Below are 141,322 nucleotides of genomic sequence, written 5' to 3'. Positions count from 1 at the left end.
TAAAGTAAACAAGCCAAGTCAGACCCCTGAGCTAATGCATGAAAACCTCTGTAGCCAGGGCTAATAAAACAAAAACACGGAGGCTCCGTAATCTCAACCAGCGTGAACCAAGACAGCACACACTTTTATTAACTTCCATAGTGACAACAGCGGCGCATTACGCTAGCTTCACTTCTTCCGTTTCTACCCACCACAATAAAAGCCCAACTTAAATTCACTCAGAGCATTTTGCTAAGAGGAAACTCAATAAAATAGCTTAAACAACAACAAAATTCTTTGCCGACATTAGATAACAAACCAGTGTATTTCACCTGTGTTTCTGACCACTCAGGACCCAAGAAAGAGCAGTTTGAGTGTGAAGTTGATTAAATGAGCGGTTCTCGAGAAAGCTACAAGCTGCAATGCCACAGGCCAAGCAATCGGCCCGTTCCGAACAGGCATGTTTTTAACGGGCACTGCACTATTACAAGACAATCACTCTGTTGGCAGTCAGTGTGCTGTCACTTCAACTGACAATTACATGACAACTAGCTCAGTTCAGTCAACAACTATCTATAGCAAGGATAAGAATTTGGCAAACATATAGTGATGGTTACCATAGAAACAGCTTGGGCTGGAAACAGGACATAACTCTCTGTCTATCTATACGTGTATTTTTCACAGATTGGCGATTACAAACATTAATGGTAGCAGATAATTGAAATATTCAACACAGGAAAATGCAGAAATAATGTCCACACTCTGAAAAAAAAAAAAAACAATCTGAAAGTAGCCGTCATAACTGCACACAAATCTGAAAGTGAGCTTGAGTCTATTTCTCTTGTTGCTATGTCAACGATCAAAGAAGATGGTGCGAAGTAGGTGTGTACTGTTAGCTAAGATGCATTTGTGTGGGTGAATGTGATCAGTGTGTGCCTGTCTATTTGTTAGCCCTGTAATGGATGACGGTGACCTATCCATGACGTTTCCCTGTTTATTGCCCAATGCATGCTGGGATAAGCTCCAGTCCTCCTATAACAGTAATAAGTGGGTATGGGAAATGACTGACTGAACAAATTAATACAATTATAAACTATGACATCCTCAACTGATAGTAATAATGACTTAATTTTCATACTCACTTTTCTTTTCTCATCCACTTGAGAGAAGAGCTCATCCATGTCCATAAGATACTTGTCCTAAGTAGGTCACAAGTCCATGTTACCCAACATATTCATGAATATTCAGTTAGAATATATAAAAGTACTATATTTGTTCATTAAAAGCATGACAACCGATAAGTCCAAAACGTATATAAAACGTACATGTTTTGATGCAATCTTGGCAGCATCGCCTCCATTTTGATTGTCGTCCTGTTTCTCTTTGTATTCTTCAAGTTCTCTGCATAAACAAAGTTATTATAAATTACCTCCATCATCCAGGACAAAATAATGATACCCACATGACCCATCATTAGAGTTATTCAAGAGATCATTACCACACAAAGACAGCACTCTGGATATTTGACTGCTGCCGCACACTCACCTTTCCTTCTCAGCAAGTATGAGTTTAGTCAGATAGGCATGCAACTCGTTCTCCTGGTTGATGCGCTTGTCCTCAATGCTATTCCAACGTTTCTTCTTTGCAATGCGCAAGGCGCTGGGGATGTCATCTCCAAAGTTCAGCCTCTGTTCTTTTGCCAGATTATAAGCTGTAGAAAACACCATGACAGAAACACTGCTTCATTATTAAAGTGTTTCCTACAGTTTTCTTTCCTTCGGGCATCTCGTTTAGATGTATAAAACTTTCCATTCCTTTCACTGTAGAATATTATGTTTCAAATGATAGAAACCCTGACAAAGCATGCAGTAAGACATCCCTGCAAACATATGCCATACCCATAAAGTGCCTCAGAGCAGAAGAGCTGATATAAGAGCCACTATACCACGAGAAATTGAAAAAGAAAGATGCATGTGGACTTAAAAAGTAAAAAAAGTACATGAGTAACACAATTTACTGCAATTTATGAGCAAGCTACTTTTACACAGTACCACAACACTTTGCACAGGCTTCACCATCTTATAGTAGTTTGCTCTGACCTTTCTGCAGGTTGCCGATGGCCTCATCATAGTTCTCCAGCTCCAGGTGACACTGGCCCAGGAAGAAGTGGGCCTTGACTGACTGGCTGTCAAGCTCCAGCGCATGCTTACAATCTGCCAGAGCCTTGTCATGCTGCTGCAGCTTCACATTGCAGAGAGCCCTGTTGGTGTAGTACACTGCCACCGATGGATTACGGTTCTGGGAGACAGGAAATACCAGACAATACACATGCACTGTAACATCATGGCACTATAGAGTAGGCTTCACAAGTAAAATCCATCCATTTGATTTCTCTAACAAGGACAATACTATGTTTTAATGTGTTTTAGTTAAGAAGATGCCACTCCACCATTGGTATTATTTCTTTTACAATGACGGTTACTTACAATAGCTTTACTGTAACATGTAGCAGCCTCCTGGTACTTGCGGCAGAGGAACAGCCGGTTCCCCTGCTCCTTCAGCTCCTGCGCGGTGGAACTCTTCTCCGGGCTGCCGGCCATCTTCTCCACCGGCTCTGCGGGGCCCGCCTCGCCCTGCTTCCCTATCCTGTTCCCCGTCTCTTCGGCTGGCTGACAGGTCCAAGAATGCCCTGTCCTTCCTGAATTTCACAAACTAGATCAGAAGACAATGTGCATATAACGTTATGTCAACATGTAACGCTTGCATTCACTGCAATACACCTGCAATGCGCGTCTTGGGCGAATTAGGTGGAGTCCTTGATGCCATCCAAAAGGAATTCGTTTAATTCGCTGACTGTGCACACAGCTCAAAAATACAGCGAGGTGGCTAGACTGCCGGCGAATTAACTATTCATGTGGCGGACATCAGTGGTGACTAAATGAGCAGCACAGCTAGCAAGCATTATACTGTACACTAACGGTCCCTACCGTTAGTGCAAGGCTATTAAACGTACACCACTGGTAGCCTATACAAGGCAGTTAGCTAGAGGTTGTAAACAAATAATTGTACAATTATTATTGGCTCACTAACATTTGAGATAAAGTTGTTGTTGCAGCAGCAGGCATAGAGACAGAGTGACAATGTCGTTAACTTTAGTTAACAGCAAACAAGAGATCGGTGCTTAGCTTGATGTTAGCTAGTTAACGTTAGCTAAACTAGCATAGTAAGCTATGTTGTCGATTTACGCCGGTCGGGCGTTTGACTAGTAAGAGGACAGTTTTACCAGCTCGGCTTTATTACATACAGTGGCTAAATTAATCAGCAGCTGATTGAACAATATGTATTACCCTGAAAAATCTCACATTTAGCTACCTCAACACCGCTAAGCAACCTCAGAAAACAGAAATTAGCTAATGCTAGGTTAGCTTGTCTGCTACACAGCCTACTGCTACTTCCATGCAAGTTAGGGTTTGTCTATGAGATCCGCGGTTTCCCCTCTTTACCTTATAGAAGTAATATTACATCCAGGTGAAACAGATTTTATATGATTTGATATCTTAAACGATATTTTTTTCCCCATACGAGCTGTCATGACAGGTTGTTGTTATGCTGACGTCAAACGCTTACGCGACGTCAACGGAAGCCGAAAATACTTTTTTTTTTCTCGTTACAGCAATCTGCCAGAATAAAATAAAGACAAGTTGCCGCCTACTACCTAGAATAATCTTTTCTTTCTTAGGAATATAACTAAAGTGAACATATAATGAATTTCAGTGTCCTTGATTGACCACAAAATGTGTAAAAAGTTATTTCATTTAAACCATTTGATAGCCTAATGATAATGCTCCCATGTGAATAAACTAGAAAAGCACCACAACACAGTTATCGCCAGCAGATAGCGCTCTACAATCAAAGTTTCATCTTAACCTCAAAACTGACACTAGTGCAGATAGATAGATAGATAGATAGATAGATAGATAGATACTATTAGATAGATAGCCCTAGGGCAACTCACTATTGTGTGCCAAAATATTACAAACATTTTATACATCACAGATAACTTTTTTGGCACTACATGACAATGGTCTATTCATCTGTAAGAGGCATTTTCAAGAAAAAAAAATCTGATTATGATCAAGAATTTAGTATATATGATCAGGTCTATCCCACCCACAGAGCGATTCAACCACACACAGACATATCCATATATGACCTTTATAGGCCTTTATAAAGAGAAGAACATTCAAGTTTAGCCATGGAGGAATTAGTGATGCTGTGACTGTGGACGGGGTCACTTTCATCCCAGCCTGTTGGGCCTCTGGGAAGGCTCCGCACAGAGATCAGCGTGTGAAGATTAAGGCACATCCCCTGAACAAACACACTGATAAATGTGTAAAGGGGGCCGTTGAGCCGCAGACCCACCAGCACTGTGTCCCCAGCTGTGTTTACCTATCTCCGCCAGTCTGGTCCCCTGATCCCCCAGAACACCCACCTACCTAGCCAGCCCCTAGTCCCATCTCTGTAAAAATGGGCTTTTAGACCATAGACACAGACTGGTGAACTTTTTTGCCTTTATAAAGTTAAAAATGATGGATACCAGGCCTACTCATTTATAGGTCACAAAAACACAAACGTCTACCCTCTTGACATACATGGGGTAGACGCAATATATGCGATACACAATAGTTTCAACTAAAACTGAAAATTATAACCTTCATTAAGTTAGCCTACACTTTATTGTAGTCCTGTTATATTAGACTGCATTGGTTTAAGCTAGGTGTAACAAATAAACTAGTAACTGAGTGTAGTTTATGACAATATATTTGTGACTTAATTCTGAGTGAAAGTTTACTAAACATTTCATATTTGGTAGATATATATTATCATGCAAAGACTAATTTAAGCAATACATATATTTACATGTTTGCTGTTATCCACATAAGTGCATGATAATACCAATGAATAACTCAATTTTACCCAAATTCCTGCTCCGTGTGCTCCCAAATCCATGGACACTTGTTTACATTCTCTCTCTTGTTACAAAAATTTGCTTGCAAAAAACAATTCCCATAATGCAATCAGAATTATAACCCAATTATCATTCAATAGTACTAGTTTGTTTTAGCGCAAGAAAAACACATCATCAAATAGGGGTCATATTGGTTTGACTGACCAAAATCCACGATGGACATCTCAATAGAGGCGTTTTTAATATTATCTACATCATTTTTCATTATTGATATGAGTAAAGTTTAAGTTTGTTCAGTATATGCCAGAGTCATCTTTACATTACCCTGCTTATCTTGTTCAGAGTTTATGTGATTATTTCTTAAGTATTTACTCTTCTCTTAAGATCAAGAGTAAACAGACACAAACATCTGACTCCATATAATAATAATAAAAAAAGGTATAGATTAAACAGAATTTTAACAAAATATTGTGTGAACAAACTGCCACAGCAGAAGCTGAGAGTAACTGGAGAGATTAGGTGACTGTTTGCAAAGGATTATAAACAAAATAGAAGCTCCACACTGTGATGGTTCACATGAATGCAGTTTGAAGTACTCAGTGCTTACATTTAAACTGCCTCACCCTCACTCACCACCTCTCTGCCCACTGTCCAATATCCCAACTGTCATTCTCCGTCATCCCCCCCATTAAACCCAACTGCTGCCTGCTGCACCAGCTGGCTGAGCTTCCAGTCACCTTGGCAACGAGACTAGGAAGTTGCCCGGCTCCTCTGGCACAACTGAAAAGCAGCCACTTCCTGATTGATTCAGATCTTTCTTTCTGTCTATGTAGTCTTTTTCCCATTTGGCAGTGGTCTCCGCTATTCAGTGCCAAAGCGTCTGAAAAGAGAAAAAGGGTGAACACACTCTCCTTAGCGTTAAGGAAAACCTCAGGTTCAAATGGGTAAAACAAAAGCAGTATTTATTCACAATGGTGGCCCTTTGTTTAGTGGGTTTGCTCATTTTGGGAAGGGGAAAGGCTCATAGACTTAATGCAGTTTGTTCAAGTGGGTCTGAATGCAACATGTACACAAAGATAAAAGAATAGCTCCACTGTCTTAACTGAAAAAAGATGGAAATGCAGTAAAATAATTGTTTCAATTTTACATCTCAGCTGATTAAACATCTTTTAATGTAATGAAAGGAAGGCTGCTGGTGCATTTTGATTATTGGACAGTTAGACGTGTGCATGTTGTCATACTGTCAGTATAAATCATTCATGTCACTGTTTATTTGTGCATTTTTTCCATTGACAAGCTCTTCTATACTCACACACAACTAATCCTGCCTACACACTCTTTAATTAACCATCAGACTGTGCCACAGAAGAAAACTGCTCAAATGCGCACACATGCCATGCTGTCAATTACAACTTCACTCTTTACATTGACTTACACAGCCCTATAATCTATTCTTGTGGCAAAACACAGAAACAAACTAAAACTGTTCATCAAGTAATCAAAAGTGCTCTATGTACTCATACAGTGTGTATGCAGGAGGATCTGTATGCACAATGGATTTCAAGTAACAAGTAATAGACCTTTTTCACGGCAGACATGTTGACATGTCATAGTAGGAAAAGCACAGGTGTATTCAAAACCATTAATGGTGGCTGCATTCCACTTAGGAGAGGCCCTGGTATTGTGCATGTTGACTCACTGAAATAGCTTACTGGGGCCCTGTTTACACGTACATGGTTATTTTGAAAAATTGAGACATTTCCCTTCGTTTGTGCCCTTCGTTTACACGCAAACGGAGAATTCGCCTCTGAAAATGATTCTTTCTAAAACCTCCGGCCAGAGTGGAGATTTTGGAAAACTTTGTTTGCACGTTTGCATGTAAACTGAGACAAACGGAGGTTTAGGCAGCCGAGGAAATGAACAAGAGAAGAGAGAGGAAGTGATTCTTTGCTGTTGTTGCTATTTTCGGGATTCTGATTGGCTAACGTGGGCTTGAGCTTCTCGTTACACTGCCACCTACATGTTTGGCATGCTCTTGACTGCATTGACGGCATATATACACGGGTACATGTAAACAAACACTTTTTTGAAAACTGACAGCTGTGCACGATGTTATTTTTGAAAACGGAGAGGTTGAAATGTCCGTTTATGAAAATAGCCGGCCACGTGTAAACGTAGCATCAGACACTTGATGGAATTGAGCCATCGTTAAGGTTATCAATTTCAGCTGTGCTTTTCCTACTATGTCTGCTGTGATAAAGGTCCATTGATTTGATATGTCATTTTCTAACTGATTATCCATTGTGAATTGCTCTAAAGATATCCATTTCCAATGCTCATTAAGAACAAGTTTACTCCCCAATAGATGTTATTTTGACTCCAGTTAAGTGCTATTCTTCAGTAAATGTTTTTCTTAAACAAAATAAAATTACTGACTCTAAAATATATTCCAAAAAGTGCACAGCAAGGCTACTTACAGTAATTTGGATGAGTTGTGATCGCTTTAGTTCGTTAGTTGTTAGAAGTGTTTGGTAATCCTTTAGTGAACAATTGACTGTGTAAATGTGCCTTTATGTGTGCATGCTTTAACTCTGAACCACTGGTTGCTAAAACTGACTCCTTAGGTTAAGAGTTAAATGAGGGATATCCAAAGGCAAGTAAGAGAAAGGCCAGAGATAACCAAGGGTCAAAGGTCACCCACACACCTCTGCAGCCTTGATTAAGCTTCCTGACAAAAGGGAGGGGGTGGAATAACTCATCCTATTCAGACCTTGCACACACATAGACACAAACTGGGAGCCAATAAAATGTGTATTGTTAATGAGAGCGGAATCTCCTGTGCAAAGTAAAAACTGTAAGATGAAAAAACTGAAATTCTGTGCAAAGGAAAACAGGATTTGAGGAGATTTTGTGATCGGCAACACCTAAAATTGCACATGTGCATTAAGCAACTTTATGCAGTCGATATTTTTTTTTTTCAGACTGGATGCAAATGACACAATATCGTCAGTGTATTTCTCAACATCTGTTGGTTTGAGACATAAAAAAAGCTTAAGTAAACTGAAATCAAAGAGTTTGTTTTTGAAACTTGCAGTGTTAGTCCAAAAATCTTTTACACCCTGGGGGTTACTACTACACACTGGCTGAGACACCCCCACTTCCCAAAACACACACACACACACAAACTATGGATTGATGTGTGACGGCTGGGGGTGGAGGCGGCTGCTGTGTAGCTTGTATAAGTGACGGGGGAGAAGTTTTACAAAAGAGTTTTTGGAGGGAAATCAAAACTCTTGAGCCTGAGCAATTCAGGGATGCAGAGGGAAATTCATCCTCCCACTGCAGCATTTATATAAAAGTTAACCATTAATATATCTGACAACTACCTCCAGATGGAAACAATATTTGTTTACTGATTGTTATTAATTGCCGGATGCAAAAGACAAGATTGGGTTTTTTGAAATTATAATGAGCTTTGTTTTAGTCGTATCTCATCACATTATCAATTCAAAAGCAATTGTTCCAGTAAAGCTCATGCAATTCACTAGTGATGACTAATCAGTGTGTTTTTCACTAAGAAAAACAATGGGGATCTTCACAGGAGTGAACACAACCAGCAGGGGCACCAAGAAGAAATAAGTTACTTTCCCTCCCTGCGTGTTCACATCCCATCCCCCTGTCCTCACTCCCCTAGTAACTCCCTGGATGTCCCCTTAGGTCGTGCTCTCCAGGGTCACCAACCCCACCCTGCCCAAACCCCAAACCCCCACACAATCCAAAAGAGCTAAAGCAGACATAATGAGCTGTAGGCTAATTGTGTGTGTGTGTGTGTGTGTGTGTGTGTGTGTGTGTGTGTGTGTGTGTGTGTGTGTGTGTGTGTGTGTGTGTGTGTGTGTGTGTGTGTGTGTGTGTGTGTGTGTGTGTGTGTGTGTGTGTGATCGTGCACAGTCAAAGGGGATTGGGAAAAGGCGAGTGTTATATTTGACTGACAGGCCTTTGCAGACTTTCAGAGCAATCAGTACGTGAATAGTGACACACACACACACACACACACACACACACACACACACACACATACACAAATATAAAAACCACTGCTCTCCATACAATTATTTACATAAGGCATGATTCACATGTCTAAACATGCATGTTTTTATTATTAACTTTACTTTAAAGTGCTCATATTATGCTCATTTCAGGTTCATAATTGTATTTAGAAGTTATATCAGAATAGGTTTATATGGTTTAATAAAAAAAAATATATATTTTGTTTGACTGCACATTGCTGCAGCTCCTCTTTTCACCCTCTGTTTTAACTACAGAGTGAGGCATCACACACTATTCCATCTTTGTTGGGAGTCGCACATGCGCAGTAGTATTTCCCATTTGTAATAAAACTCTTTATTAAATGAAATGTACTCTTTTTCCAATGATTGTGAATGGGGAAAATGCTTTTTTGTGACCACCCTAGCAAAACATTGCAGTGTTTTTTTGTTTGGTTTTTTAACACAAACATCTACTAAACTACATTTTTCATTCCATTGTGGACATTTTTGATGGCACCAAATTGTAAATACATTTACACTTAGAACACGCAAATAAAATGGCATTTTGTGATTAGGGCTGTGTTTTTGAAAACTGTGCTGGTTTGAACTAATACAAATACTGGCATACTTGAATGATCAACACAGAGGCTTCATCGGTGTCTGGATGCTGTTAATCATTAGATTTGGATGAGATTAATGTAAGACATGTTTAGTTTGGATGATTCATCTGAGTATTCTCCTCCTCTGTTGAACATCATCTTCTTTGTTTTGTTGGACTATGATTCAGTATAACATTTTACTATAGGGTGTTTTTTTAAACAGTTTAGTACAAATCCTATTTCTATCAGTTCCTCATTAGAAGACAACTGTATAGACATTATTAGATACCAAGGTTGGCGTCTATCTAAAGTTTTGTCCATCTCTGTTGCCTGAATAGAACAAAATACGTCCCTTTATTCTACCTGCAACAATCCAGCTATTTGTTGTCATGTAAAGTTGCTGAAAGCAGCTTTTCTTGATCCTAGAAGTGTGTAGTCGGCAGATCCCGAATTGGACGGTAATCAGATCAGTGTGAGGAGTTGACAAATGACCAATGACAAACACTGGACCCTGGAGGATGGGAGGGGTTGCCAGGGGCCAAGGCTGGGGGTCAGAGGTTGGCTTTTCAAAACCGCTCAATCGAAGGGCCATTAAATCCCATCTTTGTGTGATTTCTCAGTGAGGCGCGGTGGTTTCATCAGATGCCCCCGATCTATGCACTACATGCCCAGTAAAAGCTATGTGTACAGGGCTCCAGTGGTGAAGGGATGACCAGGCCGATGCCATACCTTCCCTACTGGATCATATGCAATCAGTGAAATAGTTTGCTTCTCCTTGGTTAATGCATATAGCTGAAAATAAAGTAATGAATAGTTTGAAGCAACTTGGAGGAAAGGAAACAATGTTTTAAACAATTTTAGAAAAAGTCTCATAAGAAAGTCATCCATCCTGCTGTGCAACCCACGTCAACATAAAGATAAGTTTAGTTCTTAAACTTGTGTCTTTGTCTGCAAGGATTCCACTTAAAGCTATTTCTAATCTTTGGACTTGGTAAAATGCTTTTCCTTCGTTCCCCCTCAGAATTAACCTACAAAATCTTTTCTAAATCCAACTATTCTATCATAATTTCGTGAAAGTGCCTGCAATGAAGCTCTTTATCAGTAATATAAATGAGAAAGGCTTTGTGATCCTATTTTTTTTGTAACTCCTCAATGTGTGTTATCTCATGTGTAAAGTATGTTGTCTCTGGGGCGTCCTGTCTCTAGCTTTGTTTTCCTACGCCTGCCGTCCAAATTTCCATCACAAACATCTCACCCTGAGTGACCCTTTGCTTTCTGTCTGTGGAGAGGCCCTGGTTAGCCTGCATACATGTGCAGATAGGGCAGAATTCCTTAAGTTGGGTCTATGTATGAATGCGTGTTTCCATGTGTGTGTACGTGCAAGTATATAGAGAGGAAAAGTATGTGTGAGTGCAAGCAGTCATGCATATGTGTGCATGCATGAATGTGTCAGGCAACAAAAAGGACTACCCTCCATGCCCTAGTAAATCAGCAAGTTCCCTTTTCCTCTTTTCGATCTCCCCTTTGCTTTCTCACTCGTCCTGCACTCTGCAGGACGACGCAGTTCACTGCGGAAACACACCACCTCTATTGAAGAGCTACTCAGTCAGAGGACAGACTCCATTTTGTCTCTCCTCTTTTTCCCCCCTTCTATCAGCTTCCTCTGTTCATCAGTCACGGGTCAGATGAAGAAAATAAAGCCAAATAACCACATGGAGCTGTGAGATAAATATTTATTGCCTCTGGTATGCTTTGCAGAATTCCCAATATCCTCAAAACAGGAAAAACAGGAGCTAATGGCCACTTCAACTAAAGGTGTTTAAAACATAAACATTGCTAAATGTTCATTAAATGCAATGTGTGAGACATTATATAAACATTATAGTAAAACCTGTAGAAAACATTGGTAAAGTCAAGAAAACTGCCACAGACTTCTCTTCAGGCATTCATCCCACCTGTTGTATACCTTTAAATACACCTGTTATCATGGGAACATCCAGCCTTGCAAACCAGTATACCCCCAAGGGATAGGTGATATGATACCCCTGAAATAAGAGGTGTGTGTGTGCATGTGTGTGTATGTGTCAGAGAAGTTGGGGGTTGGGGTTTACTCCATGATGGAGCTGGGAACACACCAAATTTTGGCGGTCCCCTCAAGGGTTTCCCAACCCCAACAATGGCTACCTCATTTGCAGCAGATGTATACATTTTTAAAAGACATCCATTGATGAGCCGGAGGACACTGAAGTGCAGGTGCTGAGAGAGCAAAGAGGAGGGCAGCTTGTGTGCAATGGCATTTAAAAAACATTTTGATCAAAAGGGGCTCAGGGATGAGCTGCAGGTCACCAAGGAGTCTGAATGGAGTCGGCAAAAGATGGTGGGAGGTAAAAGATGCTCTGGATTTAGAGTCGGTGCGCAATTATGGCCCCTATTCAGAGATTTTAATTGTAATCTGTAGGCTGAAATGTGAAGGTTGTTAGATTACTGCTAAGGATGGAAGAATGATCACTAATCACTTCTTATCCTTGTACATGCACGGCCATTTAAAGCATTAATCCTGTTATTTTTACTTTACTTACTCTACTTTTTATCCTTAAGTGTTTGCATGTTATTCCTCATACTGTATCATTGTATTACTGTTAAACACTTTGTAATATTGGCAAACTAAAAATACTGAAAGTGAATGGTACTTGGAAAAGTAGAAAGCGCTGGCCTCAGATCATTTTTCAATGGTTTGCGAAGTTAAAGCTCAACTCCATATTTGGTTACAAACTTCACAGCATTCAGCTTTAAAACCGTAACACATTAACTTCATCACTTGAAACTGGAAAAAAAAGGCAACGTCAGGTGTTATTCTGACCACCGGCCAGATTTCAAGCCTCCACAGAAACAGCTGAGATTCAGCACCTGTTAAGCTCAGTATTATTTCTATGATGTGAAATGTGATAGGTAAAAATGTAAGCTCATCCGTCTCATTATTCTGCTGAGTGAGCAGAGGGGGTGTTAGGTTGAACAGGGAGTTTTTTGTGCACGGGGAGATAGCCAAGGGGGTCATATTATTGGCATGTGTCTATTGTTTGAGAAGGCCATTGTATAGGGGGGTTTAAAGTTTAAAGTCTGTATGTGTGTCTGTGTATGTGTGTGCAGGCAGGCTAATTATATTCTGCACAGCCAAGGATGACCTAGTCTGGCTAAACTTAATTCACAGAGCAGGATGCAGAGGAGGAGGAGGAGGAGGATGATGAGGAGGAGGAGGAGGAGGAGGAGGAGGACAAGTGCAGTCAGGCAGCAAAGGAAGAAAAAAAACTGACCATCCATTTTTATTTATTTATTGTACCATTTTACAAGTGTGAGTTTCAGATGAGTGTCTTCTAAAATGTGAAGTGTGTAAGTGTGTGTGTGTGTGTGTGTGTGTGTGTGTGTGTGTGTGTGTGTGTGTGTGTGTGTGTGTGTGTGTGTGTGTGAAGTTATGATAACATATAGAGTTATATTCTACAATATTATACAAATTCTACATTGCCCACATGAGATGTTTTGTCAAAACTGAGTTTGTCACATTCTGTGAGTGCATATAAGAGGAACAGTTTAACATTTGGGTACATATATTTATTTGTACTCAGAGTTATTTGTACTCACTGTGCTCAGAGTTAAATAAGAAGATCAGTACCACGCTCATATATGTCGTCATATGTTTGATATGAAGCTGGCGCCAACAGCTGGTTATCTTAGCTTAGCATAAACACAGGAACTGGCTGCTAGCTGAATCTTTATATTTACCATCCAAATATGAGACTGATATTGACCTTCTTATCTAGCTCTCTACAAAAAGCAAATATTCGTAGGTCAAATCGTAATTCCCAAAATGTCAAACTATTCCTAAACTGGTTTTCATATTTTCTTAAAGCAACACCCATTCTTTTGTACCTTAAAATAATGTTTCCAAAATTGTTTCAGTGGTTCATCAACTCGTAACGGGGTGAACGGCACTTCTACATTCACTTTGCGGCCCTCTATTGGCTATAACCGCACTATGCAAGTTTGCCAGATCGGATAGCGGATCTGTAGTTCGAATGAGACATAAGGGTTACGGTAATGGACAATTCCGCTTCCAACCTGTAGGGGGACTGAAGAGGAAAAGTGCTTTGGTGTTAAAGTGCTCATATTATGCTCATTGTCAGGTTCATAATTGTATTTAGAGGTTATATCAGAAAAGGTTAAAAAAAACACAATTTTTTTGTCATATTGCACATTGCTGCAGCTCCTCTTTTCACCCTGTGTGTTGAGCTCTCTGTTTTAGCTACAGAGTGAGGCATCTCACTTCTGTTCCATCTTTGTTGGGAGTCACACATGCGTAGTAGCTAGGTCAGCACAGCTAGCTAGTCAGTTGCAGAGTATGAGGGCGTACCATGCTAGCAGCTAGGTGAGCATTATAACGTGTGTTACAAAGTGACGCACGTTCGTCATGGAAGTAAAGGCTGGACTACAATAGAGCTGTTTGGAGCAGTTTGTGAACAGTGTTTTCTGTTGGAGATGGTAAGTGCCTTTGGGGTGGACTTTGGGCTTTTTCACTTTGTAAACCTATAACGTGCACAAAAAAGATATATAACACAATAAAGGAAATGGGAAAAGCCAAAAAGCATAACATGAGCACTTTAAATAGTAATAAACATTTTCACACAGAAACGATCGACATCTCAGAACTGAAAGCAGGGAGAACCTTACTTCTTAATGACTAAGTGTCATACAGTGTCCGACAATTTTCTCAACTATAAAACACATATTCACCTCAGTTGCAAGGAATGTTTCAGTGTAAACCCATTTTCAGAATCAGAATGACTTTAAGTCACCATGTTTAAAAAGAAAACCACCCAGTTTCCTGTGTAACTGCTGTTAACTGACACAGATGTGGACATTGAGTATGCTTTAAAATCATATAAAAAAGTTTAAAGGTAATTTGAACTAAAAGCTCCACAGCATCAAAGGTATGAAGTCTATCGTAATGCGTCTTGGCCGACAAAATTATGCATCTGCCTTGACCGCCAAAATATATCCCCTTTGTATTCTCTCCCATTGTATCCAAATAAGGGTATTCAAATGTGGATGTGGTCGAGAGAAACATCTGTCTTCCCTGTGGACATATGTAAAACACTATACCTATTGTCAATTTTGGAGGGATCCTGCTTCTTGTTAAGTTTCCCTCCAAATTGATTCAGCCAATTAGAAGTAGTGTGGGGGGTGGGAGCGCAACAAACAAAACAGACAGCGGTGAACCTCTGTCTGACCCCCAGCTGGGCTCAAACAACACTGCCTATCAAACTCACCAGGCCTGAGGCATTACTACAGCACCACTGGGCTGCAAATAACAGTACTCTCATCTGGATTTCAAATAGTGGGGATTGGGCGATGCTCTGTTAATTGCAGCTAATGAGAGTCATAAATGTGAAGTAAAAGGGGCTGGAGATGCCGTCCTCCAAAGGCCGACGACTAAAGTGGGTTTCCCTCCAAAAACAAGACAGACCAAACCAAATAAACGTCAGGCAATAATGGCAAGCTCACCCACACACTTCCATGCTCTAATGAGGGAATCAGGATCTTTAAAAGAGGCACGACACATGCTTGCTTCAATCTGGCTACAATCAAAAGCTGCAGCGCTGAGTGCAGTTGCTTTGTAGTCTAAATTTACCCTCAAACCTCACGTAACTTCCTGTGCATTCTGCGGCAACTGCAATGTGTTTTCATTTGCCTTTATTCATCCCTGACTGCTGTTTGAATTAAAAGACTGACTGTCAAAAGTAAGATTCTCTTGGGTTAGCGCTAGAAGCATTGTGTGAAGAACCACTTAAAAAGAGTCTGGCCTGTTTACCCTCCAGCCAAACTATTCCCTTGTGTGCTTTTGAACACTGAGGAATGTGAAAATCAACGCCAAGGACATCAAGGTTGGCTGCAGTATTGACGCTGTCCCTGTGTGAAGTCAGTTCCATTATTATCTGCTTACACTGAAGATAAGGGACTGGATGTAACCTCTTTGTCAAGATAGGAATAGAATAATGATTAGGCTTTAAGGATAATTATTATTTTTACGACAACAGCACTTTAAGAGAAAAACTATTTAGAAGAGCTGTAAGTTCATTAACAGTGAAACGATCCATTTCTTGACCCTACCATTACATTATTTTAATATAAATGTTGTTAGAAATAAACAATATGCTTGGAGTTTGACACAAGTGAACAAAGGAGAGCGACAAAAGCTTGAAGGGAAATTGTGTGCTGATGTAGGCCGATATGTAGAAGCTAGCTGAGAGAGATATTGCAGTGAGGCATACTGGCATCTAGAGCTCTCTGTTGTCTTAATTAACACTTCAAGCTGCATTGCTGCTACAATTTCAGGGTTGAATCAGACCAGTGTTTGGCTCCATTTAGTAGCATGCAAACAGTGGTGGAGAGAGCACCTACTTCTTTTACTAATAAAAGCACTAAATTACAAAGTACTGCATTCAAAATCTTACTAAAGTAAAAGTACAGAAGTATTAACAGCGTAATATAGTTAAAATAGTACTCATTATGCAGAAAACAGGCCTTTCTGAGTCTTTTGTATTATGTTTTATATTATTAGACCATTAATACTAATGCATTACTGCAACTGCAGTTACTGCAAAGTAACTAATAGCTGTCAAATGTAGTAAAAAGTGAAATACTTCCTCTGGAAAGTAGTGGAGTAGAGGTGTTATATAGCATAAAGTAGTAATAGTAAAGTACAAGTACTTCAAAATTATACTGAAGTTCAGTACTTGAGAAAATGTGCTTTAATTAATTTAATTTAGTATTTTTGCATTATGCATTGTGTTAAAACATTTTGACATTTAACAAAACAGAATTACCAATCCTGACTGAGAAATATCAAAACCTTTTGTCTGCAGAGGTGGAGTTTAACACAATGTATAATGCCAAAATTCTAAATTTGAAGTGACAAAAAAGTATATCTATTATAAGAAAAACCGATGCAATAATAGACAACCCCAAAACCTAAAAGTCGAGTGATAGCGAACTTCCGGAATTTGGGCACAATAAAATAGAGGTATCTCTTCCCTCCATTTTGCTAATGAAAAGGTCCACAGGGCACCCAGCTGTGACCTCTGACCCCAGACACTATAATTAGGTTATATTTGGAGCTGCTGAATGCAAAAAGTGGATAGCAAATGTGTGGAGCTATAGCTCCACACATTTGCTATCCACAATATATAAACAATATATAAACGAACATCTTCAAAAGCACTTTTAAAAGATGAATTTGCCTCAAAGAGACGCAAACACAGATGATAATGATGAATGAGATTTAAGTACAATAAAACAAAAAAAAGACCGTGTGTAAGACTGTGAGTCGTAAGAGAGAGCGAAAGAGAGAGTTGTGTGAGAGATTGCTGCAGAAAGTGTGCAAATTGAGACTTGATCCCAGCTGCTACAAACAAATCTCTTCCGGTTTGTCATTTCTGACCAAATCACCATATAATTCATTTGAAAATAGCAACTCGTGGGGCCGTATCATCGTGCAAAAGTTATGTGAGATCCCAATGGAGAAGATTAAAGCCCACAAGGGCCGTATAGGAGTATTGAGACAGTAGAGCTAAGTGATCTATTACATGTTTAGAAAAGCATTAAAGAGCATTCTCAGGGTGTCTCTGCGCGTTTCCAGCTGCGTTTGCTATCAACCCTCTCTGACACTGTTTATCTGGTATAGGGCCCTCTTGTATTCAGTTTCCCACTGGGCTTTACACTAACACACACACACACACACACACACAAGCCAACATGAGAGGCACAAAGAGAAATTTACTGTAATACAAACAAACACATACACAATCAGGATCCTGAGAAAGTGCAATGAGAGAGCAGGTGTCGGTTTTCACATGCGGCTCTCATGGGGGCTCGGAGGGTAAATATCAGCACAAGTTTTTCCGAACTCCTCCTAGCATTGGTTCTTCTCACAGCCTCTGGCCGCCAATCGACTCTGACCGCTGACCAGGAGTCTCTCACCTGCATGGAGAGGTGGGAAAACGCCAACTTCAACACTCTCACTAACTCATCACAACACAAATCTCCAGTGGAGTATGGGAACTTTTATATAACTACATACAAATTGTGTCACTTTAAACTCACTTACAGCTCAAACTTTGACTTAGTGTACAAAATATGCATCGTTTCTATATTTACAAAGCATGACCAGCTACCCTGTAATTACATAATGTGAAAAAGGAATATTAGCCGTCACAGTGACAAAATCCACATTTTTACTATATGATGTGTACATGTGTACAGAAAGAATCAGTTTTCAGTTTGATACCTAAATCAAACTACCAAACACCTCATCCAGCAAGTGTTTGTTAAAATATGTGACCCTCTTCTGCATTCTGGCTTTCAGGATATTAAAGTTTTTGTCATTTATAATAATTTAGAAATATTAGGGATATTTCTAAATTATTATAAATGACAAAAACTTTAACTTTAACAGCCACTTAAATATTATTTCCCATGACTAACCTCAAACTAACCAGGCATAGAGCAAGACACAGCACAATCCTGTGGCGGGAAGGGCATATTTTCTGCCACCCTGAACATAGGCTGATTGTTGAGTATCCTGACAAGGTCTTAGATCTCATTACAAGCAGATAGATGACTCTGTGCACGAAAACAAACAGCGGCGATGTCAGATCAACCGGATTAGCACCGAGGTGCCATGGGAAGCTGCTGAAAGGTCTGGGAACAGGGACATCTCAACTTCTCAACTCAGATCAGGTCTTGGTGTTTCAGCTGGGACATTATAGATAGCATACTGCTGCTGCTGCACCAAACTTTTCTGAATAATATACAACCTGTCAACATTCTCTGGGGCACATAATGGTCACTCCCTTTTATGACAATAGACTAATTCTGTGTAAGGCTTTGATCCTGCTACAGGCTTGGGTTTCTAGATGTCAGCCATGTTGAACGTGTGTTGTGTTACAGAAGACAAATTCACATTCAATTCTATTGACCAAAATCATTGACGCATTTCTACTAGTATGCAAAAAGTACATGTATAATATATGTCTTTGCAGATTCCCTAAAATTTCTTATGGAACCCATACATGGCTACCAACATTAAACTGAACATATCATGAATCTGTGTTACCCTCTTTCACGCTAAAATTAGCACAGTAAATATTTCTGGATTGCTCTTACATGCACATTACATAACATTTTAGAAATTAAGGAATGTTTAGTCTCTGTGTCTGAGACAGCGAGAACAGACAGCAAGAGAAAAATTACACACAATGTCAAGGGCCCGTGAATGCCGGTGACACCACACTGTCACTGCATCCTCCCTGTGTTCGCCGGCACACACAGAGGAATACAGTATACCAAGTAAATAGACATAGCACTAACACGTGCCTGCAAACTCTCGTATGCGTACAGCAGCGCTGTTTGAAGACGCTCTCATTGGCGGTCTGGTGAGAATACAGTGGACACAGAGAGCGAAAACTCTGCGGGAATCTGGTTCAGTGGTTAAAGTATGAGGACAAGCAGGCAGTGTTTCATTAGAGTGAAAGATGGCATTGTTCCAGATGCAGAATGGAAACAACCATGTCTGATGATTAACACACTCAGACTGGCCTTTTTAGTAACATGTAATTCTTCATCCCATAAACCATGTCTTTATTTGGTAATGAAAACTCTCAGTAACAAAGAGTGGGAATAGCATTTCATGTGGTAATAAAACAGTTGATCACCACATCAAATGAGTTCAGTCTCAGCCTGTTTGAACTGTAAGATCCTTACAGTATGTGCATTATGCACACACGCCACATGAAAGTCTTAAATAAGACTGTAGTTCAGGTCATACCAGGGTCACAAAGCGTGTGTGCTATTGTTTTAAAGGACACGTGTATGAATGCATGCACACTGATGCATTTGACAAAGTGCGCAAATCTAACTGTTCCTGTCTGAATACGCTGTGCACATGTGGATGCTATGACATATTTGTGAAGTCCATAACTAAGTTTAGGCACTAATGTATTCATTTTTCTTTGACTGGGTCTGTTGCTTTGAAATGGTCTGCAGAAAACAAAGCTCCATCCTGCTGCAGACAATAAAGCAGCTGGATTTCTGCACATGTGCCTTTGTGTTGGTCTGAGGCCTTGTCATAACTCCATCAGAGGGGCCTAGACTTTCATCACGCACATGCACACACACACACGCAATAAAACACACGTACACGGAAAGTCACTGGCTCGGGGAGATGGATGGCAGTGATGGCACAAAAGAATATTTGATTTGGTTATAAATACCATGGCATGAAAGAGACGCCCAGCAGGGTTAAGGGCAGAGGGCATGACAACCAGAGAAGGCAAAATCTTCATCATCATCATCATCATCATCACCATCATATGTGATGCGTCTGAAAATCAGGTTAGCATTATTCAACTGTGACCAGTGCTTTATGTCTCCTCTATTTCATTTGATTTAGACCCATGAGGATAATATATTTTCTAACATTTCAGAATTCTTTTGAAATGGCCGGTGTTGTAAAAAAAAAATAAGATGTTGCAGAATAAAGCACATAAAGTATGCTACTGATTTATATGTACAGAAAGCTTTATTATATAATTTCAGTGGATTTGGGATATTAAAAAAGGCATTCAATCATAATTACAACAAGGATTTTCTTCGGGTTTATCTACGTCTAACAACCATGACTTCAACAGAAAGTGGTTTTGAAAGAAAAGTTATAAAATATTCTGAAAACCAAGATTTCTCTGCTAAAAACCCCCGCATCATAAAGCACTTTTATGGTGCATTTAAAGTCCCAATCCACTCAAAAATGTGTTTTGCTTATTGTTACTTTACAGGAATTAGAGTCTGACACTTGAACACTGCTTTGACATTAATCTGCTGAAGAACAGAAAGTTTCTCTGCGCTCAACATTGAATCTCAGTTTAACACGTGTGACTAGTTTGGAAGCCAATATGCAACCTACATATACCGGTATGTGATGTGGAAACTTAAAGCATCCAGTGCACATACACTGACGATGTACTTTACAGGGAAGTAGATGACTTCTTGAGTCCAGTAGTTAAACTTTGGAAATGAAACATATTTGTACATATGTAAAATCTGGACTTTTTTTTGGTTAAGGATTAGATGTAATTTTAAGAATTATTCATTAGTTAACTAAACATTTTAGTTATTTTTTGTAGAAAACCATATCAGGCGCAAATTATTATTCAATGCAGAGTAGTTTTGTCTTAAAACATATCTGGAAGGGGTCTTAATAGGTCCTAAATAATGATTAATTTATAATGTATTCATAGAGTACTTGTCAAATTAAAATCAACATTTTTTTTAAAGCATTAGATTTAATAATAAGACAAGTTCCAGTAACGTAAAATAAATAAAAACAGAAATCATAAAATAAACTGAAAGTTTCTGTAAACTCACTCAGCATGTCAGTTAATTAGTATTTTCTATGCAGACATGTCGAACACAATAGTGAATTGAAACCCTCGCATACTGTTACTCATTCTGGAGGTCAGACGTCCCTCCCCCTCCGCTGGGTGTGAGTGGTTTAAAGTTTCCCTTCTCGGACTCTGATTGGTCCGTGAAGTTTTTCCGAGGGGGAATAACTTGAGAGCTCTGCGTCCCCCTGACGCACAGCAGTCCGGAGAGTTCAGAGGAGAGAGTAGAAAGTTTAGCAGCGTTCTCTTATCATAGACATCAGGGTAAGAGGATACAAAACTATGGAGGTTACCAGAGATAGCGTCAGATTTGTTTTATAGAGGAATTTTACTCGCAGAGGTTTCAGCTTTGGAATTATCTTTTTTTGTAACGTTTTCTCTTTTTTTTTTACTTTGCATCATCCGTTATCGAAAATGCCTGCTTTTGGGGTTTGGATTAACGCAATTTGGATTTTATTTTTTGCCGGTTTTGACGCGGCTTCTTCAAGCTATTCTGAAGACCAGTGCAGCTGGAGAGGCAGGCAAGTATTTTCATATTTTTTATGTGTGCTCTTTCTGCATTTGGCTGAATGAAAAGATGATTCAAATATGCCGCTCAGAGATGCTACAGATGTCTCGCTGGCAAAGGACAATGTTTGTTTAAATGCAACATGTTGAGACTTGTCATTAGGGCGCAGTGAAAATGTTTCTAGTGCTCTGCTGCGATTGCGCCTCCGGGCTGTCTGCAGGAGCCATTGGGGGTCCAGACAGACAGGAGACTGAAGGATTAATTCGGATACTTGGAGAGAACAAAACATGTGGTGTATGCAGTTGTTGAAGAGTAGTTTTATTATTATAGATATATTGTTAAAATTCCTGCAGAGGACTTTTAGTTCTTATAAGTTTAAGCTTAAGATGCTCTGACTGGCCCCTGCTACTACTGGCTGCCGGTAGGCGGCGCTTTCACTGAGTACAATCTATTACAGTTCTACTAAATCTTTTATTCTTTTTTTTTGTGCCATTTTCTGGTTCTACTAATTTCTTATGAAAAGTTTGGTTTAAGTTGCCTGTTAACACATTTAAACCAGCTTAGTCCATCCTGCAGTTGTTTTAGGAAAGTATCCACTGATGATGCTGATGTTAGGGACTCATGTTCTCATGTTTTAAGCCTGGAAACCTTTATATAACCCTGTCTCTCTTCCTTTTCTCCTTGTCACAGTGGTTTGTCCCAGCAGCAGGGCAGTGTGGAGCAGATCTCCCTCCACTGCTCGGAGGGCACACTGGACTGGCTGTATCCCAAAGGGGCCCTGCGCCTCACCCTCTCACCCCGCCTGCCCTCTGTGGCGGTGGGGCCCGGCGGCAGCAGCTCGGGCCTCATCACGGCCTGCGTCAAGCCCTCTGAGCAGTTCCATGGAGCCCAGCTGTACCTGGAGAGAGATGGGGTCCTGGAGCTCCTGGTAGGGGACCGCCTGGAGTCCTCTCCCCCACCGAGGGTTCGCTGTTTCAGCCGCCTGCCTGGGGAGAGGGTGGCTCTCTTCCTGCAAGCTACACCTCATCAGGACATCAGCAGGAGGATCGCCTCCTTTCGCTATGAGCTGAGAGGGGACTGGACCGCTCGCCTGTCGCTGGACTCCAACCCCATCAGCAGTGAAGGTGAGTCAGTGGGGCATGAGTCGGCCATGTTGGTTTGAGTGTGGCTACTTGAGGTCAAATAAGTTGACACTATAAATTAGTGAACAGAGGAAGTACAGAATAACTTTTGGTCAGTGTTATCTCTCTGCAACATAAACTTAATTCTCATATCATCATATTTCTAATTTCTGTCTCTCTTCATTGAATGAAAGAATTCAAAAAAGAAACAAAACTCTTGAAAACCCACCAAACTGTGGTCAAAGTTCTCTTTCTTCCTTTCTGAAAAGTTTTGGGGATGCAAGGGTTTAACCCACCGGTGATGATATCATACACCATGAAATCCTCCCTGTAGATGATTCATAATTCATAACAGGCCTCTGTGGCCTGTTGGACTTTCCACAGCCCATGCAGAGTGCAGAGAGGAGGAAGTGGCCAAACTTTCCCCAGAGGCGTGCTGGAGCAGGAGAGCCGTGGAGTGGGGAGGAGGGGGGACAAAAGCACAGTATGTGGGGCTTTCTCCAGAGTCCAGAGCCCTTTGAATGGGTGCCGCATGAGTATTCTGGGATTACTGCCGTCGCCTAGGCAACAGGGAGGCCTCTGCCCAGCTGAGATGCTCCACTCTTTTGTTGAGCTGCCTCTCTGTGGAGAGACTTGTCTGTAGGAGTATACTCCCCCCTCTACAGCCCTCTCCCACACACACGCTCACACACCACATACCACACACACACACACACACACACACACACACAAGGCTTGGAAGGGGGTTTGCTGTGGACTAGAGAGGAAGGAATCTCATTTATCAAGCGGTTTTCACTAAGCAGGAGAATGTGTGGGGTGGGCAAGGGGCCTCCAAAGAACCACAAGAAGAACTTTAAAAAATGCCAGGACGTTTTTTTTTCTACCCAGTTTATTCAATGCAGACGGACAGAGCTTTGCTGGTTTGGTTTGAATTTTTTTTATGGCCATCATCAAATCCTGTTACGACTTTAGTATGGTGCACCGTATTATTATTTGTTTTTTTCAGTTTTTAAGAAAAGTCAAGCCTTGGCAGAAAGAAAGGAGAGTATTTGGTGGGAAGTGTGATTGTGCTTTAAAAAAAAAATCTTTGAAGTCCACCCCCACTCCTTATCCTTGGCCCCTGTCAGCAGGCTTTGATGAGGTGTGACTGTAGACACCCTGAAAGGCTTTAAGGGGGGAAGTTTCATCTGGCCTTTAAATTGTCTGGGGTGGAAAACCCTTGCACCTTAAAGCTCCACTGGTCCTCCTCTGCCAACTGTAAAAGTAGCAGCTGTCTGTTAGAACGCAGTGGTTGGTCTCTCCTTTGGTCTCTCCTCATCTTTGCACAAAGGTTTAGGTCCAGAGTCACATCTCACATTCCTGTGCATGTGATCTGGAAATGCGGTCTTTGATTTCCGAAGGCATATAGGTGTTATCTAGCAGTTTATAGAGTGTTATGTGAGGTCACTAACTGACTCTCCCTCTCTTTTTCCTTCCCTTGTTGTCTTTCCAGAGGCCTGCAGACCCTGCAACAACACTGAGATCCTGATGGCCGTTTGCACCAGTGACTTTGGTAAGTTACCTGAAATAAGAAGTTGCCAATAGAACATATAAAAACCCAGTAAATCAGGAATAAAATGTCATTGTCACTCAGAAACACACCCCTCCAATTCAACCAAGATTAACAAATTAAACCAGACCACCAAAAAGTCAGGCAGAAAAGCCGTAGGACATAATGATTTCATGTCAGGATCTACAAATGTGCAAATCGGTTTAAAGGCAGAGCACCCCAGTGCCTCCAAATCCTCTTCTCTCAAAAGTGCAAAGGTTAAAGGTGAAACACCAGCTCTCTGCAACCCCAACACACACACACTCTCTCACACACACACACACACACACACACACACACACACAGTAACCCCCCTACTGGAGGCACTGTAGTGGACTAATCCTGACATTGTCCCCCAAGAGAAGGAGCAGTGGACTAATCTGCAGGCCTTTGATAGAGATGTAATGGCACTGAGAAGAAGTTCAGCTGGCAACAAAAGTTAGAAGGATTAGTGAGCAGCCTTGGGCCTTCATACGACCTTTACCATCAGTTGGTGGTCAACAAAAAATCACAGCACTAGCTAAAATAGGACAATATAATGTGCAACATGACAAAAATACAGCCAAACATTTTAAAGTTTTAAAGTTAACAAAAACATAAATTGAAATTCTGCATTGTAAAATACCTATAGAAATTAACCTGAATGTCCTGTTAATCCACAGTCGTGCGAGGTAACATCCGATCAGTGGTGGAAGATGATAACCTACGGGCAGCGGTGATTAAAGTCAGCGCCACCCGGGTGTTTCGTCAGAAGTACACCCTGTTCACCGGCAACAGTCGCCTGACCAGCCGGGGTGAGGTTAGGACTCTGCTGCAGTGTGGCGTCAAACCAGGGCCCGGCAGCTTTCTCTTCACCGGTCGGGTCCACTTTGGAGAGGCCTGGTTGGGCTGCGCTCCCCGTTACAAGGACTTCCAGCGGGCTTACACTATAGCCAAAGCAGCCCAGCAGATACCCTGTGAACTGCCTGTAGACTGAAACAGAAACTCTGCAGCAGCTTGTCTACCGCTCAGAGTCAAGGCCGTACTGAAAGCCAGGCCAAACTCAGCCCTGTTCCATGTTTCGGAAGAAGCCATGGTGTGCAACTGTTGGCCGATGCCACCATGGCGCCACCAACGTCTTCCCAAAGGTCTGAGGAGTGAAATGGGCTTTTCCCAACACCATTTCAGTGCAATATGCAGTCACAGGGTCAGAAAGAACCTGGTGGAGTTGTGGCACGAGGGACGTGGTTGAAATGAAGATTAAAGCATTTGGCATTGGACAGTTTTTACACATAGTGATGCTATTATGCAGGTTCAGAGAAAATCTATTGTAAAGCTTTCCATTCGGGATAAATTAAGTCAAGCCATCAATTCAGTCCTATTGAGAGTCATTGCTTTGAAACTCAGGATAATCTATTATTAAAAGTTCTATAGAAAGCGTACTGCCTATTAGTTGGTATCCCAGTGAGGATACACTTAGGCACCTTTTTGTTCAGTTAATGTCAGGCCATGGGAAAGTGATGTTCTGTTGGCTACCCCTGTACTGGGGTCATCCTCAGTGTTACTATTATTAAGGAGATTATAAAAAAAGTCCTCACAAAATGTTAAAAAATATATATTTGCACTGATAAAGGAAAGGGAATGATCTGGAAAGTGTGATGCTGCAAGCACTGAAAACCAAATAAAAAGCAACTATATGTAGCATAGCAGAGCATTTGAGAATTTAATATATGTACAGAAAATGTGAGCACATACAGTAGTGACACAAAGCTAAGGCTACCTGAGCAAGTTTCACAGCTCAAACTAGTGCTGAGAGCACTTTGATATTCTAGCCAACTCTGAGATTTTGCTTCTGTAAGGAGATGCAGGATTTTAGGAGCACTGTATTACCATACATTTCAGTAGTCATGCAATATTTCTTCAAAATTGAACTAATTGGACTGTATTTTACTTTAAAGAGAATTATTTAAAAGATATAATGGAGTGGAATTGCAGCAGTGTTGCCAAAGCAGTTATACGTTTTGTTGTTGTCTAGTCATTCACTGCTCTGCTGATGTTGTCACAAGATATTTACCTGTATATAATCAGCAATGTTCATAAAACTGACGACAACAGCCATTCATAATTGTGTAATTATATGATATAAACGTGATGGTAGGGCTGGAAAAATCCTCTAACCTGGACAAGGCTAGCTGAAGAGAAACACAAAAATATGCATTTAATGTACAAAATTGTGTTCTGTAAAATGATTCCATATCTAATGTGCACTATATCAACAAGGGGAAGGGTTCATACCAAATTACCATGATGTGCTGAAGCGGTATGTCTTAAATGCGTACACTGCCATTTTTGCTGTTTCTTTTTTATGTAAATGTATGTGAATAGCAATGTGAATGTAAATATGTTGATAAGAAATTCTAGAAACAACGGCATGAAAAAAAAGTCTGTGGAAAAAAACATTGTCTCAGTATTGTGGATTATTTTTGTGTTTGTCTGTGTTATTAAAATATACTGTGAGAAAACACTCATGTATTTATTTTCTTCTTAAAGCCTTCCTTATATACTCACTTTGACACTCATTCTTTGGACATTTCATGCTCCACAAACATTATGCAGCTGGATCAATAATTTATCAGCATTCTAACCCTCTCACCTACAGTTTAACCTACACTATAGTATGTGGGTCCAAAGGTTTCTAGCATGGTAAACTTTTCTCAGACATAAGTCACTTCAAGTACCCATGAATCAGATTCCTGAAAGCTCAGAACAAATGGCGTGCCTGAGAGAGCGAGAGGCCTAAAAGGCGGAGAGATTTAAGGAGTGTTCAGGACCCCGAGGGCATACAGACAGGGAAGGAGGTAGAAAACAGTTTGGAATTCTGTTGTCCTCAGACTCCCATTTTCAGGATTCAGGAAGCAATAAATTGCCATTAAGGGAGCGGTGTGGCAGACTCGGCTGAGCTGAGGTGCCACACAGTCGCTCGCTTTATCCTGACTGTGTGTGCGCAAGGACATAATAAAAACTAAATCTCTTTTCCACCCCACGTAAGATATGCGCCTTCAGCCTAGAACTAAATATTGTTTCCTACCTCAACTTGGATTTTATCTACAGCATCACAAACCATATCTGTTACCCAAGTTCTGCTCTAACAGGAGGAGCTGCATGGTAGATAATACAATAATAATAAAACACCCATATTACTGAACCTCTATGATAAATTCACCACCTGTTTCTCCTCCTTGCAAAATTCTGCATTAACATGTACATGCACACACCTCAGTAAAATCTCAGATTTACTGCACGCAGTAAATCCGCTTGAAAAAGAGCAGCTGGGGAATTTACATGGTCTTTAGGTTAAATGGGGAAAAAAAAATCACAAAAGGTCAACATGCCTTCCATGTCTGGCGAGCTATCTCCCATAGAAACCCTGACACTGGTTTGCCACCGCATCAGCAGTTCATGTGAGTGAACCTCCAACCTCCCCAGCTATTTACTGCCTCAGTGCTCCTTGAAAACATCCCGTAGCTGGGGGGCCCACACACACACACACACACACACACACACACACACACACACACACACACACACACACACACACCTCTGCCCCCTCCCCTCCAGTACATCTGAGCTTACTGCTGCAGGGCTGATAAGCCAAAAACAAAGAGCACTGAAATTATACTCCAACAACTAATACATCATGTGCCATTTTGACAAAGCTCAACTTCCTGCATTGTTGTCACTTCTTTGTGACCCCAGCTTCAACCCCAAAACCACAGTATTGATGTCAGTGTAGAAAGCTAATGCATTGTGTTTGCGTCTAACTTATTTATGATTATATTGTACACTGATGATTGCACACACTCCTTTGATGCTAAATGATATTCATTTCTTTTTGCAGTGCTGCAAACACAATAAACCCTCCTCCCCCCCGTCCACCCCACTCCTCTCTTTATTCTGTCCTGTTGTGTTGTTGAGGTCAGGTACGGACACGGCAAGGCGGGAAGCACTCAGGAAAGGGGAATCCAAAGCGATGGGAGAGAGAGTGGTTGGGTGTGGACTTCCGTCAGCCCTTCGGGGAGTTAGAGGGAAGTGGCCGGAGACAAAGCTCCAGAGATGAGAGCACAGGCAGGGGCAAAGTGCTCCTGGACACTCCCTCGTAGTCCAGCACAAAAACACCCCACCCAGCGCACAGGTCCTGTCTTTGCAGCAGAAACTCTCCCTGTTATCCAGCTATGTAAAGGTCCACACATCAGACCTGAAAATTCCTGATACTGACAGATATTGAACCTGCTAAATCTCTCTGATATTGGACTTCTCTACATGCATTCATTGTAATTTTCTTACTGCTAAGTTCAAGAATCTCCAGAACAGAAAGAAGTTATAGCGAAATTGTTGTGTCAACCAGTATTTTCCCTTCTCTGTTAGTCTGGCTTATAAAAATACACTTGACTTTGTTTGATTTCTGTCTGCAGAACTGCAATAACTTCCATTTTCACGTCAGGAACATCAGTGAATTGGCTTCAGTTTTGTATATATATAAACAATTAATATCCTCTGACAGTGTTTTATCCCTGTCCTGATCTCTCTCAGTACATAACAGAGCTTCTCACGCTTGTCCTTCACCTGGATCTCTTTCTACTGGAACTGTCTTTTCATGGCTTCATCATCTAATTTTTCCCACGGCTTGGACCGCAGCTGCTGTTGTGAATCCAAAACAGTGGTTGCCACACACTTGACGCACAGCGTTTGTATGAACTAGATTAGTAAGATGTGATGAACAAACAGCTGTGGATTTCATCAGGCTTTATTTTCCACATAAACAAATAATTTTGCCATACTGGTAATCCAACCCACTGCAACCAAACATTAGGCAGAGTGGTCTGTATACCTCTTCCTGTGACTCAGTGGCTGTGCATCCTGCTGAATCTCCATCAGCTTAGCACCAGCTGACAGTGAGCCTACAGTCCATGACCACACTTTGGCATCCCAGATTCCCAGCTGACAATTTCTTGTTCCCATAACAGCCTCGCACAGCTGGGAGTGATGATTCCTGAATGGAAACTGTGAATGCTCAACGTCTGAAGACATGCTACCTTGCTATGTGCTAAGTCTTATCAGGCCAGGGAAATCCAAGCTGCAACCAAACAATAACTGTGATGGCAGAACTCTTTCAGTGCAACAGTTTTTATTAGGCATTGACTCATATTGGTCTTTTTGTAATGAGCAATTTGCAGAAACTGATGAGTAGCTTCTATTCACAGAGAAGGGGGAGGCATGAGAGAATAACATGGCCAGCTTTAAAGTTGAGTGGGCAGTTTGGGCGGGTTGAGAGGTCAAGGCAAAATAGAGAACTGTGCAAGAGCATGTTTATCTGGCCATGTTATCCCTCTGAAGTACTAGAGGGAGGAGAGCGAGGAGCCCCCTTTGTTCCTCAAGAGCCTGCAGATGGCTGTAATCCCTTCCAAAATGCGCACTGAAAATCAATCAAGACTGGGTGGACATGGGGTATGAGTGTTGAGGCGGGCGACACGTTTCTCAGGGAGGGGGTCCCGCAAAGAAACACAAGTTGGGTCAAACAAGCGTCTTTGATGCTTTCCCGCCAAAAAAAGGTATTGTAAGGAAAGACAGAGGGAATGAATTGCGACCCCCTCCAATGAAGGCCTGCTTGCTACCCCTCCGTTTGAGCTGAACACAGCTGCCATCTCCTCACCGTATCCTGGGGGCTGACATCGCCTACAGGGGGTACAACCACAAAAACCTCCAAACACTGACATCATACTCTAATAAGGCTACTTAGAGACATTCACTGTGGCAGGATGAGGAGAAACAGGCTCACATAGTAGGAAAGAGATGGATGGATGGATGGATGTTTTACAGGTATGTTAACCATTGTAGCATTGTTAGCATTCAGACATTTGTCAATTAGCACTTAACACAAAGTACTGCAGAGGCTGATGGGAGTGTCATTAGGTTTGTAGGTATTTGGTGATAATTGAAAGTATAGGACAAATATAAATGTTGACTTGATAATGGTTTTAAATACAAAGTTAAGGGATCACCAAAGTTACTACAATTTATCCTGAGGGTAGTCTATATCAACGTTTCATTTCCGGGATTGTTCAGGTGCCGGCGGAAATTCCGCCAGATGTCCCTCATTTCGGCCAGATGTCCGTCACCTTCACCTGCTTTCTTTGTGTTGACATTCTAAACTCTGGTCGATTTATGAGGACTATGGTTAACTGCTCCTCAGATCTCTGCAGGGTAAATCCATGCAATCTGATGCATGACTAAAACAACCTTTGAACTTACACATGTTCCACCAAAACAAGTTCCTTCCCGAGGCTATTTTGCAGAAGCACTGTTGCTCCGTCCGGCGCTTAGCGCCACCCAAGACAATTGTGATTAGTGTAAAGAAATGCCAATAAACCGGATCATGTTTTTCTCCTATCCCGGAATGCTGTGTGGACTAGCCAGACCCTCCTTCGCCGCACTGCGGAGGAAGGTCTGGCAATGCGAGACTATCATGAGGTGGACATGAATGTCTGAAGCCAATTTTATGGCAATTCATCCAATAGTTGTAGAAACTAGTTCATTAAAAACCAAAAATGTGAACTTCATGGAAAGGTCAAGGGATCAAAGACGATAGGATTCATCCTCTGTGGACCTTAACGATCAAAAGTTGTTGGACATTTCAATCTTGACCAAAGTGGATGACCGCGGTGCTAGCACGGCTAAAATAAAATATGATAATTTTCTAAGGGTATCTTACATTTGTCTACAGTTCGTCCTGTGCTAAAAACCTCATCTATCAACAAAACTCTTTGTAATACTAGAAGGGCACTCAGAGAGTGCAGACCTCCACCAAGGCCAAATGCCCTATGTTACAATGTTAATTAAAGTGAAAAAATAATTTGTGTATCCGCTCTGTGATTCTGATTTAGTGGGTTTTTCCTTGGCCCATGCTACACCCCACCAAGTTTCATGAAAATCGGGTCAGTAGTTTTCCCACAATCCTGCAGACAAACAAACAAACCAAACCAATGGAGGTTACAATGCCTCTTGAATCCGCTTACTTCCTCATACAGCTGCTGACGTCAGCCTTTTGGATACTAAACCCCAGACGGAGAGTCTACTAAGGAGAGAGACCTGTCTTTGGAAGGGCTCTCCAACCCTACCAATTAACCACAAGGATTATGGATTTCTGATAAACCTGTTTGGTTGTCTACACAAAGGAGAGAAACCTCCCTGGCAGATCAGTTCATTTCTTTTCTCAATACCTACCACCCACCTGTGTTTCTCCCATCTAAAACTACCTCCCCCTTTGCACCCATATTTTGCCTGTTATCTTTCTCCTCGACGAGAAGTTGTCTTGGGTTACCTCCTTAGAGACATATTGCACTGTGCCTATTGTTTAAATTGTTTATTAAGGAAAGAGTAGGCAGGAACGAAACTGCCACTCACAATGGTTTTGTTATGTTACTAGTATCTCCTTGCAATTTTCTTCTGCAAAACGCAGCTTTGGGGCAAGATTTGTCAACAGATACGCCTGGTGCGCAATGCTGTGAAATATGTGAAAACGTGATATTTAATAGCACTCTTAGTATGAAACTTGTGCAGGTGTTCATTTATTAGTATTAAAGGAAAAGTACATAATTTGATAGGGAATTTGTGTTTAATGATCAATTAGTAACATGTATAAGGTTTGTAGTGCTGTCCTGTTTCTCTCAAGCTTTTCTAACTTGCACTTAAATTAATTTCCTACATTTCCCAGAATACATTTGAATGATTTCCAGAGAAAAGCAGTGATGTTATTGCTTCTTTAAAGGTAGAAAAATGGGCATGCAGTATGTGATACCCAGCAAGCAAAGTAACTCATGAACAATGCTGTATATCTTTGATCCAAATCCTCAACTCTATGCTCAACATGTGTTGTAGCTGCATTGCATTCTGGTCAATTGAGGCAGCTGTTGATGCCTCAGTGACCTTCAATAAAACCTGTTATGTATTTTGGTTTTAGCTCATCAAAACTATTTCAAACCACTTCAAAACTGCATGGGGAAATGTGCATGTTAATATGATGTCATGTTTTCTATGTTTGGTTGTGAATACGAAAATTGAAAGCAACTCAAAGAGCAGTTATTACTTTTTTTCCCCCTTTCTTAAAGGGTCAGTTTGCCAAACTTGAACTTTTAACCCTGTAACAGCAAAAGAGTGTTTTAGGTTAGCTTTTCCTTTTAACATTCATGAAATGAAACGTTTAAGTTACATACTTCTCACACTGTGCAATGTGACTAATCAATGCTAAGTGGCTGCTAGGACCACTTTTCATGTTGAATCGAGTGAAAAGTAAAAGAAACATGTGAGGCCATTTACGCACCAGACGTGCTGACAGTCAGATGGCATGTTTATATTTCAACAAAGTGCACTCACACATTGTGCATCAGCCCAGCCGCTGTGGCCTGTCTGATGTGTCAGAAGCTCCCGAGCCTTCCTCTCCCTTCGCTCTACGCTCATTCCAGGGGAACATGTGCGCTGGAATTCTCCCCCAATTAAGACAGGGATTAGCCAGGTCTGCTGTGGGAACTGGCCGAGTGTGGGAAAACAGAGGGCCTGTCCCTCTCTCCTTCCCTCACCGACACTCAGCCTCATTCTCACTCGCTCTTGTTCATCAAGCTGCCTCCCTCCCTCCCCTGTCTTTTTCACCCTTACTGTAACTCTTTCTCCACCATTTCTCACCCTATATTCTGTCTTTTCTCATCATTCTCATTTTATACCTTCCAATCTTACTCTGTTTAAGCCTCACTTGCAAAAATGCATTTTCTATTGTTTCCCCTCTCATTTTTATAATTATGCACACTGACCCACTTTATTTTTTCTTCTTTTTAATATTTTTTTTCCCCTCTTTCTTCGCCACCCAGAATCTACATAGCTTTCAGTCCTGATTCTTCAAGGTTTTCTGAAGTGCATGGTTCTTCTGTGCTCCCTGCTCCTGCCCCTTCCCTCCTCCCTCTTAATGCCTCTCTAGCCTTCATAGTGAAAGCTTGTCTGGGGGGGGGGAGCTTAGGACTCTTGCATGAATAGTCTGAGACTTTCAGACTGAAAGAGGGGGTCGAAAAGACAGCTCATCAGAAAAGAAAAGACAGGTGTTTACAGACATTTACATCGTTTTTTGTAGGCATTCTTGCATTAGTTCATTAATATCCAACATAAAAAATGTATTGAAGGAATCCTATTATTCGTACATTGCACATAAAATCGGCAGCAACCTAAAAATCAGTATTGTGGGAAAATTCAGTAAACAACCCACAAAATTTGAATGAGCATTAACTAAACTTCTATGGGAACATCCTGGTTAAACTTCATGCTCACTTTTCCATTGTCACTAATTTCATTCTCATGATCTTGCAATACTCTCACTGTTACAGCGGATTCCTCTCCCACTGCCTCCACATTCCTCATACTCATTGTCACCTTTTTCATCCTCGTTCCCACTCTGCCTCTACTTTCCTTGTGTTCCCATAAATCCTTTCCCTGTGCACTCCTCCACACAAGGCTTGTCCGTTCCAATTATGGCAGGGCCGTCCAGCCCCCCGGCTCACACACTCTGCACACACAGCTCGCTCTCATTAAGCCTGTATCAATTAGGCATTAACCTCCTAAAACAAAGGGCCTCTTGACGAGCAGCCCATTGCAGGCCATGTGAGGTACTTCCTCTGCATCGCTCCACCCTGCTTCCCATCCTCAGAACGACACATTTATCCAACCTCTTTCCCACTGTGCTGCTCACAAAACAAAATCTGGGCCCAAAAGCATCATTAACAAAACGGAAGGCAGTAGAGAAAGTGAATAAGCATCAAACATTTACTTTAATTTGTAATGTTGATAAGGTCCAGTGGCGGCTGCTGGTCTTTCAAAGAGGGGAAGCTCATTTTCGGCCTACATCATAAAAATTGTCCATTTATTTATACGTAAATTCTGCCCTACGTTCCTTTTCAAGTTCATTGCTCTTTTCATGCCTTTTATATGCCCTGTCAAAGTTAGACAGATCTCCAAACCCCACCTTTGACCAAAAACACATCCGTGAGATGGTTTCATCAAGGAGGCATGGGCAGCAGTACATTTTCTTTGTCACAGCACTTCCACTCAGCCAGCTTTGTCATACCAGGAGAGCTGAAAAGACCTGTTACTTTGCCCTATCTTTTGCACTAAATCAATCTTAGGTGTTGATCTGCCCTGCTGTTTAATTCTAAGTTTCTCCTCGTAAGGAAGACGTTCAAATGGCTTCACCAAAATCAGGTCGACAATATTAGCATTGTCTGCCATCGTGTGCAGTTTGCTAGCTGGCTAGTTCACGCCTACAACACTAGCCTAGCCTACTGAATGAATGAATGATCTAATACAACAATATTAAACTTGAAGGAGGAAATGTGGGAATTAGGTTAAACTGAAACAAGGAATGTGGTGTATAATTGTATGAAATGTATGATGAAAATTGGCTAGCAATTTCGCCAAGCAAATACCAAGAAATAGGTTGCAGCAGTTTGTCTTTCGACTACACTTGCAAAGTATGCGATGGGCCTGAGCTCGAATAGCTTCGGCGACTTTTTATAGTACAAAATTGCTGTCAATCAAAAGGAGATGCAGTCTTTCGACAGACCCTCCAATCATCACGCAGACCCCCGGAGTCCAGGCCAGCCCACTCCTCCATTCACCCCCAGAGACGCTGAGCGTCCGTGGGCGGGACATAATCACAGCATTTATCCAATAACCGTCGAAGCACTGAAAAAGCAGCCCCACTGAAGTCCGTTGATGCCAGACTTCGGCAGGGAAATGCACGGTGACGCTAGGGGAATGTACGAAAAGGAAATTGAGTCAGTCGACCTGCTATATGTAGCTGATTCTGAACGAACTCGTCTTCGAGATGAACGTGTTCTAATGCAATTTTAGTCAATAAAATGTTAACACAATAATACATATTTGACCATTCATTTTTTGACATTTTAGGGGAAGCTGAGCTTCCCCTTGCAGTCTTAAAGAAATCACCTCTGATTAGGTCATATGGTTCCTGTACTTTATGCAGTGCACAGCATAAATGAGTACACCCATGCTAAATTTGACTAAAAAGAGGAATAAAAAAATCATCTTTTGGAAATTGAATTTAATGCCTTAACACTTGTGTTGACTATGGGTCAAATTGAGCCGTTTTCAATTTTTGTTTTATATCAGAAAATATGGGACATAGAAATAAACATTGAAAATGTGTAGAAGAAAAATTAACAATTTAAAACGTTGGAAAATGCAAAAACAAACTGTGAAAAAAAGGCATCAAAAACGTCAGAAAAAAAGTGTTTTTTTCAAGGTTGACAGGAAGACAACACAAGGGTTAATTAAAAAAAGTAGGAAAAATTCAACCTTTAAGGACACCAATTTTCTTTGTGAATGAATAATGTATCGTACAATAAATAAATGTTCTTCCTTAAAATACAGGGAGCATAAGTGAGTACACCCCTATGTTAAATTCCAGGAGCCAGGCAGATTTTTATTTTTAAAGGCCAGTTATTTCATGAATCCAGGATACTATGCATCCTGATAAAGTTCCCTTGGCCTCTGGAATTAAAATAGCCCCACATCATCACATACCCTTCACCATACCTAGAGATTGGCATGGGGTACTTTCCATAAAATCATCTCTTTATCATCTCTTTATCAGGATGCATAGTATCCAGAATACTATGCATCCTGATAAAGTTCCCTTGGCCTTTGGAATTAAAATAGACCCACATCATCACATACCCTTCACCATACATAGAGATTGGCATGTTTTTATGTCGGTTAACCTAATAGCTGGTTTGATTTGCATTGAGAGATAATTTTATGGAAAGTACCCCATGCCAATCTCTAGGTATGGTGAAGGGTATGTGATGATGTGGGGCTATTTTAATTCCAAAGGCCAAGGGAACTTTATCAGGATGCATATTATCCTGGATCCATGAAATAACTGGCCTTTAAAAATAAAAATCTGCCTGCCTCTATGGGAATTTAACATAGGGGTGAACTCACGAATGCCCACTGTATTTTAAGGAAGAACATTTATTTATTCACGATACATTATTCATTCACAATGAAAATTGGTGTCCTTAAAGGATTTTTCCTCATTTTTTTAATTAAGGCATTAAGATCAATTTCCAAAAGATGATTTTTTTATTCCTCTTTTTAGTCAAATTTAGCATGGGTGTACTCATTTATACTGAGCACTGTATATATCATGCAGGATTTTCCTTCACAGCTCAGCAACCTTTAGTGGATTGTGTTAGCAGACAAACACAACACTGTACTGTGTAGGTAATAGTTTTCCATTCCCAAATGAATAATGTACAACTTTACTTTGAATTTCAAAAAGTCACATCTGGCTATTTTATTTCACATGACAAAAAGGATCATACATTTTTGTGGCAGACCTAAAGGACAGAAAAATAACTACAGGTTTTGCCAATACTTTTTTTTCTTGTTGTCAATATAAGAGAATATGAAACCGTTTAGGAACATTTCAGCGGTTGAGATAGTAACCATTTTTGGATCGAGTGCTGGGCATGAGCTCTTTACTACAAAGGCAACACATGTACAATATTGCAGAATGCAATGCTACAGTCCTGACATTAATGCTGTCTATGTGAAGCTTAAAATGCTCAGTTTTGATGAGAGAGTCAGAAAGGAGTCAATTTGACTCAAAGGTCATTTCTGTGGAGGTTTAAAATGTGTTATACTGAAGGACTAAATGCAACAAGCCATAAAAAGCATCTAATGGTAATTAAATGGCAACTTCATAGTAACATTTTATGATAATGTGCTTTACTCCAGATAAAGCAAAATAATACTAAGTTCAGCTAAATTGGTTGGATTGATCAGACATATATATAAAGCACAAACAGTTTCCTACACTGATTACAGGATGCTGCTTCTGGCCTTCATATCTGTGAGAGAAAATGTACTAACATGATGAGTTCTAAGTGTTTCTGCTGCTCCTCCTGAGCCGCATTCACCACATGAACAAATCATTTCTTATCACTCAATTACTGCTTCACATAAACTGATTTATAGTTGGTAGGTTTGGGTGATAAATGTCATTGGAATTGTCTGGTTGAGAAAATGGGGAACTCAATGCCATAATTAAGATTTCTTTTAATTAATTAGATTTCAAACCAAACATGTCGAAAGCTGCAATCTTTTAATTGTTTCACTGAACTCTTAACAGATGTTTCATTTTAGATTAACAGCAGATGATACCACTAACCACTCTATGGGACTTTTTTTATACTATTTAAACAGTACCTTTGATTGTCATTTTTCCCAACATTTCAACATGAAAGCAAAATAATAATTTTAAAGTTGTTTTTTGTTGCCATATTTATTAGACAAATTGAATCTAATAATTTTTATGATCAGTACTTACATCATAACAGTGACCACATACAGTGGTTAATAAAAAAAAAAGTTGATCATAAAATGAAAAATCCAAAAATGCTCCAAGAAAACTTGGCACTAGCCTTGGGGACCAGCTGTGGTGCACCAGACTTCAACCTCTACTCTAGGCATTTGCAATGTTACAAATTCTGCTACTTCTCTTGCTTGTTGTTTACTCAGTGTATTTGTACAAGTTTGCAGCGGCCTCTTCAGGCACATCATTTGTTGGCAGTGCAGCAAAGAGCAACCTGGTTTTGATTTTCCCACAGATCTGCCGGTGAGAGGAGTGGTCCCCAGCACCCAGCGCTTTGGCACAGTGACTATGTTGGCACAGACCCAAGCCGAACCCCCCCACCCCTTTTCCCAGGGCCCTGGGAGTGTAATGCATTACTAACAAAATCCCACTTCCCATTCCTCTCAAACTTTCACACCCCTGCTCCCTCCCTCCCTCCCTCCCACGGCTGGCATGCCCCCTGAAAAGGGGATTGGGGTGACATGCGTATGCCCTTTTCCATCTCCTCTACTTTTCCCATCGTTCCCCAGAGTATTTTGGCTACAAGTTTTTATCTTTTTCAACATTAAACTCAACATAACTCTTACTGACATTTTTTAATGAAACATTTCAACTTTTGAAGTACTTTTTTTCCATAAAGGATTTACCAATGTTAAAGTTATGCCAGCTATCGCAGTATGACATGAAACCAAGCTACCAAAACTGAAGAAAAAATGCGGAACTTTTCACTGTTAAAGGGATTTAAAGGGAATAGATGCCTATTCACACACTGAGGTTATAAATATGAACACTCACTCTGGAAAAAAAAAGAAAAAAAAGCCTGTCTTGTTTGCGCCACAGTTCTCAGCACGGCACTGAGGGAAAGTATTCACAGGCGTGTATGTGTCTGGGTAACATGTAATGACATTATTCTCACCAGAATGACCCCTCATTGTAACCACGCTTTCTTCTCCCGAGCTCGTGAAATTGACATAAGCTTTACAAACATTCCAGGCATTTTTTTCTCAAGGCCGGATTTCTTTGGGGGCCTTTCATAGAAAAACCACCAGTATGAGCAGCACCACCTAGTGATGGTGTAAACACACACCATACATTCTCCGGTCAAAAAAAGGTATTCAGATATATATATATATATATATATCCACTTAGAAAAGAATCAGTTTTAATTTGAACAAAACTAGCTTACTGTTTGTGTATGATTTCAATTAAATAAATGTTTAAATCTGAGATTTAATGTGCATGAGATTTAACTTAAAAACCGTGTAATGTTAAATTACATTGCAATATATGACTGGGATTCAGATTTTGTGGCCAGTTTTCTTAATGGAGTGATGAATTAGCACTTTGGGAACGCCCGGCCTCCTGTATCCCATGCAGTCTGCAGAGATGTGAGATCTCCTCTTTATACCTGCAGGTAGTGGTAAAGCTCAATGCAACGCTCTACTGAAAATGAACACCATATGATTTAACACATCAAGTGACTTTCTGACCTGCCCAGGTGGTTGTCAATATAGTCCTGCAACTCCGACACCTGCGCCTCTGCAACTGTTGCCCTGGTGATGAGAAGGGCGCGCTCCTTCTCAAAGTTCACCTGTTAAAAAAAAAGAAAGTCTTCAAATCACCTTCATCTCAGAAAATAGTTTATTTCTTCAAACTAAAGGTTTTAAGTAATGTTGTAAAACTGTAAGTTTTTTTGTGTGAGAAAACGAAATTTGACAATCCAAACTGTAAGGAGTGAGATAGTTTTGTTTACCAGTGTAGAGTCTGTGATCTCCCTCAGCTGTTTCCTTATGTCCGTCCAGGATTCCTCGCATGCCGAGCTGATAAAGTTACATTTTTCATAACTTTTTATGACACAATCCACAGCTGACCACATTTGTCAATTGGTAAAATGTAAAAATGACACTCACTCCTGTTGGCTTAAATTCTGAACAGGCATTTTTAAGACAGCCACCTGCAACAGAAAAGTCAAGGTGAAGGTCTTGAATCCCCATAAACGCATATACAGTATGCAGTGGTGGAGGAAGTACTGAATCTCAGTACTTAAGTAAAAGTACAAATAACCAGAGACATATTTACTTTAGTAAAAATGGAAGTACCACAATGACAACCCTACTTAACTAAAAGTAAAAAGTACCTGATTATAAATGCACTTTAAGTATTAAAAGTAAAAGTACTTGCATAACGATTTATTCTCTTAATCTTATTTGCATATTACCATTTTAAAGCAGCCATATTATGCTCATTTTCAGATTCATAATTGTATTTTAAGGTTGTTCCAGAATAGGTTTACATGGTTTAATTTTCAAAAAACACCATATTTTTGTTGTACTGCACCGCTCTCTCTCACTGCAGCAGATCCTCTTTTCAGCTGGTCTCTGTTGTAGCTACAGAGTGAGACCTCTTTTCTTCTTCTTCTTCTGTACTATCTTTGATTGCACCCGCACATGCCCAGTAGCTCAGATGTAGATCATGTCAGCTAGCTGGCTCCATAGACAGTAAAAGAAAGGCTGTTTCTACAACTTCGGTCAGTTACAAGGCAGGATTAGCTGGGAGACTTCTAAATGCACATGTAAGTAGTTCTTTTGTAGATTATGGTGAACTTGTGTGTGTTGTAGCAGTGCTTTGCTATTGAGAACGAGGTAGCATGCTAGCGTTAGCATGCTAGCGTTAGCATGCTAGCGTTACGAGCTAATGGTTGCGGTTAGCCTGCTCGTTTCGGCTTGTGACGTCACAAGCCGTGCCGATTTTGAACAGCTCACCCAGAGACTGAAGGCAGGACACAGTCAGAAACTGTATCTCACTCTAAACAGCATGGATGGATTTTTTTCAAAGTTTGTATGTGTGTGGAAGCACCAGAGACACAACATAACACCCCAAATCCCAGAAAAAGTGATTTTTTCATAATATGGGCACTTTAAAAAATGCCTCGTCATTCAATACCCAATTTCAATACCTAAGGAGTAAATCTCATCAACGTCAGTGAGCCAATAAGCATGCAGCATGCTTCTACCAAGATCTAATATTGCTGGAGATTGGCTGCAGGAAAATTTCTACGTTGTAGCAGCTGAAAAATAAAAAAAAAAGATTTGTGCCGTAATGTTGTAATTTTGTTTTATAAAATTGGTATTGAAAAAAAATCGTAATCGGTATCGAAGTCAGGGTAATGATATCAGTACCAGTATCGCAAATTTTTGAACGATACCCAGTCCTACTCAAACGCCATGTAAACACCTTACCCGGTTAAAATCGGAGTTCTCATAACACGGTTAACAGACCAAGATAACTCCTTTAGTAACCGGGGTATTCTAGCATGCATACACCTTAACCGGAGTAAGATGGGGTTACGAGTCTGCGTATGCCCTGTAGGTTATAACTGCCCCTCCCCACCCCGCAGTAGTGGTTTTTGACCCGGAAATAATCTGTTATCGCTGTGAGTGGGTAGATCCTAAATCGGATCTGCTAGAATGGTCGATAGGTTTAGGCATGGGAAGTGGGGATTGGTTAGGGTTAGGGAAAGAATACCAAGGTAAGCCAATCAGAGGCAGAATGGGGCAGAATAAGGGGGGCCACGAGGCACGTCCTTTGACGTCGACATGTCTAGCGGATCTGATCTAGCATCTACCCTGTGAGTGGAGATACAAACTGTTGCTATGATACAATAAAACAGCGTTGCCCGAATCAGCAACAGGCCAGCGGCAGCAAAGAGCATTCGGTGTAAGGCATACAAAATTAACTAAATGTACAGCGCTGAAAAGTCGTCCATGTTCTCCCGCTTTGGATGAATTATAATTATAAGACCATGTTGTCCATGTTGTCAACCGGAAGAAAAAGCCTTTTGCTGACCAGTCGTACGTTAGCAGAGCACCACCTACTGTACCGGAGGATGAGTTACTCCCGTCATTCTTCCCCGCTCATGCATATGGATAGCCTGGTTGACACCAGACCCTTCTCAGTTGTAACTGAGAGTGGGTATGGGAAAGGTTCATTGACAGTTCATTTCCAAAGGGGCGTCATCAACGGACGCCGCTCAAATGCCTCTGGGTGCATTGGATAGTCCAACCAATCAGACCAACGATCCGGGTGACGCTGCGCTTCGGTAGCCGTCATGTTTAATGTAAACAAAAAGCTGCTCGCCGTCGCTGCGCTATCGTCGTCGCGTAAAGCCCGCCTCAATGGTTGTGATTGGTGTAAAGCCCGCCTCAGCGGTTGTGATTGGTGCCTCGATTTTGGGGACATTGGAAATGGGTTTGAATGGGCTCTTCGCCAAACTGACTTGCAGAGCAAATCTCAAATTTGCCGGAAGTTCGTCACGGTTTACCCAGGCTAGCATATGGAGAGAACTAGCATAACCCTCACTTAACCGGGTAACCATACCCTGGTTACTGCTGTGCATGTAAATGCACTGACTAACTGGTGACACTGCTCCGACAGTCACCATGACAACAACCCAGTTAAGATTTAATAGCAACCCATCTATCAGTGCTCCTACAGGATCTGCAGTCCACCTCTGCAGCAGTAAAGCTTTTTGTTGCCGTAGGACACAAACTTTGAAGTCATTTTTTTTTCCAGTTCACTGCTCACAAAACAAATGCAGTTTGGCTTTATAAGGAAGTATGGACACAAAGAAGAATCCCAACAGACCAAATACAAGCATTCACCAGACAAAACAAAAGCACATCAACCCACTTCAAAGCAGCCATCTTTCTTTTGCCCCACCTGCTCCTGGGCCACCTGCAGCTGACCCTCCAGCCTCGCTTTGTCCTGGCGAAGGTGCTGGAGCTCCTTCTCAGTTTCATGTCTGAGCTCAGTGGGCTCCAGGCTGAAGCAGGCTTCTGGGGGTCCAGGGTCAAGACCGCTCTCTGGTTTGGCCAAGACCAGCTCCCTCTGAACCCTAAAGAACACAGTGTATCGATGTGGCCAGTTACTCATTATGGATTAACTGGGAATTTGCTATTGTTGGCAGTGCTGGTACCCTACCCCTCTAATCTTTGCTTTTTTATCATTTAAATACCAAGGAAAGGAAAATATCTCACATGTTCACAACTCATAGATATGCAACTTGTTATGAAGAGTCACAAGTAAACATGACTTTGTACTAAGGGCTCCTAACTAGGGTTGAGTACTGTTCACATTTCTTCCGGTACCGGTTTACTTAGAACATTTTGTCATTTATTTAGAACATTTTTTAACTCCACACAAAATAAAACACCTCCCTTCCTCCTCCCAATCCCGTCACTACAATCAAATAATTATATTAATTTCTTACACGGCACAGGAACTTTTATTGTTATTATTTGTATCTTATTCCATTTAAGCCTGTTTTTATTTTCTATCTCTTTTTAACTGCTTTTTAAAGCTACACTGTGTAAGAATTTCTCCCATCTAGCGGTGAAATTGTATATGACAACCAACTGAATATTACTTTCTAGCCCTTCCTCCTACGGTGGCCGAACCCGAAATTAGCTCTCTCCATCGTTTACATGCAGCTGTTCTAGCCACTCCAATATTAACTTTGGTCTTGTTGCTTTGCCTGTCGCGTTGTCGTTTTAATTCTCTTTTTGCTTCCCTGGCGAGTAATCTCCCTCTTGCATTCGTCACGGTGCCACTGAGTGTAAGAGGGCGAAATGCGGAGGTATGTCCCTCTTTGGCTAATGTTTTTTAAAGATGGAGGCGCTACATGGCTGCCGTCATTTGAGCGAGTCGCTCGAATGTATTCTGAATGGCAGATTCTACACTTACGAGAATACTTTGATTAGTTGGTGAAAGTAATTACACATGAATGAGTACATATTTGTGAAAGAACAAAGGGGTTTTTGCTAAGAATCAACTCAAAAAATTACACAATGTAGGTTTAATGTTTTATGTAAAGCACTTTGAATTGCATTGTGGCTGAAATGTGCTATAGAAATAAAGTTTGCTTTGCCCTACAACCTCCAGCCTGTCAGTCAGTCACCAGGGCATTGAGAACACTGTGGTGCCTGCCTGTCTCAGAGGAAGTGCAACCGCACCGCGACCACTTTCGCCTTGCCTTTATATTATATTGCAGCGAACAGTGTCTTCGTGGAGCTTTGAAAACTGTAACCACATCTGCTTTATCGGCATTGCCGTGACTCACTGTGACATTGTTTGGCTCTGCACCGCACCTCTGCGTGTCAGAGCTGAGCCCCGCTGTCTGTCAACATGCAGAGAGGACAGATAAGCTTGTGCTTACGTGCTCTCAGGTACCGAAATTTCGCATCGATTGATTTAACGTGAATCGGTCCTCGGTAGCGCCACCAACATAATTCGGTACCCAAAAAAGCACTGAGTTCGTTATTCATTTAATCAACACTGGTGTAGCAAGTTTCAGCTAGCCTGGGAAAACCGTGACGAACTTCCGGCAAATTTGAGATTTGCTCTGCAAGTCCGTCTGGCCAAGAGCCCATTCAAGCCCATTTCCAATTTTTCCAAATCGAGGAACCAATCACAACCGCTGAGGCGGGCTTTACACGATGACGATAGCGCAGCGACAACGAGCAGCTTTTTGTTTACATTCAACATGACGGCCACCGTTGATGCTGCTGTCGCTGCTACGTCACCCAGATCGTTGGTCTGATTGGTTGAAGGACTATCCAATTGCGCCCAGAGGCATTTGAGCGGCGTCCATTGGTGACGCCCCTTCTGTGAATGAACCTTGCCCAGACCCACTCTCAGTTACAACTGAGAAGGGACTGGTGTCAAACAGGCTAAGTTTCAGCAGCATGTTTATGGAATATGTATAAACACTGAAAAGCAGGGCATAAAAAGATACATACCTGTGTCTACACTAACAAGTAGGCTTATTGCATACTCACCTGTATGCAATAAGGAGAGCATGATGGGTCTTGGTGATCTTCTGAAGTCTCTTCTTATAGGAGCGAGCAGCAGAGGCGAGCTGTTCCTCCCTGACCCTGTAGGATGAACGAACATCCTGGAGCATGCTGTCCACGTGTGCCCTCATCTCAGAAGTCTCTGAAGGGCTTTTACCTTCTCCAACTCCATCAATGTACTCCTAAGACATGGACAAGGATGATGTGTTAAACATTGCCCCACATTACTTTGTAGAAATGATTGTGTGAGCACAGCAACTCACAGCTAAGTCCTGTAAATAGCACATAAGCCTTGCACGGTATTCCTCATTCAGCTCTTTGACTTGAAGCTGCAGCATTGAGTTCTCTTCTTCTACCGCCTTCACTTGGCTCTGAGAGCACATCAGGGCCTTGGATAAAAATAAGAAAAACATGATTTGACACATTTCCACCAAGTAAACATTAATTCAGAGGTTGCAAAATCGTGATAATATCTACAATCATTTGAGAAATGTTTTGTAAATCAGTATGGGATTGTTCATACTCACCCCACTCTGCTCAAATAGTTCCTGCTGTCGATTGTGGATCGCTCTTTTGTTCTCCTGGTGGGCTTTCCCCATTGCCACCCTGATGACCAAACACAGGCTCAACAACAAGAGAGTAGTGACCAAAATCCACAGACAGCCACATCACAGGGGCAACGCAAAGAGACCACATCACACACACAGCAAATAAAGCCACAGCTTAGAATAAAAATCAAAGAGGAACCACAGAGCAGATATGCATGTGGGATGAACACTGGGACATACAGTATATCCTGAGATGGGTTTGGCTGTTTTGATGACTGGAAATGGAAAGATAATGATGTTTCATCGTAATTAAGCTTGTGCACGAGTAAATGACAAACACTGTCTGGGCCTTACACTTTCTCCTCCAGTTTCTTCAGCTGCTCCTCGTAGCTGTTCTTCATTTTCTCCAGCATGTCTTTGATCTCATCTTGGTTTCCAAGTAGCTATGTGAGAGCATATGAAGGAGAAAAAAAGGCGGCAGTTAGTTTACTAATGCCTGTTAAACATAAGTGTTGACTACTGTTGCAAACAATAATATATATGTTTTGTACAAAAATACTTACAGTTTTTTCCATAGATTTTTGCTCCTTGTCCAAAGCTGCCAGATCCTCAAGCTGTAACAGTGATGATATAAAAATGGAATAAACATTTAAAATAAAACAATATTTCAAATTGAAAACTTAGTTTGGGGTAGCAGTAGCTCAGTCAGTAGGGAGTTGGGTTGGGAACCAGAGGGTTGCTGGTTCAAGTCCCAATACGGACCAAAGTATGGTGGTGGACTGGTAGCTGGAGAGGTGCCAGTTCACTTCCTGGGCACTGCCGAACCCCCAACTGCTCGTTCCGGGCAGCTCCCTCACTCTGACATCTCTCCATTAGTGCATGTATAGGTACTGAGCATGCGTGTGTAATTCAGGCCTGTGTGTAATGTGTGTAATAACAACAGAGTGAAAACATTGTAATTTCCCCTATAAATTATTATACTATATATACTATTATAAAAAATGTTTAAGTCAAAAGAAAATGTGTTTTTTAAATATGCTCTTTTTCTTGCCTCTAAAAACACATTCACTTTCTTGCATGATCAAAGCTTTGTCAGTGAGTAAAACATGGGAAATGATGTGGGAAATATTAGTCTTGTATACACAAAGGTTCAGTAAATCATCATGCACTGGTTGCATGAACTGTTTGGAGAAATATTAGAAACATGATCTTCATAAGTCAAATGTTACTTTATCATTTTACACATGGACAAGTACATGTTCTGCTTATGTTGAAACTGAATAAAAAATGTTTTGGATAGCTGAGATTGAACTTAACATGATCTGTGTTCCAGCAAAAGTTCCAGAAACTATGGAGTGACATGAACTTAACTCAGGAATTAAACTAGGGACTAAAAGTCCCTTTTGCCCATTCATATTTACATTTCCTCTGCATCTCAAGAGCAGTGAAGATGTCAATGAACACACTATCTGATCCTCACCTTGACCCTGTTACGTGACATGCGGCTGATCAAGGCCCGCACCCTGTCCAGCTCACCGTGCAGGCCTTGGGTGGTAGTCTTCACACTCTGCTGCTGCTCCTGCAGCTGCCTACGGAGGGCGTCCTGGGCCTGGGCCAGTGCCAGCAGCTCAGCACTTAGCTCTTCACTCTGGGCCAGCTCTTCATCATGGGCCTTAGCCAGAGCTAGGTAGTTCTTCTTCAGTGTGGCGTACTCCTCTGTCCAGTCTTGGCCGCTCTTCTCTCCCACTTTCAGACGAGCCTCAGCAGACTGGAGTTCCCTGAATAAGGTGTCTCGTTCCATCTCAAGCTCTGTTATTCCACCAGCTTGGTTCAATATCTAACGGGGGGGGGCACAGTGTAGCACAGACACTCAGAAACTCAATTTAACCCTGAGTAAATGTTTTCCACAAGCGTTTTAGGCGTATTTAAGCTTACTGTCCTAAAATCCTCACTGATCAAATAAAGTCTACATTTCACCCACTTCTGGTGTACCACTACATCACTTCAACCAAACCCTCACCTTGTTTTTCAGCTCAAACTTCTCTTCTTCAAACTGCTCTTTCATCTTGTTTGTCAGAATTTTCTCCTCCACAAGCTCCTTAGATATCTAAAAAAAATTGGACAGGGAATAGAATTTGTTCTGGTTGTATACTGAACAGATACATACATTGAACATATGAACTCTACCTTGAGTTTTTCCTCTTCACTCTGGACCAGCCTGCAGGACAGATCTGTGTTGGAGCTGGCCAGGTGGCCCAGTCTGCTCTCCAGGTAGCCCACTTTGGTGAAAAGGCGTTCATTTTTGTCACGCAGCTGCAACTAAGTAAGGTGAACAGAAATACCTTGCTAAAATCAAATGACAAAGGCACATTATACACATTTTCTCCCATGTTGGCTGTATTGTAGCTAAGGTTACATATCAAAGACAACATTATGCTAACAGCCTCTACTTGTGTTGCCTATGTTCATATTTCACCCATTAAGCTAGCTTACTTCAGAAACCAACTACCCAGAGTGATAGAGAAAGACATTTCAGGAGTAGAAAGTGTAAGTTAACCTCTGCATATTAAGACTGACTAGTGTAATTACTTACATTTTCTTCTGTCAGAGCTTGAAGTCGCTCCTGAAGTTCATTTGAAGTTGTCTGGTGGTCCTGTGTGTCCATCTTTATTCACGGTCAACTGCTGCTTAAATTAATGCACTCACTGTTTCCACCAACAATATGTTGCCATGGCCTCGGCAACACCGAAAAAAACGGTGTGGGTTGTTTTTCTTCTCTTCTTCTCGTAAGAATAGCACTACACATGTCATTGTAAATGTTATGGAGAAAGAAATCGTTTTAACTGCTCTCTGGTGTCTTTGACTTTCACCACTTACATAACTTCAAACTAACTAGTTAATCCTGTTGAAGATTAAATCGTAGTTAGTTTACAATGTTTCCCTCTATATTAAATGATTGCTTAACGTATTTAGTGATTTAGCCGTTTGTTTCAGCCTGGGAAACAACAGGGCCTCTCTCCATATGTATTTAAACCACTGCTTCTTCTAACAGAGGCCGAAATTTGGTAAATGTCATTGACAGTGGCGCCATCTTGTGAGTACAGTTAGAAAAGACTCGGATTAGGATTTATAGGCCATATTCTGTAAAATCAATGTAAATCAGTACTAATAATGACTTCATGTTATGGTTAAATAATAGATATTGTCTGACCAGGGTGTACATCTTTGCCAGCTCCAGTCTGTTTAGTCGATTACAGGCCTATGAATATGAATACCACTACCGATATATAAACCTTCCAGGCCATACAGTGCAATTTAACTGAAAAAGGTTTTATTATAGGAACTTTTCAAAGTATAGGAACAATGTATTGTAATGTAAAACAGATTGATTCACATGTGTTCAGTAAAAATCGACTCACAAGTTATCAAAAATATCTGAAAAATGCTTTACAGAGATATGACTTTTGACACTGAGAGGATACTTACAGTTAATACATTAATTGAATAAAAACAAAATGCATTGTACCTAATGCATGTAAACCACATAATCATGTCTGGGGATATATCTATAATAAACAGCACATTCAAAGCCAAATTTAGATATAAAATTTAGCTCAAAGGCGATAATCTGTATTCATCAATTCTGCAGTTGTGAAATTAATCCAGGATTGAAGGTAAAATACAAGAGCTGCATTCAATAAATAAAAAACATTCTTTTGCAGATCATACAGGTTATTTGTGTTCAACTTTTTGAAAAAATAGGGTGAAGATTCAGTAGAATTTAGTAGGTCTAGTGTGTATCTGTATGCACTACCACTGCATTAGATTGAAAGATTGTTTACATCTATGTGAACATGGCCATTAATATATCAAAGCTCTACAATTAGAGCCTCTAGTGTCGATTCCTTCACTTGGTCCTCAGTCACAATGGAAATTTGCACTCAAAATTTGGGTTTTTGAGGTAGGAGACATCCTGTCTCAATGAGTATGGAAGATTTTAAACAACCTCATGCCGTCTTGGTGTAGCGATCTCCCTCCCCCGTCTCTTCTGTCTTCGCTTCACAGTGCTCGTCCATGCACGTGATAATCAAGTGCCTTATATTACATGTGATTACTGTGCTCATTTTACCAATGTGATTTGTGTTGCTAACTGACGCTAACTGCACAGTCGTTACCGGTCTGAGAAAGTTCAGACTCTTGCATATTTATGCACTTGAAAATGTGGATTCTTTATACAATAATACATTCATAATATATGAAAATATATTATATTGTTTAACAAAATAAAAAAAAATCATCAGTAAGATCAATTTAAGATACATTTATGTCCTCCTCCACTTCGTCCTCCTCCTTCACACCTTGCCTGCTGTCACCACGACCCATGTGTACACCCATCTCTTTTTGCAGGGACTCTAGGCTGGCTTGGCTAACATAGTACCTGACGTTCTGTGACGGCAAAATCCTTTGGAGCTCCTCCAGCTTACGGTAGGCCTGGAGAAAAAAGACGGAAAGGAGAGCAGTAAATCTGGAGACATCAACTGACAATCAAGATGATTTGACAATTAAAACTTTCTTTCACAGGATGCAGATATTTTCTTTAACCAAAGTGTCATTTCACGTAATAAAAAAGCTAGACAAAAATGATAGTCACCACTTGGAAGTTGCCTTGCTGACAGTGGTGCTCCACCAGGAAACCAAATGCATCTCCAATCCTGACAGCAGGGTCCAACTCCGGCTCCTCCAGCAGAGCTTCACATAACCGCACCGCCTCATCAGCATCCTCCGTATACAACCTGCAGACAAAAGCTCAAAACATCAGATGAAGATCACAGCCACACAAATAACAAAACTTCCCACAAAAATGTCTGTTTTGGAGGAAAAATAAGGTACTTATTAAGATACAAAAAAGAACAAATAGGAGTTGTATTCTTACCTGCGTGCGTGGACAAACTTCTTGATTAGCGTGACTCTATGCTGCAGGTCAGCCAGTCTTACTTCCTGTTGTCCAGTTGAAGAGTCCTTTGCTTTTGAGAGGCACTTGAACGCCTCAGTCAAAGCATCTAGAGCCTTTTCATAGTTCTGGTAATCATCAATCTCAACCTTAACAATGGTAAACAAGAGCAGCAAGCATACACTGTGTTATTTGAAAAAAAGGTATTTTGCCTGGATTATTCTCTATTCAAGTTACAACTAGAAGAACTGGACGTAGAATAACCTAATGATTACATTTTCTAATGATCCTACTGAATATGCTTGTTGTTATTTAAGACCACCGTCCTAAATTTAACAGACTTCTTTTGAAATGCTTATTGTCAATTCATAACCAGACAAATACCAATAATAAACGTCATGAAATGGATGGAAATCTTGTATGGGGTTTTGCTCTACCTGAGCACAGGCTTCATAAAAGCCAGCCAGCAGGTCCGGTGCCCTGCCTTTAGTGTAGAAACCAATGATTGTCTTCAAGATCTCTGGATTTTTCCGCCAGTCCAGAGACTGGAGGTAGTTGGCGGCCATGATGAAAAGCTCCTTCTGACGACAAACATTGGCGAAGAATACTATTTTCTCTGTGTCGCCTGACTTTAGCAGGGCCCTCATGGCCTGTTTAAAAAAAAGACACATTCAAACATTATTACGGTCATATTTTAACTTGCAGGTGCATGTATTTGTGTGTGCGTGTATTGCACATGCCACATGACATCATGACAGAGCAGATGGAGTAATCCCTTGTCCTCTCACCCAGATACTTACAAGTTCTAAGCTTGCAGAGAATCCATATAGTGTTTACTACACACACCACAGTATTACCTTGGGCTTGTTGCCCGCCTGTGTGTATTTCTTGGTGGCCAGGTGGTAATTGCCCTGACGCATGCAGCAGTCCGCTATCCTCTCCAGCAGCTCCTTTCGGGCCTCTTCAGACAAGTCTTTTGAATCAGTTACGGTCATTCTCTCTGCCAGCTCCTCTGTGATGGTTAAGCTCTGGGTCACACACAACTCCAAGGCTTGATGGTACTTCGTTCATACACACATGAAAAGACACACATATACTGTAAGTACGCACATGTGAACTAATATGTTCATGTATGGGTGATGAAGTGTCACAAACAGGTACCTTCTTGGCTGCTACCAGTAACTCCACAGCCTTCTCATACTGGGAATGCGTGATAAAGAAGTCAGAGCAGCGGGCCAGTAGGGCTGGGTCAGAGTACTCATTCAGATCCTCAGCAATCAGCTGAAGTGCAGAAAACTGCTGGGTGGCAAAGGCCAACTCTAGAGCTTTGGAGACGTAACCAGCCTACAGTGGAGAAAATTAGCAGAAAAAAAAAAACATACAGCTGTAACAATAATTTCCCCCTGGCTTTAAATATTTGGCTCAATACTGCCCCCTCGTGGAATGATTTAGAAGGCATCAACCTGAATGTAACCTCAGACATTTGTGCAATGTAATTGACAAAAGGTTTTATTATAGGAACTTTTTAATGTATAACTGAAATTTGTGAGGGACCTTGTGGAACAGTGCGACAGCTCGGTCCATGTGGGTGCCTTTCTCCTCGTAGTAACAGGCAGCCTCCATCATGTCCTCAGCATTACTCAGTAGAGCCAGGTTCATCAGCTGGTCATCCAGACCATTCTCCTGTTTAGACACAATACACATGTCAACAAGCCACTGAGAGAAAGACTGGAGCACAGCAACAACAATGAATGAACAAACATGTTAAGAAGATATAGAATACACAGCATTTTCGCCAACGAATACCATGATAAATAAAAGTCTTGATTCATAAATACCTGTATCTCGGGTATTAGTAAGAATGGGCAGAAAAATATACGGTGGAATGCTTTACCTTACAAAGTCGTATGGCATTGTTGTAGGCCTGGGCTCGTGTGTAGAAGTGGACAGCCTGTTTGATATCATCATGGCCCTCATAGTGTCTGGCCAGGTGGTATGACGCTGCCCTGTCACCTGTGTCATTGGCTATCTCAGATGCCTGGTATAATAAATAAATACATTCTCACATTTATGGACAGCTCACTATATCAATGTTATTACTGCATGTTTATTATTGCATGTTTCTTACTGCGATACAAATAGTGTATCTAGTGCAAATAATGAGATTTAAATCACTGTGGAATGCTGTCACTTCAAAACAATTAACATCTATATTTGAAATAAAGCTAATTTATCCAGTGCAATACCCATAATGAGTGATATTTTTTTCAATAAAAGATTACATGACACCCCGAATACAAACTGAGTCACCTTCTGAATGTTCCCCATGTAGCAGTGGACTCGAACCAGGGAGAGATAATCCTGGGCACATTCGTAAAAACGCAGCGCTGAATCCATGTCTGACTGGCTTTCCAGGTACTGGGCCCACCACTTATAGATGTTCCTGGATGGAGAAGATGATAGGACTGATGTTTAAATGCATATAGTATGCAAAATGTGTAATATGCTCTTCAAAATGACAAGGTTTTTACCATCAAGAGAAACTCTGGACTTACTTGTCTTTCATTTTGTTAACGTAGATCTCTAGAGACGACGTGTCATCCTGGAGCATTCTGGGCACTTCGACCCTGTGTGTGTCTGAATGCTCATAACTGTAACAACAAGGCTGACAATCACACTTTGTTTCCATGGTAAATTTGCCCTTACATAGAACGACACAAATACTTAAATTCAAAACTACTATATCATTGACATAAAACAACAGATTCTGTCTCACTATGTGAGGGCCAGGGTCTTGTCGCCAGTGGACTCCAGATATTTGGCATAATTGTAGTAGGTGGTGCGCAGATGGATGCGATCATGATTCTCTGCTGTTTCCAAAGCTTGCTGCCATTGGCCAGAAGCCTGGTAGAAATTGTTCAGCAGGTCATAACGCTGACAGCACTTGTACAACTTTTCTGCATCATCCTATTGAAGGACAGGAAAAAGATGATTGAAAAATAAATGCTTTTGGTCCCGTGGTCTTTGTGTGGTGCGCTGCATAGATCTAAAAAGAGGATGTGTTATTTGTAGCCAAAGGATGTGGCATTATGTTAGACAAGTTTTTGGGTTTATTTATGAACAACAGAAAAAATATCCTCTGGATGGATTTTATGATCTGGACTGAGGGGATGGCGTTTCTGCTTTCATTATCTTATATGTTCTCTATTGCATTGTCCATCTTGTCCGGGGTTTTCCCCCCGTTTTTGAATGTATGTTGTTTTTCTCGGACTAAAAATTATGACAGAAAGAATGGCTGAATAAAATAAAGTATAGTCCGTCATTAAATAAACATTCCATGTCATATTTTCGATTTTAAAAGCTGTAATGTAAAACGAAATAACAGCCAAACATGAATGAATAGAAAACGTATTCCATAAATAGGGCAGAGAAAAATGGGCACATTTATATTAGCTTGATTGTGAGTGAGGCATGTCCCATCGGTCATTTACACTACACTACTACACTACTAATCTCTTACCAGCATGCCGAGCTGAATGGCCAACATAGCCACTTGGGCTTCTGGTTCAGGCTCAGCCTCGGCCTCCTTCAGGGCTTTTGCTGCCCTGGCATTTCCCATATTCCCAAGGCACACACGCGCCACATCCAGCCGGCGGGTTTTCACACACATCCGTGCCATGTTTTCCCATACCGCTTTACTACAGAGAAAAGAGAAATGGATTGTTTGCAAGGGCAATATGTATCTCACGGCATTGGTATTTTATTATTCAACAGTGAATACAGTTACACACAATTATTTACAGTTTAGTTTAGGTCTGTATTTTAAGTCTAAACCCTCGCTGGCCAGACATCCAGTACTGAAGTATTGTTTCAACATTTATTTCATGATTAAAACAAATCCTGCACACAAACACTGATATAAGCATAGAGATACAAGAATGTATGCAGGAATTTAACCCAAAGCAAGAGGCGTGCTTTTCTAACTCTGTCTTTCCTTTTTTTTTTCCTTTTGTCTTGCTGACGTAAATCAGCCTCTCTACCCCCTTTTACTTCTGCTTCAATTCCAAATTTAAGATTCCACAGCCATCTGGTCTCTATTTGCGTCCACCTCCCTCCTCCTTGCTTTAGCTGATACAGATGTGGGCTGTTTATTAAAGTTGGCAACAGGAAATACCCCAAATCTTTAGAGGCCCTGCTAGAAGAGGGGGAATGGAGGACGAGTGAAGAAAAAGAAAGCCACAGCAGTAGCCAAAATCTTCCTCTATATGGTCACAGAAAACCAACCCTGACAATGAAATGTGAGCTACTTGCTGAGAAAAATAGAGCTAGCTGCACACAGGGCGGCAAGATCTAGAGAGCCAGAAAAGGAAAGACAAGAGAAGGAACAGGTCTACATTTGGCCCCTCTTCCCATCCTCTTTTCCTCTCAGGAAACACATCCTGTTGCTGGCTGACTGCGGCGGCCAATATGTTTGTTGCACACGAGAGAGAGGACTTTAGCAAACGCCCCCTGGGCTCCAGACAAAAGAATACACAACAGTGACGTCTAAGAGGGGGTCTTTTGGACACTCTCTCACAAAAACACACACACACACACACACACACATTTAAAGTGATCATGAAGGAGGGAGCTGTCTGTTTAAAGCCTGTTTAATGCTCTACAGTTGCAAACTGATGTCTCGGACTATGACGAACAGCAACTCCCCCACATTTCAACTCTGACCTCAAGGATTTGGAAAGAAACAGTGAGCGAGAGAGAGAGAGAGAGAGGGAAATACAGAAAGAAGCAGAAGGAGGTGCGTTAAAGGACATCTTGTTCCAGTCTGGCAGTGGGTTGAGAGACAGTCTTGGTAAGCCTCAGTAAAGCCACTGAGGAGTCAGCGCTGAGCAACACTGTCCTGAGAATCTATGCTTATTTGCATCTCTACTCTTCCGAAGGCAATGTGAAGTTGCTGAAGGGAAAGACAAGGAAAAAAAAAACAAAATAATCTGTTGCCTACACAGAGAAGCCAGCTGCACAAACAGGAGTCAGAGCAGTGCAATAAGCAACACACTGAAGAAGGAAAAGGAGAAGATAAAGAAAAGCAAGCAAGGAGCAAGATCCAAGAGTCAAGCTGCAGCCAGACGGAGCCAGGGGAATGGACCTAGGTGCCAGTTGGATTAATCCCCGTGTACCCGAAGTGCTGTCTGAGGAGGAGGGCTGAGGCTCTGCTGCAACGACAACCAACTCCTGAATGAGGATGAATGGAGATGTCCTTTAGCTAAGCCTCAAGACAACACTCTTGACAATTCCACCTCTGCGTGAGCTGGGACAGCACTCGCTAACAGCTGGAGGAGGAGGTGGTGGTGGTGGCGGAGGAGGTGGAGAGGAACCAGGGGGCCCGGAGCACTGCTGGTGCTACTGCCCAAGAGGAGAGGCAAGAGAGCGGGCAGGACTCTGCGGAGGATCAGGGGTCGGTGGAGGGACACGAGGGAGGGGGAGAGGTGGCGGGCGCCGGGCGTCGCATGGCCGTGCAGAGGCTAGTGGCGGCAGCGGTGGCGGTAGCCCTGCTGTCCCTGGTCCTAAATAATGTTGCAGCCTTCACCCCCAGCTGGGTACTGCAGGCCCTTGAGGACGGACGCAAGCGGAGTGTAGGACTATGGAGAATGTGCCCCAATGGTGGGGAAAGGGGCCGCGATGATCTCCAGGCTGGGAGAAGGGGGCATGGGACACAGAGGCAGTGCGAAAGTCTGGGATGGGGCTCTGACTATGCAGGCTACCAAGAATCCCGCAGCACTGTCAGATGTAAGTTTTTATGCTAGTTTTGATTTAAAGTGCAACATAACAATGTTATTTATGCAAGCTTTCTAAAAAAAAAAAAAAGAATATTAGCCAACTTCAAAGTGTCCTATCTCTTTCTCATCAGACTGGTTGACTGATTGATTGGTATATCTTCTGATTGGGTGCCAGAGATGGTAACTTTATCTCAAAACTTAAAACCAAAATACTCAACTGACTGGATTATCAACAACAACAGATCAACTTGTTATGCACAACATCCAAACACAATCCAACCCAAGCGCTTTGCTTTAGGTCAATAGCGGTCTGATGTATTAGTGTAAACAGTAGCACATGGCAGCCAGCCAATAATTTATAGTAGGCAATTCATTTTAAAGCCAAATGCATCTTTTTGTTGGGCAATCATGTTGCTGACATGGTTTAAACATATAAACCCTATCTGGATGAGTCAGAGTTGTTATGGATTTACCTGCTTTACTAAATTAAGCTCCATTGAGAAATTTTCATTCAAGAAAAAAGTCTGGCCAACTTTCCTGGGCACAATGGGCCTAATGCCTAATAACGTTAGACAAAGACGTGCCTCTCCATTGATTATAAATCTTGATCATGTCAATGTCACCTTGCTACAAATGTATACTATATTCCCCTTTAAGATCAAGACCTCTGATTTAGACTCAACCTAACTTGTCATGCGTATCCAATTAATGCATTTAGATCACAGTGCAGGAAAAATGACACAGCTCTTCTTCTGGTCCCTCAAGTGCAGTTTGACATGATGCGGGCGTGTAACCTGATGGCGACTGTGGCCCTGACTGCCGGTCAGCTGATCTTCCTTCTAGGCCTGATGGAGCTGCCCTTTATTACACAGGAATCACAGTGGTGGGAGGAGGCCATTGCAGCACTCTTCCAGCTAGCTAGTAAGTACCGGTGTTTCTACAACTTTGTTTGTTTGCATCAGCAGAAAGACAAGCCTCAGAGAAGCACCTTTCTGTTAAAGTATACTTCTATCCAACAAATTATGCACATCACATCACACAGAAAGAGAAAACCAGATGCTGCAGGGCAAAGTTCACATGCTCTCTGGTAGATTGCCAAAGAGAGGGGATAAAATCACATGGGGAGCTAGACTGGCTGACTCGCCTGCACTGAAGATCTGGGGCCAAATACTGCAGGAACACAGCAAAATGAAGCACACCTCTTTACGCAGTATCAAATAAACATGGATTTTTGGAAAATGACTGCTCAACTATATTTTTTACTAAATGTAAGTCCAAATCCATGGTAAATGTAGACAATGTACGTAAAATGTGATAAGTGCACAGTAGTGAAAGCTGTAACAATATTTGATCCTACTGTACTACTATCCATCATCATTTTCATTTAACCATGTTTTGCTGAAATCACAGTGTTTCAGATTTTGGCGTAGTATAAATAAACAAAATAAAATAACAGACCAGCCAAACTAAGTGAGAAACTAGGAAACCAGAAAACAGAAAGAGGGCCATCCTCGGGATAAATTAGCACAGAACATAATTAAGTGTAGTCATGGTAACAAACCCACTGCTTCACAACCAGCACCTATCCCACATCAAGAGCTGGCTGGTATGGCTTGTACCAGTGCCCCTGCAGAGGAAGTGTGTTGTGTTTTGTGCAGTGGTTCAGCCGGTTGGTATCATTGTGGCAGAGTGGCATGAAGGGGGTCTGCTCTGGGTCTAAATTTAGTCCTAGTCCAGAGTCCATGGGCCAGAGCTGCAGCGAGCCAGGGAGCGACTGTCGGGCGCCAGGATATCCCTGCTCAGGACGAGGAAATGTCTGTGACTACCTGTTATGCAAACCCCAGAGCTAAAGAAGGAAAAAGAGGGGAGGGGGAACGCACGGGAAAGACAGTTTCGACAGGGACTGTGTGTTTGTGTGTGCACTGGCAGGAGGGATTTGTGCAAGCATGCAGGTCTGTGTATGTCAGTGTGTGTGTGTGTGTGTGTGTGTGTGTGTGTGTATTGTGATTGAGTGTTTATAGTGTGTTTTGATACAGAAATGTCCTGTGGTACACACAACAGCAGGGCGGGAATTGCCTCTATCTAGATAAGATGGTCTAGCTTTTATGTCTGTGTTTACAAAATGTCCATGAGTCTTCGTTAGCGTCTTCGGCACGCATCGCAGCAGGGATGAGGGCTTTTATCTTCTAAGACCTTGGCGAGAGGATTGACACCTACCCAACGTTACCGTATTTTCCAACATTAGACAACACCACCAGCCAAACCTCAGTGACCAGGAACTCGTCTCACAACAGCATGATTAATAAAGACAATGGCAATATAAACATAAATCATTATCACCGACATGGCTGCTGGACACGTATAGCTGTTTTAGTAATACGTTCAATGATGACCGATGAGACTATGTCCGCAAATACCGTAGTAGTAACAATATGTAGTAACAATAGTGACAAAGTCTAAAAAGCAACAAAAAGTACACACCTATTTCCCTGACATCTAAATATAGTAATGCTCTCTGGAAAAAAATGGCATCTTTCAATTTTACTCTCTTACCATATATGGCCAACAAAGCTGCTGAGTCATAAGCTGACATGTATCTTGGCAACTGGGATGCAAATGGGATACTTCCAATGAAAAAGAGATTACTCAGGACTGGAGACTATTAAGAGTTTAACAGATAAAAATTACATGAGGCAATATGTATGCAATATTAGTGAATAGAATAGTAGAATGTGGGAAAATAAGTCTTACGTCATTGTGTTCCTATGCTTGTCAATATGGTTTTTCAATATATTTTACTTTTTTATCATTTCAGTTTTAATAGAATATGAACCTAAGCAGGAATTGAAAAAACAATTCCTATTCAAGAGCCATTTACTATTTTTTCCCCCCATGACTTTTAACCGTATCAGACGGTCTTCATTGGAGATGGAGCTGATTTTTCATAGAAATAGCTGTTTGGTAGTTTATAGTAGTTCATGTATTTTTTTTCCTAAGGTCAAGAATGACCTGCTAATGTGTAGAAGAATTAACTTTGAATTTAGATTTGACACGATTAGAAAATTATATAATTAAGTCAATTGACGAAATAATAATTGCTAACTATTATGACAACTAATTAGTTGTTTCAGCCATTTTTCAAGCAACAAGAGTCTACAACCACACTAGCGGCTCTGACAGTAAACCCAAGAATCAACAAATACGATTTGCCCTGATGATTGTACTAGATGACATTGCCATTCCTAGAGACACAACACTAGCATGGTTAAAAACAATGCCAGCTGTGGCTGGGTTAGCTCAGTTGGTAGAGCGGGCGCACATATGTAGAGGTTTATTCCTCGACGCGGTGGTCGTGGGTTCAACTCCGACCTGTAGCCCTTTGCTGCGTGTCATTCCCACTCTCTCTCACTTTTCATGTCTTCATCTGTCCTATCAAAATAAAGTTCGAAAATGCCCCGAAAAGATCATCTTAAAAAAAGATAGTAAACCGATAGTAAACTCAATACTTTGGGGATTTAGACTGCTGGTCAACAAAACAAGCAATATGATTTTATGGTTTCAGGGAATTTAATGGGCAAATATTTTACTATTGAATGAATCGATTAATAGTAGAGCTGCAAAGCTTAATCGATTAATCAGTTAGTTGTCAACTATTAATTCTCTGATTCCAGCTTCTTAATTGTGAATGTTTTCTAGTTTCTTTACTCCTCTATGACAGTACACTAAATACATTTGAATTGTGGACAAAACAAGATATTTGAGGACATCACCTTGGGCTTTAGAAAACACTAATCAACTTTTTTCACCATTTTCTGACATTTTGTAGACCAAACAAGTTATCCATTAATCGAGAAAATATTCAACAGATTAATCGTAAATGAAAATAATCGTTAGTTGCAGCACTAATTAATAGAGAAAATAATTGTCAGATTCGTCAGAAATATAAGCTGTCTTCAATAAGAAAAAAAGGCTGCAAAAATACATTAATAATGGCTTCCCTTTACTAAATTCATTCAAGGGGCCTCATTTTCCAACTACAGACAGTTTCTTTTTTACCATTCAGTAATCCATTCCCTATTCCTACGTTAGACCTCCCCCACAGAGTCAGTGAATGGGCTTCAGCTCTCAATGAATGGAGATATTTTTACCCATCACACTCTTTCTGAGGAATGTTTTCATTTTCAGACGTGCCAAAATGCTCAGCTATTGCAAGCAGACTGTGGGATAACAATATCCAGTTCCATTCAGTGATATCTCAGTGGTTTTGGCAGGCCCAGGCTGAAAGCACAATATCGGTCGTATCACCCACGGACACAACTCTGGAATGTGTTTTCTGAATGGACACAGCCCTAACATGTCAAAAGTCATGACCACGGGCCATGTCCCTCTGAGATGCACATTATCATTTCTGTTGATTTTGAGGAATTGCCAACTGTGGGACTCAATTCAGATCTGTTAAATGTGGCTCAGGAAGGAGCCTAACTTTTCCCAGAAAGCTGTGGCTCAGGAGATTCCTGCTAATAAGGGAGGCACAAAGGTTTGAGCAAGACATCCAGGCAGGCTAGTCACTAATCAATTATGTGCCCTTTAAGAATGAACCAAGACATAACTATTTGGAAAGAAAACAAACCAGCGAAATTAATTTCCAAGCGCTGACCTTAAGATAAGACTCTGAGACAGATCATGTCAAATGTCCAGCAAATATATTAACCTAGAAGCTTAGGGCGTGGAGAGGAGAGAAGGAAGGAAGGATGGAAAGAGGAAGAAGGGGAAGGAAGTTTGAAAGATAAGTCTGTGCCAAAAAAGAGGTTCACACAGCACACCCTGACTGGAACCTGGACAGGAGATTATTCATTTTCTTGGATAAGGAGCCAGACAGGTTAAACATGAACAGATTGAGCAAGCATTCTTATGCGTACACATGGTGGTAGACACGCAATGATACACAGACACAATTATCCACATCCTCACTTAAAACAATGATATACGTCTTACTGTGAGGTAGGGAAAGAATATAAATGAACTCCTCCCTTGGTGCCGCTGACTGCTTCAGGAAACGGACTGATTCATATCCTAAAGCACCAACATCCATATTTCCAGTGATTATTTTTGGTCCCTGTATTTATACCACTGTGGATGTGGCAAGTTTTCAGACATGTATTCAATGCTGTAAATGAGGAATTGATGGAGGGATACTTAAACAGCGCCCATAGCTGTGGGCTTCCATACACAACTCTTAAGAATAAGGAAAGGTGTGGGCTATGGAGGCGGTAACTAACTTTCCACAGATAACGTCGATAAAACAAAGTTGAGATCAAAGAAACAGCATGGAATTAAAGGCTGTGGCTTTTTACCTTCACATGCAAACAGGAGTTCCTCATTGCGTGACTAGCTATGAATCAAAGAAAATAGGATAAAACATCTCAAAGGCTTTTCTGCACATAAATTCATGCTCTGATATTTTTACGCTATTGAGAACTTTGATCTCAAGATCTCAGAAGTTCTTCCTAGGAGGAAACAGATTTCCAAATTCAAAGGCTGCACACAGAGCTCCCGCTGAACTGTGAAATACAATGCTACAGGGATGGAAGTCTAAATGTGAGCATGTGGGATTCCAAAAAGAGGTTCACTTGCCACGCACTCTGTTTCTTTACTGTAACTTTAAAGTGCGGCTTCCCGAATACCATAGAAATACTAAGCTAGAAATAGTAAAATAAATACATACATAGTCACAGAAAAGAAAATATTCTTCAGAACAGTTTTTTTCTCCTTGCTCTGCCTAAAGAACATTTTCTTTTTCTGTGACCAGTTTTTAGATGTTGCTACATGAGAATGGCGGTGCATTTTCACTGACTGAAAACTTTTCTCTCTGTGCTCATGTACAGGTTTCGTGCTGGTGATTGGACTTGTGACCTTCTACAGGATCGGGCCCTACACACACTTGTCCTACTCCTGCTACTTGGACATAGCTGCTTGCCTGCTAGCCACGATGGCTGCGGCCATGCTCATCTGGAACATTTTACATCGCCGCGATGACTGCCTTGCACCTCGAGTTATAATCATCAGTCGCTCACTGACATCACCTTTCCACCCACGCCTGGACAATGACTATGTGGAGTCGCCTTGTTGAGCCAAGTGACTTCATAAGCCAAGCAAAAAAAGGACAACAGACAACTCTGACAAGACTGTGCTCTCAGCGTTTCATGTTTTACTCCAGCTAGGAGCCTCCAATGTCACATTCAAGAGAAGAGGGAATTCATGTGGCCCTACAACAGCTGGACTAACATGTACCTGCATTTGTAAAACTCTATATTTTACAACTTCTCCCACCATAAACAAAGATATCAGAATTTTTGAGTTTGCTGCTCAGTGCACAAAAGTCACAGAATTAACTAAAATGTATGTATAAAGCAGCCCTAAACTACCAAACACATTCAAAACCGTATGATATTTCATTTATTCATGCTTGGGTGAGCTGATTTGTAGCTATATATGGAATTTGGACGAGGACTGTCTTATATGAAACATCCTGCTTATTCAAAGATCAAGCTGGAACTTGACCTGTTTTGTTATATGTGCACTTATTAAGTGGCCTCCTGCATAATTATAAATTGGAAATTATAAAGGATGTTGAAAACGTAACACCAGAATACCTCATATTTGTTTTCATTCATTTTGAGCTTATTACAATTATAATACATTTTAATATTAATGATATATGTTGCAAGTAAGTAAACTAACAAGGTAAAAGCAAGAGTCACTCTGCCTTTTTGGTTGGGCTTACCCAACTCAGTGACAATATTTTATTTTAAAACAGCCAATGAGGTGATATTTTGATCAAATAAACGCACCTACTGAAAAGAGGAAATATTTTCACTCTAACTCTCTTTAAATTAGTCATAGCCACATTAATATTTTTCCTCTTGAACAAATGAAAATAAAAAGAGAAATGACCTGCCAATTAATGTATGTGAATTTCTTTTAAGCAGTATTTGTTAAACTGATGGTAACTAATGTTTTGGTGATGTACTGCATTTTGAAAACACATTTCAATACTTATTTTTCACGATGCTTTCTCTGCTCGCTTGTGGTACATACTGTATACTTAAATTAATATAATGTAATTGTATAAAGAACAGTGCTATCACTAGTACTAGTATTATTGTATTACTTCTGCAAGAACTCCAGGCCATCTGTGGGTCTTCCACAGCGCCAAACATAGTGGCACATTAAAATAATAATTTATCATATCAATTCAATAAATGTATTGGTAAATATTCAAACACAGTGGTGGTGGTGGTTGTTGTTGTTGTTGTTGTTGTTGTTGTTGTTGTTGTTTCCGTGTTTTGGTGTCCAACACCACACCTGACAAATGGACAACACAGAACTTCATTAATTAAAATTTTTGAAAATGACAGATTTGACAAAATTTGTATTAGATTAACCTTTAGCAAACTTTAATGATTGTATCTGTGATTTTTTAAAGTCAAGGTTCTGGAGTTTTTGACATTATATCACAGCAGTGATATACAGTATTGTGCAAGATACAGTGCAATTAAAAAGTATAAATATAGTGCAAGCATGTGCTGACAAAATGCATTTTGATTATTGAGCTTAAAAAGGTCCATATAGCTTAAAAAACCAAAAACAAATATCCAAATCCTAAAATTGAAAACCTGTTGTTAAGAGTCTACAGTGCTGCTCATGAGTATTGGAACCCCTGACTAAAAAGAGGAATAAAAATCTTTTGGAAATTGATCTTAATGCCTTAATTGAAAAAATTAGGAAAAATTCAACCTTTGAGAACAGCAATTTTCTTTGTGAATGAATAATGTATTGCAAATAAATAAATGTTCTTCCTTAAAATACAGGGGGCATAAGTATAGACACCCCTATGTTAAATTCTCTAGGTATGGTGAAGGGTATGTGATGATGTGGGGCTATTTTAATTCCAAAGGTCAAGGGAATTTTATCAGGATACATAGTATCCTGGATCCATGAAATAACTGGCCTTTAAAAATAAAAATCGGCCTGCCTCTATGGGAATTTAACATAGGGGTATGTATAATGATGCCCCCTGTATTTTAAGGAAGAACATTTATTTATTTACAATACATTATTCATTGACAAAGAAAATTGGTGTTCTCAAAGGTTGGATTTTTCCTAAGTTTTTCAATCAAGGCATTAAGATCAATTTCCAAAAGATTTTTATTCCTCTTTTTAGTCAACTTTAGCATGGGTTCCAATACTCATGAGCAGCACTGTATATGGACTGCCATTTGATCGATAGCACAGTATAACAAACACTAAATAGAAATATCTACATTTTATACAATTCTAATATTTGCTTCAGGAAACAGGATTAACTTCTTTGAAGAATGACATACCAACAGCGAAAAAGAACTGTAAAAGTTTCATGCAGTGAATTACATACTTTCCTATGACAAATGGTATACACTGAGAGCATCAGGGCCACATGTACCACAGCCAATGATGATGACTACAACATCATCCATCAGTCTCTGTTTCACCCCTGAACACTTCCTTGGGTGTTTTTGTTCCTGATGGAAATGGCTTTTAAATAGCAAATGCAGTGGCAAAAAGAGAGTAGGAGAAGGCTTGCATTCATGTGGGCAGATAACCCTGCAGTATGTCACCTAAAGTCAAGGACAAAATGAATGAGAGGAAGTAGCACAGTCTGCACTGAATAAAGACATTCCAACCTGTATCTGACATGCTGCATTGGAAGAGTGACATTTATACTGAGAATATCTGTTTTGGATAAAGTGAATTATAACTGTCATAATGTTTTCTACTTGATTCAGAACATCCAAGGATGAGGCTGAGTAAAGCCCTGTGTACTAACTAGATGAAATAAGCTGGGATCCTGGATCGGGAGCCAGTCTCTGACTCAAGTATGAGAGTTTTTGTCAATTCAATGATCTGCACCACAGAGACAAGTCCCAGAAGGTACAGGTTACTGCTGCAGGAAATGCATATTCCTGTGGGTGGAGATATGCAGGAATCAAACACAATACCGATCTTTAAAAAAAAGACCAGCAATAAAAATAGCCATCAATGAGGAACTTAGTAAAGCTGTCATCATGCCTATTAAACTCTCTGGAATATCCGGGCAGTAGGATATGCTATTTTCCCATTGGTTTGTTTTTATGTTATATTTGTACGTGCGAAAGCAACACAGCAGAATTCAGACTAAGTGCCCTGAATCACGTATTCTGCTAAAGATAATATCAGATCTTTGCTGAAATCACATATACATTCCCCAACACACACACACACACACACACACACACACACACAGGAACAGACACGCACATCCTTTTAGTGACCTGATTCAATGTTTGCAAGAATGGAAAGGGCACTCCTTTTGGCCCAAACTGGCAGGGGGACCTAATGTGTGTGTGTGTGTGTGTGTGTGTGTGTGTGTGTGTGTGTGTGTGTGTGTGTGTGTGTGTGTGTGTGTGTGTGTCACAGTGTGTCACAGTGTGTTTAGAAACATACATCCCCTCCAAACACACCCGCACACTAACAGAAACAGTCACATATATACACAATGAAGAGTTCCTTCCCTGAGCACTGACACAGAAAAAGTCCTTAATCATGTCCTGTGTTTAAAATACTATTTCATGTACTTACATGAACTAATAAAAGTCATGCTCTGGTGGATCTAATTTGATTATAGCATGATACGATACACTGAAAGACAAACTGTGGGGTTTAGTTATATTATGGAATTCTGCATATACAGTATATAAAATGTACGGTATTTCTTTACATTTACATATCAAGTGCATGTTTTGTTGGCGTAACACTTTAAAGAAAATAACAAAATAGGCTGTGTTAAGCCTTGATCACCAGTCTTATATGACTTATAGAGAGAATAACTAAATGAAGCTTGCTAAACTATTGTGGTAGTTTTCCTCCATGTTGTTGACCTTGCAGTCAAAGGTGCTGAATGAAATGAGTGGTGAAGAACAGCAAGAGGCCACAATGCTACATTCTCAAGCAATTACAGCTCTCCCACTGCAAACCATTGTTGAGCATTCTAAGAAGAGTCAAGGCCATTGTAGCAACAATGCTATCCTTAGCCTTTGAACTAAAACCCTTGTGGAAAGGGCTGCTGGGAGAAGTGATGACAGCGATCAAACAAGGGCATGCCATCCTGCACGTCTCCTCTCTTTGAGTTGACACGTGCAATGATGTCACATACTGATGCCTTACCTCTTGATGAGCTTGATAGACTTGAAGGCTTCGTCCATATCGCCAATGGTCAGGTAGAAGCTGAAGTTGACCATGGCGTCACGGGTGGCCTTCTCACAGTTCTCCAGCCCCACAAAGTCTCTGAGAGCTCGCCTGGACACCATATGGGGGAACTGGGCAGCTGAACCCCTCAATGGCTGAGTCTGCTGTGGAGGTGCTGATGTTGGTGCCAAAATCTCTGCTGACCCTGAGTCTCTCTCACCGGGCTGAGGAGGGGTGGCCAGGTAGAAAAACATGGTGTTACGATTTGATAAACATGCGATTCACAGCCAGTAAACAAATGCAGCATGTTAGGTAAGGTATGGTCATTATTAGTAAAAGTAAAATGCAAAATCCTGGGGACAACATGGGTTTTGGGAATCGGTAAGACAACAACAAAGCATCACAGAACAAATCTATTCATCAAGACAAGGTGGATGGGAACTGGACACAGCACAGTGACATCTAAATATTTCAGGGGTGCACTTGTGCTGCTGATCTTGGAGCCAATACTTTTTTATTTTAATTTTTAGCTTAAAGGCAGCACAAGGCATACACAGCCACAGTTGTTGGGAGTCAAGAACACTGAAGCTTTCTGAACAGAGTGTAGGGGACAGACACTTACTTCTGGTAAAAAGACACCCCCCCTCCGAAATAATAGCTGGGGGTGTGTAAGACCAAACAAACAGAGTTCCACATAAGCAAAGTGATGGTGCAAACAAAAAAAACAAGGGGTATGTTAAAGAAAACTCAAGATTTGAAACAGCCAGCACGCAACTTTTCCAGATGCTGTTTGAGAACCCACACACACACACACACACACACACACACACACACAGAAAAGACAACACACAAGCAGAACAGAGTGTTCTCCGTCCTCACCTTGCAGCTGAAATAATAGTAGGGCACATCCAGAGCGAGGAGCGCCTGCAGGCCTGAAGATTTTGGGTAGCAGTCGTGTAGGAGGAGCCCATGCTCCTGCGTACAGAAGAGTGTCACTACCAACACGTCCACCTGAGCAGAAGGAAGGCAAGACACTGTCAAAACTACTTTAAATTGACTTTGCATTTATTGCAATCATTATCAATCATCTAAGATAAATGCATAGATCAACATATGTCTTTTTGGTTCTCAAATATATTCAAATCATACTCTAGCACCAGTCGTGTTTTGCTGATAGAGCTGTACAGGACTATCTCAATGTTAAGAAGCAGTCTTTACCGCATCCAAGAAACTAGTTGATGCGGATTCAGAGCTGATCGGCACCGTCTCACAGACAAAAAGACGAGGTTCACTCTCATCCCAGAAGTGAAATACAGGGCAGCGACTGCTGAGCTCTGTCCCCTGAAACTGATGCCTGAAACACAGTATATGTAGGATAAGACAACCAAAGGAGAGAACTCTATACGGGTAGAATACAAATATACAAATACAGTTAAAACCTACTTTTCACTTTCTTCTCGCTGTAAGATACCACTGGACGGTCTGCCAACAAAGAAGTCAAAGTGTGTCACCGTGTCCATCTCGACGTCATAAAAGTAAACTTTGTGATCCGGTCGCCCGTTAACCTGAGAGAAAGAGTTACATACAGCTCAGTTAAGACAAATATTGACATAAAATGATAACATTTTAAGATACTGACATATTGAATATAAGTCTAAGCTCTCAAAAACACATATATAAAAAGGAGTGAGTAAGTGTTGTCCATTCACCTGAGAGATTAGGATGCTGACTTGGCTGCCGTTGGCATTACATTTGACCGACCTCAGGGCTCCCAGATTAGCAATCTGGTCAGCCAGGTTCTTAGCACTGCAGTGAGCTTTGGCATCTCTATAAAGACATGCAGTAAGACTGGCATTGTTGGAGAAAAAAGTACTTGGAACATAGAAATTGTCAATGAAGAGACATATACAATACATGGCAGTTAGCTGGCTTTCTTTTTTTTTAAGATTATTTTTTGGGCATTTTAGGCTTTTATTTATATAGGACAGCTGAAGACATGAAGGGGGAGAGAGGGGGGGTATGACATGCAGAATAGGGCCGCAGGGCGGAGTCGAACCTGCGGCCGCTGTGTCGAGGAGTAAACTTATATATATGGACCTGCTCTACCAGGTGAGCTACCCAGGCGCCCCTGGCTTTGTTTTTACTACTTTTTTTTAATTGAAGGAAGCCAGAACTGAAGTGAAACCAACATCCACATTAACATTATACCTTCGGGAGAGGTCAAAGACTCTAATGTGTGCTGTGTCTGTGCCAACCACCAGGTAAGACTGACACACACTGAGTAGTACAGGGTTGCCCTCTGACTTGGAGAAGGTCAGCAGCTGCTTCACTGTGCCCTAAAGAAAAGGGAGAAAAAAGATGGTTCAACAATTTATAGTGACAAATACCACTTGCCTGTGTGTTTAGAATCAATTATAATTCAGCAGTAAAACAAAAAAACACCCAGCTTGCTCAAACATTTGTCACATCTCTGTGTTGAGTGAATATTGGATAGTAACTTCAGGGTGGGACAACAGACCTGTGGCGTGCGAATCTGGACCCTGTTAGGTTCCACAGTGTAGAGGTTCTCAAAATGTACAGCTACGATATGGGAGTCACAAGGAAACGATCCTGGGAAATCAGCAAGAGGGTAGGTGGAGAAAGAACGGTTTAAAAAATGGAGGACAAACGCACAAGTTTGCAAATGAAGGAAGTGGATGGAGTACAGGGGAATCGGTGCAGTTTCTTCTTTTCCACATCCATAAAATGTTGTTTGGTCTGTTCAGTGGGCTTTTGCTTAAAGCTATAGTGCGTAGTTTCTGTCGCCCACATGAGGAATTCTAAGTAATGACAACACCACTGTTGTTGCATCCACATGACACAAGCCTTCCCACGCACCCCCACCCCTCCTCCACGCAGTTGCTTGTAGCCAAGGAGGACACACTTGAGTTCCTGCGAGCGAAAGTCGCTGGACGACAACAATTTCTAAACACAGCCATGCTGAGAAATACAGAGAGCTGACAGTCTTAATTAGCTTTGTAGCAACTCATTTGGCAATGGCTTGAATGTAACGGATGTTCATTAATATCAAAAAGTTACGCGCTAAAGCTTTAAGTCGTGTACCTGTATTGCGAAGAACTGTCCCCGAAAGCTCATATACAGTGACCTGCTTGCCACTCCAGACTGTCACAGAATCCTGTTGGTATGACAACACGCATCCAGTTACCATGATATCATTTACATTTTTACTTGTCTTCATGGGCAAACCTTTGTAGAGGCATTCATTGTCTTTTCTTACAGAGAAATAGTCTTAAGTACAGAGAAATATCACTTCTTCCCCTTCTCAACTCCACACTCACATTAGTAACACAAACTCCCTTGATGTGTATGTCAGACTGCAGAGTCAGGTGCGCTCCTGTGGTGAACTGAGTGATGCTGAGCTGGGTTGGGGTGAGCTGCACTGCTGCCACCTGCTGGCTGAAGTGGGCCGACATCACATGCTCACTCAGGATCAGCACCGTGTTCGAATTGTTGGCCGCTAGCAGATTCAGACTCGAGCCCCACTGAAATGGAAGGTCTGAGTGAACTTTCCCAGTAGAATACTACACATATGATGTCATTTTTACATTTTTTGTATTATATAATTCCACATAACTTATTTCCATGTGATAATATCACGTTCTGTTAAAAAAAAACGCTAGTCCAGACAGTACCTGTAGCTGAATGACATTTCCTTCTATTTCTGTGGGCGTCTGTAGCTTCCACTGGGCCTTGGTATCCCCTCTGCTGCCGCCTGGCTGCACCACCATCTTCCACATTGCTATGCGCCCATGGCTGGTACCAGCTGCCAAGATTTCTGGGGAGGCCACAACATTATACAAAAGCAATGAGGCTTCACAAAGTTTGCAACAAGCGGTAACACATTGTGGTAATGAAGGTTTATGTGTAATCAGTCTACTCAAGGTTTGAGAATGTGATAAACTAAAAGATCTTGAAACTACCAAGTCCACAGGAATGTGAAGAAAAAAACAGCACCTTATACTGTTCACACTATGGGAAATATATTTTGCAGTTACCTTTTCCAGCACAGTATGAGACACAGTTCATCATCTCTCCTTTCTCAAACCCCAGAGTCTCGTCGAGAGGTAAAACATAGTTGTCATCTCCGTCGAGGTCCCACAGCCTAAAAAAAATAACACATTCAAGTTTAAAATGGAAATGTACAGTATGTGTGTACAAACAGTATGTGTACACTGACCTGATAACCTGTTCCCCTGTCGCTGTGATGAGGAGGCCATTCTCTGTCCAGATAATGTCTACATTCAGCCCAGTCTTGCTGCTCAACTTAACCTGTCACAAAGAAACATGTTCACAAACCAAACTGATCTTGAGAAGAGAAATCCTCTCTGATGACTTTAGTATACCTTCATAACTTCCTGGGCTCCTCCCTCAGGTCCAAGAGTGTACTGTGACAACATCATGGTCTCTGTGATCACAGCAAGCAACTCTCTTTTCTCGAGGTAGAGCAGTTTCTTGATTTCGCCCTCCACACTGAGAAGTAGGCTTGTCTTACAATGCTCATCCACACTGTGGACCTTACCTACATACGAGGTACACATGGTTAACAAGATGTAAGATAACCATTGCCTCATAGCACAACAGAGATCTGACAGGGTTGTAGATCAATAACAATACTCTTTGATGCATTTTTTACATTGAAAAAGGAAGGACAAACTGCTAAAGTGGGCTTGATGTTTTTCTCTTGAATTGAAAAATGTGGTTTTAAGAAAACATGCTCACAAAAATACTTTAAGACAGCAATATACTTAAAATGCTGAACACAACAAAAAAATTAACTCTTACCATCTACAGTGCTGACGTAGAATGTGAGTCCCTCCTGTGGGCCCATCTTGAGAGGTGCTCCCTTCCAGCTGAACATGTCCAGAGCACTCTCATCACCACTAACTGATGCTCGGGCTAGCATTGCTACATCGCTGTAACATGAGTTAGGTTCTACTATCAGCAACGCAGCGTTCAGATCAAGAGGGCATAGTGATATCACAATGTTTTGAATATTATCTCACTGCCAAGAAGAATAGCTAACTCTGAGCATCGCATCTTGTTTACTTACTCCCCAGGCGAGGCCGGTCTGAAGATGCAGCAAGTTAGAGGTTTGTTGTATTCATGCTTCACAAGATGGTTTCCTTGAAGTCTCCCACGAGCATCTACCTTCCATACTGCTAGCGCTCCAGTCTGTCAAATAATTACACTATATTTATGTGGTTCTATAAGAAGAAATGTGAAGTTTTAATGGTTTCAGATTGCATCTGCGCACGTAATTTATCCAGTTTATGTCTTGATTAAACCTGCCAAGGCTTGTGCCAAATATGCCATGTTGGTAATCCAACCATGGTCCAAGTATTGTCAGAAAAATGCATGTTTATTATGTATGAAAATCAGGTCCACCAGCATATCCAGCAGCTTTGAATGCATTGGTACGTATGTTGACATGACATGCACATACAGTATATATGCAAGAGTGTTTGTGTATACAGTCACTGCAATACACTCACCTGATCACCAGTAACCAAGCGGCTGCCAGAGCTACTCCACTCCAGCAGTGTGATGCAGGCTGCATGTGTGCTTGGAAGGACTGTTTGATCTCCAGCAGGGTGTGTCAGCAGCACTACCTCTCCATTCTCCCAGCCTAGTGCCAACACTGGCTTTGTGGGATGCCAGCGCAGCACTGTGGGCTGGTAAGGACGTTCTAAATGGCAGTTCTCCACATACTCTCCCTGCATATGGACAGGAATGAAGTATGCAAACTTTGTTAAGTATGCTGTTATTAATAATATCCACACACGGAATATTAGTGGATATAACAAAGTGGTCTTTCTTTGTTTTTCTCTCGTTCATCTGCAAAGCCCAGTGTTTACCTGCTGCAGGTAGAGATCTACAATTCCGCCAGTGGTGGGGCTGCTTGAGGCCACAGCCAGTACAGGAAGAGCTGAGTGCCAGGTCAACTGAGAGGGCACACCATTGCTTTCAGGGGCCTCAATACGGTGGTCAAAATACACCGCCATGCCCCCACTGCTCCTCTCTGGATTTGAGAAAAGAAACAGGGAATGGGAGCTAGGTGGAGCCTCCAATATTTTACATGGTTATTCATATGTATTCTTGGATTTTACGTTTTTGTATTTCTTGTGCAGCATATTGTCCCTTTTCCAGCTACTTAACTGTCTAGCTAATTCGTGTTGTAAAAGCTCGGTAATCACTAGCTAGTTCGCTCTTGAACGTACCCTCAAATAGCATTCAATGACTCCAAATGTATAATTTCACTTAGCTATGTTAATGTAACGTTAACGTTGTTTGACTTAGTTAGCGTTAGTGCACTTATGAGTAGATATAAACATAGCTTTAACTTAGCTATGGATTTGTCATAATAGTTAGCACTATCAGCTACCATTAACCTTATGTGACTAATGATTAAGTTAGCTTTAGCTGGTGACAGAAGCTAAGCTAGGTAAGCGAGCCAAAGTTAGCATTCATTGCTAGTCCTCGCTACCGTAGAATGTAGTTCACCGTTCTGTTAAATTATATGAAGACCAACCTCACTGTCGTTTGCTTCAGGTAAATGTTACTTTAGCTAGTTGTTTAATCTCGAAACAACTTAAACATCGACCGTCACTTCCAGTGTTGTTGTGTAGCCTCCTGTGTGTGAGCAAAAAGCGTCTCTTACAGTTGCCCCTGACAACTTCGAAGGCGGGACAGGAGGAGGGGTTACGGAAAATAACGAACACGCGCGAGTTGTTGTCGAAAGTCGTGTTAAAGCGAGAGCATTCTAATCTCCCCAAAATAAAATGCTATCTGATGTTGCTCCCACAGCTTCTTGTCAGTTAATTTAAAGGGATTTTAATTTGATTTAAACTAACACTGTTAACACTCTACAAGCATGTTTAGAGGAACTATTGATATTCAGCATAAGACCATGCAGTAATGCAGTTAATTTCTTGTATTTAACTTAAATTCTGCAGTAGGCTAGTGATCAAGTCAAAGAAGTATCCTTCAAGATTTTACATATCAAAGAACTGTTAAGCTATAATGTCATTTTCCCAATGCTCACATTCACTCACTTATCAAAATGAAAAAGGGTGACGTGCAGATTACTAGATTTGATGTTGTACCTTGTTGGTTTTGAGATGTAAATATTTCTTAAATAATCAGTTGCTGATCAATTGTGGGTATTTCACATCCGAACTCTAAATGGAATTTGATTGCAATCTTATTCTCACTGTTTTTTTTTTTTTTTTCATTTCATTGTATTCATGTTTTGTTTGAACTGTTCACTGCTGCCATGTAAAAATCACTCATACGATTATCTCTTGTACTTGTTATATCCTGACCTACTCTCAGCCTCATTCACTTACAGTAAATACAAATATTCAGGGCGGAAGGGAGTGATAGCACAAAAAAGGCTATTACAAATACAACTATAAACAACTGTATATTTCAAAATGTTCCATTGTTTAGGGACATACAGAAAAAACACACATTTCATTTGTCAAAGGGGGATGTAGTAGTAGTATTTCAAATATTGTGAATGCGTCTATGCACGTGAATATTCACAGGATGTCCTTTGCAAACAAACAACCACACAGAGCGATGTGCCAGTACAGGAAAGAGGTTGAAAAGGATATCCTCATAACTTACACTGTATTGGTGGACAAAATGGCATCCTATTCTTCATTCAATCAATATTTTATCTGGTACATAAGTTCATCTAAACAATAGTGTGTGTGTGTGTGTGTGTGTGTGTGTGTGTGTGTGTGTGTGTGTGTGAGTGCGTGCATGCTTGCGTGCACGCGCGCATGATTTTGGTATGCAGACAGACATTTTATGTGAGAAGACATGTGCCCTCCTTTTCCGCTGGCGTGTTCCAGGATATGAAAATGTGTGGGCAAATATCCGGAACATCACTTCCATCGACCTCAATCCTCCAGGCTCTGTGAGGATGACGCGTAGGTACAGTACAGCCCTCCCCGCATCAGAGACACATTCAGTATTACATTGTTCATTGTTGATGCTGTGATCATGGCTCCATGCTCAGTGCTTGTTGATCTTGTAGCTGTTTCTTTAGGCTCTTATCCAGCAGTACCAGACTCTGCACAGCCAGGTTCCGGCAATCTGCATCAGGGTCTCCTTCAGCCACATCTGTGGATATTAACACACAATGTACAATGTTACACAAACGATAATTAGCAGCTTTAGCAGTGGTGACAAGAACGTCTACATTTCTCAGTATAATTACAAAAGGAAAATCAATCAAAATGCACACAATTCTGGCATTTTCTTTGCACATTTAACAATCTTATGTGGGAGGAAAAACGGTCTCCTTTGTCATTCAGCTCCATGTCGCTCACTGCAATGTAAAACTAATTTTATCCTCAGAGGGATAAAAGAACATCCAACTGTTGCTGAGCAACAATCACGTCATGGACGGTCCGTGTTGGACAGGACATCCTTGTTCCCCATCTACTTCCCAGAAATGCTCAGTCCAGCTGTTCATGTGTTTGTGTGATCATGAATGTGTGTCACTGCGGGGACATCCCTGACAGAATTACATTGTGCAGGTGCAGCCGCAGACCTTTGTGCATTTACAAGAATCATGTTGCTTTAGGGTTCATCTATTATTAGTAACTAAAACAAGTTCTAAATTAAATGTGTGACAGAAATGGAACAAATGCTTTGCCTGACTTTCACATCATAAGGAGAGATTTTATTGAGATTTATTTCAAAGTTTCAAGAAAAGAACCCTTGGAACCTTTCCCACCTGCAATGAGTTTTTTTTTTTTTACCTGCCAGCCACTTTCTGGTCTCAAACAGCTGATCACTGAGGTCCACCAGCAGATTTTGACTGGGCATGCTCAGAAACACAGAGCAGACAGCGAAGAGGACGCCTCGTCTCACCATCCTTTAACAGACAGATTTCAGGTTAAAGCTCAGACTGAAATAAGATAAGAAAACATCCTGTCCGTCCTGACATTATAGTCTATTCAGGTCTTTTGTTATTTTTTTGTCTGACTGTTTAGATTCTCCATTAACAATGTAAAAAGAACATGTTGCTGGGAAGAAGCAATAGCCATACAGGAATACTACATTATGGTGCTGTTAACCACAAATAGCTTCCTCAGACTTTTTAACAGATATTACATCACTTAACTGTCTAAAACACCTACATGAATCATACTTACTGATCAACATGGTAGCGCACCGCCCACACAAAGTCCAGTAAGGCACAACCCATCTGTGCAGCTATCTGAAAAGAAAAAGAAAGTCATCGGAATTCTATAGGGGTATAGCTGGAAAATATTGTTATTCCAATTTATATTAGCCCATTGTAACATTATGATATTGTATCAATGGCTTTTCCTGGTCTTAAAGTGCTCATATTATGCTCATAATTGTATTTAGAGGTTATATCAGAATAGGTTTACATGGTTTAATTTTCAAAAAACACCATATTTTTGTTGTACTGCAGCTCCTCTTTTCACCCTGTGTGTTGAGCTCTCTGTTTTAGCTACAGAGTGAGACATCTTACTTCTGTTCCATCTTTGTTGGGAGTCAGACATGCGCAGTAGCTAGTTAAGGACTACCAGCCAGTCAGAAGCAGAGTATGAGGGCGTGCAATGCTAGCAGCTAGGCGAGCATTATAACATGTGTAACAAAGTGACGCACGTTCGTCACGGAAGTAAAGGCTGGACTACAATAGAGCTGTTTGGAGCAGTTTGTGAACAGTGTTTTCTGTTGGAGATGGTAAGTCCCTTTGGGGTGGACTTTGGGCTTTTTCACTTTGTAAACCTATAACGTGCACAAAAAAGATATACAACACAAGAAAGGAAAGGCAAAAAGCCAAAAAGCATAATATGAACACTTTAAAAGATACAGCTTCTGAACTACAACCGTTCTGCCTGGCCATAAATCCCATTACTGATGTTCTCTTTTATAATAAAATATATACATTGAATGACTGCATCAGGGGTTACAGCTAAAACTTCAGCAAACTGATATTGATGTAAAGCTCTACATTGAGATCATGTCACACATTAGCATGGACAGGTGGATAAAATTACCGGTGCATTGATGGCCAGATGCATGAAGAGGCCCAAGGTGTGGATCAACCTGCCCAGTACAAGATGGTCACCGCCCAACAGGTCAAAGGTCACCTGAGGCCTGGAAGAAAGGTATTACATTGCAGTGTTAAAATGTTCAATTGTATACACTTTAGTATACAGAAAATGTGGGGGTTTAGCTTTTAAATTTGCATAAAAGAACATACTTACTTGTCATAATTGCTGAGCAGAGGAAAAAAGAAATGTCCAGCAACAGGGGCGTAACGGTTAGGGGTGGCTTCAGCTGGAGGTTGTGTGGCACCCTGTAGCACAAGAGAAATGACTGAAAAGCTTAACGTTGCAGCAACGCAGAGCGCAACAACTGTGATTGGTCCACTTGGCCGTGGCTTTCCCCCTACTCATTTCTGGGTTCTCTTTTCCATTAACAACATGAAATCAAGGAGAGGGTTAACTTTTCCTGCTACAGCTTTCCCACCGTGGTCACAAAGCACAGGGGAGACGCTTTGTTTCTCCGTCTACGCCTCCAGAGTCGGTACTTGCTCCGAAGATAATCCCAGTTACTCTCTCACTCGCTCTACCACACACTCCCAAGCAAACACACATGCCGGCTCTGCTATTCTCTTAAAGAGATACACTAGGACGACGCAGATACCAGCGCACAAGTATAAACCTCAGGCCACTTACATAGGCTATGGCGTAAGCTCTGACGGAGCCCGCGCAGAACCACATATCCCGCTCTAGGGGTAAGCCTTCACTCAAATACTAAAAAGGGAGATGAAAATATCGGTCTATTTTAACCTTTCTGAGGCGTTTTGTCTTGCTTTGAATCCGCTTCTCTACTACTTGTCGCCAGTGAACAGGGTTGTCACCAGGGTACAGAGTCAAATCCGTGCTGGCATCAATACCCATAGATGGATTTCTCTTTTCATTGATTGGCTTGGAGAGCTCCTGCGCTGCCAGAGCAAGGACCTGAGAAACCAAAAACAAGAACAGCCTCATGATTACACTCAAAAGAGTTCAAATCAATCACTAAGTTTCTTTAGTGAAGGCACACAGCCACTACAAGATATCTTTTTTTCACCTCCAAGATATCGAGCCGCTGGCGAAGACTGTAGTTCAAGGAGTAAAACTCTGTGGTCAAATACTGAGTCACCTATCAAGGAAAGCAAAGAGAAAGAAAGAAAAAAAGCAGAATGCATGCTCTAAAATGGCACTAAAGCTGCGTGGTAATGAACGGAAATTTTTGATTTGAAGAGGTAAACCGTGAAGACACTAAGGTGCTGATCATACAGGGATACTGTCAGTGACAGTGAGAGCCACCATGGTCGCCTGTCTGAGACTCAGGAAGCTATTTATGCTGTATTTATCCTCCATGTGAAGAAGCACTTTGGTCAGCTGGACACTGATCTGAACAAACAAACAAACAAACGGTAAGGTAAGGAACAACACCTTCTGTCACTGTGTCAGTTTTATAATAAAGATATGGGCCACAAGCAGTACTTTGAAGTGTAATTTTAGAAATGAATGAACCTGAAGCACTGGATATTTCTGTCGTGTGTGTTGCTGTCATACCTCTCTGGTTGCAAAAACGTTCTTCCTCACTAAACCCTCAGCGGCTCTCAAACTGAGCTCGACATGCACCGCGTCCTCAGAGGAAATTAAAGCTGGAGGACGGATAAGAAATGATTAGAGCTGGAGCTAGCAGCACAGCATTTAAATAGGACGTGATCGGTAAGGTAGAATAAATGTGATCTCTGGAGCCATACTTTCCAGACAGTCCCGTAGGTAGCGGGGTGGGGGTGCTTCCATTATTTCCTGATCGCCAGACATATCGTACGGAGTGAGCTCATCGTCGCTGCACCAGTGGAAGACTTGGAGTTAACAAAAACACTCCCCACAAATACATTTAGTATAACAGACAAGAGCTAATACTTACCTGTCCAGGTCGGAGTCTGGCTCAGTGTTTGACTTATTTTGAGACGATACATTGTGAGTAGATGGAGTTGTTTCACCGGTCTCTTGAGGAGAATCAACTCTGCAGATGACAGACCTTCTCTTAAATACAAGCAATGCCTACAAAGTGACTTTGACTCCTTGAAAAGTGCTATATAAATTCAATTTATTATTATTATTATATATAGTGACTACGTTTTATGGGAATTGGCCCGTTGTTTAAACATAGTCGTTAAGTACTCAGAATATTACTGGCACTGTGTGTCCTTGGGAGTTCATTTTCTTCATTTAACACGCTATAAAACAGACTGCAGATTCTTACATTTTGTAGTGATGTAGCTACATTTATATTTTAGCAGATACATATCACCCACAACCTATAGAAATAGGGATAGTAATGCTTGGTACTTCATAGTGGCAAGTTGTTTTATATAAATCGTACACAAAACTGCCAGACTTTGTTGCATATCAGTTAAGATTCCTCCAAATTGTAACGTTTACAGAGATGTAGACACTTACCCGTTCGCAGACTCAGCCTCTGGCTCACCACCAGCAATGGGAGTCATCAGAGAGAGCAGCTCTTGACTTTCCTCGTCCTGATCATACTACAACACAGCACGATACAAACGCAGACACAGGTCCCAAACGGCATTTCAGTCGAGTGAGGAGTCAAATATGTTGAAGCCAATTAGGCCGACGAGCATTGTATCTTGCAACTAACACATTGTTTGTACCTCAAACTTGAGCTTAGTGTTATTGATATCCATGCGAGAGCTCAGGCACTCTCCCACCACCATGCCCATACGCCTGATACGCACCACGCTGCTGTCCAGGTGGCTCTGCATGCCGCCCAGCAAACACTGAAGTAACTCTGAGAGAGAGGAGGCACACAGAGAGAGGAGAGCTGAAAGCAACACGCTTCATACGATCATTTTATAGAGGGTGTGATACAAAGGATGTGGAGTCATAATCACTTCTATTTTGACTGTTGGTTTACTGAGTGATTGGAGGCATCAAACGTTGTTTGTACCTGAGCGTAGCTCCTGTAGCTCAGAGTCTCTCAGCAGACTCACACTCAGCAGTAAAGCCTTGCTGACATACAGCTGCTGCTCCAGAGGTGTGTGCTTCACTGCACTGGGGTTAGCCCAGGCCTGGGACACAGACCGTAACACCTGAGAACACACACACACACACACACACACACACACACACACACGTCATAATCATCAACATAAATATATATATAAATGATATCATTTGGCTGTTGAACATCCTAATGCACTCACCTGGATGAGCAGTGGCCTTCGCTCCCTGTCTGCTGCGAGGTAACCCAGGACAATTCTCAAGACTTGAGTCTGGGGGAAAAAACACATGCTTCATATATTTATAAGATTATATGATTTATTGTCAGGCTGCAAGTTATCTTCTTACCTCATACTTGTACTGCAGTAACAGCAGTTTATGAGTAATAACAAACTGGGCCTTTTTATTTGTTAACACTAGATTCCCAATGATCCTGCCCAAGGCTTCAGGCCTGGAAAAAAAGAGGCAAGAGACTGGTGTTATTAAAGGCAGATAGAAAACTGAGAGCTAAGAGGCCATATAAACTGCAAGCTGTTTGAATGTGACTGTTCCAGTCTCCACCTTACCCGCTGACAGCCTGCACCAGTCCAGTGAGCACGCTCTCCATCCATTGCTGTGGAACGTTCTCCAGCAGCTTCCAGCAAACCCTCTGCCACACCATGTCTGAGCGTGTGCACGCAGAGAGCCGAGGAGCCATCACTGCCAACACCAAACCTGTAGATAAAAAACAAAAATGCCAGAGGATAAAAGGTTCTCGTGTCACTACCGACCCAGCAACTAACAACCAGGGGTCAATTCATTTCCTATAGAGTTGGAGGTAAACAGTGAATTGAATTTCTATTGGTAATATTCTTGTTACATATTATTACCACTACGTAATTTCCACTGAGCTCACCGCTATGGCCCTGGATACACACTTTCCCAAGTGTCTGAGCCACGAAAGTCAAGGAGCAGTCTGTGCCATCTGTTAAAAATACAAGTCAGACACACAGACAGAATGAGAAATTATCGTTTTGATGTCACAACAATAAATCTTTGACATAAGCCGCATGCTGTCATTATTGCAAAGAGTTTAAAGGAAGCAGTTCCGAGACCTTTGAGTGCTTGGCAGGTCCGCTCCAGGGCAGTGAGCATAGCAGTAGCCAATAGTGGATGGTACTGCTGAGGGAGAAAAAGGGGCTTGTTTTTTGGATGTAACCTGTTGGCGGCGAGGTCCGGCAGCGCCACAATACGTCCCAGCAGAGTCTCTCGCAGCTGGGGGGAGTCAGAGGGACCTGTCTCCAGACAGTAGGACCACAGCAGCTCAGCGAGTCGACCACTCTGAAGGAACTTCTCAGTGATGCTGACCAAGCGGTCCAGATTTGTGCTGGCTCTGTGGTGGAGAGCCAGTGACATTAGGTAATTAGTGAATAGACAGCATGATGAAAATGCCTCGTGTCTTCTATCCAACACCACCCACCTTAGCTCTCCTATTCCCTCCATCAGCACCAGCAGCGCCTGCTCTGGAGGGCCTTTCAGGAACAGGCCGTCCCATAACTCTGTTCGCTGGGCTGCTGTGAGGCTGCGTAACCAGTCAGCCTGGATGTTGCTGACAAGGAACTGAAGGGTACGGGTGAAGTGAGATCTCCTGAACTCGGCCCGCTGAACTGAAGTGGTTCTACCCTCTGGTCCTTCATCCAAGTAAGAGTGGAGTGTTTGAAGAGTTGTGATAATGTCTTTGGTATCTGTGGATGTAGTGAGGGTCCGGAAACACTGGGCCACCGCTAGGCGAACCTCTGTATTCAGGGCAAGGGACTCCATCTTTAAAATGGTAACTACCTTGTTTTACTTCCTAAACAAAAACATGAAAAGGATATTTCACACTGAAACACCTGTGAACAGTTTCTACCAAGTTATGTATGTAGCTCCACACAAAACGAACACACAATTCACCATTCATAACAAAGATTAAAACGAACTATGAGTGTATTTTACAATTTCAAGGTTTGAAGTCAAGCTACAGGTTATGTAGAGGTTAATGCCGAACAAGGTGTCCATTATCAGAAATTAATGGACACCCTGTTTTCACCCAGACCGTGGTATAAATAACAATATCACACCGACACTTTCTGGATGTACAGCCTTCACTCATGCTAAGAAGAAGAACGTTAATTGTGTTTTTAGTCACGGCTAGCGTTAGCTATCAGTAACGTTACCGTTATGGCTCACTCAGACCACACACATCTCTCCCAGACTGCATTGCCTTTGAATTAGCTTCAACTGTTAGCCTGTCAAAACTCATACGCACCTGTGCATTTTTATTAAACAAAACAAATGTATATGGCGGCCATGATTTATAGTCACTGTAATATTAAAACGTTTCTATTCGTGAGGAAATTTGCATTTCCTACTGTCAGGTCGCGCTTTTAACAGGAATATCCCGCGGTGTCCCTTCACCTCGCTGCGAATGTATGTGTGTGTGCTCCATCAAAATACGTTCGTCGTGAGAAAGAAGAAGAGGGGAGGTTCCGGGGACAGTCTGACCCGTGAGGCATTCAAGAAGCCAACGGTTTTTGTAACACTTCTGGGATCAGTTGATCGCTTTTACATCAATTAACACATAAACATGTGCTTTTGTGTGTCTTTCATTGATTTAGTGTTTTTTTTCCTAAGTTAATCAAATTGATTCATTTTCTATTGCCTTTTCCATTAGGCCTATTAAACAAATTTGCACAACTCGTTATTATTGATTTGTCAGCTGAATATTAGAACAAATGGGCCCCCATAAAGTGTCATGACACAAATTAACAGTTGAAAATAAATCTTAAATATATATTGTACCTTTATTGATCTTTCCAGGAAATTTGTTTTTTGTAGCAGCAGTAAAACAGAAATAAGTACAGAGAAGCATAGAAAGTAACAGAAATAAACAGTAAGAGGTACAAAAACTAAAATAGAATAGAATGAAATAGAAACTATACAGAGTATTTGGAGATAAATGACATGGTAAAGTGAGTGGTGCTAGTAAAGTGACAGTAGTGTGATTTATAGCAGCAGAGTCAACAGGTCTAAGTCAACTGTACACCAGACAAATATACGCTATAGTTAAGTAATGGAACTCAAGTGTTTGTCTGTGTTAATATAATAGAATAGAATAATGGTCACTATTAGGGGACAGAGGGTCTTCACCTCTGTCTTCTCTGGCAGTTGTGGGAGTTAATATAGTGTTGACAACTGGTAAATGTATTAACAAGCAGTTGTTAATCAACTTCTACAGAAGTACTATTGAATCTATTATCACATACTGCATCACTACTTGGTATCCTGGCTGCACCGCGGACAACAGGAAGGCCCTACAACGCATCATCACTACAACACAGAAAATCATCGGCGCACAGCTCCCAACACTGAAGGAAATTCACTGAACCCGCTGTAGCAAGAAGGCCCTAAGCATTTGCAAGGACCCAACCCATCCTGGACACTGCCTCTTTACCCTCCTGCCATCTGGCAGGCGCTACAGACCACTCTACGCCCGCACCAGTAGGCTAAGGAACAGTTTTTATCCACATGCAGTTGCACTGATGAACACACTCCACCTCCTCTGCCCCCCACCACCCCAACCTGTGTGCTAGTGTAAACACATTAGTCACTGCAAACCATTTTTATGTGTACAAGTGCAATTTGCATATTTGCACATCATGTGTTACTATCTATTTATTTATTTAACTTGTGTATTTTAGTCTTTTTAGCTGTGGGCATCTCAGGTTTGTTCCAAACAATGCCTAGTTGTATCTGTGTACAATGACAAATAAAGTATCTTATCTAACAACACACTGTGACACTGGAGACTTGTGCAAGGTGTGGTTAAGGGGCCATGCAGTACATATCTACAACCAGAAGGTGGGGCTGATAGGTTGGAGGCCAAGGAACACCTCCAGGCTCTCTGTTAACTACACTAGCAGTGTCTCTCATGATCAGACACAATCACATGGAGCTTGTTCATGAAAGGGAAATAAATGGCCATTGCAGAAAATTGTCAGAGAAAATGGAACAAATCAAACTTTTACACATATTTTCAGTTGGAATACATCCATTTGAGTTAAGGAACTGAAAGTCATCAAATACGTATAAAAAAAAGGAAATCCCCTCAAGCATCACTTTTGATTCATAGTGACTTACCATCTGAACTGGTGACATGCATTAACACCTGGAGCTCATTTCTGTCAAATTAACAGTGTTAACAGCATGTATGGTCAAATCAAGCCTATATTCTACATGCAGACACATAGTACAATGTAAAAACATGCAACGTGCGACAAATGAGGCAACCAAACAGTCATTTTATTCCATTTATTTTTCTAATCTTACTTTCACTGCTTACCTTTAAATTGTTCTCTTTTTACAATGACAGAAATGATATTTCCCCAGTAACAATTAGGATTAGATCATTTGGGGATCTTCAAAAATAATATACAGCTGTAACCCATACTGTTATAATTTATACATTTATCTTTGAAAATAGGAATAAATTTAACTTTTACAATTTCTGTTTTCTACAATATTTCTCTTTTTTATCTTCCCATGTCACATAATGGCAAGCCATGCACTACTCCAGTAGTGATGTTTGTGCCTTGAGCAAACTTTCTTTGGACACTGGAAGTGAGCGTGAGAGAGAAAGTTCACAAAAAAAAGAAATGACAATTCATATTTACAGTTTAGGTTTTCATCATTATGATTTAACAAACTGACAGTAACGTGGTCAGTGCTTCCCCCAGGGCTTATCATCAGGTTGGTTTCGAGGCAAAGTTTGAGACACAGAGGCACAGTGTTTAGACTAGCAGGCTGGGTTTTGTTTTCTTTCAGGGCAAACTCAAGAGTCTGTCAATTTTTCAGAACAGTTACCGAAAGATAACAGACCCTGATGGATAAAATTATCAGTTTAAGTTGTAACATCTGTCTTTGGTCATTTTGAGAGCAAGAGTTTAAATGGAGAAACTTGGTGGTTAAAGTGCAAGTCACTTTCAGCTCTGCTAAAAGGGAATGTTTTATCAGCTCTGTTGTCTCACTGTCTAGTATTTCTGTTGCCGGTCCCAAACTATCTGTCCGCAGACACGTAAATATGAAGCAGGGAGAGAATTAAGTGTAGTATGGCCTGCTGTGTTCAAGTGTCATCCCATTTCCTGTCTGTAATGCAAAAAAGGATTCATTACCATAAAGAATAAGTATTAAATCTGTTGGGGCAAACCTCCTGTCACACTAAAAGGCAGGAAGCTGAACTCGGCAAAGCCTTGCTATGAGGTTTTAGGTGTTGACATTTCGAGGTCTCACAACTCCACTAATGGAAATTATAGCATATGATTTGTCAGTCAAAACATAGGTCACACGACTGAATCAGAGATAAACGATACAAATTGGCGTTTCCATGCAGGACCTGACTCCATCTGGGAAGACAACAGTAGAAACTGCCATTTGTCTAAAATCACAACCCTGAGGTGGTCACAGCAACGTCAACATTATGGAAGAGTGCCACGACCTCAACAAACGACCACTCGAGCAGGTCACATTTAAGCTTTTTGCACACGATGGCGAGTCACCCAAAAGACAATGCTTTAAACATTTCTCCAAATTCAATAAAGTCTCCCCACAGATTCATTCACCGTGAATTAATCTCCCCCTTTGTGAATTCAAAAGTGTACAAAGATATATTCAGCAGAACACGTCACAGAGTGTGAGTTGTCGCTTGTGTCAAAATGATGAATAAATATCGGCATGTGATTTCAAACGAGGAAAAAAAAAAAAAATACCAATAGATACTGTACACGCTACATGCTAGAGAAGAATACAGGCAGCTGTCTCTCAGCATAAGACAAGAAGAAGAAATGTTCTTTTTCTTCAGACTATAAAAATACCTAGAATCTAGAATGAGTGTAGAAAAAACTTTACATGTACAAGTCATTTACATCCAAGGCCATTTTCTTTCCATTACCTACCTACCAGTGGCAGGTGAAGAAGAGCAATGACATAAAGGTGAACAGGGTGAAAAATAGGAATTCTTCTTAGCATATTGGTGCAGGATGCCATGCTGTTTGGACAAAAAAACAACCTCCCCAACTAACATTCGACTAGAAATCCATCAAGAGGTCCGGTAGGTTTCTTATGTCCAGTTTCAGTCCAAAAGTAATGGCTGCATTGTACCGATAAGCCCGGCATCAGTCCAAAAGCACTCTGTACATCTTCGAAAAAGCAGATGTTGCTTCAGCAGAGGAAATAAAGAGCAGGTTTGTTTTGTCTGCCCTCCACCAATTCCACTTTCTTGCCAAGCATTATTGCTACCAAAGTCTGCCACGTCTCTTCAGTATTATATATCTAGTCTGAAAAACGATTAAACTGGTCAATAGCCGGCGAAAAAGCTCATCTAAACTCCTGATGGCTGGAAAAAAAAACTCATCTTAAGACATTGCTGCAAAATGTAGTTTGTAGTATTCTTAAATATTTCCAATTTTTATATATATATATATATATATATATATATATATATATGACATTAAAATTAGTATGATACTTTTTTATTAGTGTGAGTGGGATGTCTGCAGCCCACACCAGCAGCAACTAATCCCACTCAATATCATACGGGCTTTAAACTATCTTATGATTTGATCCCTTCACAATAAACATGTTTTTCTATAAAAAAAAAAACAATTATGAAATCAAAACAAAAATTTGTGCAAAGTACAAACATTTGATTATTCACATACAACTCAAATGTCAGCATTTTTCTGTCTCAATAACATTTTTACCGACAATAAATCACTTGTGCAGCGAGAAAAGTAAAAAAAAAAAAAAAAAAAAAAGGTTGGTTACCTGGATAAGCTTGTTCCCCATTACTTTCACTCAGCAAGAGAACACATGGGTCAGGTGGGCTGTACTAACAAAACAAAAACATTCTTAAAAACTACAATTCCCAGAATCACTCATCAGTTTCCCTTCATGCTTAGTTCAAGTGTCTGGAGAGTTTACAGAGTGAGCGTGTCAGTATGAGCAGGATATAATTTGTCAGTTACAGTACTCAGTCTGCACTTAGATAGATATGTTTGGGTTATTTAAGATTTGTGCCAGGGAGTGATGGGAAATGTAGTATCTTTCTTCTACTTGAGGTTTCCAGCCCACCTGAGCTCCTGGACCCTGTTTCATTGTAAAACGTAAAAATGAGATGAAGCAATTTATAAACCACACAGCTCCATAATGTGGGACATGTACAGCTTATATTACTCGCTAGTGTCACCAAGCTTTTTCAAAACCTTAAAGTAACACTGCGCAAAAAAGAAAAGAAAAAAAGAAATGTCCAAACACCTCTCTCTCACACACACACACACACACACACACACACACACACAAATCCCCCTCCAGGCGTTTCTCATCCTCTACCCCTAGAAACGTCCCTCACTTGGGTTCACTGGAAAGACAGTTGAACTTGGTTAGAGGACAGAACACACGGTTATAGTGACTGGTAGGCAGCACTGCAAGCTTTAAACACATTAAAGACAAATTCAAAAGAGAAAACTGCTGCCCCAATCTCCTGCCCAGTGCTTCATACGGCTTTCTCACTTGTGAATAAAACACGATTCAGCGTGGTTCAGGAGATCACAGCCCACATACCACCACCGCCGTCCCAGTTAACACATCACAGACTGAATGGAGGCATGTATGGCATGCATAATTAATAAATACTTTGATCACCTTTCATTTAAGGCCTTTCGGTACTGTAGAATTGTCTGTTTTGTTTTTTTTTAGCTTACATTGACACTGTTTTTGAGGGAAAGGGACTGGAAGATTTTCTAACCCTTTGTGATACTGACCTCTTGTACACATTTAAACATTCACTCATTCAACAAGGGGAGACTCGGGTCCCTCTAGCCAAATACATGGAGGTCACAGGAACCCAAGTGTATTCAGGAGAGTTAACACATACACTCACAAGTAAGTACAGACTCGAGGGATATTAACTGAAAATTGCTTTTTTTTTTTCCCAACTGACTTCTTAGAAATCTTAAATCCTTTTCTTTCGGGGGAGGAGTTGGATGAGTTGAGTGTGTGGTGTTTTCCTACCAAAATATTTTTTACATCCTCTCGGTAGTTTTCTTTTAGCCAAGTCTCCAGTATTTCTAACAGCCTGAGGAGTCACTGTGCATGGCCATTTGGCTGCATGGAGTCTATTTGACCTCAAGGATGGAGGGGTTGCACTCCATGATGGCCACAATGATCTTGTCAATGTAGTCCTGGAGTCTGTAGTTGATCTCCTCCTGTTTGTGGACAGCCTCCATCAACTAGAAACAGAGGAACAGAAGTCAGTGGAGATAAAAGTGATAACACGGAATAACACTTTTTTTAGCAAAAAATTCAAATACAAAAAGGTGAATCGACAAGGACTGTTTTCTGCGTTCTGTCCTGTTTTCTGAGACCTACCTCTACACGAGACACATTGTTGATCTCAGCTGCCAGGGAGTCGGAGAAGGAGGCCGACATCAAGTTCTTGGCTCCCTGGATGCTCAGGTTGATAATCTGGCCGTTTAACTCGTCGTTCTGCTCCTTCAGGCTGCGGTTGTCCTGGAGAGGTTGAGTCGAATGGAACACATCATAAAAACAGTACAGGCCGGATCCTGAATTATTTTTCCATTCAAAACAGTCTGGTTAGAGTGATAGAATGAGAAGACACGGCAGGAAGTATCCTTTACTCAGAATGTGCGTGCTACCTGTTTGAGTCGTTTGATCTCTTGCTCCAGCTCGGCTTCGCGTGTGCGGGTCTGATATTCCTGCAGCCCCGCGCCCGGCGTGCGCCCTCTCTTTGCTTCAGCCTCCAGCTTGTAGAGCTGTAGGTGCTCGAGCTGTTTACGCAAGTCCTCAATGAGCTGAGGTACAAAGGAATCAAGAGCCACCAGTTAGTAAAATTCTTAGGAATCTTATCAAATTAGGGCTAAAACACTTGATTCATTTAGATAGGAACATTTGACACATGACAGTGAGGTTGTTCAACCATACGCTGTATTGTAATATTTTGTATGCAGAGTACTGTTTATGTTGTACATAGAGAACCCAGTCCCACCTCCTGAGTGCACTCCTTCTCCTTCTGGTTCTGGTGGCGCTCATGGCTCAGCTTGTCAGCCATCTTCCTGCGGGACTCCGTCTCGTCCTGCAGCCTGTCGCACATGGCTTCTGTCTCATCCTGCAGCTTCCTCTTCTCCTGGAAAATGGAGAAAAAAAAAACAAGGTGAGCATGAAGAGGAGTGTTAAGACTGATGGAAAATTGAACAAGGAAAGGCAAAACAAACCAGGAGATGAGATATTGCTTCTATTACCTCCTCTTGTCTCTCGATGTTTGCTCGAAGACAAGGAACACAGGACCTCAGCTCACTGTTCTCCTCGTCCAGCTGCTGCAGCCTGACAAGCAAACACAGATCCACATCAGAAACCTACAGTACAGCCACAAAGTAACAACTGCCGCTGCTTTCTGATAGTAAACAATGCTATACCACAGGGAAATAGCTTACATCCAGTGGCAGATTAGTGCCAGAGGGTGGCAGTGTAGAGCCATGATCCCTCCAACAAACAACATGTGGACCACTGGCCTCACAAAGAACAAATGTGTTTTTAACATGCCGTTAAATCTAATACAGCAAACACACCAAAAACGACAAACTAAAATCTTCTCAGGATATCAAACACGGACAGATTTTGTTGTCTATATCCAGTTAAAATGATCACAAAGTATCAAAAATGTTTTTGTTCGTCAATTAGATCTTATTAACAAACCAGGTAGCGTGTGCAGCCCTTATACAGAATATAAATCCATCTGTTGCACAGTAAATAAATATATTTAGATTGTTCAAGCTGCCACCAAAGATATTGTAAACACAACCATCTGCTCACCTGGCCTGCAGGTTTTCCAGCTCCAGCCCCCTCTCCCTCTCCAGCTTGATCAGGGCCTCCTTGTGACGACGGGTCTCCTGCTGTAGTTTCTCGTCGGCGTGGACCTCCTGCTCCTTCAGCTGCTCCTCTAAGGCATTGGCCCGGTGCACCAGGTGAAGGTTCTCCTGGCGCAGCCGCGCATGCTGCTCCCCCGATGACTCGGACTCCTTTTCCAGCTCCGCCACTCGACGCTCAAGGAGGAGCACCTGGGGAATGTGCATGTTTGAAGGTTAGTGACACACAGATGTAAATGTACTGTAAGAGAAATCAACTATAATGTATTAACAGGTAGGAGTGTTGAAATTAATCACTGCATTGATGCATCGCGATGCGGAGTCGTGCGTAAGCAGAGGGATGTGAACAAGCAGGTGTTGCTGAAAAAGAGCATTAGTTAACTCCCTCCACAGGCGAGCTCTCACCTTGTCTGTGATGTCGTTGTCAGCGAGCTCCAGGATGTCCCGTGTCAAGTCACTCATGGTGTCCAGAGTCATCGAGCTGTTCTGGAGGAGATGTCTGCACGTGGAGAGGGAAAAAAATGTAAATCCCCAGATCCAGTTCACATTTGACAAACTACTGTTTTTGTATGCCAAACAAAACCATCTATTACAATCATTCTAGAAATATGAACCCTTGCCTGCTGAAATCAGAGCAACCGTTTGGCTCACCTTGCTACTTTCTTGCTGGACAGCCTCTTGCCAGCGCTGGATGGGAAGACAGAACAACAGGAAAAATGGTCAGGAAGAGAAAAAGGATAAAGGAAAGAGACACCATCTCCTGGTATTTGTCCTATCCAACCCCTGTCCCACTCTCTGCTAGCAGAAGAGCCCCACAGAAAAAAAGGTATGTTGAGGTGGGTTTTTTACTGGATTTTTGTTGAAACTAAAGCTACAAGATATTCACACATCACAGCAATCTAACATAAAACACAGCAGCATGTATTAACAGTGTCTAACAAGTGCTGATTTAGGATCAGTTCTGACCTGTGACAGCATTACAGAAACTTTAAATAAATCCTAAAATAAGAGTTTTTTTTAGATTTCTAAATACCTAATTAAAGTTAATTCTGAAGTTCTGAATGGTGCCCAATTGCAAATTCAGTTGCTTAACACATCAAATAAGATTTCAGAATGACTAAGTTTCTGTAATATAGCTACTGGTCAGTAATCCTGGATCAGAAAGTCAGTTCTGATATAAGAAAGCTCTTTGAAAGGTTTTATTTCACTAGCAGCAGTCATTCTGCAACAACTTAAAAGAAGCATGAGGACAATGACATGGAGAGCAGAAAATACTGAAATAGACACTACTCACCTGCGATACCTGCGGTCATTGTTTCATATTTCTACAATCAATTTATTAAAGGTCCCATATCATGTTGATTTTTAGGTTCATACTTGTATTTTGGGTTTCTACTAGAACATGCTTACATGCCTTAAACACATTATTTTTCTCATACGGTCTGAATATAGCTGTACTCACCCTCTGTCTGAATGCTCTGTTTTAGCGCCTGTCTCTTTAAGCCCCCCTCCCGAAAGCCCAGTCCCAGTTACTGGATCTTCTGCATCTGCGTCTCTGCACGTCATTGCAGCCGGGGGAATGACTGTAACGGCACTGTAGCAGCACTTTCTACCTATATAGTATAGTTGTGACATCACAACCGTACGGAAGTCCTGATGACTTGTTTAAGACACCGTTTCTGAATACGGTCTGTGTGGATTGACCATGGATTGAGTGTTTTGATACTTTTACAGTATTTACTGTATATAGCACTTTGACCGGCTTTATAATAAAATAATACAATATGGGACCTTTAGCTTATTTTCAGATGAGCAAAATATTCATTATGACAAATCATAATTTGTACAGATGGTAACAATGGGAAGGAGCTGGCTACCAACATCTAAGAACTGCATCAAAGCCACTGAAATGCCTTAAGTGAGTTTTTCCATCAATAAATACTAAATGTTAAATATCAACACACTGCAACTCACACACAAAAAGAGGGTGCAGATGAAAAAAGATTGGGAACAGTATGAGGTAAAATGTGCTTAAAACACACCCACAAAATAAACCATAGTGTGTGAGAGAGTACAATCTGTAACATCACACACACACACACACGCACTATGAGAACATGCATGATAGCATGATACTGTATCTATTCAGCACTGCAAACACATTCACATGGAGTGGCTTGTGAATGACGTGTTACCTAGTCATCTCTAGGAAATTGAGACGAGTGGAGAGGTCCTCGAGACGACTTATTTGTTTGTGACACTGACTACAGAAAAAGTCCAGCGCCTCCTCCCTGAGGAAGCTCTGAAAGCAGTCAGGGAGAGGAGCAGGTGCACTGGAAAGAGGAAACAGGGAGGAAGAGGAGGAGAAGTGGTGAGTGACGGACAAGAAGGGGTGCACTGAGGTGGGACAGGAACACCTCTGGGGGATGCAGGAGGTGTTAGTGAAATCCAAAGGAGAGTTTGAAAGAGTAAAGTGGGAGGGAGATGTGAAACAGGCTGCAGTGTGGCTGTGATTTGCGTTCTGGGTAGTGTTAAGGAGACAAAACATTCTCTGAGAAAGAATGTGTTCATCTCTCTCTAGTGCGGATGAGATTTTCTTTCCCCTGCTGCCAAAACATTCTTGTCTTTCAACTTTGGCATCTTTGCCCACGAGCTCAGAAAACCTACAGAATGGTTACAATTAAGTCAAAATCATCAAAACAACTTTGAGCTTTCAAGCAAATGAATGAAACACACATTTGACCATTTCATTGAGAGTCTGTATCCTCTCCCCACATCACCTCTGCTGGCTTATTGTTCATTCAGGGAGCAAGTCAGCTCTGAATTATGCAACCTGCTGGCACAGCTTCCTCTTTATTTAGGCAGAAAAATGGTGTGGTAGACTATGAGTGAGTGTCACTTGATGGTCCTATGCGCTGTTTTACTGAGCCATTTTTTCCCTGAAGGATGGCTTCGTTAAATCATCTTACAGCGATGTGTTTTTGTAGAACAGAAGCAACCCAACCGTGTGTACGTGTAGTCAAAAGCCTGTGATATGTAGATAGATAAGTGTGTGTGTGTGTGTGTGTGTGTGTGTGTGTGTGTGTGTGTGTGTGTGTGCGCGCGCGCGCGTGTGCGTGTGTGTGTAGGCAGCACTGCTACATGCGCCAACAATGAGCGAAAAACACTGACGCATTCACACTGAGTGGGTGAAGTTTGTGGGATGCAGTTATATTTTATTTGTGTATTTTTTCTTTTTAGCCTAACCACCACCACCTTGTGTGCCATGTAATCTTTCACATGCAGTATGTAATTCACTGATTGGGATTTATTATTTATGGTTCTCAACTATCACTTGAGGATGCATAATTAACCCTATATTTGTACTTTCGTACATTTACTGTGATGTATCCAAAAAATATACCAAACAGATTTCAAAAACTCTTCAACAGTAAGGACGCACCTGTATTATTGCTTTTGGTGCCAATCCAGTAAGACCATCTTATTTCAGTATTGTCAATGGGCTACAAAAACTAGGCAGTTAGTTAAGCAAAGCAAATCAAGGAAATATCACCCAAGTGGGAATAACGCATTATCCAATGTTTGGTCTCTGATGAAACAGAGGAGGGTTGAAAAAAGATGACTGGGAACAGGCTACGACAGGGGCTTTAACACAAATGACTGGTGCCATAAAGAAGAGTGTGTATGTGTAGAAATGTAGCTGTATTTTCATGCTTGTTGGACGCGTCACACTGCTAACTGTATCTGTACTTGTGTAGCCCAGAGGCAAAGCTTGTTGGATACTCCTTAAGATGTCTGAACTCAGTGCAACATCCACCTCGTCTGTCCCAGAAAGCACGGCAACAGGTGCCACCCTTACAGTGCGAGTTTAAAACATTTACCCAGACTACTCAGGATCACACAAGGGCAAATGAAAGGAGGCACAGTTTTAGAACAGGATTTAGCCCAACAGCCACATTTTCAATAGCTTTTGCAACAGTGAGAGTAAGACTGATGTAATGAACTTTGTATATACTTCATTTATCATTGTCCTTCGCCAGAAAAGGAGGCAGATAAGAGTTGGGAAGGACGTCTCCAGATTGCTCTTATCAACATTTGACCTCAGTGTCTTTGTTGAAAGAGAAACATTTTCTCTGAAGAACATAAACACGGGCATTTAAACCTGGACAATACAACGTCACACCTCTTATCAAGAAGGGTTGATAAAACGAATGTCTAGTGAAAATGATAATATTCACATCAGTTAAATAATCTTCAGGCTGTCTACATTTCAAAGTGACTTCATACAAGATTAGAGTTCAACACCAACTCCTCTTTGTCAGAGGAACTGTGGTTTAGCCGTGTAGGGAAGACAAGCTCATACCTGGGAGAGAGCAGTGAGGAGCCATTGATCTGCTCAGGTGGCTGCACCAGAGGGGAGTGGCCCTCCCCCTCGGTCCCCTCCACGCTGCTCTCCAGTAGCAACTCGGAGCTGTTGCTTTCCCCAAAGTCCTCAAAGTGCTCCTCCTCTCCACCGATGACCGTCACCAGAGAGTGGTTATGGAGCTCAGAGTTCAGGGAAAACCTGAGGTGCACATAAGAATGGAAAACTGTTAGTGTGTGTGCTCACTTGTGTATACAACAACAGCGTAGCTAACCTGCCATAAATAGAGGAAAATGTGTCAGGTTTAGACAGGATAAACATGGGACATCCGGCTGGGTATAAACAGCCACATAACCATCCATTTACAAAACCTCAATCTCAGTCAAACCAATCTTTTGAATTCATTCAAAAGGGAATAGACATGCTTTAGTACTTGAGCGATAGTTTCTGGATAAGATGATTGTGTGTTGGACCGAGAAACCTGGAAATGACTAGAGCCTACTGTAAATCCAGAGCGTCAATCTGGACAAGTTCGATGATCACTTGTCTTCAAAGGTAATCTGTTAATCCTAAACGTCTGCTTTGGCTGAAACAAACTGTCTTGTGCCTCACTCATAATATAAAACCACAATAGGAACACTTGAGACATGTGAGAGGAACCTTTGAGTAGTTTGATGTGGGTCAAGATGAAGAGTTGTTGTTCTTAACTGCGCTGACAGAAATGGCTGTCACTCTTATAATTGGCGGGTTTTGTTACACAATTGAACAAAGCTCTACTGGGTGGATCTGGTAGTCTTTGCAGTGAATTGTGAAGTTCCAGTAAATAAAGTCTTTTATATTTACTTAACAGGAAAGCTGGCCACTTTCCTGTTGTCCAACAGGATAGGTTAGATGTCTTAAGCACACACACACAGGACGAGGATGTCCAAATCAGCAGAAAATCTTGCCTCCTCAGCACACAATGACAAAGCCCATTTTCCTTGTTTACAAGACAAATGACATTCATCTGGCCAACTCAAAGCTAAAACATCACTTTAATTCTCAGTGTGAAAACCTAAAATCCTATACTGTTACACAAAAAAAAGCATTTGTCAGCTTCAGTCCCTTTTAACCTAGACAACAATGCAGTTTCAGCTGCAGCAATGCCCTGTGCAAACATTGGGCTCCACTGGTTAAATAGTAACACAACCGATTTTGGAGTCACTTACCGTTCTTTACTCAGGCTCTTACTACTTGGCCCCATATTAAGGTCCCTCACACAGAGGGACGGCGAAGAGAGAGAACGCATCTTTAAACGCCCTCCGCTGCCCTGGCGTGAAAGCCTTGGAGCAACTGGAGTAAAAACACCGGACAACCAAAGTGGAATTCTGAAGTTTCACAGGTTACACCGATTTAAAACAAAACCACGACTCTCCAGTTTGGAGGAAACAAAAGGGTCTGCTTTTGAAAAGGGCAAAGTCTGTGGTTCTAACGAGCTGCCAATCAGTGCCACATGACTGATGTTGCATCGTCTGTGCCACCCGAAAGACTTGAGGCTGTACCACAAAGGGTGGACTGCGAGTGGGTTAATCAGATTTGAGGCTAAGCAACAGCCAACAGACAGTCCTGCTGACCGTCCAAGTGCCAAATGTGTGTGGGGACACGGGTAGGACAGAGGAGGGTGGGGGGAGGCTAATCCTGTTAGATTCTTAATCCCCAGTGCAGTGCATATACTCCTACCCTGAATAAAAAGGTTAGCTGGGCTAACAGATGGTAAAATCTCAGTTTACTTGCAGACCTTTTTGTTGTATTTACTCACAGTCAACGTTAAATCACTGTAAGTTGCAAATTGTTTGTGACTTGGCAAACTCTGTCAAGTTATTTGGGCATGAGAAACATGCCCATATTTTTCATAAAAGTTTATCTACTTTAACAGGGAGGTGAGATGGTGATGAGTCTCAAAATCTTTGGTAAACAGACTGCTGAAATAAGAGAATATAAAAGGTCATAGTGTTAGGTTCCCGTCAGCAGTGGATTTAGCAGGGCGATGGTATGAATAATATGTGGAGGAGAGAGAATGAGATGTGCCCATGCCACAGAAAAAAAAGGGAAAACAACAAAAAAAAAAAAAAAGCTAACTCGACACTTCCTGGAATTCAAGGCTCAATCATGGAATGGGAAGTCCAAAAACATCCCTGTCAGGCAGACCACTCAAAGCCATCATCCAGCCGGACAGACGGGTCACAGCGTCAGCAGATAGGGCCTCGCTTCTCTGCACTTCCTTCCTTGCGTTTGCCCCAAATAATATATCAACAAGAACATTTGTGTACAGACATATAGACCTCATCTGCAGCAACTACCTGTAACTACCAATAAGAGAGAATTAATCAAATTCAAATCAAGATAGAGATCTCCTATTCGTCTGATGCAAATAATGGATCATAGCAGCACAGAGACATCGTTTGTCCACGATGACTCACTACCATGCATATCAAATGTAGTTCACTGTGCTGCTACTTTGTCTTCTATGGTAGATTTAAATGGAGGTTACTTTTACCAAAAGAGTCAATGATAAAAAGGTATAATAATGCCAACTCTTTCTGATTTAGACAAATCTATTTGAAAAAGACTTGTGACACAGACTGGCAGCTGTGTGTCAGTATGAGAAACTGTCCAATTCTTGCAAGGGTTACCATTTAAAAATATCTCACTCTGTGATCATGAACACTTTAAGCCATTAACTGAGAATCCAGAGGGGATGAGCAGATCTCAGTCTCAGATACAAATGACGATCCACTCAGACACACCGACTTCGGTAAAGAATGGTGGAAGGGCTTTTCTGTGCTCAAGGTTTCGGGCGCTCACTCTGTCCACATTTCTAGTTATCTCTAATTGAGCTTTCCTGTTCAGACATACAGAAAACATCAACAGTCTGACTAAATGTTGCCTCAAACTGCCAGTCACAATACATGAAGTATGTGTCCATGAGGAGCTGTATTTAATTGGACGAAAAAAACCCGGAGGAAACCAAACACAGAAGTAGAGTAAGATACTTTATGTTTGCCTGACTCTCTACCCACTGGTGTATCTAGAGGAATTTAAGGTTAATAAAGTGGTGGCTGTCTATTGCCTCTGTTTAATCTGCCTGTCTGGTGACCCAAATAGAACCCAAGTGATCCAGCGTTGGGCGGGAAAGACTCTCAAACCATGTGATCTGTGTGAAAGGTTAGTGTAGGGCAACTCCAGGGCTAACCCTTAGCTGGAGATGTGACACACATTTACGTACACTTTGTTGCCAGCAGCGATTACAAACAGAATTATGATGTTGATCTCATGACGACATCAAGTGGATTACAATTGATGATGTTTCACAGAAGTCATTCAGGGTTGCAGCACACAGCAGAGGACCTAAATATGTATCCAGGAAGTATCAGCGTATTGGCCAAAATTGACACTGTCTATATGGCTGAAGGTGAAATTTACACGGACCTATTTCCGCCATCTTCAGGGTCGTGCAGTGTGGCCTCAATGCCGCTGTCCGTCTCCACTTCCTCATGCATCTCGGGGGGTACGAGGGCCCCCGTGTCCTCATCGGTGAAGGTCTCACACTCACTGTAAGTGCTCTCTGAGCCCAGGTACGCACTGTCCGTCACCTCATTTTGCTGCAGTAAACAGAAACAGAAAACAATCATTACTGTATGGCCATCAGGCAGTAAACAGACAAACATACTGATCGGAACAATTCACCATGGTAATAACAGGGCATGAACAGTAATAGATGTGTATATTAGGGGTGGGAATCACCCGAGGCCTCACCATACGATATCATCATGATACTTATGTCAGTACGATATTATTGCGATTTTAAACATATTGCAATATTCTGCGATATATTGCAATTTATTACCTTTTTTCCAACTTCAACATTTTCCCAATTTCAAATTATGTCCCCAAAAGGGAACTTTGTCAACATCTGTTTTATCTAAAAAAATAAATTTCTCTGTTTTCACTTCAATTTTATTGCTGTAAAATGGGATTGTTAAGCAGACAAACTGACCAACACATATATAATAAAAGGTCGATACTTGGCGTCTGTATATCGATACAGTACTGCCACGGAAAATATTGTGATACTATGCTGTATCAATATTTTCCCCCACCCCTAGTGTATATGCTGTATTTTCTGATTAAAATAATAACATCATAGCTCTGGAAAACTTTGCTCCGGTACAGCAAAACTGCACGGACAAACACGTAGTGCTCAGCAAGCTGTTACCATCATTATGATAAACAAGCATTGTGATTACTTCTGGTTCTGGATTTCACAGTAAATAGCATCAGGTGTATTTCAAAATTGGGATTATTTTCAATTATGTGAAGCAAAACGTAAAGAACACATAGGTTGGTCAAACAGTATAGTTAAAAAAGCCATTTCAAAGCGGGTCCATTTTGAATCTTAAGGTCTAGCCAGTAACAGACGCCAATTATGCAAACAACCAAACAAATCATAAAGCATAAACAGACTTCAGAGACAGTCTGTTGTGATTCAGATGGCTGCTCCAAGCTAAACCTGCTGCATCAACACCTCTAAGCAACAAGTTCAAACAAAATGAGAAAGCTTTAAGCTTTCCATGCAACAAATACCAAATGCTCAACACAAAACCCATACACTGATACATGCCAAAAAAGAACATCTGAAGCTATTAGCAACTGACACATTATGAGGTATCAGAGCTGTGAAGCAATAATGAAGGCAAAGACAGGTGAGTCATGTTGGAAAGCAGAACATACCATTATAAATGCAGTGGCAGGAGAAGCAGGGCCCAGAGGGCTATCGACCATGCCCAGAACCATTCTCACTGACTGGAAAGACAGCCTGCCATGAGAGCGAACAACTACCAATGCTTCCTCACCTTCACTCTCAGAGAGAGTGAAAGAGTACGTTTGGAAAAAAAAAAAAAGAGGAAACACTGAAACACTTCGTTCAGCTCCACTGGGTGGTCAGAGGGGAGGAGACAGAGACAAAGTCCAAAGAGTAGCAGAAGTCAGCTGTAATGCTCAATCAACCAGCCTTCTACGCGTCAGGCCCGATTTAAAACACCACCCGATCAGCTGAATAACTGTTTAATCTTTCTTGGCCCCTGGGAGCTTCACTTCCTGACTCAGTGTGACAGTATAAATCATTAAGCCATGTTCTTCGTGTTGCAGACTGCAAAGGAAATGAGGGCTATACATCACAACAACCAAGTCAACTGTCTGACTGTGTGCCCATAATAAAACTAACATGCTGTTAAGCTATAACTCTACGAAAGGCAGAGTAAGTGCATAACCTGTATGACTGTTGACGATTACTGCTGTGCTATGGTTTCTATTTAAGAATTAAAATGTGGGATGGAAATGTGAAAGTTAGCAACGGCAGAAAATATTTAGTAAAGGAAAAACGGGGTGGATGGGGCGTTGCTTTTCTCTTATGCCAGGCCTCAGCTGAACAGCCTCACCTTGCCTGTTTTGAAAGCAAACAGGGTGAGAACAGCACAGCCATTGAGAAAGAGGAACCCTTTTCTGCCAGAAACTAGAGGAAAAAACAAGGCCATGGACACAGGTGTGGCGTCTACTTCAAACATAAACACAAACTTCCCCAAAACTCTGCTTCTGGGTTCCAGTAAACAGCAAAGACACTTTATAAATCACTGGACCTTACACATTGTTAGTGGCCATTTTCAGTTCCATTTGTAATATTTAAAACAAAACCTAAGGAGCATACTGCAATAAAAAAAAAAATCTGTTTAGCAGTTTATCAAATGGTCATATGTAACTAAACATATTAACAATTAGACCTCAAGTGCAAAACTAACCTTGACAGACGCATCATTCAGGAACTATTAGAAAACACAGGAGGAGAGGAAGATCTATTTCTCAGTTTACTATTTTGGGCAATTTAATATACGGTTCATTTACCTTTTACTGTAACTCCAATAATCTTAATTTCACCCTCAACTTGGTGGTGCTACATTATAATATATGAAAGAGCTCTATTTTCAATGACTAAGGCCTTCACTGTGAGCAGTCATTCAATCCAATGAAACTGTGCAATACATCTCATATGATGTTAGTGTCTCAACAAAAATCCACAATGTTTGTTCTACCAAAGTATTTCAGAAAAAGCCTGCTTTTATTATAAAATGATCAACTCATGAAGCCCTAAAAGTGGATTGAATTGAGGGAACCCATTCGCACTCTTGACTTTGGCATATGGGCCTGCACTTCTAAACCAAACCAAGAGAGGGAGCTGTACAGATGTACAGCCACTAAAACAACAGTCGCAGTCCTGAAATGCTGGAAGTGCACACAATAGCAGAAACATTTCAATTTTGCGGAGGCCGGCAACAACGATGGTTAAATATACAAGTTCGGTGCACAAAAGGAGACAGGAATTCCAGATATGCTAACCACAACTGTAAAAACACACACATGTAAAAACTCAGGCACATTCCAGCTAATTCAATATTTGTCAAAGACGACTCAAAGGCCTACCCAGCCAGATGATATTTAGTGTCAGCCAAACCAGGGTGTTCAGTCTGTGGAACATTCACAGAGTGGTAATGATAGCTCTGCAAGCCACTCAGTGAATTACAGTGGGAAGAGTGAGAGTGCACATGGAGTTCAGCCTGTAACCTTCACACTGTGCTGCTGTGTGCACCAATGGAACACATACACAAATAGAGAGAGGCTAAGCCTCTTGTGCGGCGCCTCACCTCATCGTACTCCTCTGGACAGCCCACAGCTCCATCGCCTGGACTGTAGTTTACATTGTAGAGCGGTGGCTCTGGACCTGTAGATAAGAGAGGAAGAAGGCAGGTTTAATGTGCACAGAATAAACACATAAATTCAAACTGCAAAGGAGCCTCAGCAAACAAAAGACTGGTGTGTATAGTACCAATGCCTGTCTGCAAAACAGCAGCCATTATGAAGAAAGAATGTGTCACAGCAGGTTATAGATTTGAGTTAATGGTTTATAGAACATACCATGAGAGTACTAATAGACTGAAAAATTACAGTGATTCATTTTCTTCTCATTTATAAACCATTTGAATAAAAATCAAATACCCAAATCAAGATGTTCATGCTTGACAATTCAGATGCATTTTTCAATATTAAATATGCATTTGCATTGTGAACAAGTGCACAATTACATATTCAGGAGCCTGTAAGCATTTGTTCTGAAATATGATCATGATAATGATAATGAGACAGCAATCGTGGATATTACCTTATTCATGCCCAACCCTCCGATTAGCAGTATACAATGTTAATTTAAATGTCTGCCAAACTCATGAAGATCCACGATGTGACAAAGGTGACTCGATATACCAGTCTCTTCCTCTTACTGAAAACTGTGGTGTCTGCTACTATAGGCCTGTAAATTACATCTCAGAACTACCTGATACAGTATAATACTAATATACTGTTTAATCTCATTTCATTATCACTGAATGTTTTATATATTCATTAAATAAAATATTAAAATGTTTGTGTAATTGTTTTAATTTCCAATTTAAATTCACATTAACTCATTGTTTACCATGAAACAGGGCAATTGTATCTACAGTATTTTATCCAAATGGAAATTGGATTACTTCAATTTAAACTTCAAATATGATCTAGATAAGGGAAGGAAATGTGGTTGCATAAGTATGCAATCAGCACATTTTAGAGTGTGTCCTAGCTGCCCTACTCTGGCATATTTACAATCAGCAATCTAAGCGTGATGTGACCGTAAACATTATGTAACTTTTACACACGCATTTCAAGGGCTATAGAATGTCCTGTAATACGTGTATGGGCAAAATAAAACAATACATAAGGATAAGTAGCAAGCCATATCCAATTTTAATGGGTCAATCCAGGCCTCTGTTGAGAGCGTCGGCAGACAAGCAATGTAACCTGAGAAAGAGCAACAAGATGGAGCCACTGTGGCTCCTGTATCTAGTAAACAGAGCTGTGAATAGCACCCTACTGAGAGAATAGAACACAAACCGTGTTTTCAAAAGCTGCCAGGTTTTTGTGCCCCCTGGTTTTATGTAACCCATTTCTCTTCGAGACTCATACACATTGCAGGCTGTTTAAGTGAAATGAGTATGCGCAGCAGAAGCTGGCTTCTGCTTGAGCAACACACCTGCAGTCACTTGGCCTAATGTCAAAATATCAAAGCACACATATTTTCTAGACCAACTTTTGTTGTTCCAGACATGCAATGCCACTATAAGGGACAAGGCATTTCCATAGCCTGCAGGCCTGTCTTTATTAAAGGTACCCCTGCCAGTAACAAGTGGTGCCGAAATGAAATAAAAAAGAAGGTGAGGTGCATTGAATGAATAGAATTGAAACTAGACAGGCTGGGAGCTGGAAGAGTAGGTTTTGCCTTCTGATTACAGCAGGGGAGGTGGAGAAACGGTGGTAGAGAAAACACACTTCTTTTTTTTTTTTTAAGTGTCTAAAAAAACTGCACTCCACCTGTACAAGCATAGTGGAATTCTTTCAGCAGTGTGTGAGTGACCTGGGAAGTAACGGTTGAGGTCTGATCTTCACACACTAATGGAAAACTATCCGATTCATTCTCCACTTTGCTGATTACACAGAAAAACACAGAAGAGAGGCAGGAAAGACAGGATAGTGAGTAACAGGAACATGGAACAATGATCCATGGCTGGATTGTGACCAATGACATCATGGTTACATGATATGTGGTTTAGCCAAACAAGCCACAAAAAAACAACCCAAAACAACTTAAATGACGCATGATTACAATTTATACACTTTATACATGACAGAGACATTCATCTACCTTCTATTCAGACAATTATTTCAGGTAATATAAAATATAGATATATAAAAGCACAGATTGTGTTTTGTGAATATATTCCAAAACAGGCATGTCTGTGTAATCGCACTTTATAACACAGGTTTGCAACTAGTGACAAATGTAAAAAAAGAGAGGCCAGGGCAGAGAGAGAGGACAGTAAATAATTTAGGTGAATAGGACTCTCTGCTCAAAGCCCATCTCTCTGCCACTCACGCTCTGAAACCTTGCCAATAAGCCCATGTGTTTGTGTATCTCATGCTTTCCAATGCATGCCTTATTAATGACAAGAGTAACCCGAGCTGTGCAACCCAGTAAGCCTTGGGAAAGAGTGCTACCAATCAATAGGCGGGGTGGACTGAGGCAAGCAGGCACTATTGCCGTGACGTCACCACAACCTGTGCAGTGTGTCAATATAACCAGCGTGTGCTGTAAATTGCTGGAGGGCTGAAACTCTTTGTAATAATGTCACTTTGGAGTGTCTAAATCCATCATGTATACTTCACTCACTGTTACGATCATTGAAAATAATATAATTATTATGAATCAAACTTTCTTTATATCTGTATCAGTGTCTCTGTTTCCCAACCGGCAGATGCCGCCCACCATGAGTCAGGGTCTGTATGAGGTTTTTGCCTGTTTAAAGGAAGTTTTTCCTCGCCACTGTCGCACCAAATGCTTGCTCTTGGGGGAAATTGTTGGGTCTTTATGAATTATGGAGTGTGGTCTAGACCTACTCTATCTGTAAAGTGTCCTGAGATAACGCCTGTTATGATTTGACACTATAAATAAAAGTTAATTGAAAATAGTTCAAATTTAAAGTCAATTCAAGATTTAGATTAGATTGACTGCTGAGGTGACATAACTTTCGAGATGGCCTTAGAAATTGTTCCCATTTTAGGAGGGAAATACAGTATTTGAGTCCTTACAACTTACAGCAGATTTGTATAAAGTGGAACAGGAGGGCAGGAAAGTGGTTAAAGACAGAATAACAGCAGTTTGAGTGCAGGTAGAAGGATCTGGGTCAGTCTTCTGGCTTTCCTTTTTAAAACCCTCATGTCAGCTGAGCGATGGATGTGAACATACTGTGTTGACAACAATATTTGGCGCCATGGGGAATGCAGAGATGGAGCCAGATGCTGGAGACTAAATGTAGCTGCAAGAATTTGCTGCTGAGTTGTTGTTTTTTTACACAGCAGAATTATCTTATCTGCAGGTAAGCCAAATATAAAATAGAAATAAATAATAAAAATGTGTTTTCTTACACATGGAGTACTACAGGCAGATAAAAAACCAGCAGCAGTACATAGAACATGGAGTTCACCATGCATCACAGTTCTTTCTTTGTGATGCAAGTATTATGTACAATAAAACAAATGTTGATTTTACAGATCAATTAAAATGTAGAACCCCCCCCCTAGAGTCTTACACAACAGATCAATTGAGTCCACAAAAAGGAACACTAGATAAAGAGCTTAAAAGGAAAACAATTAAAGACATGAGCAGGTCTTGAATAGAGAATAGTGTTAAAACATGCATCTCATGACTCACCTCCATTGCTGATTGCAGAGATTCCACGGTGGAAGTCTTCAAAGCTGATCACTCCCAGTCCACTGGGATCCAAAAACTTGGTCAGATCCTTCACCTGAAAGATAAAAGAAACACAACATTCTAAACTTTAACTCCATCATGGCAACAGAAGAAAGTCCCTCTACCATAATCATCTGTTCTGACCCTGATGCTTCAAGATGATGTCATAAATTATGTATGGGGACATTTTTTTTTCCCCACACAAGGAGGGGGGGGGGGGGGGTTATGTTTGCATTCTGACTTCAATGGGAAAGTACATGCAGAAGAACAAGCCAGTACTTGATCTGTACATAAAACTCTAAAAGAACTCTTTCTTAAGGACATTTTACTAACATGACAATTTTACTGCAGAACTACGTGAACTCCAAAGATTTTGATTACAGCAGCAAACACCCATAAAAACAGCTTTTGACCTCCCGCAGAAAAAAAAAAAACAAAAAAAAAAAAAACCGCTTTTGCAGACGTCAAGTGTTTCTGACTTTATTGGATTCAGAGCAAAAGTGAGTTTACCAGGATTTTAAAGTGTACAAAGGGTACAGCCTTTATTCTCTTTGCATACAACAGGAAGGAAGAAATAACAACGTCACTATCTAGTTCACTGGCTCCCAAAGACCAAACCGGGGATATGCGGTAGAATTATTGGTGGCGCCGAAGAATCAAAATCTATTTGCACAAATAATAGACCGAGTCAAATGTCATCTATCTCACAGTTACACCAACCCATTATTACAGTATAATTTAAGGCGTGTAGCGCTGACAAAATTAGCTGGAAAAGGAGCCTGGGAGTATGTCGGGCGAGGTTTCTGTGGTTTCAGCTCACTTTATTCCTCGAGAAAGTAAGCACACAATGTGAACATGGTCATTTCCCAGGGACTTTCATTGTGTGTGGGGCCTCTCTCTTCCACACTTTTTATATCGGTTACACATGAAAACAAGTTGATCGGTTTAGCAACGCTGAGTTCTGACTCAGGAGGCTGAGAAGGCTAAAACTCCTAATAAACTGACTCCGACAACCCCCGTGGCTTATGATCAGGGCTCTGTGAATTAAGCCCAGCTGTACTTAAAGATAGAGAGAGGAGGGGAGTGGCGGAACTAACTGAGTGGTGGTTCACACTGCAATGTTAACTTTAGCATGTGGATTCAAGGGCTCATCCAACTTCCATCTCTGCTGCGCAAGAACCTTCATGTACAGTAGATTTGCTATACACTGTAAGCTGAAGAAGAGTTGGTGAAGAAACTGTGTCTTTAAAAGGACTGAACTTGTGAAAAGAAATGTGTGGTGGAGGTCAGTGGTGGGCGTTAGAATATAGCTTTTCCATTTCACAATGGAGCATCACAGTTCACGGAAATGTAGTTTGTTCCATGAAGAAGTTATTCAGAAACACCTCTGCTGGGTGAGGTGAGAAAACTAAGGGAAATGAGTGTCTATGGTCCTGATGACATTTTTACAGAATGAGTATAACAAGCAGTGAATTATTATTAGGCCTGGTTATTGCGTCTGCAGTAAGAGACCGGGGCAGTATACTATACCAACATAGGACTGAACAGGCTGGATGAACCACTGTAAGAGCCAAGGTAACCAGAGCACTGTAAACCTACTATAACATGGAAGCATCCATGGCCTACATGAGAGTTGTTAAGTATGCCCTGTACAGCAGTGCCAGGCCCCTCGGGTCTTATGAGCAGAGCCTTTTGGCTATTCGTAGGTCTAACCTAAAAACTAGAGGTGAATGTGATTTCAGTCCAGTTGTGATTTGGCCCCAAGACCCTGGAAAAGCCTCTCTACAGCTGTTAAACTGGCCCCATTTTTTTTTTTAATATAATTTTGCTGGAAACACTGCACTGGATTATTCTTGTTTTGATTGTTACAGTGTACTCTATATTTGACCTGCATCTATTGCTGTCTTGCTATCAGTGTTGTAGTACTCAAGATCGGTCTTGGTCTCGAGACCGCTTCTTGAAGGTCTCGTCTCGGAATCTACCGCTTTTTTACTCGGTCTTGTCTCGGTCTCAGATAAAGAAGACCCAGGATTTTATTTCAACGCCACAACTGCCTTTTGATTATTTTATCAAGGCATTTCTAACGATACACTTATTGCAATAAAAGAGGTGAATGAAGAAGAATCTTTCATTTGTTTTCTGTGGGAGTTTTTTTTTTTTTTTTTTTTTTAAATGGGAATGTGGATCTTTCAGATCAATTTGAGGAGGGCCTATGGTTAGCATTTTCCACATCTTATCGTGGCATGCAGTGTGGGCCTTGCACTGGTCTGGTCTTGGTCTTGTCTCAGTCTTCATACACTCTGGTCTTGGTGATGATGTTCAGATGGTCTTGACTACAACACTGCTTGCTATTGCAATGTGCTATAATTACAGAGTTTACTGGCATGAAGTTTAGGCACTCAAGATTAAAAAAAAAAATGACTTCTTAAAACAAATGTGTAATGGTACTTGGATATATTTATACACTTATTTCTTAGTTCCTTTGTCTTTTGTTGTTATTAAACATGTAACTCACAGTATTATCATGGATAATGTATTATGTAATAATTTGCATTGTTGCACCTAACAAACACAGCCCTGAGAGACAGTGGTAAGGCAGATAAAAACTAAACTCAAAGGCAACTCTGTCTGCTTAGTGAAGCAGTGAAGGCACTGTGGTTTTTCTGTTTCCTCTATTTGTGTCTAATCAGTGCCGGGGCACGCCTGACCGCCTCCACACAGACCACTGTTGTGCATAACCCCATGGAGAAGAATACCCTTTGGTGAGTCTTTCCTGGAGGGGATTTCACAATAGTTCCTAAACAAAACTCTGATAACCATGATCATAAGCCTAGTGGGTTGGCAAAAGATGATGGAGAAGAAGAAAAAAAAAAACAGAATGATCTTAGGATATAAACATTATCAAACAAAAAGTGAACTCAAGAGAGGGGACGTTTCAGGGCATGGGACATTCCATTGTGGATTAGAGGGGCAGTACATAAAAGCAGCGGGTGAGGGGAGAGAGGCTGGCCAAAGTGGGGTTGGGAATGTCGACTGACAAGAGAGACACAACCACAATGCAGTTCAGTATGGCTTTTGTGCAGAATTAGGGTCAAAACCAGTGAGTGAAACCAGCAAGTGGTGGTTAGAAAAAGCTTTTCAATAACCAAATTCCCAGATTTGGAACATGCCTGCAGCACATTTCCCATTTGAGGACAATTCATTTATTTTTGGGTATTCATCTAAAAAGGTAGAATAGTACCTGCACACAATAACAGTAGGTCAGCATTAACTGTTCATGTTCCTAACACAGTCAAGATATATCACTAAGCTACAGTAAATCAGATAAAGGCTACAAATCAACCTTCTAGACGTCTGTCTGCGGTTGAACTGCGTTTAAACGTTGATATACAATAGACTATACATAAATCGAGCTTTAAGATTCTACATTACGTGATGCTCATATTCAAACCACACACAAAGTCACATATCATATCCTGGAATAATTCTGGAGGAAACATTTGCATGCTTAGCATTCAAGCACTAGCCGAACACGCATGCAAATACCTCATGAATACCTTCCTCCTGTGTCTGTCAGGTCGCTGGGGGATATGTGCAAAGTGGTACACAGTAATATACATACAAGGCCTGCTCCTAACCACTTTTATCTCCAGGTGACTGGAACACACGGGCATATCAGGGCAATGCTTGATCAAATATGAAAAGCACACATGTACTGCAAACTGATATGAGAAGACTGGACCATTTGCTACCGCAGCATGAAACAAATCAGCACTTTGACTTCAGCTGCATATCAGCCTTGTTAGATCAGACATGACTTTCCCACTAGTCCTTGAGTTCAGCTAATGAATGCCAAATCCACTGAAAGGTTACACACATTATATAACATTCCACAAATTCTGAAGATAAGTCCATCTGCTTTCAAGCTTACTTATTGTAAATGAAAAAGGCAAACATGCCAAAGCCTCCGTCTCTCTCTGATCACGAAAAGGACAGAAATCTGAGAGGAGGTTCCTGTAAGGGCATAAATTAGCTCTTGCAAACCAGATATCCAATGGCGAAACATAAAGACACAGAAGTAATCAATCTGCACAATCTGGTCAGCATCCTAGGAAAACCTTTAAGACACAAAGATCCAAAGAAACTGCTGGAATAGTCGGGAGGTGCAGCAGGAGAACTCCACCAGAAAGCAAACGCTATGGAATAACAGTAAAATGGATCACACCTATGAAATAAAATCAACTCCCAGTGTCATTTAAATGTCTCACCTTTAGCACTGCCTAGCAAAACAACAGGTTGAATCGATTTACATTAGACTAACATCACAAAAGCTCCACTTCTCTGTCCCTCAAAACAAGGTCATGGGCAGCTGGTGGATGGCACCCAAAACCATGGAGTCCCTCTGACTCAGGAAAACACATTTTACTCTTAATCCTTCACAATTCCCTGCCTGGGGAGCCACAGATACCTATGGCTAGACACGGGACAGTTCAGGGGCAAAAGAGGCGCTTTGAACTGGGAGAGAAGGGATTAAAAAGAATTAGTGAGCCAGCGTCACACTCTGTGTTTGGAGTACCAACCCATCCTCACCCAAAGGCCTTGTTCAAAGTTCATCGAAAAGAGTTTAAATTAAGCTGGTTAATATAAATTTAAATTAAATTTATCTAAATTAAATTTCTAAATTAAATATGTTGCCTGAATCAGCCCCGTATCTAAAATCAACATTTAAAAACAAGACATACTTTAAAGTGGATTATAAATACTGGAAGTGACATTCTTCATGAAGAAATAGAGACCAAAAAATGATTTAAACGTTATCTCATATGCTCATCAGGGCACACTTGACAGTTATGTTAACTGGTTGGGTTTAGGGTTGCAAAATTCCAGGAATTTTCAAAGTTGGAAACTTTCCATGGGAATATATGGGAATACACTGGAATTAACGGGAATAAACTGGATATTTTCAATATTGCTTGTTATAATACAGTTTGTCTATAACAGGGAACTTAAATGTAGTTGGAAAAAAAACATCTTGCAGCATAATCTTGGTTAAAACAACCTGATTAAATGCAACTTCAGTTGAATGTCCTCCCTATATTCGTCAATGACATACACGCACTAATCAGAATAGGCTACTACATACTTGCCAACATTTTTTTTTTTTTTTTTTTTTAAATATGGGATTTTTTTTTTCTTCTTTTTTGGGAGGGGAGGGGGGGTGGTAATACATAACCCATTGCTATTAACCTATGTGTGTTAATTGTATAGCCCACTTGTTCTTGATAGGCTGGAAACAATAGACAGCGCTGATGGTTAGCTTAGCACACATATAACCATAACCATAGTAAATCAAAGGCAGCATATTAGCTACCTTCATATGTTAAGCTTTAAGGTCAATGGTTAGCCTACTGCAGGGCTATTGAGGCCACACCCATTCAACATTTGTATTCACTGTATATGTCTGTTTATTACAAGACAAAATGTTTATATTTATGTTTGTATAAGATGGAGTTTGTATTACCCAACATTTCCAGTTAATTCTCGTAAATTCCCATAATTTCCCATTAATTCCCATAATTTCCATTAATTCCCATGAAAGTTTCCAAATTTGGTTGTTTCCAAAATTCCCCAGCTTAACTTTCCATGGAAAGTTTCCGGAAATTTACCGACAAATTCCTGCCCCTTTGCAACCCTAGTTGGGTTACATCATTGTTTGCATCCACCCTTTTACTGTTATTTGCCAGCGGTGGGATCACTTGCTGAAGCTCAGTCTGATTCTTGTAAACATTCAGACAGGCATACAGACATGCACGTCTGACAGGAAAAGAAACCGACGTCAATTTGACTCTGGAGCGTGCGAGGCCTGTGTCAAATGTTCCTCTGAATTTAACTTTCGGTTAAAGACAAGACCAACACCTAAGCCTACCATGCTCAAAGGACAATACAGTTTAGTCAATGGCTTTACACAGGGAAAAAGCAATGACAAAACCAAATGCACTGATGAGAAGCAAATAGGCTCTCTTCCCTTTTACTGCTCATTATAGAGAAATGCTGATTCACTGACTATCAATTTGAATATAATCAATTCAAGTCACTATATGCAGTGTAGGACTTAAAAATATATATATTTATATGGCTGGAAAAAAGCGGGCCATTTTAAAACTTTTGGGGGCACTTAGTAATTAGTGCAAAAGTTGCTGTTTTTAAAATAAACCCAGATTAAAAGCATACAGTAATCACCACCTTGTGTCAACATGAGTAAATAAAAAGCATATTATTGCTATTATCAGTGCATGTATATGCAACAGCACTTTTTGTGTGAAAGTTGAATCAAAACAAAATTAGGGCTTGATATAGGATTAGGATTTTGGCCTAAACTGGTAAATATAATAATATTTTTTTTCAAAACCTGGGAGGCAATTTTCCCCCTCAATCAGGTTTTTTAGGGGAATTATGAGATTTCTTGGTGCATTTTTGCCCTTTGCCCTCCTTCATTTCTGACACTGATTATGTGACACCTTATAATTTAGTAGGATCCATTTTTAGGAGTTGTTCCTTTGTCTCTTGACTTGCAAGTAACTGTGAAACGATTTCCAAAAAGGGCCACAAGCAACAAATGGGTGAGTGTCATGGGTGGAGTGAGGCGCATCATCAGCCATTCCTCAAGAGATTATCCCCAAACCACAGGATAATTATGCAAATGGACGGAAGAGTGTTTGTCATCTGACATATGGAGGAGTGCCGGGCCGGAGAGAATTCATGACAGCCAATACGCTTGACAGACTTATCTGGATGATAACCCAAATCCTGGCTTTTGAACACTTACCAAATATAGATGACAAACTAATCCTGGCATGGTTTTAATAATATGCTGCGGTATTAGTAAATCTATTACACTGAATGTTAGGCGCTGCTTTGTAGGAAACACACCGGCACCACAGCAGGGGTGGTGTTACCTCGGCTTCATTGTATGTCAGGGAAACATAAACCTAATGTAATTCATTAAAACTTTTAAACTCACAATCAAGGTTCAGTTTCAGAAAAAAAAAAAAACATACTGTATATATAAATTGTACCACATTTACTCACTTCTAACAATAGTGAGTTGCAAATAGATTTAGATCCTAAACAACTTGAAATACTGATGGCAAAGTGACATCAGCCAAATGGATTTTAGTTGATTGAGTTAAGCAGGCTTTTGCAGGAAGCTCTTTGCGGTTTAGCAGAAAATCAATCATAAATCATTTACGTATATGGAGCTTTATATGGTCTTACACAGAACTTCACTCAGCATGCAATACCCAGTAGCTGCAAGCTCCAAACTAGGACATCAACAGAAAAATGAGCCATCTCACCTGATCAGCCCCATAGGCAGCAGCAAACTCCATGAACTCCTCAATACGAACAAAGCCATCTCCATCTTGGTCTAACGCATCGAACACAGCTTTTAGAGGGGAGACATCTTCCTCCCTCGTATTCTCAGCTGAAACCATTGGCAGTGAGTCATCTGCCACCATATTAGAGAGAGAAAGTGTCTCCACAGTTTGCTCACTAGTCCATGCAGCCTCAGGAGAAGAAGTGTGCAAATCCTGAAGTGAAAAATCAAAAGAAGACACTTCATGACAATCTGATCCTTCGAGCTGGTTACTGTCTGCCAACCTCTCCTCTTCCCTCGGGTCAGTCGGTTCACTTCCATTCTGTACACCCTCCTGTGGTTTCAAGTCCCAAGTTTCCTTGTCATGGACCTGGTCAGCAGTCAAACACAGATCCAAAGCCATTGCCTCATTCCCCTGGTTTTTGGTTTCAGAACAAATATCGTCTTCCATTAAATCCTTAGACTCATTTTCCACATAGCAACTCTCGCTGGTGAAATCACCCAGGTTGAAGGCATCTTCACCCAGAGGCACTGTCAGTGATGAAGGTTCAGCTGACAAACCCAGAGCAAATGAGTCATTCTCGCCTTGGTCCGAAGTCACATTTCTATTTACAGTAGCTCCTGCATGTTCCACCTCCGACTCCTCGGTTGATAAATCCAATGGTGGACCTGTGCAGATAACAGAGGGAGGACTGGCAGGGCATAAGCTCAGACTGCTGTCACAATCTGGAACCTCTAAATCCAACAAAGGCACAGATCCTTCAAAGCACTCCAGTGGTCTGCTGACGTGATTATGCGGGAGGCAGTTCTCAGGTAAACCATGTAGGGTAGTGCTCCAGGTTACAGGCAGAACAGTCACTTGATCAGTTAATAAACCTTTGTCTCTGGTTTCGGGTGACAAAGTCTCCCAGCTCTGCGAGGGAGGGAGACCTGCCTGCTCCTCTTGCGACAGGCCTACCAGCTCCTCACTGACACCCTGTGGGTTCAACTCACCTGAAGACTCTGGGGGGAGGCAAGAATGTTCATTTGAGAGGAGATCCACCAACAAAAATGGATCCCCTGTGTTGGTCTCGGAATTTCTCTCGGAAATCTTCGATGGAGAGACCGGTACACTGAGGCTTATTAGCTCAGCCTGACTACTGAGGGCATCTTGGCTCTCAGGAGAGGCCTCCTGCGTCAGACTCAGTTCCTCATGGGCAGAGTTTTTCCCAATCCCATCAGTGAGTTTGGGAGAAAATAGCCATGACAAAGTGCAGTCACTTAGTTCATCAGGTCCCTCAGTTTTTTCTGTGAAGGACAATTCCTCTATATGACTACTATGGAGAGAAGCTTGGGAAATATTGGACTGATCTCCCTCAAACAGAAAATCTCCACGAGGAAAAACAGAGATATTTATGAGGTTGTCCAACTTTACTGGCTTGTCCTGGTAAATGTTTTTTTCTACACTATGTTGGGATGTTAGATCCTGGTCACCGCTTCTGAAATCCAAACCTGTCTGGTCACCCTTGTTTTGACAGAGCACACCTCCATTGTCTGAATCCAGTGTGTGAAATCCGAGAGGAAATGGCTGTTCTGACTCCCACTGTGTGTGCCCCAAAGGGCCAGACAGAACTGTCGGTTCCATTTATATTGGCTGTTCCACTTTACAAACTTCAGAAAGCTGTGTGTATATATATATATATATATATATATATATATATATATATATATATATATATATATATATATATATATAGATATAGCTGTGTATTATCTCACTGCTGTCGTCGAGATCAAGTTCTTTAGCTTAAATGCCATGTTGTTGTTTTAAATGGCATTACACATCTCCAACAATGACATCTTGAAATGAATGTGTGGGATTCCTACAAGCATTGTCTACGTCTGACATTTAAAAAATGCAGGCCGGTATTGTGATTTTATAAATAATAGTATAACTTAGCTAGACTAGTAGGTGTAGTTTTAAGAAGAAAGTTGGGTAGGTTTAGAAACAATGCCAGTCAAGCAACGGATTAACACACATTTGTTGTTTTAACTTCAGTAACGTTAGTTGCCATCCACATCCTGACAACAATGTTACCTACATTCAAAAGGCATACTCTCTCTCTAATGTGTTTTTGACCTACTATGTGGCTTTCTGTCATGGCAGGTCCACTCCTGGTTGTTGCCAAATGTTTGCGCTTCAGCACATCCAACGTTAACATGCTTCACTTCTGCCTGAAAGCTGGTAAATCACCGCAATAAAGTCTCAGAAATGAAGTAACAAAAAACGACTGACGGCATCTCTCCTCGTGAGCCAATTGGAAACGAAAAAATTAACGCGTTGGTTAAGTGACCAGTGTTTGTCAACATTAGCTTTCTTAGCCGATTATCCAATCTTATACATCGCAAACTTCTTTGCTGAGGAGCCAAAGTGCAGCGAGGAAACGGTGTGACCAGTGCTACTCAAACCAAACCCCGAGCTATAATGTTAAATCTTTCAAGGCGGTTTACTAAATATAACACCGACAGTCAAACCTTCCGATGAATTTATGCTAGCAACTAACGTTAGCTCCTCCTTCGAGCATCCCACTTCTTTCGTGCCATTGGGCAGAGAAGCTGCTAACTGACTAGCTAACCAAATTAGCCTATTAGCTAGCTAACACGCCAAACAGTCCCGCTTCTACCTCTCCTAATTTAATTAAACCAAATGGTGGTTTCTGTATTCCACGGTTTAAGACGTAACTACGGAAACTGTCGCCTCTGCGATAGTCCAAGATTATGTCTTCATTTCGATGCCGTTTTCCAGCGGCAATCCACCTGTATCAGTCACAAGACAGGCCAGACGAGTGACGACACGAAACCGTCCCTTCCTCCTTAAATTCTTCTGTTATCTTAGTCTCATAAAACACATCAGTCACAGCGTCCCTCGTCGACGCCAATAATGGAACAAAAGGGGTATAAAATAAGACCAAAAAGCTCCATCATTTGGCAGTCAGTCCACCGATGTTGATCACAGTCAGACACCGAAAGCTCTCGCATCAGCATCAGCAGTGTCCCATCCTCCTCCTCCAGCCGCATACACACCACTGACGTTTCACGCAAGCGTACAAAATACCCCGCAGTATCTGGCTTCATAGCAGTTATCAATGGGACCTTATGATTTGTGTTTGTGCACAAACCCCATGTATACTATCTAAAATATTGTCACACACATTTTAAGTAAGCAGATGTTAAAGTTCAGGGTCAGCTAGAGAAGATTTCAACTGACAGGGATTGGGGTGTCCTGCTCAAAGACACTTCAGCAGGGTAGATGTGTGTCTGTGAAATCATCAGGTCTACCGATTGAAGAACTGTTTCATTAACTACTCAACAGTTGACATAGAATCACATTTAAACCAATATTAAATAGTTGGAGAACTCAAGTGGACAGATATTTATTGTTTTGAGAAAAATAGTAATTGTTAAATGGTTGCAATTGTAATGTTTTGGCGCCCCCATCTGACTTACGGAGGTATTTCTTTTTCTTCCGATTTGCAGTTGCTGTATTTTGCTCATCTAATCCAATGGATCCCAAACTTTGTGTTTTATCACTTAGCACACATTATAATCTACATATGTATGCAATATTTCACAACAAAAGAAAAAAACAAATTGGAAAATAAAACATTTTTGTGTAACAATACTATGTCGTATTTTTCTTTAATCAACTTGGTAGGTAGCAAACCACTGATTTAATTGAATTAAAAACCATCTGCTCCTTCCTACAGGTACAATCCAAGCTTCAGTGATCAACGCAAATGTATCCTTGTGGCAGTCAAACAGCACCCAGAGGGCAACACAGAGACATTAGCAAAAATACATAACTTGCAATGGTAAATGCAAAAAGTCATAGTTAATGGAAATTATAAATGTTTTATTTATAAATGAGAGGTACTGAAAAATCACATTAAATGGCATGTGATAAACATTACTATACATGAAATGCATGATGACAATACACAGCACTGTAATGGGTGAAAACTCTCTGAATTGCTTTATAATTTGATCCATTACTAAGATTGTAAACACATAATACAGTAATAAGTAGGTCAGTGTTCAACTCCTCCAACCACTTAGCAACCCACTCTTACAGCAACAGTGGGTAAGATAAACCACAAATACTGTAAATGTATCATATCAGCACAGTTGGCCCCTAAATTACTCTTTTGTTTTCAGGATTTACTTGTCTCTTTTCTTTTCAGATGACCAATAACCTGAAAGAAAATAAGAGAGATAAAAGGATTAATGTGGGTAATAGTATATTCCTGTCATTTATTCCTTCCTTTACAACGCTAAATCAGAGATGACACAATGCACAGCACAATCCCATTCTCAGTCATAATGTCTGTCAACATGGACCTCAAGCTGCACCTCCTCCTACACACCTGGGTCAGGAGGAGGACAGAAGAGCCCCTGTTCAGAGTTTAGCGGATTTAGAGGAGGCTATACCCAACAGCATGGAGACGTCGTTGGCTGATGTTAGCCACGCTCCGCCGTCTGCCACTAGGATGGCTCCAGTCACAAAGGAGGAGGCCGGGCTGGCCAAGAAAAGAGTGCAGTGGGCCATCTCGGTTTTGTTGCCTGCTCGCTGTAAAGGAATGGACTGGAATGCACCAGCAGCCTCCCCTCTGGGACCACCTGAGGCATTAAAAGAAAGAGAAAAAAAACATGCTCAGATACTTACACTGTTATACCGTACATCTGTGGTTCCCAATGTTTTTTTTGGCTGAACCCCTTAGCCCTGTCAGATGAGCACCATCCGCCATGTTCCAAATATGTCCTTAGGATGGGTTATATCTGTATGTTATTTAATCCTATTAATTATCAAAAAGTGGTAATTGTTACAATTATTTTTTTCATACATTTGAATTGTCTATGTTTTCTCCGCTTTGGTCAAGTTTGCATTGAGTGGCAGTTAACTAACATATCTTTAGATTAAGACTTTACCCAGTCTGCGGAAGCCCTCTGTGCCAGAGACAGGACCTGGAGCCACAGTATTGACTCTCACCCCACTGGGCCCCCACTCCACAGCCAGGTGCTTGGTCATGGCATCTGGGGGGACAGGAGAGGCAACACTGAGTAATCTGATTCTAATTTTGATATCATTACATAACAGCAAAAAAGCTCTTACCATTTGCAGCCTTAGCAGAGCCAGCATGCACCTGGAGGGCCTGCCCCCTGTATCCAAGTGTTGCAGAGATGTTGACTATGTTGCCACCATGATCCTGCACACAAAAATGATGGGAGACTTAAAATCAGTTTGATGGGTTTATAATCAAATCTGCGCAGAGGCAGCAGTTTAAACCCCATTTAGGGACAAGGTATTCAGTCATCTCTGATCTTTACTGTCCTCTTTTGGTGACCAAAGTGAATTGCAGGGAGTGAATCTTATTTTAAAAATGATTGATCAATAACTCAATTGTGTTCCTGTAGATATGGTATTATCATTATTTCAATGCTATTATAACTTACTTATAGCCCCTTAACTTGGAATTGAGACATATTGTATCACACAAACAGAGAATGTACTATACCTGGAACCACTTCTCATAAACCACCTTGCTGGTGTTGAATGTACCCATAGTGTCTATCTCCATTACTGTCTTGAAGGCATTGAAGGAGAGTGAGGTAGCCGGGCAGAGGAAGTTTCCAGCAGCATCTGTCAACGACAGCAACCGTGACTTTAACCAAAGCCAATAAAGCTACGGATAAATGCATTATTTATGTGGTACATGTACTAAGGTGCAAAGTTAGAAAACAAAGATAGACACAGCATCAGAAAATGTGATGATTAAACCAAAACCTTTCACACTGGACCTTTGTGTAAAGTACATTTGCATTTATTCACCCTACAGAAACCTAAAATGTATTTTGCACCTATGTTGGCAGGATGCATTGTGTAATGACGAAGAGTGTGTGGGAATGTGTGTAGCACAGCTCCAACCACAAAATTCTCATACTGTTAATGAGGATGTCTATGCGGCCCAACTCTTTCACCGTCTCATCAACAGCAGCTGCGATGCTCTCAGGCTTCCTCACATCTAAACACAAAGGGAGGCAGCGTCGTCCTGACGCTGCAGACAGCTTTTTAGATGCCTAGTGAGACACACAATCAAATTACATGAGGCTAATACATTAACATTTAATTATGGTGTAAGATATATGATTTAGGGTTGTGGAAATGATGTAAGAGGAATCACCTCTTTGAGCTTGTCCAAGTTCCTGCTCGCAATCACTGTGTCACAGCCATGCCTGAAAGAAAAGGTAAGAAAATAACATATTAACAATACTAGGAGCTAGGCCTGTCGCAATATGCAATAAATCAATTAATGGCATGATAAATAAAAATCAGCTCGATAATTTTTAAATGGAAATTATCGCGGCCGGAAAAATTTCCATTCTATTTATTGTTTTTGATTGTGTTTGTTTTTTATTCCAGTGCATTTTTTGTTAACAGAGACTGAGAGTCCATTTTATTTATTGTTTTTGATTGCGTTTGATTTTTATTCCAGTGCATTTTTTGTTAACAGAGACTGAGAGTCCATTTTATTTATTGTTTTTGGTTGTTTTGTTCATTTATTGTGGATATTTAAAATGTCTTCTAGTTCCAGTGTTAAATATTCTTTAGAAATAAAAGTTTATTGATCTTTGAAAAAGTGTACCTGCATTATTATGCCATTATCATTATATTAGATGAAAATGGTCTCAGAATGACAATATTATCATTTATCGCAATAATTTCTGGGACAAAACACAACAAAATTTGTTATTGTGACAGGCCTACTAGGAACACATGCTGTATTGTGTTGATTAGAACATGAATATGTAATGCTTGCATAAATAATGCTGAAAGAAAGACAGAATGATTAACTTATGACGAAACAGGTAGAATAGAGGGTGAGGGACAGGAGACAGTGAATGCAAGGTCAGAAATGTGATAAAAGGCCGCAGGCACACAACGTGAGAGAGCAGCAACAGATGCAGTTACAAGGTGTCCTGCTGATTTTGATAAAAGATCAATTATTTCTGGCACATAAGTAAATTATTGAACTATTTCAACTTTGTCACACAAGCAAAATGATGAAAGTCTGACTGTCAGATAACACAACCAGAAGGTTTAAAGTACACCAATGTACTATCTCGCTCCCACATTTTACTGTTTTAGAGTAACGGTAATGACACAATGCTGACGGAGCATCGATTGTATGCATTTATTCTTATACTACCTATACATGCACCAATGTCTGTGAATAAAAGGAGTGAAATTTGACTAAATATAGTCTGATATTCAGTGTTGGGCAAGTTACTTCCAAAATGTAATACATTATAGATTACTAGTTACTGTCATTTGAGAGTAATTAGTTATATTACAATATTACTGTCTCTGAATTGTAATGCGTTACACTACTTTTGCATTACTTTTGAGTTACTTTCACCAAAATAACAGGGGAAGTTTGATTTGGCAGCTAGCTTGTGAATTTCACCACCGGATCAATAAAGTCTCCTATTTATCCACTTTAATACATCATAGATTATTCATATTTTGTATAATTAATATAAATATGCAAAGTAACTAAATCTATAAAAAAAAATAGATAAGTAAAACGTATAATAGGCAAGTAGGAGAAAATGAAAATACTCAATTAAAAGTACGGCATTGTTGTAAAATGTTTGTTTATAGCACTTGAATAAGAAATTCATGTTGTTTAGTTTAAAACACTCTAAAGAAAATGTTCAATTATAGTGTGATTAAAACTCACTATTTACATTATTTACAGTACTTGATTGAGTGTAGTGAGTACAGCTGGTTTGTGAAAAGGTAGCCTACACAACCTTATTTAACAGTAATTTAGTTTTACTGCGAATAGTCACAGGAAGTGCTTTTATTTTGAAGTACGCTACACGGAAGTTATCTGTTGTGTAGCCTACTCTTGCTAGCTTACTGAGATGCAACCAGGATGCAACATGTCCGTCAGGCTCAAGTTGTTCACTTTCTTGTTTGTAAAACTGCAACATATTGAACAGTAAATGGTCACAGTAAAAGACAAGCGCTTTTGGTCGTTACTCTCCACGGCTGATAAAATGCAATGATATTTACGTGTAGCAAGCCTCATCAATAATTCCCGACATGTTTATATCTGTCAGCCGCTGACGTACCGTCACCTGTTGGGACATACATGCTGTCCGTACCGTCTCTGGTTCTGACCACGGGAACAGAAACAGGACAGCTCACTTCAACGCAGCGTAATAACTCCTGAAAATAATATCCATCTCGCAAATGTATTTGTCTCTGCAGTCATCTCAACCATCGAATACAGCGACAGGAAAATAATACAGCTTTTTTTTTCCTGTGAAGAAATGTGTCGCGGTGTTGGTGAATTCTTAAAAAAAACAATGCACCACTAAATGTTGCGTTAAAATGCGTTGTAACTCGCGTTACTGAGATTGTAACGAGTATAATATTACCGAAATTTAATTAGTAATGCGTTATATTACTGCGTTACAGCAAAAAGGAATACATTACTGTAATTGCGTTACTTTTGTAACGCGTTACTCCCAACACTGCTGATATTTTTGCAAGATCTGGGCATGTTATGGAGAAACAAGCAGGTAATTCTCTCACCTCATTAAGATTTCAGCTATCCTGAATCCAACTCCAGATCCACCTCCTGTGATAAAAGCAACCTGATCTCTGAAAAATAAAGTGCAAACCCTCAAAGGTCACTTCATGAAGTTATTACAGTGACAAGCATGTCAACAACGTGTATTTACTGTGTGAATGCATTAAAGCGATAAGATCACACACCAGGCATTAAGAAATACATTTAAAAGCACATGTTTGATGCCTACTTTAGTAAATCTGGACTGTAGATGTGTGTGTACGAAGTCAGGCAGTCATCTGTGCCAACATCTTCTGGCAGCAGCTCTCCTTTTCTTTGTGGCTCTGCCATACTGATAAATAATGCATGTTAATTAGATGCTAGCACACTGATTGAGCATTACCATGATCACAATGTACTAAATGACTGGTCTATACATGCAGGTGTTGCACAAAATAACAGAAACTCCTTACATTAAAATAGCCCTCTGCAGCAGTTGGTGAAGCTAATGACATACGTTTTTGTCAGGATTGTCAGAACTTCAACCAAAGACCCTCTATACTAACTACAAAGGTAGTTTGTATTGTCTTTCAGTCATTGTTTGTATCACTCCAAAATAAATCACAGTTACAGTGGCAGCAACTGTCCAGACGTCATGTAAAGCAGCACTAACTGATGTCGCAATTTTATAGGTGAGTTGTCAAGACAGTTATTTTACAGAGCTCATGATGGTAGAAAGTTGTTTCAGATATTTGCCTCACAATACTGACTTGCACCTCAAGGCTTAACTGACACTCTTTACAGGCCTACCAGGTCTACCATACTGTAGGGTGTTTCTGTTATCTTGTCTATCAATGTAGCTACATTTTCTAAGTATTCTGCTTCCTACAGCTAGCTAGTAGTGTACCACAGACTGCCAGGACTGCGCAGTGAAGTTCAGTTGGCAAGTAACGTTAGGTGGCTGCTGTCGTATTAACGTTACCTTCTGAGAAAAACAAGCTACTGTAGTTTTGTAGCGCTGAGAGAAGAACCGTCCAACTCCTTTTTGGTGAAGCACGACCTGCGCACGAAGCACGTAACGTTAACTAACTCGGACGAGACACCTTTACATTTATTCCTCACCCATTAGGTGTTTCTTTTCAGTAGGAACTTTTGTACATTGGACTTTTTCGTCGTTCTTTGACGATGCATTATGGGCAATGAAGTCCGGTCGGGGTGTGTTCAAGAGCACAAATATCTTACTGTCCAAACTTATTCTCATTTGTTTAATAGAGAAAATGTAATTATAGGAAGAATTTTCAAATCAGGCAGGATTCAAATTCAGATAATAATAATACTGTGAGCACTAGATGTTAGAGGTCAGATTCATGCCAGAAAGGGAAAGTATACACAGCATCATGTCCTAGGGACTGTAAGGTCTTTGACAATCTGGAGAGCAAAGGAGAACCCAGTGATTCTGTTGCTCATCTACATCATCTAGGATGGCACCAGCAAGGGTCTCCACTGGTAAACCAACCCCGAAATAAACGATCCAGGGTTTAGAGTTTCAGGGCCGATGCTGATCAGTGTGCATTAGTGCAGAAAGTGGCCCTTATTGATCTGTACTCTGGGATTTACTGTTGAAAAAAGCTCTATGCAATGGATCCCTCAATTACTTTTGGGATGGATATTCTTCTTTGTGCTCAGAGGTCTGAGAGGATCAGAAATGTAAGTGAGTGCTCTTGTAACTTGATTTGTTTATCAAGAGGCAACAAGAGCAAAAGCAGAAGTGCACTTAAAAGTGAACATTAGAATAAATTGTAAGTGGGTTAACTTCAAAATGACCTTCCGGTGTTCTGACCCTTTTTCATTATGTTTTATGTTTTGAATGTGTGTTTTTTTACTTTCTTACTTTTAGCTTTCATTAATCTATTATAATATAGTATGAAAATCATTCAAATTCATTATGAAAATAGATTTGCATTGTCTGCTTTTATTAATTTCATTGTAATGTATGGGCAGTTGTAAGTTCTGACTGATTGCATTGCAATCTAATGAAATCTGCACTGAATTATCATGCAATATTAACACAAATCAGATTGTTGTTAACAAAGCAGATAATGTTTTCATAATGGATTAACAAAGTCAAGCAATTTCCAAGTGTCTGCAAACGGACTTTCTTACCTGGTTTAAATATACTAAATCAAAAGCTTCCAAGAAAAACATTCACAAATCTAAAAACACAACTGCACACCTAGATAAATGGTTAGCAGTAATGTACACGTGATCTGTACAAACAAATAAAAAATTAAATAAAAAGAGTAAACTACTAGTCTGTATTTTGATGCTAGCAGCCAGATGGCACTATCTGTCAGCATTTTCTGCTTAAATCCACAACAATAAAACCCATTTCCAGTACTCTCAATATGAACTTACAGTAAATATGGATAAGAATTCCAGCTTTTGTAATTACTGTACAGAGAGAGAAAAAACAGTCCATTGTCAAAGGCTGCTTGTTAAACATGTTTTAAAGAAAATGTCCTGATGCAGGAACATAAAGGCATGTACAAAAGACTGCCTTAATACGGACAACAAGACTCACAGACTCAGACAGCTAATTGTTCCAATGAGCCTGGCACAGCTCAAGCCATAAAGGTCCATTATCCCCTGCTGGGGCAGAGCAAGCACTAACAGCTGGTCCTGGGCTCTGTCAGTGTCTCAGCACTGGGACTGTCTGTGCAGCTTTGCTCTGGACTTCTGTTGTTGGGTTTGACTTGCCGGATTGGCCTTCTTCCTCCAGACCCACCAGCCTGCTGCTGACCTCCCACAGCCTGCGAGCTGCCTCCTCATCCAGGGCCAGTGGCGCCGGCTCCTTTTCTGTCATCACATCATAGTACCTTCCCGTCACCCCCTCCATCTCCTCGGACACTGCCAGGTAGACGCTAGGCTGGGCCCCCAGCTCTGGGCTCTTCACCAACAGGGAGAAAAATGGACCTGTAGGGGGGGGGGGGGGGGGGAGGGACACCACAGGTTTGCCGGTTTAATCTCAGCAGGCATACCATGTTTTAACTATCTTTCAGATTCTATCAGAATACTTTATTAAATGAATTGGCTGATGTCAAGTACTAACTGGATTCATGTTGTTGCACCAATTACATTTGTTCTTATCTGAATCTGGCACACGTTGCATTGTGGATTTTTATTATCTTCTTCAGTGATCTCAATAACAAATGCAGTTCTCGCCACAGTCGACAATTTTTATTACCTCTGAGTGCATGTAATTAAAAAAAATACTCATTGAGGAAGAAAATAATGTACATTGTAAAACATGTACGTTCACTGACAGCCAGAATGAGTAATGAGAAGGTGTATTAGCGACAGCATTGGTAGCATTGGTGTACTTTGATTTCATAATTCACAGGTTTTATTTGAACTGTAATATAATTTTTCTAAGGTTTGGTTGGGGTGATGATGAAGAACATCGTAGCTGTGGAGGGAAAACCTTGTAACAGTGACTTGGGAGAGTTTTGTTTTAACTTTAGTATAAGTATTACATGATCTTGTACTAGTTGCAAAAAAAACAAAACCTAAAATCTTTGAATTTATGAAGCAAACCCGATTGCAGAATGTGAAACTTTGAGGTACTTGTACACTTACCGAAATGTTTTAATTTAATGCCACTTTATACTTAAACTACAGTTCTTTACATACAAAGATTTAACATACAAAGCTGTATTGTTATAGACGAAACTACAGTAACAACAGTATATGAAATAGTTAAAAACCTCAACCAACTACAACAGTAAAATGCTTCTTACTCATGCATCGTTAATATAAAATATATAATATTCACAGGGGTCATTTTTCTCCATTAAGTACTTTTACTTTTGATACTTATGTTATGTAAGCACCATTTTCAAAGTGGCTAATGTAGTATTTCCGCATCTTCTTTAACCACAGCAATCATCATACATGCAATAAAGGACTGAAATCATTTTATGGAAAATAAAATGGACTATTAATGCCAATCTCTGTTTCCTGGTGGTTTGTGGCTCCAGTTAGAACCCTATATCCATAACAGTGGTATTGCGACTTTTACTCAAGTAAAGGATGGGAATACTTCCTCCACCACTGCCTAAAAACCAAGAAGATACATTTAAATCAAAAAGCATAGTCAGAAAGCTAAAGTGAATGTTCTTCAGTTGTAATTATGTTTGGTTCAGTTCTGTTTTCAGAGTTTAAAAGTTAATTTTGTGGCTAGGAAACTTTTCATAACAGAAATGCGGTCAGTTTATGTTTATTTATACAGACCAAATAGATAAGAACAGATAATTCACTAAGCTAATTGTTGCATATGCATTAGGTAAGCTTTTTTTTTTTGGATTTCTCTAAATTCAGAATCCAATAAGGAAGCAGGATACTCACTGAGCACAGAGCTGGAGAACTGTGATTGGTGCAGACCAGTGTGCCTCCCCAGTTCCGTGGCAACAACGCCTGGGTGCACAGCGTTCACCGTGATTCCTGTGCCTGTTACACACACGGCATTGTTTAAAAATACATATCCAATGGCCAATTACAAACAAGAACATAGGCCGTACTCCCTCCCACACATGCCCACATATGCAACAGCCAGTAGACTTGCCTTGTAATCGCTTGGCGAGCTCTCTGGTGAACAGAACATTGGCAAGCTTGCTCTGACAGTACGCCTGCTTGGTATCAAACTTCTTTTTCTCCCAGTTCAAGTCCTCAAAGTCAATCTTTCCAACGATGTGGGCGAGTGAGGCCAGGTTGATCACTCTGCTGGGGGCGGACTCTTTCAACTTATCCAGCAGAAGATTTGTCAACAAGAAATGGCCTGGATGAAGACATAAACTATCAGAATCAGGTAGTGAATTCTTTAGAAATGTAAAGATAATTTAGTAAACAGACACCACTGTCTGTCTTAATTTAAGTACCTAAGTGGTTAACGCCAAACTGCATGTCGAAGCCATCTTCCGTCTTCCCTGCTGGACATCTCATGACCCCTGCATTGTTTATGAGTACATCCACACGCTCCTCCTCTACAAGACAATAAATATAAGATTCAATACTGAGTATTTCTATAACTGAACACATAACTGGAGAAGTGAGTGAGAATTAAGTGTTTCCTTACCTTGTTTGATTCTCTCTGCAAACTCTCGGATGGACTTCACAGAGGCCAGGTCGAGTTGACACGCGTAAACGTAAGGATTCAGGGTCTTCCCTCTTATTTCCTTTGCAGCTGTCTCGCACTTCTCCATGTCCCGACATCCCATAATGATCCGGCCCCCTGATGATGCCATAATGGGAAAAAGAGTGTGTCATTGAGAGCAAAAATAACAGCTGAAGATTTTATATATTGTGTCTTTTTGCACCAAATCAGAGTCATATTTTCTCCAAACCTCTCTTGGCCAGTTCCCGGGCAGTCTCTTTCCCAATGCCTGTGTTTGCTCCTGTTATAACCACAGTCTTCCCCTTGATGGTAGCCTTACTGGGACAAGGGCCTCCGGTTACATGGTTCCTATGAGAAGAATTAAAGTTCAGCGCCATCTTATTTAAGCATGCCTTCTATTTCAGCATCGAAACGACTAGGCAAAACATTTCTCAGATCTGTCTCTCTTGCTTGGCCATGAATGGACCTGAACTCGACTTTTTTATTTAGTCGACCTTGTGCCACAAACAATTGTAGGTTATCATACCTTTATACCATGGTCTGGGTGAATACTCAATTCTGATTGGCTGCAGGGTGTCCATTAATTCCTGACAAAGGACACCTACTAAGTAGTTCCATTAAACTTTTCTGTTCACTGTTCTAAATGAATGCGCTGGCTACATAGTATCAGCCTGTATCTAAAATGAGTAACCATAGTAACAGGGACACGCATCCGACAGTCCTGGCCTCCCCGCCGTCTATTAATTCATGATAATGGACACCTCATTGGCCATTATCCCTTATGTGTACATAATTTAACAGCCCTCAAACCTAAATTCATGAATCAGCCAAATTAATTTATTCAGGAAGATGTTTAGCTGCACGTTAGAGAGCTCCTGTTATAAGTCTACATTAGGCCTACTTTATCCTAAAGTAACTTCTTAATAAGGCTAAATTACCAAGTGGGCAAAGCAGGCAACTGGAACACGGCCCCAGAACTCCAGGTGCCCCAAAAAGACTCCAGACTTATTGTGTGTAAACTGGTTTGTGTGCTTATTTAATAAAAATGTTATTTAATTTGTTTTGGAATATGCGGCACTAAATCACAATATGAACTGATTAGTTAGGTCGTAACTATGTTTGTACGATGTCACCAAACTCACACCCATACACACCCATGAAGTCTTGAGAAGAGATCTAATCAGCAGCATACGTGAAAACACCTGTGCGAGTTGACTATGGTTGTTTTAGGGCTTTAAAGTGGCTCCTGCTTTATATAAAGAGAGTCCCTGTGTCAAAGTCTTACGTTAGTTTTAAGACCTTCATTATTTCAGTTCTGTGTTCATTTCATGCATATATGTTGTATATTTATGTGTTTAATCAAATTACCACACAGCAAACTCTGGGACATCTAAGACTGCAGAATAGGAATACTGTAGAAATTGCACAGACAGGGAGGAATTGGGCCCTAACAGCTGGTTTTACCCAACCTAAATCCAATACAACCACACTGCTATAAATATTATGAAACATATTCATCTAGGTATAATTGAGCCAAGGAGGCTGCACTTCGTGGGGTTGTTGTACTGGATTGTATGGTAGTAGTTAAGTGCTGTCCCCTCACTATGGGAGTAAAAAAAAAAATATATATATATATATATATAAATAATAACTTGACATAAGAGAGCAAGAGCAAGGTTTTGAACCAACATCTAAACATCACAATTAGGCGTTCAACATTGTCCAAGATTTAGTCTGAATTTAACGCTAACAGCGTAGCAGCAGCAAATGTGACACATGGTGTAAAATATAGTTGACACAGTGACCGTATGTCATATTATTACTCACTTCAGTAAAACAGCAGCTCCAAACACTGTTCCAAAAACAGAAACTGGTAATATATATTTGCTCATGACTTCCGAATAATGCTGACCGGAAAATATGCCATCAAAAATGGTTTTAATAACCAGCTCATTTGACAACACGACTGACAGTACCACAAGGTTAAGCGCGCATGTTTTTAGCGTCATCTACTGCTACTAATACATCCATGCTACTAACCAACCGCGAGGAGCAAAAAAACCCAGTAGCATTGTGGGAAATGTAGTCCCAATTTAAATGTACACCAAAACAAGCAATAAACGACTTTTTGCAACATTGTTGCGTGGGAATTGTGAACAATAAAAACTTTTAAAAGAAGTAGGCTACTGTAAGAATGTGAGTGTTTTTTATATCTAGAGAACGGACTCTTTAGAAAATATCATCTTAAGATGCAACCTGATCTGGAAAAAAGATGTATCTATAATCTTAACCAAGTTAATCTTTAAGTGATCACGTATTGGAAATAAAAATGCCATAAGAACAAAATCAGTTGGTTTGGTGGGGGGAGTTATAGGAGGATTTCGAGTCAGCAGAGAAAGAGAGGACTATATATATATATATATATATATATATATATATATAGGGTGATGTGACTATAAATTGCTTTTTCTGTTTTTGGATTGTGAAAAAATGATACGAACTGACTCTGCTGTTGTGATTGCAGTAAGAAAGTCATTCTATCTTTAAGGAGCCAGGTGAGACTGAAAGAGTGAAAGTGGCAGAGGGATGAGACAGACAGGCTGCTGTGGAGGGTCACACCAGTGCCTGGAGGTGTGAGGGCTGGGAGCTGTAGAACTTTGTACACAGCAGCCTGTTTTTCAATTCAATACATATCTTTTTTTCCCCCACATGTTCTTTTAAGTGAAAAGAAAATGTCTCTCCTGCACAAAGCCAGAGTGTTTGGAACAGGGTTAAGATATTAATGTAGTATTGACATGCTTTTAGTAATACTGCTTGTCTACATAGTCATACTCATGTAGGCACTCTTCCTTCTCCCTTTTGCTAATAATGAAATCATTTATGACAAACATAACTCAAATACTCTCAGACACATTTGTGGTGTGCCCTGTTATACTTTCATGGTTGTAAACTGTAAAAAAAATAAAATAATAATAATAAAAAAAACAGACCAGGGTGAAATAAAGGTTGAATCTAATTGTGGTCTTCAAAAGGCATATAAACCCTCAACTTTAAGAGACCACTTTCAGCTTGAGGCCCTGTGTAAATGTCCCTCCACTATGACACAGCACTTTGTAGGGCAGCTAGGACACAAAGTTAACTCTGCATGAAGATACATTTGAGAACAGGGGAAAAACAAGGCCACCCCTTTGCAACAAGATGTGGAAAACTTGAGGTGACACATAAAAAGTAAAAACTAGGACATGAGTCTGGTGACTGAAAAGGGAGCGAGGAGGAGAGGGAGGAGCAGCCCTGCTCTATTTGTTCACAGCTCAGAGGTGTGTGTCCCCCGGTGTGCTTGACCATCGGTGCTCTCTGCTGTCATCAGCTCACGGTGCTTGACCTTCCCTGTGATTTACAATGCCTCTGTTCCCAAGATGACCCAGAGGAAACTCTTCGCCTCGCTGCCTGTTGGCCTAATAACTATATGAGAAACCTGAATGTCTCAAAGAGATGCTGAAGAAGCAGCTATCCAATATCTACCCACATCCCCATCAAGGATAAAAAAAACCCCCACCTGGGTCAAGTTATTTTGTTTCAGGAAACAGGACTATCATATTCCCTTGTAATTCCCTTTTTTCGAGGCCTCATTGTTCCTCTCTTCCTTATCCTGGACTGCATGAAACAGTTTATCTTCCCCTCTTACAGTCTCAGCCTGAGTCTGACCTGTGTTAAGCCCCTGAATAGGGGAAGAAATAACTTGAGTTAAAACAATAGCGACTGTTCAGCTCTCAAGTCAGTAGTTTAATGACTGAGACGCTGGCCAAGTGCTCCCCCTATAGGCTACGCAACGGAAGTGATGTAACTGGCTACCTTCCTTTTTTTCTTCTTATTACAGTCAAACAAAGAGCAACATAAATACTCATAACATTGCATCTAACGTTACTTTGAAGTGCATTATCTTATACCTTATGTATAGTATCTACAACACCTGCATCTCTTCTGGGAGAACAGAGAAAACTGAAAAAGTACATGCAGGAAAATAAAGTCAATACATTATAGCAATAAAAAGAGGTTGCTTCTATAAATGTATTATGTGACTGGCATTTGAGTGTCTGAGGTGAGCTCGAGATGGGAGAAATAACACCAAAACAAGGATCTTCATGAGCACCAGTCATAAACCCATCTGATCAGTGGTCTTTGATGATTATTCATTAAGGTTATCCCTATTATGTCGATGCTGTTTTCCCAGTCCAATCTGTTCTGCTTGGCAAACATGTCTGGCAGGAAGCCTGTTGTTAAACATGTACAGTAAAGGGGAGCTGCCAGGGCACTGAATTAATTGAAAGTCTTGCCTCGTTCTTACCTAAGGACAGTTGGCAATGTCACCGCGTGAAGAACTTGAGGCCATAAGCTGTTGAATTATGCAAGAGTGGAGCAGCTTGTTCCTTCAAAGCATGAATCAAAAGTAGAAGCACACGGGCGCATTGAGGGTGGATGGTTGGATGGGATGGGAGCGTTCAGGCGCTAGGACCCGTTACACGTGAGCGTATTATTATTTTGCCAGAGGGTGGAGACGGTGAACAATGAGGGAGCTGACTGGTAGGAGCAGCAGAGGAGCAAGATCTGAGACCCCCCCCCTCTCCTCAAACCCAGAGTCCCTCCGGACCGACGGTCAAAGCAGACTGACCGGCAGACAGTGAGAGAAAGACGCAGAGCTGAGTTTGGAGAGAGCGGGCACATGTGGATTGGTCCATGCATGCTGCAGAGAGCAGAGGTTTGCTGAGCCCCCTGCGTGGATGAGAGTGAATGAGTTCGCCTCTGTGTGTGTGGTGCTGAACTGGGTCATGCGGACCACTGGAGGAGCGACAGATAAACACGCACCCTCCTCCCGCTGCTTGGCAGGTTGACATGGTGGGCGCTCAGAGGAGGGATCCCAGCCTGTGTCCTCATCTCAGCCTCCAGCATCAGATGATGATTTGATTTAATCCGCCTCCGAAGAAAGTCACAAACTGAAGAGCATCTCCAGAAAACAGGGCAGAAATCTTCTTGGGTGGGCAGCAGCAGGCAAAGCACAACGACGAGATCTCACCCGAGCTTTGTCAGCTCTGAAACTGCAAGGTTCTGATGTTTTTAAGGGACCTGTTTGGTTTTCTTATCATTTGAAACTGATCGATAACTTCCTTCAAACGAGGAGATCCATCCATCGGTTTCCTGCAGAGCCCAGCGGATCAGAGCGCAGCAGCTCTGCTCGCCGAGCGGATGCAGGACCATGGAGGAGAGAGACAGGTCGCCAGCAGGTGAGTGAGTAGCCTAACACCTAGATGCACCCTGGGGTGCATGGAACAGGGTCAATCTAGAAGATGCTTTAATCTGCAAAGAAAGAAACGCAGATAGCCAGAAATCAAGATTGGGAAATGTGTATCATGCTTGGGTTTTGATTTTTTTTCATGTTCAGTTTTATTTTTATTTTAAAGAGCTTGGATTTTAATTGTTTTCATAAGTAGGCTATTTCTGATGATGTGAGTAGGCCTAACTTTGTGTTGTCTGAACTCTCATGGACAATATTCATATATGAATAATAAATTCGCCTATAATAAAGCATCTATGTCAGCATAACAGCATGCAGCTTTATTTACCATAGGCTATGATTAACTCTAACTGATGGTGGAGCTACGACTTTAGTTCTATGTTCACCCCAATCTCTCCTGAACCCTGCACCTATTTGATTCCCACTCTGCTTTTGTGATTTGGCCTGTGCTGGATGGATACGAGGGCATCCGAGGGGCACTTTTAAACGCCCTTTTATACTTGATCCAGGACAGACAGGTGATATCTCATCGTTATCCATCTATCTTATCTATCTTATGCCATCTAATGCATTTAAATGAGCAGCTGACTTAATAGAACAGACCCTGTAAAAGCAAAGCCTGGAGGCTGGTGGTATAATGGACTGTAAATGAAAGGCAACAGCAGCTAATACAAGCAGATTTGCTTTTGTCTGAAAGAAGCAGCAGTAATGACTAAGGCTTTTAAAGGAGTAGTTCATCCCAACATTTTAAATAAAATTCAGTGTCAAAGTTGCTCTACCTGGAGCAGGTATGTGTAGTATTGTCTCAAACACTGTTAAAACCTTTGACAGACAGAAACAGTTTAAACATCAGCAATTATACTAAGCATTCAGTTCCACCTGGATTAATCATTGCATTTAATATGCATGACAATGGTAGGAAATGCTGCTCTTTTGACATAAGTAATCCAAAAACAAACACAATTTAAAGAGCAGACACATGCATGTAAGCTTGGGATCTTAACTGAGTCTACTTAAGCCCACTTCCTTCAAATTCTCCACCACGAATTACATAAGCAAAAACATCATGGGAGTTGAAAGAAACGTCCCAAACATGGCCTGCAGAACTAGGAAGGCATAATCAGGAAGGCAGGATCTGCCAACAAATAAAAGAACTGCAATCTTTATATGGAAACAGCAGATCCCAGACAATGACCCATCCAATAGCTGGCATATACACACCAGTTTAACCCACCGTTGCCACCCACATAACTCAAAGAAATGCAAATATAATGCACAGTTTTACAATGAATACTGGCAAAATGGTGTTCCAGTAAAACAACATCCTACTGACATTGTAATCAGTTTAATAAAAGGAAATCAGACTCAGAACAGAAGAAAAAGGATACAAACAGTCAATTAGGACATATAGAGGACATTTTTTTACTCTCTTGTTCTCTCTTACTGGGTGGTAATAAAGAAACAAGACATCACATAATGTCTACGCATTACATCCTAACCTGCCATTATGTTAGTGAGACAACAGTGTAATGATGCCCCCTGTCAATCAACGTTCATACTGTGTACATATGTGTGTGTGTGTGTGTGTGTGTGTGTGTGTGTGTGTGTGTGTGTGTGTGTGTGTGTGTGTGTGTGTGTGTGTGTGTGTGTCTGTGTTACGAATATAATTGTTTTTATTTATATTTTCCATTTGGCCTATGCTAGTTATTAACAATCATTTTAGCATTTGGTTAATCAGTGTTTGATTTATGTTCTTGTTTTAAATTTTCTTGTATCTTACATTGTGTCCTATACTTGCTTTTGCAGCAAAGACTAATATCTATGCAATTAATGTATTGTTGAATTAGAATTTAATAGAGAGAGAGAGAGAGAGAGAGAGAGAGAGAGAGAGAGAGAGAGAGAGAGAGAGAGAGAGAGAGAGAGAGAGAGAGAGAGAGAGAGAGAGAGAGAGAGAGAGCGAGAGCGAGAGAGAGAGAGAGAGAGAGAGAGAGAGATTAATTGCAGCCTCAGCAATCACCATTAGTTGATTTGTTTTGATTAGAGGCTATTATACATGAGCAGGATTGCAAATTACCATATTCTGTTAGTTTGCCTAGAATTGGAGGGCGAAATGGTCTGAAAAAAAGGAGCAGTGTCCTCCTTAGCGATGCTCTCACATCATTTAGCCACACCCCCTTTTAGACCCCATTTTCTGAGCTCATAATAGAGTCACATTTCCCCATGTATTTGACATCAAAGGGACGCATGCAGTCTACAGCATGTGGTACAAAGGGAGGGCTGCTTCAATTCAGACTCACTGGATTTCCCCCCCCTCTCTTGTCACATTGGAACTTGAGGCTACTGGACTGTGAGAGAGTGGGGGTTAGGTACAGTGTGTTCCCTGGGTATCTTATTGCAGAGATATTTAACTGTGGAATGATTTTTGTGCATGTCATGATTACAATGAGTCAGATGATGACATTGCTTATGATGGCATTTCAATTCAGGTGTTACAGTTTCTAATCCCCAAATCTTAATCCCAAACTACAATATGTATTTAATCTGCAGTGGGATGATTTTGTTGTTGGTTTATCATTGTGCCCATTTTGTCTTTGATGGTCATTTGTGGTCACCGCCTATTACTAGAGCCAAGTGTCCTTCACCTCCCATAGGTAGTTTCCACTTGTAGTCATTGTTTGTATCCCTTGGGTTATCCCTTCCCAGTTTTAGGTCATCCCAGCAAGAGGCCAGTGGCCGCCAGCATTTCCGCCAGTAGGCAGTAGCTCCATGGTATGTGTGGCATACAGTAATGAGAAAGATAGAGAGAGGGATGATGGGAAGGAGAGTTAGAGGTGAGACAGGTCAGGGACGGGTTGCATTCAGCCCCAGCAGGGATCCTCCACATGGAGAGCCAGGCAAATCTGAGAGGGGGTGATTTGTCAAAGTGAGTGCCCGTGGCTCAGGTCACTGGTTCACCTATCACAGCACAGCGGGAGGTTTCTTCAGCCGTGTGTTGACAGAGGCACGAAACTCTGATGTTCTGTGTGAGGAAGGTGATTCAGTTTTTTTTATGCCTGACTGAGTAAGTAACAGAGTGTTCTGACTGCAACTGGCAATTGGCAATGGAAGCCCATTTGTTGTTTTGATTAAATGACGGATTGTTTCAGATCACAGTCATTTGTTTTTATTCTCACACTGAGACAACAAGAAGAGGGACAGACAGATAAATACATCTGTACGTGTGTCTATACGTGCAGTTGTTTTCTCTCAGTCAGTGAGAGAAACCACATCAGTCACATCGTATTTCACGTTTTCACTTTGACCCAGAGGCAAAGCATGTTGGGCATTTTGACAGTAAATTGGACACAGGAGATCAGTCTTCACCCATAATGACTCTTCTGCCGAGAGCAAAGCAACTAGTCCATTAGTAATGGAGAGAGGTAGCGACGTGCGGCAGTTTCTGCAATCTATTTCTTTCTTTCATTAGTCCCTCGTTTACATTTTCTGGAACAGACAAGAGTGAAAGAATAGAGGAGGTTGGAAGGCTGGACTAGACACACTCTGTGAGTAAAGCTGATGACATGTTTTGTGTACATAAATACATATGTTAGAGATGAAGATGCAACATCAACGCCATTGCATACATTTTCATCTTTTTTCACAAGTACAATTTATCTCCTATATGTGAGTCTGTATTCATGTTTAACCTAACACCTATGAAGTCTTTTTGTGCTAATCAATGTCATGTCACAGTTCATTGCAATTGTATCACTTGCATAGTTTACACCGGAATAACTCAATGAATACACAATTATTGTCTCCGATGAGAGTTGTGTGCAATACCACAGATATTTGTCCATCTGCAGGTTTCCTGTTAATGAATTGTTAACGTTACTACGGTTAGTCTTTGGAGAACAAATAGCCCTGTTTTTGAAGACAACCTTGTTGTTGTAAGAGTCTATACAGCGGTACTTTGAGCTAAATGAGCTAAATGCTAATCTCAGCATGCTAATATGCTCATAATACAATGCTAACACGCTGGTTTATCAGGAATGATGTTTACCATGTTCACCATCTTAGTTTTGTATGTTAGCATGCTAGCACTTGCTTGCTAGCACTAATCACAAAGTATAGTAGTTAGTTTTAAGTTTAAGTTTTAAGATAGTTTTAGTTAGAACCAAAGTATAAAACAAATTCAAATTTTGACCCAATAATGGTGCTAGCTGAAAGGTTAAAGAACCCAAATTATGCTCATTTTCAGGTTCATACTTGTATTTTGGGTTTTGTTTTTGCGCCTGTCTCTTTAAGCCCCCCTCCCAAAAAAACCCAGTGTGCTCTGATTGTTTCCGGGTCTTCTGCGTCTGTGCTCTTGTCTGCACCGTCATCGCACCCGGGGAATGACTGTAGCGGCACTGTAGTGGCATTTTCTATCTATAGATAGTATGGTTGTGACATCAAAACCATACAGAAGGCCTGACGGCTCGTTTAAAGGAACTGTTTCTGAACACTGGTTGTGTGCATTTCTCAGTAGATTAAGCGTTTTGATACTTCCACAGTATTTATATAACACCTTCATCTGCTTCTTAATCAAAGAATACATGGAAATCTGACTTTTTACAATATAGGACCTTTAGGATCACCACAGTTATTACAGTTCATAGTGAAAACATGGGAACATGAATGTGTGTACCATACGGTATTTCATGGTAATCCATCCAATAGTTGTTGGGGCATTTTCACTCAAAACCACAAATGTGAACTTGTTGGTGCTGGAGGAAAAGTCAAGGGATGACCAAAGTCAGTATAGGATTCATCCTCTGGAGATCATGAATTTCTGCACACAATTTCCAATGGTTTCCAATAGCCCAATATTTTCATCCAATAGTTGTTGAGATATAGCCTGGACCAAAGTGGTGGACAGATCGACCAAGCGGCATAGCAAAATTGCCATCCCTAGAGCCATGCTAGCGAGCATGGAAAAAAAAAAGCTTTTCTCTCAGAACAGTTGAAACCTGTGCCACTTGAAGTCAACAGTAAGACGTAAACCCTCAAGTGTAACTCTCAGAGTTCAGAGACTAGGAACACACCAGTCACATACTGAGGCTGTTAGGAGACAGTTGTCAACGGCATCACAGGATAACTCTCTGTTCTCAACTCCAGTTAGGTGTTTATAGAAAAAAAGGTCAACTGCTTCAGTCCTCCTCATGTGGAGTCAGCCACAACAGGTTTCCAGACGCTGTGGTTATTAGAACGTGAAACAGGATGTTTAGCCTTTTTCTGGAAACAACCAGGTTTTTAAGAGGGTTACTCTGCGAATACACTCAGCTCTGTTTGAGTAATTGCAAAAAGGAGCGAGATTGCCAAATCTGTATTTGATGGAAAATTAGTGGCTGGAAAACAGATTGTTGAAAACCTTCGATCTCAACTTTTCAGGAATTCGAAAATTGTCCAATTGTTTTCAGGCTGCCCTTGTTTTCATTTTTTAGCGCTTATTCATTGAGATTTTCAAACTTTTGTTTTCATACACTCAAATGTCAGAGGATTTTTCATCACAATTAGAACATGAAAATACCAAATATTGAAGTTACAAGGTCTTACCTGAACAACACTGACAATAACAATAAAAGGAAAAAAAGGCAAAACGGCTCACAGATGATTGACAATGAGTAGGACTGGCTCAAAAACCCACACACATTCTTCACATCTTCATCTGCATGTGGAGCGTGTTGCTGTTACCTTGTCTTTAGCCGCCTGAGAGTACAGGAGAGGAGCAGAGGGCAGCATGGGAGATCAGTGGGGCATGTGTGGCTGTGGTCGAGCACGAATGCTGAGTCGTGCGGAGGCTCAGCTGCTCCCTCTCAGAGGTAGGATCACAAAGGGCTTTTGATAGAGTGTCACTGACTGCTATACCAGACCTCCCTGCCCTCCCTCACATACACTCACAAACACATCATCTCCCAGAGACCACATAACTTCATCCCCACACATCCGGGACACTACACTGCAGTTTCTGGTTCATATTTACAGAGTCATTGCAGCTACGGAGAGCACCGTCTCCCAACCACTCATCACATTTCAGGCCTCCTAATCCAGTTCCGCAAAGGAAATGAGTGCAAAGCATCCTGCATTGTTGGGTGGGGGGGTTGCTTTTGTCTTTGTTGGAGCTGAGTAATGTGATTAAGATCCATGCGTAACTGCTGCACATTCTGCCCGTAGAGCTGACTGGAAGAAGTGCCAGTAAACAAGTGCTCCCTTCGTTCTCCTTCGTTCTTGCTGATAGAGGCTATGGGGCCATGCAGGGTGGGCGGTCAGAGGAAATGTTCTTCCAGTCTGTCTGTCCTGTTTAAATGTTGGACCACAAAATGATCTGGATAATGAACTTTTGTGTTGACTTGCTGAAGGCTATACAGTGGGCACGCTCAGAATGAGTAGGCTACAATATTCATAGTCTCTTATATAAGCATCTTAGTTCTTATGATAAAATCAAGAAGCAAGTGTTATCTACAGAGAAACATACGGGCACACAGGGCACTTTCTATTTGCAGTGTTGTTTTTTTTCTCTTCGACAAAGAGTGATGAGCCAAGAACACAAGGCTGCAAAATGGTCGCATCCTATTTTAGTTTTCGCTGGCTATATTTAGCACTCTCTTCCCACAAGATAACTGAGGAACCTCGACACCTTCAGAACAAAACCTCCTGTGCTATGTTTTCATCAACTGTACATTAACCACTGTGAATGAATTCAGCTTTTTTTATCACCTGTCAGTCAACTCAGACAAATTTGTGAAGCTCTCGTTTAAACCATTGGTGCTGAGAAAAAGGCTGCAGGGAGACGAGAAAAAGAGTGAAGCAGTTGCCTTTGAATGATGGATGAAAAAAGACCATCAGCAAAATTGTTTTTGCTGATTTGATGCCTATTAGTGTGCGTATGTGTGTGTGTGTGTGTGTGTGTGTGTGTGTGTGTGTGTGTGTGTGCTGTGCATGATTGGATGATTACATTTGGTTGTGCGTGTAGAAAAGGGTGGGGGGTGAAGAGAGAAGGGTGAGATCATTAGTGCTATCCACTTCATTTCCTCAAAAGGTCTAATCATTTGTTAAATACTTTTATCATTTGCTCAATCACTGTAACATAAGCTCACCTGCACAGTCACTCATTCCTGATTTTTAATTTGTTGTCAATTGGTACAGCTAGTGTGTCTGACTCCATCTGACCTTGAAATTAAAGCAGCTGTATTTTCCTTTCTAGGATCTGTTTGACCTATTTCAAACTTGGCACTTCTGATATATAACTTCTTTTTTTTCAGCTTCAGCTATTTACATACCTTATCACTGTGCATACCCAACGTATTTTCCAGGCAGAAATAAGCACCCCTGATTGTTTCTACTCTTGAAAAATATATATGAATAAATCTGAGTGGTCACAGATGATCTGTGGCATGCCTTACCGGGTTTTTATATATATACTTGGAGCTGTCAGCTCTCTCCATTTGTTCCATTTTTTAGACCTTCTAACTGGCCATATTGATTTTCCCATAGATGTCTGCCAGTAAGTGCTGTCTGAGACCAGCCATATCTAAAATCTGGCCAGAGTGATCTAGAGGGACAGCAGGAAGTCCAATACATTAACTGAAAGCACCTTTCCTGTTGATGCCTTTCCTGAATTGATTGTATGGAAATGAAGGTCTGTTAAAGCCTTCCTGATGTAACCACCCATTGGGACACAATGTACAGACAGGAATATATGGATGTGTGCCAACAGATATAAATATACTGAAGAGTTTTCTGTCATAAACACATTCTTATATTGCCTACCATCCTAAAAGCATTAGAAAACCTGACCCTAAGCAGTGTTTTTCCTCTCTTCATTTAGTCTGTCCCACAGCGTCAAGGCGAGCCTGTCTCTTTCTCCATCTGGGCCGGGACGGGTGGGCAGTGGCGGGGGCTCCCCTACATCCAAGATGGGCTACTGTGGAGGGGTGCCTGTGGAGGACATGCAGGCCCTGGCCATCACTTCTCTGTCGGCAGCAGATGTAGCCAAACAATATGAGCACATCCGCGAGCTGGGGAAGGGCACGTACGGCAAGGTTGACCTAGTGGCACACCGGACGCAGGGTGAGTAATCCTTTATCTATGAAGCATAAAAGCATAAATACAAAAATGTCATTTTGGAAAGCAGATTGTTCAGATCGCCACATTGTGCCAGCATCTCTAATTTCAGCAGTTTAAAGGGTTTGTTAAAGCAACACTATGTAAATTTTAGCGCGAGCTGTAGTTCCAATGAGACAACCTGTAAGGGGACCGAAGCGGGAAAAGTTACATAGTGTTGCTTTAAGGATTTGTTTTAGGTCTACTGTTTAATCCTTGGTTGTAAGAAAATCAAGGTTAACTGACTCAGCCTGAAAGCGGTATAATTGTAAAGTAGTGCAGAATGAGGCTGAGAAGGCAGCAGAGATTTGAAGTGCTGTGTGCGTGCTAAAAATCCTCTGTATATCTGCAGCTGTGATCATGAAAAGCTGGTTGTATGGGTGTAATGGAGGTGATATTCATTCACTGTAGATGTTTATATAAATCAATGTAGCAGCTGTTACAAAGACAGGGTTGGGTAGTTGAAAATCTCTCCACTCCCTTAGAGTGTCAGGTAACACTTTCAAATTCACTTTGGGAGCTTTGGATAACACTTGAAGTGTTTTGGATAGTAAAATGTTGGCAGTACTTATTTGATACACCATACCTCAATTGTGTCTGTCTACATGTTTATATTTGATTTTTCTGTTTTTTTTAGGCACCAAAATGGCACTGAAGTTTGTTACCAAGAACAAGACGAAGCTGAAGAGTTTCCTGCGGGAGTACAGTCTAACAGGCTCACTTGGCTGCAGCCCCTTCATTATCAAAGTCCTGGACGTGCTCTTTGAGACGGAGGACAGCTATGTGTTTGGACAAGAATATGCCCCCGCTGGGGACCTTTTCGACATCATCCCCCCACAGGTAAAGCAACCATGCTTCCTTCCACCAATCACAGTCCTCACTCAGCCAGAGCTGCTCCAATCAGCCGCCATGTTCAGACACAGTAGTTTTAACAAGCTCTCCTGGGATTGGAGCCTTGTCTTCGTCCTGGTTTTCTCTCCGCGCAGAGCTCTCACTTTGCTTTAGAGCTATTTCAGTTGATGTGCTGTGAGTGCTTGACTTCAAGGTTCTTCTAAAGACTCATTAAAAATGTTTGCAGCGGAACTTAAAACTGAGATTTTTTTGTTTTAGTTTTCCTTTTTGGAGCATATCACTTTTCACCCTGTACTTCTACCACTCAATATAACCATCGCCTACTTTTTTAACTGTACTGTAACCTACTCACCACAAGGCTCTTTTCTGGTATCACTTCCCATAGTCTCACCTCCTACACATTGTACTGTATCTATTAGACTGTATTAATTCAAATATTCTGTTTTTCTGCCTTCCTTTCTCCAACACTTTCTCCTTCCCTCCACTCTCTCTTCTTCAGGTGGGTCTGCCAGAGGAAATGGTCAAACGCTGCATGCAACAACTGGGCTTGGCCCTGGACTTTATGCACAGTAAAAACCTGGTGCATCGGGATGTCAAACCTGAGAATGTGCTCCTATTTGACCGCGAGTGCCGACGCATCAAACTGGCTGACTTTGGTATGACTCGACGCGTGGGAAGCCGTGTGAAACGGGTGAGTGGCACCATCCCCTATACAGCACCAGAGGTGTGCCGCGCTAGCCGTGCTGAGGGTTTCCTTGTGACCACCAGTCTGGATGTGTGGGCGTTCGGGGTTCTGGTCTTCTGTATGCTGACAGGCAATTTCCCCTGGGAGGCAGCGCTGCCGGCCGATGCCTTCTATGAGGAGTTTCGGCGCTGGCAGAAAGCAGGTTGTCCTGTGGGGACGTACCCGTCTCAGTGGCGCCGCTTCACTGATGATGCCTTGCGCATGTTTCAGCGGCTGCTCGCTGCTGAGCCGGAAAAACGCTGTGGAGTCAAGGACGTCTTCTGCTTTGTCAAGTATGAGCTGGTCAGCGAGCTCAGGCGCAGAGCATCTTGCCGAGCCAAGAGAGGTGAGAGGTCAAGTTCGGGAGTGTGCACTGGCAGTTGCACTTCCTCGTCGTCCGCCACTTCATCACGTTCCTCCCACAGACACCCTGAGCCCTCGACCCCTCCAGGAACATCCTGCCTGCGCCCAGCACCACTTAAACGCAGTGTCCTGTCCGACCCGCTATCTCCCAGAGAGGAGTCTGGACAGCACCAGTCTCCAGGCCGAGACAAGAACAAAAGCCAGATGATGATGGCAACTGCCATCGAAATCTGTGTGTGACCACGTGAATGTTAGCAGCGGAGACTAAATGGCTTTTCACAGTAATAACAAGCTATGGAGAGGTGTTAATGACCACCACAGAGACTCCGGTGGAAAAAGAGAGTTACTTTAACCATGAAAGAGAAGCTCAGGATCACATCCCCAGCTGTGCAAATGGACAACATCAATAAGCGGTACACACGTGGACAGCTTATCACTGGCACATGCCGTTTAGGTTTTGATTTGTGACCAAAGACTATTTCCCAAGCTGAGAAGCCGTTTAAGAGTCCGCTGATGTTGCTCCTCTCAGCAGCTCATTCTGCCATCCAGACATGTGTGTTTTCTGCCCATACACTGTGGTGGTGCTAATGATTCTATAATTACATACTCCATAAGAAAAACGGCTTTTCTCTTCTCTCTCATCACTCTATGTCTCTTTACTTCTGTTTATGTTATGTCTCTTTTCTAGTGTTTATTTATCTGAGAGTATAAGCTCCGGGGAGACCAACACTTTATCTGATCTGGTGATGCCGTTCAGTCGGAGGCCGGTGTTCT

General features: G+C 41.1%; 10 protein-coding genes across 25 annotated transcripts in view; 3 read left to right on the top strand and 7 right to left on the bottom strand.

Moving 5' to 3' along the window:
- Positions 1–3,632, bottom strand: part of stub1 (STIP1 homology and U-Box containing protein 1) — a 7,900-nt gene extending 4,268 nt beyond the window's left edge. Inside the window, exons 1-6 of one of the 4 annotated variants that reach the window (XM_031291311.2) lie at positions 3,483–3,632; positions 2,466–2,691; positions 2,079–2,277; positions 1,525–1,690; positions 1,305–1,380; positions 1,122–1,178 (exon numbers count right to left, since the gene is read on the bottom strand). In XM_031291311.2, the coding sequence (XP_031147171.1) occupies positions 1,122–1,178; positions 1,305–1,380; positions 1,525–1,690; positions 2,079–2,277; positions 2,466–2,579 (612 nt within the window). In that variant the 5' untranslated portion in view covers positions 2,580–2,691; positions 3,483–3,632. Of the gene's footprint in view, positions 1–1,121; positions 1,179–1,304; positions 1,381–1,524; positions 1,691–2,078; positions 2,278–2,465; positions 2,692–3,069; positions 3,331–3,351 lie in introns of those variants that run through there. The other 3 variants (XM_031291312.2, XM_031291314.2, XM_031291313.2) reach the window with 3 other exon arrangements.
- Positions 3,633–21,257: 17,625 nt separating this feature from the next.
- metrn (meteorin, glial cell differentiation regulator) lies at positions 21,258–26,802 on the top strand. The gene is made up of 4 exons (XM_031291442.2): positions 21,258–21,603; positions 22,281–22,714; positions 24,204–24,263; positions 24,962–26,802. Exons 1-4 carry the CDS (start codon positions 21,497–21,499, stop codon positions 25,273–25,275), a joined length of 915 nt encoding a protein of 304 aa, XP_031147302.1. The 5' UTR covers positions 21,258–21,496; the 3' UTR covers positions 25,276–26,802.
- An 11,521-nt stretch (positions 26,803–38,323) lies between these two features.
- On the bottom strand, positions 38,324–48,066 carry ccdc78 (coiled-coil domain containing 78). 2 transcript variants are annotated; one of them, XM_031291482.1, is made up of 15 exons: positions 47,745–48,066; positions 47,339–47,470; positions 47,172–47,258; positions 46,632–46,988; positions 45,715–45,765; positions 45,506–45,594; positions 45,131–45,209; positions 44,867–44,992; positions 44,589–44,785; positions 42,472–42,646; positions 39,663–39,706; positions 39,506–39,572; positions 39,243–39,343; positions 39,030–39,160; positions 38,324–38,816 (listed from the first exon to the last, which is right to left on the bottom strand). In XM_031291482.1, exons 1-14 carry the CDS (start codon positions 47,814–47,816, stop codon positions 39,073–39,075), a joined length of 1,665 nt encoding a protein of 554 aa, XP_031147342.1. In that variant the 5' UTR covers positions 47,817–48,066; the 3' UTR covers positions 38,324–38,816; positions 39,030–39,072. The 2 variants fall into 2 exon arrangements, with proteins under 2 accessions (XP_031147342.1, XP_031147340.1); XM_031291480.2 differs by having other exon boundaries at positions 38,324–39,160.
- Positions 48,067–49,119: 1,053 nt separating this feature from the next.
- ift140 (intraflagellar transport 140 homolog (Chlamydomonas)) lies at positions 49,120–72,884 on the bottom strand. 2 transcript variants are annotated; one of them, XM_031291308.2, is made up of 31 exons: positions 72,729–72,884; positions 72,055–72,218; positions 71,692–71,913; positions 71,250–71,371; positions 70,982–71,112; positions 70,543–70,718; positions 70,377–70,468; positions 70,195–70,301; positions 69,832–69,974; positions 69,478–69,681; positions 69,242–69,314; positions 68,658–68,749; positions 68,348–68,475; positions 67,849–67,966; positions 67,583–67,704; positions 67,358–67,493; positions 67,019–67,150; positions 66,762–66,797; positions 66,119–66,363; positions 53,623–53,800; positions 52,879–53,069; positions 52,658–52,753; positions 52,413–52,545; positions 51,997–52,140; positions 51,657–51,785; positions 51,264–51,446; positions 50,960–51,163; positions 50,540–50,752; positions 50,085–50,251; positions 49,803–49,944; positions 49,120–49,642 (listed from the first exon to the last, which is right to left on the bottom strand). In XM_031291308.2, exons 2-31 carry the CDS (start codon positions 72,199–72,201, stop codon positions 49,463–49,465), a joined length of 4,386 nt encoding a protein of 1,461 aa, XP_031147168.1. In that variant the 5' UTR covers positions 72,202–72,218; positions 72,729–72,884; the 3' UTR covers positions 49,120–49,462. The 2 variants fall into 2 exon arrangements, with proteins under 2 accessions (XP_031147168.1, XP_031147169.1); XM_031291309.2 differs by lacking the exon at positions 66,762–66,797.
- On the top strand, positions 55,607–62,837 carry tmem204 (transmembrane protein 204). Its single transcript, XM_031291310.2, has 3 exons — positions 55,607–55,886; positions 56,642–56,797; positions 61,762–62,837. Exons 1-3 carry the CDS (start codon positions 55,607–55,609, stop codon positions 62,004–62,006), a joined length of 681 nt encoding a protein of 226 aa, XP_031147170.1. The 3' UTR covers positions 62,007–62,837.
- A 503-nt stretch (positions 72,885–73,387) lies between the features above and the next one.
- telo2 (TEL2, telomere maintenance 2, homolog (S. cerevisiae)) lies at positions 73,388–81,780 on the bottom strand. Of its 3 annotated transcripts, none has more exons than XM_035997749.1 (22): positions 81,675–81,780; positions 80,744–81,115; positions 80,379–80,656; positions 80,180–80,248; positions 79,851–79,998; positions 79,633–79,735; positions 79,488–79,556; positions 79,232–79,373; positions 78,936–79,072; positions 78,721–78,806; positions 78,185–78,283; positions 78,015–78,103; positions 77,821–77,912; positions 77,539–77,655; positions 77,330–77,401; positions 77,047–77,217; positions 76,459–76,550; positions 76,249–76,348; positions 75,370–75,434; positions 74,974–75,089; positions 73,989–74,329; positions 73,388–73,930 (listed from the first exon to the last, which is right to left on the bottom strand). In XM_035997749.1, the coding sequence occupies exons 2-21, from the start codon at positions 81,082–81,084 to the stop codon at positions 74,208–74,210; spliced, it is 2,508 nt and encodes an 835-aa protein (XP_035853642.1). In that variant the 5' UTR covers positions 81,085–81,115; positions 81,675–81,780; the 3' UTR covers positions 73,388–73,930; positions 73,989–74,207. The 3 variants fall into 3 exon arrangements, with proteins under 3 accessions (XP_035853642.1, XP_035853641.1, XP_035853640.1); XM_035997748.1 differs by having other exon boundaries at positions 81,572–81,775; XM_035997747.1 differs by having other exon boundaries at positions 81,480–81,761.
- A 5,231-nt stretch (positions 81,781–87,011) lies between these two features.
- Positions 87,012–114,469, bottom strand: rab11fip3 (RAB11 family interacting protein 3 (class II)). 5 transcript variants are annotated; one of them, XM_031291284.2, is made up of 15 exons: positions 113,152–114,469; positions 111,388–113,070; positions 103,994–104,087; positions 100,338–100,414; positions 97,072–97,244; positions 93,604–93,804; positions 91,436–91,573; positions 89,892–89,927; positions 89,646–89,739; positions 89,188–89,432; positions 88,617–88,698; positions 88,364–88,501; positions 88,014–88,169; positions 87,727–87,867; positions 87,012–87,587 (listed from the first exon to the last, which is right to left on the bottom strand). In XM_031291284.2, exons 2-15 carry the CDS (start codon positions 113,029–113,031, stop codon positions 87,474–87,476), a joined length of 3,333 nt encoding a protein of 1,110 aa, XP_031147144.1. In that variant the 5' UTR covers positions 113,032–113,070; positions 113,152–114,469; the 3' UTR covers positions 87,012–87,473. The 5 variants fall into 5 exon arrangements, with proteins under 5 accessions (XP_031147144.1, XP_031147145.1, XP_031147147.1 ...); XM_031291285.2 differs by lacking the exon at positions 91,436–91,573 and having other exon boundaries at positions 113,152–114,468; XM_031291287.2 differs by lacking the exon at positions 111,388–113,070 and having other exon boundaries at positions 113,531–114,465.
- An 809-nt stretch (positions 114,470–115,278) lies between these two features.
- decr2 (2,4-dienoyl CoA reductase 2, peroxisomal) lies at positions 115,279–121,234 on the bottom strand. Of its 4 annotated transcripts, none has more exons than XM_031291296.2 (10): positions 121,008–121,234; positions 120,276–120,377; positions 120,049–120,117; positions 117,626–117,677; positions 117,386–117,521; positions 116,960–117,084; positions 116,557–116,650; positions 116,373–116,477; positions 115,811–116,063; positions 115,279–115,639 (listed from the first exon to the last, which is right to left on the bottom strand). In XM_031291296.2, the coding sequence occupies exons 2-9, from the start codon at positions 120,374–120,376 to the stop codon at positions 115,843–115,845; spliced, it is 903 nt and encodes a 300-aa protein (XP_031147156.1). In that variant the 5' UTR covers position 120,377; positions 121,008–121,234; the 3' UTR covers positions 115,279–115,639; positions 115,811–115,842. The 4 variants fall into 4 exon arrangements, with proteins under 4 accessions (XP_031147156.1, XP_031147155.1, XP_031147158.1 ...); XM_031291295.2 differs by having other exon boundaries at positions 115,875–116,063; XM_031291298.1 differs by lacking the exon at positions 120,276–120,377 and having other exon boundaries at positions 115,875–116,063; positions 121,008–121,214.
- A 153-nt stretch (positions 121,235–121,387) lies between these two features.
- Positions 121,388–127,218, bottom strand: LOC116044253 (retinol dehydrogenase 13). 2 transcript variants are annotated; one of them, XM_031291292.2, is made up of 7 exons: positions 127,023–127,218; positions 125,425–125,543; positions 125,157–125,312; positions 124,960–125,064; positions 124,647–124,859; positions 124,430–124,531; positions 121,388–122,998 (listed from the first exon to the last, which is right to left on the bottom strand). In XM_031291292.2, exons 1-7 carry the CDS (start codon positions 127,202–127,204, stop codon positions 122,715–122,717), a joined length of 1,161 nt encoding a protein of 386 aa, XP_031147152.2. In that variant the 5' UTR covers positions 127,205–127,218; the 3' UTR covers positions 121,388–122,714. The 2 variants fall into 2 exon arrangements, with proteins under 2 accessions (XP_031147152.2, XP_031147154.2); XM_031291294.2 differs by lacking the exon at positions 121,388–122,998 and adding an exon at positions 123,744–124,139.
- Positions 127,219–129,633: 2,415 nt separating this feature from the next.
- The window catches only part of si:ch211-183d21.3 (serine/threonine-protein kinase SBK1), a 12,156-nt gene continuing 467 nt past the window's right edge, over positions 129,634–141,322 (top strand). Inside the window, exons 1-4 of the mRNA XM_031291291.2 lie at positions 129,634–130,474; positions 138,335–138,576; positions 139,247–139,449; positions 139,961–141,322. The exon at positions 139,961–141,322 is cut by the window's right edge and continues 467 nt beyond it. Coding sequence (XP_031147151.1) covers positions 130,437–130,474; positions 138,335–138,576; positions 139,247–139,449; positions 139,961–140,788 — 1,311 coding nt within the window. The 5' untranslated portion in view covers positions 129,634–130,436 and the 3' untranslated portion in view covers positions 140,789–141,322. The remainder of the gene's footprint in view (positions 130,475–138,334; positions 138,577–139,246; positions 139,450–139,960) is intronic.

The sequence above is a fragment of the Sander lucioperca genome, chromosome 22 (assembly GCF_008315115.2).
Source record: "Sander lucioperca isolate FBNREF2018 chromosome 22, SLUC_FBN_1.2, whole genome shotgun sequence".
Taxonomy (NCBI): domain Eukaryota; kingdom Metazoa; phylum Chordata; class Actinopteri; order Perciformes; family Percidae; genus Sander; species Sander lucioperca.
Note: the sequence above shows the minus strand (reverse complement) of the source record. Positions and strands in the feature narration are given on the sequence as shown.

Bases quoted from the DNA above. Each gene is read 5' to 3' on its own strand.
- metrn (XM_031291442.2), top strand. From the start codon at position 21,497: ATGCCTGCTTTTGGGGTTTGGATTAACGCAATTTGGATTTTATTTTTT. The intron at 22,715-24,203 runs GTGAGTCAGTGG...TTGTCTTTCCAG, and splicing joins CAACCCCATCAGCAGTGAAG to AGGCCTGCAGACCCTGCAAC. The intron at 24,264-24,961 runs GTAAGTTACCTG...GTTAATCCACAG, and splicing joins CGTTTGCACCAGTGACTTTG to TCGTGCGAGGTAACATCCGA.
- ccdc78 (XM_031291480.2), bottom strand. From the start codon at position 47,816: ATGGACACACAGGACCACCAGACAACTTCAAATGAACTTCAGGAGCGA. The intron at 45,210-45,505 runs GTAAGGCCCAGA...TTTGGTCATCAG, and splicing joins AAGAAACTGGAGGAGAAAGT to GGTGGCAATGGGGAAAGCCC. The intron at 39,707-42,471 runs GTGGGGCAAAAG...TTTCTGTTGCAG, and splicing joins TGCAGGTGGCCCAGGAGCAG to GTGGCTGTCTTAAAAATGCC.
- tmem204 (XM_031291310.2), top strand. From the start codon at position 55,607: ATGGCCGTGCAGAGGCTAGTGGCGGCAGCGGTGGCGGTAGCCCTGCTG. The intron at 55,887-56,641 runs GTAAGTTTTTAT...TGGTCCCTCAAG, and splicing joins ATCCCGCAGCACTGTCAGAT to TGCAGTTTGACATGATGCGG. The intron at 56,798-61,761 runs GTAAGTACCGGT...GCTCATGTACAG, and splicing joins AGCACTCTTCCAGCTAGCTA to GTTTCGTGCTGGTGATTGGA.
- ift140 (XM_031291308.2), bottom strand. From the start codon at position 72,201: ATGGCGGTGTATTTTGACCACCGTATTGAGGCCCCTGAAAGCAATGGT. The intron at 51,447-51,656 runs GTCCCTCACAAA...TCTCCACTGTAG, and splicing joins CTGTCGCACTGTTCCACAAG to GCTGGTTACGTCTCCAAAGC. The intron at 50,753-50,959 runs GTAATACTGTGG...TTTTTTAAACAG, and splicing joins AGGCGGGCAACAAGCCCAAG to GCCATGAGGGCCCTGCTAAA.
- telo2 (XM_035997749.1), bottom strand. From the start codon at position 81,084: ATGGAGTCCCTTGCCCTGAATACAGAGGTTCGCCTAGCGGTGGCCCAG. The intron at 80,249-80,378 runs GTCTCGGAACTG...TATTTTTAACAG, and splicing joins GACCTGCCAAGCACTCAAAG to ATGGCACAGACTGCTCCTTG. The intron at 79,736-79,850 runs GTAAGGTGGAGA...CTTTTTTTCCAG, and splicing joins CTGGTGCAGGCTGTCAGCGG to GCCTGAAGCCTTGGGCAGGA.
- rab11fip3 (XM_031291284.2), bottom strand. From the start codon at position 113,031: ATGGAACCGACAGTTCTGTCTGGCCCTTTGGGGCACACACAGTGGGAG. The intron at 89,433-89,645 runs GTGAGAGCTCGC...CACATTCCCCAG, and splicing joins ACAACGACATCACAGACAAG to GTGCTCCTCCTTGAGCGTCG. The intron at 87,588-87,726 runs GTAGGTCTCAGA...CTCTGTTTCTAG, and splicing joins ACAATGTGTCTCGTGTAGAG to TTGATGGAGGCTGTCCACAA.
- decr2 (XM_031291295.2), bottom strand. From the start codon at position 120,376: ATGGCAGAGCCACAAAGAAAAGGAGAGCTGCTGCCAGAAGATGTTGGC. The intron at 120,118-120,275 runs GTAGGCATCAAA...TTTATTTTTCAG, and splicing joins TACAGTCCAGATTTACTAAA to AGATCAGGTTGCTTTTATCA. The intron at 117,678-120,048 runs GTGAGAGAATTA...CTTTTCTTTCAG, and splicing joins ATAGCTGAAATCTTAATGAG to GCATGGCTGTGACACAGTGA.
- LOC116044253 (XM_031291292.2), bottom strand. From the start codon at position 127,204: ATGACGCTAAAAACATGCGCGCTTAACCTTGTGGTACTGTCAGTCGTG. The intron at 125,544-127,022 runs GTGAGTAATAAT...TTCTTCTCATAG, and splicing joins GGAGCTGCTGTTTTACTGAA to GAACCATGTAACCGGAGGCC. The intron at 125,313-125,424 runs GTTTGGAGAAAA...TGGCATCATCAG, and splicing joins CCGGGAACTGGCCAAGAGAG to GGGGCCGGATCATTATGGGA.